General features: G+C 42.7%; 2 protein-coding genes across 3 annotated transcripts; both read right to left on the bottom strand.

Moving 5' to 3' along the window:
* Nucleotides 1-5,341: 5,341 nt before the first annotated feature.
* Nucleotides 5,342-29,662, bottom strand: ERGIC3 (ERGIC and golgi 3). 2 transcript variants are annotated; one of them, XM_015408209.1, is made up of 13 exons: nt 29,559-29,662; nt 25,601-25,671; nt 23,757-23,844; nt 22,846-22,965; nt 20,433-20,526; nt 18,788-18,953; nt 17,938-17,995; nt 13,246-13,277; nt 11,630-11,726; nt 10,698-10,762; nt 10,095-10,231; nt 9,393-9,448; nt 5,342-6,172 (listed from the first exon to the last, which is right to left on the bottom strand). In XM_015408209.1, the coding sequence occupies exons 1-13, from the start codon at nt 29,644-29,646 to the stop codon at nt 6,093-6,095; spliced, it is 1,152 nt and encodes a 383-aa protein (XP_015263695.1). In that variant the 5' UTR covers nt 29,647-29,662; the 3' UTR covers nt 5,342-6,092. The 2 variants fall into 2 exon arrangements, with proteins under 2 accessions (XP_015263695.1, XP_015263696.1); XM_015408210.1 differs by having other exon boundaries at nt 22,879-22,965.
* A 7,695-nt stretch (nt 29,663-37,357) lies between these two features.
* CEP250 (centrosomal protein 250kDa) lies at nt 37,358-94,066 on the bottom strand. The gene is made up of 32 exons (XM_015408207.1): nt 93,884-94,066; nt 90,941-90,997; nt 88,819-88,901; nt 88,518-88,683; nt 86,733-86,839; nt 84,762-85,007; nt 83,342-83,438; nt 77,842-77,940; nt 76,455-76,607; nt 75,925-76,103; nt 75,520-75,702; nt 73,992-74,136; nt 71,999-72,145; nt 71,603-71,833; nt 69,528-69,721; nt 68,746-68,873; nt 67,967-68,136; nt 65,053-65,232; nt 61,276-61,410; nt 60,727-60,870; nt 59,315-60,216; nt 58,322-58,481; nt 56,675-57,032; nt 53,058-53,185; nt 50,798-50,918; nt 49,172-49,326; nt 45,739-48,246; nt 42,862-42,990; nt 42,495-42,647; nt 41,635-41,742; nt 41,305-41,346; nt 37,358-37,853 (listed from the first exon to the last, which is right to left on the bottom strand). The coding sequence occupies exons 1-32, from the start codon at nt 94,064-94,066 to the stop codon at nt 37,560-37,562; spliced, it is 8,085 nt and encodes a 2,694-aa protein (XP_015263693.1). The 3' UTR covers nt 37,358-37,559.
* Between the last annotated feature and the right edge of the window lie 16,739 nt (nt 94,067-110,805).

Raw genomic sequence — 110,805 nt, 5'->3', positions numbered from 1 at the left:
AAAAGCCCCCAAAGCATCTCTTCCTTTCTTGCCTCCTGCTCTCCTTCCCACCTACCAGCCAACATATCTTTATCTGCACCCCTGTATTCAGGGTTTCCTTCCTTCCCTACCACTGGCAGTCTCTTTCTGTAAAAAGTCTAGCCAAATTGCGTGGTGCTGGCTTCTAGGCCTGGCCCAGGTGTGTGGTGGAGAACTCTTAAGGACTTGCGAGGGGCAACTCACTTTCCCCTGTACTCCCTTCCCCACATTATTTCATCTTTCCCTCCTCCTGGCAACCCCCATACCCTCAGCTTTCCTTGCCTCCTTCCCACCCATCAACCAACCTACATTTTATCCGCCCTCTGTCAGCTATGCTGCCATGGGGTTGAGGAGTTCATTCTGTGTCTTGTTAATTGTTATTGCATTCCTATCCCTGCTGCTCTCCCTTTTGCTGAAACGCTTATCTCTACAGATGTGCAGGAGGAGGTTGTGTTGTCTGGAGGGCTCCTATGTACCGTGAGAGACTCCTGGTTCTCAGCTTTAGCCACCTAACGGTTGCCTGACTTATCCCGCATGCGGGAGGGTCCCTAATTGGCCAATGCCATGGGGGGGGGTGCATATGAATACCCTATATCCTATTATGCTCTAGTGGCTGTGGCCATTCCTAACAGTGCCTGTGTTACTGCATCTATAGCTTTGCAATAAAAGTATAACCGTTCCTGAATGCGTGTACTTCGTTCTTAGCTGTGGGTTCTGACACCCTCCCATCTTCACTATATATATGTACTTCATTTATTTTCCACTTTTCTCTTTAATTGGGATCCAAAGCAGCTTACATCATTCTTTTCCATTTTAGAACCCTGTGAAGTGAGTTTGGCTGAGTGTATAGAAAAAGCCTTTTCTAAAATCTTCCCGGCTTGGGCCATATGGCCTCGCTGGTAACACTACAGTGGTATTCCTGTCACCTGTACAAATGGCTTGCCAGATGGCCAGGCCGCATCTCCATATACAAGACACTTTGACACCTCTGCCAAGAGAGAGTGACTTGCCGGCGCCTTCCCAGGCTTGGGACAGCTATGCCCAGTACATTAACACATCAAAAGCATTCCCTGACATGACACATGGTCAATAGCAGAGGCTGGAGTGGGATGCCCAACTCCTAGCCAATCAAAACATACCTTGCCTGACAACGCATGGTAACCAGAGATGGGAACGCCTTCCCACTCTCTCACTATTGGGTAAATGGCCATGCCTGGTGGTGACGGAGGGGGGGTATATCTGCAATGATCTATATGGGAAATGTAGGAGTTAGAGGAGAGAATGGCGTTCTTCTCTGGAAAACAAAGAGTTCTTTTGGACTGACTGTTTGCTAGGCAGCCAAGCTGGACTTAGCTGCCCACAGCACCATGGGGTTCCTTTTCAAGATCCCCTGGTGAGACCTTGGACTATTTCATCTGATACCTCTGAAAGCCTGGTAACTATGACTTACTTCTAGTGTGTAGCTAGAGCTGAACAAGCTATAGGTATCTATTGTTTTTTATCTTTTGCTAGTCTCATGTTATATGCATGCTTGTGCATTGAATAAAGATAATATATAATCAATATTATCTGGACCTGTTCTCTCTGTTGCAACCTGATCTCTAAGACTGAATCTCGTGCCTAAGGCCGTTCGCCTAAGGAGCCTACCACTGTGATAATTGTTTGCGGCCCTGGTACAGAGTTGGTAACGTGGTCAGTCCAATAAAGCAAGGAGTTTGGGATCTTGGCTTCTGAGCTCTGCTGTGGGACTGGTTAATAAGATCCTGGTGGCAGTGACTATTGGTAAGGCCTGGAGGGTGTACAGACATTTTCCTGGTGTTTGTTTAATTGTTCCTGAACGCTTGGATTCTCTTCCCATCCCTGGACTGGGGTGAGGGAGTGAAACCATAACAGAGTGTATGAGTGGTCCAAAGTCACCTAGCAAGATTCCATTGTAGAGTGGGCATCTGAACCCGGGTCTTCCAGATCCCAGTCTGAAATGGTTTTGTAAAGCTATAGGTGCTGCCTCTAACATGGGGGGGGGGTTTAAATAGCAGAGGGGTTGGGTTTTGTTTTTTTTAGATTTTTCTGCAAACCTGGAACTTTTCTCTGGATTTAAGTATCCACAGATGTGGTCATGTTGAGAATTAGACTGCATCTCTAGTCCAGAGAAAAAGTACAGCCTTATGCATGGTTACTTACTTGCTTCTGAGAGAATGTGCACTGGTATAGACTTAGACTGTAATCAACTACTCACAAAAATGCATAGTTGGTGCAGCCAAGAATTGTTAATAAATTCTGAGTAATGTGTTATTAGAGTGTAGGTATAGTAATGTATTATTAGGTTATATTAGCTCATGTCAGATGTAGGTATAGATGTAACTAATAAAACACCTGTTAAGACTATCTTGGCCTCTAATAATTAAAACCGATAAGACCTTTTAAAATCTCTCACTTGTTGCAATGGTACAGTTTAATTTCTTTGCTCTCATCTTTCTAGCGGCCAAGGCAAAGAGAGCCAATCTTGTGGAGATGAAGGAATCCTCGTCTGAGAGCATAAAGGCTATCTTGTCATAATCAGACAGGGGGTATAGGGCTGTCAATATCTTTGCGAAAAATTTGGCTCTGGGTTCTGCATATAAAGGACAGGCCAGGATATAGTGAGAAAGGTCTTCCACTGACTGCCCGCATATACAGATACATTGGTCTACTGGAATTTTTTTATAGCGACCAGTTAGCATCTCTGAAGGCATCATTTGAAAGCACAGTGAAGTAAGGGATCTCCTGAGATTATACGAGGTTATGTTGTTATACGAGGCTCTTAAAATGGTCCTTTTTCATTATTTTTAACCATGGAGCAAACCTCAATTGGGAGATCAGTGTGGCATCTATAAGTGCATCCTCTCTAAATATCCATTCACGTAGATTGGTACTGGTCCCTGTATGTTGAAGCAAATAATCTGGAATAGTATATCTAGTGATGATATAATTAAGAAATTCAGGGCGAGCTTTATCTTTAACATTCAGTAGTTGGTAACTAAGTATAGACAAAATTTGTAACTAGCTGCCACCTGCCCCTTCCAAACAAAGAGAACATCAAAGGACCAGGATCCCTGAATGAGTTTTATTGCTGCATTTGAAAAAAGGGGACAAAACTTCAGAATTTGGCAGCAAAGCTCCACCACCAACCCCTCCCCTCATGAGTACAGCCTTTGTCTGAACAGTGGCAAATGTTTTTGTTGAGCTCCCTGCACCAGATCTACAGGCAAGACACCTGCCCCTCATCTCCCCAGCAAGAACCTCCACACACTTCATTTCATGATCCTAAATTGCCCTCTCTGGTAGTCTCTTGTGCAGCAACAGCGAACGGCCTGGAGATCAAGGTAGGGTTTAGCTACCCTGCAACAGGCATTCCTATATCAGGTTGCAATTTTAACACCACTCTGCAAATACCATGTAAAAGGAACACTTGCAGACAGGATGATAATAAATTATAGTTGCCCTTGAGCAAGAATTTATTGTCTCTCTTTTCAAAAGAACAGTGTATCATAAAACATGTGTGTGAAAGTCAAGTAATGTTGGGAGATCAATCTCAGTTGCCATAACAGTAATGCCTTTCTTCTTGGTATGAACATTTGACTCTAACTCAAACAGATTTTTTCCCTTAGAAAGACACAGTTGTAAAAAAGGGGAATCCAACATTTAAGCAAGACCCTTATAAAAGTCTAACATGACAAGGCAGAACTGGTAACCAAACAAATTACTTGTGTTACTTAGAATGGGCAGCATTACCCACTTGCCTCCGGAATGCTCTACTTTTGTCACATGTTGTGTGAGAGACCCAGTTATCTTTACAGTATAGCTGCTGCTACTCATTCCCCAGAACTGGCTCCCTCACCAGAGAAGTGTAGTATTAAGTAGTCATCATGAGTCACATGTGTACAATCTATGCCCCAATCCTTCATGGATGTTCAGTAGTGGTGGAGGGAAGCATCTGCATCATTAAAATGTTTTCACTTTGTGGCATGGAATTAGGGCACAGTGCATCATGTATCCTGGGATTAGATCTCTTCTCTAAGAGTGTACATAAATAGCAGATTGTCAAGTTCATATGAGACACAGGCCTTACTTCACTCAGATTTTATGCAGCTGATTTGGCACAATAAACCTCTCAACTGTTCCATTTCTGCCTGAACAGTCTGCCTTTTAAATATGTTCTCCTTGCTGTCTTGCTTCATTTTCACATTCAGTATTGCCAGATGAAATTACTTTTGTGCCTGGTAGTGGTTCTGCTGTTCTAGCAACCATGTGACAGCACACACTGCTGTGTTGTAGCATTATAACCAATATCCTCAGCAATGAGCAGCCAAACAAAGATGTTTCAGGAAGGCAGAGTAGGCTAGAAGCCTGGGGTAAAAGAACTCAAGGAACAGAAAGACAGGAAGAGTCTGGGCATGAGTACTGGCACTACCAAGCCTTAAACAAGACGCTGTGGGTTTGTGAATGGAGTATTTATTAACACGCAATAACACGGATGCCTCTCTATTCAAATAGGGACCAGGACACAGGTTTAATCCTCCTCCTCACTCCATTCACCCAATTTCAAATGCCCCTCTGAAGCTGGTACTTGGTCCAACTAAGGGATCATACAAGCAATTAGGGGAACATACAAGGTCCCCCCCAGCAGGGCAATTCTAGGGAGTTTTTGAGGTTTAAATTGGGGATGGGTGGGAAGAATTCACCCCCCACTCCTGAACCAAAAAACAGAACACCATGGCTGCCATTTACCAATAAAACACTTAGGATGGTCTTGTTTAACACTAAGGAAAACAGCCATTTGATCAGGGATGGATGGATGACCTTGGTGGACAATATGCTTAAAGTAGTCTCTATGTCAACAACATTGGTTAACCAGGAAGTCTCTTCACAATGTCATTCAAGATAGAGATAGATGGGATAGAGCAGGTAGAGAAAGAGGTACTTTTCTCCCTTTCTCACAATACAAGAACTCGTGGGCACTCCATGAAATTGCTGAGCGGTCGGGTTAGAACGGATAAAAGGTAGTACTTCTTCACCCAAAGAGTGATTAACACATGGAATTCACTGCCACAGGAGGTGGCAGCGGCTACAAGCATGGACGGCTTCAAAAGGGAATTAGATAAGCATATGGATCAGAGGTCCATCAGTGGCTATTAGCCACAAGGTACAGATAGGGGCTCTGGGGCAAGTGATGCTCTGTGTGCTTGGGGGGGAGGGGTCAACAGTGGGAGGGCTTCTAATGTCCTGGCCCCACTGGTGGACTTCCTGATGGCACCTGGTATTTCTGGCCACTCTGTGACGAAGTGTTGGACTGGATGGGCCTTTGGCCTGATCCAACATTGGCATCTCTTATGTTCTTATGTTCATAAGATTGTAATGTACAGCAAGCCAGTAGCTGTGTAGGTCTGCAGCAGAAGAGCTAGATTTGAGCTGAATCTATATCAAGCCAATGTATCTTTGCTAGAAAAGACACCGTTCAAAGAACAGCACACACCGGAGGTGGAGATAGACTTGAAAATCAGGGGCACTGGCTGCAGTGCATGCTTAGTGTTCAAGCTGCCAAGGAAGAAGAAAAGGAAACAGAAAATGAAAACCTGCTGAGGGGAGCACACTTAGCATGATTCTACTGGAATGTAGGAAGGTATCAAATATTTGACAGTGTTATTAAAACTTTCCTGAGAAGTTGTTCCACACACACATTGTAAGGATAGCACTGGGTATAAGTACAACCAGAAAATATTTGTTGCCCACATTTAAAAATGAGCTGCATTCAACTGCTCCATGTCTCAAACTCCAGAGGTTGAGAGATACACCAAAAGATCACACAAGTACTAGAATCTAAGGTACAGCACTGATTTAACTGTCACACAGGATGGATGTTTAATGAATCCCGTTTTACTTCTCCCAACCCATGAATTAATGCCCAAACAAGGAATGAAACCATGCCTGGAACTCTTGTCAGGGGGCTCTTCACGAGTCCAGGTATCTGCTCTTGATACATTCAGAAAAGTCACTGTCTTATAGGAGTCTTTTTTCATTCCTTCCTTTCAACAAATCTATGTCATCTTCCCAAGCTCTATTTTCTTCTGAATGACCTGAGCTGAATGATAGATCAAAGAGTCAATGAGTCCTGCAACTGAAAGAGAAAGAAGAGAAGTACGTTCAGTCTAGGCATCTCATACAGAAACTAAGAGAATGCATTCAAATAGGAAATTCTTTAAATGCAAGACTGCTGTGTTGGAAAAGAAACCATAAGCACAATCTTCAAAAAGTAGGGCATCTACATTACAAGGACTAAGACTATGAAATCCTTCTGACCAGGTGGGCTGAAGCAAGGAATCAGGAACACCATGCTGTGCTAGCTCAACTGCCTACCTAGCCAATCAATATTAGGAGGGAGCGGGCTGTGGAATCAATTACTTGGGTCTCAGGTATTTATGCTGTGGCGTTCTGCAAGCTTCTAAAGTCAATAATTCTTTCAGTTATGGATTAAGAGTGTGCTGGAATGGGGCTGCACTCCATCTAAAAGTGGAAGCTCATAATATGGAGGTGCTATTACAGCCAAACCCCCAGACAAATGCTCCTATATGACTTGCAGCAGCTTTGCCCAACTTCAACTGGTGCTCTAGCAACAGCCTTGACTAGACAAACAAGATCTAGCTGTGGTTGTTTATGTTTCTGTTCACATCCAGATTAGACAATTACCATGTGCTCTGCATAGGACCACCTTTCCAGACTTTTGGGAAGTTTCTGTTAGCACACAAAGCTGCAGCAAGAATGTTGATGAGTAAGTTACTAGGAAATCATCTCACCGCTTTTGGAAGAACTAAGGCAGCTGCTTTCAGAGTGCTAGTTATTACCTTCATGTTCTTTGATCTCAGACCATTTAGGGCTTTAAAGGTCTGCTTGCTCCTACGTGAGCCTGCTTGGAAATTAAGACCCTCTGCTAAGGTTCTGTTAGACATGTCCTCATTCTTGGAGACAAGGTGGCTAAACATGAGAGAGAGAGGGCCTCTTTTGAAGTAGCATCTAAATCATGGAACACTCTCCATACTGCCAGCTGCCAGTTTATAGAGCTAAGTGCAAGGTTAAACCAGTTAACCAGGCTTTAGGTTAGTTTTCTCCGTCCTTTGGATCATGAAGTTATATGGAAGATACAAAAAGATTTCCCGAGCAACCAAAAGATCTCATGTTGTTGATTCTTTTAAATTACTGTTACTGTTATAATGTTTCGCCTCTTACGATGTTGTATTCAGGATGCTTTTTGCTAGCTGCCTCAGAAGTCATGAGGCAGAGGCAGCCTACAAATCCCCAAAATATATGTTTTTAATTGAAGATTATAATAAAAGCAGAAGAAGAGACTGGATTTATACCCTGCCCTTCACTTGAGGTCTCAGAGTGGCTTACAATCTCCCTTCCCCTCCTCTTCCCACAACAGACACCCTGTGAGGTAGGTGGGGCTGAGAGAGCTCTGAGAGGACTGCTCCTGAGAGAACAGCGGCTTGCCCAAGGTCGCTCAGCAGCTGCATGTGGAGGAGTGGGGACTCAGCCCGGTTCTCTCAGATTAGAGTCAGTGCTCCTGACCCCTACACCAAACTGTATTTTTAAGAAGAAGAAGAGATTGGATTTATACCCCGCCTTTCACTACCCAAAGGAGTCTCAGAGCGGCTTACAAACTCCTTTCGCTTCCCCTCCCCACAACAGACACCCTGTGAGGTGGGTGGGGCTGAGAGAACTCTGACACAAACTGCTCTTTTTCAAGGACAGCTGTGCCAGAGCTTGTGACTGACCCAAGGTCACATCAGCAGGTGCAAGTGGAGGAGTGGGGAATCAAACCCGATTCTCCCAGATTAGAGTCCGCGCACTTTACCACTACACCAAACTGGCTCTCTGTTTAAATGTTTCTCCTGTTGACCACCATGTGGACAGGTGACATAAAAATGTTTTAAACAAAAATAAATAAATACCATCAAAACAATAAATAAGAGGAGATTACTACGCTTGTCAAAGCGAAAAGGTAGCCGCTGTACTACCTGAAGAACCACAGTGAACAGGCTAAATCTGTTGCCTAGTAATACTTGCAGGTGACACTCTTGATGAGCACAACCATAATCAAATGCTGACTATAGAATAGTTGGATCCAATAGTACTCTTCTACTGGTGCTGTGCCACTTATGTGACTGAAACAGCTTTAGGTTGGCAGGGAAGGAATTTAAATGTTTACCAATTTACCCTTCAACGTAGACCTCTACTACATACACTGCTTGTGAGTATTCCCTTGCCCCTAGGAGAAGAATTTGGGGGGAGGGGCTCACTGGGTTGCAGAAGGAGGGAAAGAATCTCATTCTGCAAATTTTGCCCCGCTTGTGATTCTTTGGCTCCACTTCAAGTTCTTTAAAATATTAGTGATTTAAATACAAACAGAACATCAATAGGCTATAAATAGATTGAATATTAAATTAGAGCAAAAGCCAGGTATTAGTAACTCATGCTGCTGAAATATCCCATAAGGTAAGACCAAAAAAGAGAATTGACTGAAATAACCCACAAGCATTAAGAATGTTCAAAAGAGAATTAATTATTAGCAGGTCTACCTTATTGCTATGCATCTTAAATATCTTCAAATATTAGTTGAAAGGTGACACATGCACACAAACAAGGGGAAAAATCATTGATGCCGGGGAGGAAGAGTCGGATGGGAGGGGGAGGCTGCCGAACTGCGCATGCTCGAGCATGTGCAGTACGGCAGGGGGCCGGGATGCACCGGCACAAAGACACGCCGGCCGATCCCACGGCCCGGCTTGCGGCGCTCTAATGGATACAACCACCTAGGTAGGTGGTTCTTTTTTAGTGCGCGTTTTCGGCGGTAGGGACGGATCAGGGACGGGCAGGCAACAATTCCCAGATGTTGCCGTGGGATCGCGCCCGTTTGCTCCGCCCCCGTTCCGTCCCCCTCCCGGCCCAAAACGCCTCGTATGAACAGGGCCCTTTACTATTATTCCTACACTTCCAACATTAATGATTAAATAAATAGCACATTTTTAGCCTTCCTACTTCCTCCAAGGAGCTTAGAAGGGTGTGCGTGGTTCTCCCTTCCCTGTTTTACTCTCACAACAACCCTGAGAAGTAGGTTAAGCTGAGTGGCCCAGTGAGCTTCATGACACTAAGGGATTTGACCCAGAGTCTTCCAACCATTATAGGTTGCACTAGTGATGATTCTTTCCTCTGCTTAAAAATCCTCGTCTGTTTTACAACACACCAGGATTTAAGAACTTCCTATGATCACATTTTAAAAGTTAACTGTCAGTCAGAGAGAGGTAATGTGGACGGTTTCAGTTTTTCAAAACAAAAGATACCTGTAAATATTCCTCCAATGATAGCACAGACTCCAGTGAGAAAATGTGTAAAGGACCTACATGGGGGTGAAAAACCATGCTCAGGTTACAATACAGTATTTGTTTTTGAAAAAGGAAATATTTCATCCAAATACAGAGAATGAGCATTGCCTGATGCACAGTGACAGACATACTTTAATTCTTAGTTGAATAGTTAGTCTCACCCAGAATCCTGGTGGCTCAAAAGAAAACTTGAAGAACCACCTCTATAGTCAATCTATTCAGATTTCATAATCAAATCAGACTCCCTCAGACTGTTCATTTTGAATCTCCTAATAGGCCGTCTGACGCCCCCCCCTTTTTTTACTTCTTTGCCTTCAGTGTCCAGTGAGACCACGTGCAATTTCTCTAAGGAGGACTTAAGAAACAACTGCATACAGAATCTGAAACACATGACTACTGGTAGACGCATGAGGCCTCAATTTGTCTAAAGCCTGTGATTTGGATCCCCCCTTCTGCTGCAGACGTTAACTCCCATCTTATGCTATCCTCTGTCCACCAGGAGAAGCATTTTGGGCTGCACGGAGAGGGAGGAAGCCCCATTCCACTGACAGGAATTACCATGGGATCCAAGTCTAAATGTGTAGGTAAGCTATAAAATAAATACTGTTTTATTTTGGGAAGGCAGCCTCAGTTTTCCATCATGTCCCAGTTCATGCTCACCTATGTTTCTCTGTTAGTTTCACCATCATGGGAGAGAGCTCGTAGAGCACAAATACACCAGGTAGACCTTGGTCTCCAATCAGGCCATTCGCTATTTTTTCATGCCGTGTTACTGAAAACTGGTTTGTTCTCACCACCTAGCAAAACATAAGCATGAAAAATAGCTTAAAGAGTAAAACATAGCTATATGTTCTTTATGGTGTGTCAAAATCACTGTACTCACATACTCTCAGAACTAGAGACATCGCTGAATACACTTTGCCAACTCCTGCATATACACACACACACACACTCCCTACCCAACTTCTACAGACAACCCACAGCTATGAACCACTGCCCCTATATACAGTCTGTCTTCACACTACTGAAGACAGACACATGGAGTTGCAGACTCAGTCTTCCCTTTCAGAAATCTCAGGGTGGTGGTGATCTACACTTGGGCAAATCCAAAGACTTACCGTACTCATCCGTCAGACATGCAAAACTAATTCCCCACTCACCACTTTATGATGCCCTTGTCTCCCCCTCTCCCAAATTAGGAAAACACTACAAATAATACATATGGCACAGCTGTATATTTGAAATAATAGAAATGGCTCTTACCTCACCATCAACCTTCATATACACTGTTGGGACCACTTTTACAAAATACTGAAACATCATAGAACCTAAGAATCAAAACGTAGTATTAACTATCAGCAAAGACAGTAAACGACAAAGATTAGGTATAATGTTTAGATGAACCTCCTAATTGCTAACATCCAAGTGGCAAAAAATGAAAGGCTCAGAGTATATGTATGTGTACACACACACACACGGAAATGTTTTTAACAGAATTAAAATTATGCAGAATTTAGTGAACATGGGGTAAGGAAGAGAGAATTTGAAAGTGGTTACTGATAAATGCAATTTACTTTAACGGTGTATACGGGGGGGGAGGGACTGGAGCCCTTTCTCCTCCTATGCTAAAGTCCCAAACCAAATCGGGCCCCTGCAACACTTTGGAATTGAGAATCTGGCTGAGGCTATCACACTTTGGTCACAGTATGAGAAGACAAGACTCACTGGAAAAAACAATAATGGTAGGAAAAGTTGAAGGCATGGATTGACTCAATAAAGGAAGATACAACATGGCATGGATTGACTCAATAAAGGAAGCCATGGTCTTCAGTCTGCAGTACCTGAGCAAGCCTGTTAAGGATAGGATGTTTTGGAGGTTGTTAATTCGTAAGTCCAAAGCAACTTGGAGTAAGATAAAACACGCATACCCCTGTTGGGATCATGTGTTAAATGCAATATGTAGTTTGGGCCTCAGCTGAGAGCTGCCAGTTACTAAGTATAGTATTAGAAATGTGACCATTTTCATTAAGGTACAACTGGTGCAGCACCATCGCATATATGATAAGATACACCTAAAAAATACAGTGATTATTCCCTTTTAAGCAAAACTTAAATTACCCCAAATCCCCCTGTGCTGGTGCGTGGTCTTTATTTCCTACAAGAGCTTTGAAGCTTATCCAGCTTCAGGCCTGTACCTTGCTCTGCTATGACGACTGTCCCATCAAGCGGGTTCACAATGCCAGGATAATCCCTCCCGAAGGAAAGATGCTTGATAAAATGTGTCATGTTTATCTGAAACAAACAAAGCCTAACATGTTCACACAGAACCGGCAAAGGGCACAGTAGGCTCAAACCCCTACCCATAAGAGTGAACATACATTCTGCCCAACCAACCAGGCGAGAGGTTTTCCTTTCTTCTCATTTAGATTAAAACTGGAGATTACTGAGTTCATTCACAACCTCAGAACAATGGACCCCCCACCCCAGGGCTGAACAGGGGCACAGGATTCTTATCTCACTTCTGCCCCTAAGCAATGTTCCCTCTAAGCTATGGAGCCCTGTGAGCAAAAATTCTACTTTGTGAGCTACTAGCATTAAAGTTGTGAGCAGGTGATTTGGCTACTGCATAAATTAGTTTGATCTGGAGCTATCCTTTCTGAGCTAAGACAAAAATGAGTGAGCCAGAGGCTAAAAAACTGTGAGCTAGCTCACACCAACTCAGCTTAGAGGGAACACTGCCCCTAAGTATTTCTCCACTGCTCTGATCTAGCTGATTACAGGGTGCATTGTACCTCTGCACCCTGACTCCTTTGCAACACCCTTCCCACCTTCCGACTGGGATATAAAGCCTCAGGGATCTCCACTCTCATATCTGATGAAGGCAGCTTTAACTCCCCAAAGCTTATATCCTGAAAATCTTGTTGATCTTTAAGATGCTACTGGTCTCAAATCTAGCCTTGCTTCTCATGGAAGCTGGGATGCATAACAGGAACAGGATATTCGCTTCAGTACCTGCTTATGCAAGGTGAACACAGCAAATGTTATTCCCCTCCCAGGCAACTTCATGAATATGCTACCTGAGGGCAGAAGTTGTGTTAGAATTACACTCCTCTCCCTACAATTATATTCCCATTCTCTCCCTAGGGAGAAGTGGCCGCCAGAGGAAGAAGATAGGTTGTTTATATTCACTGGCATATATAGTACCAAAAAGGTTAATAATTCTTGCAGAAGACAAATTTCTATGAAACTGAGCTTCTAAAGTAAGGTGTTAATGAGGGATGCCCGGCGAACCACTGGAGTTTGGAAGCACCAGTGTGAAGTTTCCACACAATGCTGTCTTTTAAGTCAACAACAGATAAAAAGGATAGGAAAAAATATCTGCATGAAAATTGTGTCCACAGCTACAGATCCTTTCCGTCTAGTATAAACAAGGCAAATAATTTGCACTCACATTACCACTTAGGGTGATTTCCCACAAGCGCTGCTCCGTGCTCACTCTTTTCTTTGGCCCGATGGTACGTGTCAATTTCACACAAGCTGTTGCGCGACTGCATTTTGCCCCGCAGCTTCGTGCGATTTTCCCCGCGTCTACTCAATCCTGTTTTTTGAGGATTGAGTAGACGCGGGGAAAATCGCACGAAGCTGCGGGGCAAAATGCGGCCGTGCAGCAGCTTGTGTGAAATTGACACGTACCATCGGGGCAAAAGGGAGGAGTGAGCGTGGAGCAGTGCTTGTGGGAAATCACCCTTAGTTTCTATTCCTTCAAATGTGGATCAAATTAAATCCCTTATGTGTGTCCCCAGGTACTTACATTATCAAGTCCAAAGCTCTGCAGATCATGTACTGTAAGAAACAGAAAACAGGATAAACAGTTTTGTCAGAATGCTGCTTCTTATGGATAATTACAAATTTTAGAACTTCACCATTACCACTGATTAGAAAAACATCAACTAAAATTTACCTTCTTCATACCAAGACTTTCCAAAAAAAGGACATGACACTCTTGTGCAAAGGGAAAATATTTGCTTTGTTCCTGCTCCACACTCAAATAATGAGTCTAAAGATAGTATACCTCTTCCATCACCAGTGACTGGATCAAGAGAATACCCAACTGGCAGCGAAGCTATCAAGAGTTTGAGTATCTAGGAGAGTTATTGGATTTTCCCTTCGGCTGACAAGTAAGTGAAGTCTGCTTCACAAGTTTTGCAGAGGCAAAAGCATTTTGCACTATGTGTATATTAGAGGCCATGGCAAATCCCACTCTGGCACATATATTTACATAATGTGCAAACTCAAGTTTGTTGCATGCACTTGAGGTGCTGATGGTCACAGTCATCTCTCCCACACTCCTACCCCAGCAGTCCCTTCTGACCTTGGGAAAGTTGACTCAGAGTCACAGGCCTCACATAGGGTCATGTGGGTCAGGGGGCTGCAAGAAGAAGGGGTGAAACTGTCCTTTTGCCTCAGATGAGCTGGCCACTTTCCTCTTCTCACTGTAGTCCACCGACATGCTCTACACAGTCCTGCAATCCCAGGAATCTCTGAATTCATTGTCACAGCTGTTAGTACTAAAATGATGACCATAATTCATATATTAGTCATGATCTTTATGGCTATCAGCTCTGATTGAGATTGTAGGAAGGGATCGATTCCAATGCTGGAGTGCAACTCCTGACCCCACTAAACACATTCTTTAATAAAATCTCTGGAACACACCCTTTCAAAATCAGTATGACTTTTATATACCCATCATGACTAGGAATGAATTCTTACTACTGGAGCTGGTCTGTGCACATTTGCATTCTCTATATTTTGTGCATGTGTTCTCTAGGACAGTCAATACTCCTAAAGGTTGGTGCTTAGAACTTTCCTGCTGTGGGATTTGTTTCCATATCAAAATGAAATTTTGTAGGCAATTAATAAATACTACAGTCCAGGCTTTTGTGTCACTCAATGAGTAGGGCCTAACCTTGCCAAACTTTTAGGCAGCACAGAGTTTTAGCAGGAAAAATGAATCAGTTAAATTATGGACAGTACAGAATTAGCAAAGGAAAGAAGTTGGCAACACTTACTCTCAACAGCGTGCACTGCAAAAATGAGCAGAGTTAAGAAGAGAAAAAAAGAGAAACATTCAGAGCCCCATACTGAAAAGCACGGATGCAAAAAACCAAAAGGCAGTATTTTATATTACTTTTGCTTTCACGAGGCCTTGTTTATTTTGCCAACAAGACCCTGGTTGTCTCAACTTTTTATAAAGGATCAGAACACCACACTGGCACCGCATGCAGACTCCCATACTCTTATTTGGCCAAAGAACCCAAAGAAACACTGTGCTGTGCCACACAGATGCACTACTGGCTACCGATTCAGCCACGAAGGCATACAGAGAAAGCCAACAAGCCACACAACAAGCTGCATGCATGTGCTTGTTCATCCTTCCAAAGGGTGAGCCACCCTTGCCATAGGCTGGTGGAAAAGAGGGCTACATGGCTCACAGGACTCTTAATACAGATGATTCCGTCTGTAGCAAAGTTGAGAAGAAACACCAGGAATCATAATTGACCAGGTTTAGCCAAGTCTTTCCCCAGTCAGGCAAAGGCTTCCGATGTTTCTTTGCACAGTGGGATGATCTGCACTGGTAACCAACACAGGTTAGGTCTTGACACAGCACATGAGGAATGCCAAGGAATTCTTTTGCTTAGGAATGTACACCTCTCATCAACTAACATTCAGCTGAGTAAAAAATGGGCATGATTACAGCTGTTCAAATGCCAAAGGTGTGAGGGGAAATCAAAAAGTCTGCAATTCACTGTCCAAAATAATGCAAATTCTGATGTCAATTCTGATTGCCTACATTTGCATGATGTAATCTTGCTTTTCAAACTTATTTTCCCCCTCTTTCATATTTTATTTTGGCAAATAGTAATCTGAAGGAACAGTCGTATGCAACAGATCAACCATTCTGAGGAGTCATGATGGCAGCTGAGCAATGTACTGGATACTTGACCACTGAAGACACCTTCAGATCCACTGAGGTATGCAAGTATTAAGCAAACACTTATCCTTAAACTTCTCTGCACAACCACAATGACAAAAAATGTGGTCTACTGTAAAATCCTGCACACTCTTAAAATTTAAGCAACCTATTTGACTTGCTATGTCAAATATGTCACTCAGGCCCTAAAATGATAGACCAGATGTCGGGGTTCTGTGCTTAAAAAGAAAAGAAAAAAATAATGCTGCTGACTCATAAGATCCTCATAATCTTATTCCTCAAGTAATAAGACCGAATGGTTAACTGAGAAGTTCTGTTTGATAAAAAATTGCTCCAAGTAAGCCTTTGACCAGCCCAGAATTCAAGTACTGATGCAACAGCCCAGTCTCTGTGAAACATATTATAATTCTCACCAACCCCAGCAAGACAGTGTTGGCAAGTGTTACAACAGGACTAATATTAGGATACTAGTCAAAGTAATGGCAACAGCCCTCAGATTAGGTGCTCAATCCTGTCAAAGTTATCTACAAATAATGAAGGCAAATCCACTGGAGTTATTCAGCAGATATCTATAAAAATCCTTACTCTACCCATGTTGTAGAGTCTTAGATGTCATTCAAGTACAAATTGCATTATTTAGACAAAAGCATTAGTCTATGTGATAATCTTTGAAAGGGTACATAAGAAGATGTTGATTCATGACCATCGTAACCCAGGCAGAAGAAATAAGCTGGTTTGCAGGGAGAATCTAATGGCAGAACATCAAGAACAAAATTCCACAAAGATGAGGATTTTAGGTTTGAAAGATGACTGAATTTATGGGAAATATATCTGCAAGTTTTCATCACCACTGTAGTTACTACAACTCTACCGAGATGGTACTTGTGGAGTATTTGATAAAAGATAAGTCAAGAAAAAAAGAAAATGTGGAAGAAAGGGCCTCTATGTAATGCAGCCCAAAACTGCCACTTCAGTGGACAGGGGAAACCAAAAATGAATGAACAGTTGTGGCTTGCAGTATGACAGATATGTGACAGGACAGAAAACATTTCAAAAAAGTAATATATGAAAAACTATTCAACAATAGAGTAACAGAGATTTTTTTTTCACAATGTAAAATATGCAGCATGGAACTGGAGCAGAAACCTTCCGACAATGGTTTTAAATGATGTGTTCAAGCTATAACACAAGTGTGTGGGTATGGCCTATTTTGAAAAGCTTATAGAACCTCTTACCTGTATCAAGTCAGTCAATCTATTCTAACGTTTAGGTCATAATTAATCAGACTGGATCTGCACATTCAAGCAGGACCTCTCTATTGTTGATTGTTGCCAGGAAACGAGGCCAGCATGCTCATGTAACTGTGCCACAGCACACAATAAACACATGAAGGAAGGTCTCTGAATTGTAGACCTAGTGAGCAGGGGACAAAAAAAGGAAACTCACAAGTCTCATGGCTGTAAACTGGTACCTGCCACTCCAAAATATCCAGAAGCAGTTCTGGAATATGAGCAATTGTGATGTAGTGGTTAAAAGAAAAAGAAGAGTACTTTTTTATGCCCCACATTTCTCTACCCTAAGGAATCTCAAAGCAGCTTACGATCACATTCCCTTCCTCTCTCCATAACGGGCACCTTGTGAGGTAAGTGGGGCTGAGTGAATTCTGAGAGAATTGTGACTGGCCCAAGGTCACCCAGCAGGCTTCATGTGGAGTGGGGAATCAAACTCGGTTCTCCAAATTAGAGTCTGATGCTCTTAACCACTACACCACGCTGGCTCTCTCTAGAGTGCTGGGAGTAGGATTGGGTGGTCTGGGTTCAAACGATCATTCTGCTGTGAATTATAGTGGCGGTTGATATTGCTGGGCTCTTTCTCTGGCCACAGTCAAGACTAAGGATCTCTTGCTTGAATGTGCAGGTCCAGTCTGATCAATTGGAACAAACTGCTTAACCAACTCCAGGAGAGAAGTATTTTCAATTACATCTCTCAACATAATTTACTTCACAGGATTGCTGTGAAGATAAAATTCAGGTGGGAAGAACTATTTGCTTTGGTGGAAGGCTCTATCATTAACAGAAAAGAACCTCTGGATCCAACCCAGTAGGCTAATAAGCCATCCAAGTAATCATTGGCAAAAGGAAGCAAATACTTGAATAGAAATTTGATAGTTAGAATGGTTTAAAAATTCACAGGGTAACATACCCAAGACGGAACAGAAGCTATTGACAAAGAAGTGGCTTTGCAACAAACAAGCACTGCCACACAGTATCAGATGTTAGAGACCAGTAGCATCTTAAAGACCAACAAGATTTTCAGCAATGACAACGATCCCATTTCCAATATTCCTCTGCAAACATTTCTCTTTTGCCAGTTCTTTCTCACTCAAGCAATGCCACTGCCATCAGCAGCTCCATCTGTTGTAGCTCATGAGAGTTACGATACTTCTGGCTATCAACAAAAGATGTGGATGTGGGCAAGAATCTATTCACATAATGCAAGTGGTCTTACCATGAACATGTGACTGTTGGAAGCTTTTTCCCGGTGCGAAATGAAAATTGCCAGCTACCTGCAAAAGACATCCACATCTTTTTAAATCTCCCAGCACTACTTGAAAAAAGTGAAGCTATCCCTACTACATTTATTGTGTCCCTACAGGGATTTTTTTAAAAATCCATGTAATTTAAAAAATGTGATTATGCCTCTGGAAAGGCTACAGCCCCTCACACCACCTCATTTGCATGTGTACATCTGGCCTCAAGGCCCCTCCCACACACCTCAACTTGGACCCCTTTTTCCCCCTGCTCCAAAGGATCTCATACTTGGCTCCTCTTCACAGTGCCTCAACATGAATCAGCTGTCTACAGATGCACTACTCGCACGAGAGGAGTTAGTGTCAAAGGTCCCTTAACAATAATCAAATGAGTAATCAAGACCAGACTGCAACTGGAAGTGTCCACTCCGCGGGGAATCTGTAAGGAGGCTTCTGACTGATGATGACATTCCACTTTTATAGGATTAACTAAGGCAAGGATATCCAGTGTACTACAGCACAGAGAAACCTGATTCTACAAAGTATCAGGCCATAACTGTTGTTGGGCTGCATTGTCCCGTAGGCTAAAAACCTTGCCTTATAGATAGTGATTTGTTCCCTTTTGCCTCCAGATAGTATTTACATGGTACCTATCTCCTGTAGTGTGCAACACTCATTTATAAAATCCCAGAGAGGAAGATCTAGGACTGTGGAACAACTAGAGAGTAAACTGTATCTGCTCTACCTGGGTCCCACATCTTCTTAGACATCTTTGGCACTATGATTTCTAAACCCTGTGATTAAAAAACAAACAAACCCTCAACTCACTTTATTGACTTCTAGAAACCCATATACTTTGCAGCCCTCATTTTTCTGCTCCTGCATTTTCTGGCTGAAGCCTTCTCTTTTGCATTGTTCTATGGTGTCTGGATTCTTGAAAGCCCAGCCTCGCCGCCTATATGCTTCTCTCACATCATCACAAGTATTACAGCATCTGCAAAAAAGAAAGAAAAGAATGCACTCCCATGCAGCAAAGTGAGGCACAAAACACTCTTCAATTAGCAATTAAAGTGTTAGACTAGAATCTGGAAGGCCCACGTTCTAATCCATCCTGTGCCATAGAAGCCTGCTGGGTGATCTTGGGCCAGTCACAATCTCTCAGCCTAACCTACCACACAGGGTTGTTATGAAGATAACATGGAGGAGGGGGAAAACAATGCATGCCATCCTCAGTTCTTGGGAGGAAGGGCAGGAGAAAAAATGTATTAAACAAATGAATAAAGAACAGCTGCATTTCAAAGCTTGCCAGTGCTGTTCATTAACAGTAAGGGTTTACATTAAAAATGCTCTGATTTTATTTTAATGGAGTGCAAAATCCTAGGGAGAGAGAGAGATTATACTATGCACCCCACAGCCACCAAAACAGTATGGCCAATTAGTTGCTCCCTACTGGCTACTTTAAATTCCAGAGAACTCTCAGCTGCCAAAAGTTTGTCAATGCTGGACCAGGAAAGAGACAGAAACCAGGGCAAATATACTGGCCCTCTTTTCAGGGATAACAAAAGAAACTGAATCTTATAGGTCTTGGTACTTCCAGGGGTAAAGTGCTGGGGTCAGGAAGCAATTTTTCTCCAGGCCAGTTTGGCCAGGGATCCTAGAGGTTTTCTGTCATCTTCTGGGCATGGAACAGGGGGCACTGGGGGTGTGGAGGGGAAGGTATTTGTGAATTTCCTGCATTGTGCAGGGGATTGAACTAGATGACCCTGGAGGTCCCTTCCAACTCTATGATTCTATGATATAGGAGGGACTTGCTAGAATGCTCGGGTTCTATCTTAATCAAGATGGAGCTGGAGGGATGGAATACTGGATGCAGAGATATCTTCAGAGGACTACCCTCAGTCACTCTAATTCACTGTGCTGCTCTTCTGAGGAGCAGTGAAGCCGATACTTCTAGGGCAACTCCAGGCAAGATCCTGGCCTATAGAAGGAGTATTTCCTCTTCACTCCAAGCAGAGGCTGGAATTCCTAATATGTCTGCTTGACAACAGGTGTCAATGTGACAATCTCTCCAGCACTGACATTTTACTCCTGGAAACCATTTAGAAGACCTTCCCCATAAATGAAACAAGGCAGCGGATCCTATGCAGAGTTAGGCATGCCTACTCCGACTGAAAACAATGGCCTTAACTACGCATTGGATCAGATTGTCAAAATTCAACCCTTCAGCTTTGTTCTCTGAGACAAAAGACTGCCCACTTGTCCTCTCTGCCTCTTAACTACGAAGATCACAGTATCATTTTCAACCCAACTCCTGTATCAAGAAGACAGCAAGGGATGTAGTCCTCAACCACAAGTGACCAAGGGACCACTCCTGAGCCTCCCTGGAAAGACCAGGAGGAAGTATAGCTATGGTGCCTCCTCCCCAACCCCCACCTCTTTGCCTCCAGGTCATAGTGAGGGAAGCAAGGCATACTTGATGTCCTCAGACTCGGCTCCGTAACAGCTTTCACAACGATCAGGATCTAAGGAGTTGGGGTCAAATAATATCTCCTCTTCTTTTCCTAGCTCTGAAATAAAGACAGACAAATACCTGTACCAGCAATACAAACAGAGTATAAGCAAGTATTAGTTGCTGAAGATTTTCCGGGTTGTGTGGCCATGGTCTTGGCATTGTAGAACCTGACATTTCACCAGTAACTGTGACTGGCATACTCAGAGGTATAACACAGACAGATGGAGTACTCTCTGTGTCAAGGTGAGAAGAAAATGGTAGGCAGATAATTTATATCTACTCCAGAAGGTGGGGTAGGGCTGAGTCATTCTCTTGTAGGAGCTCCCCAGGCTATGAACATGCTAATGGAGGAGCTTTCCTGAGGAGGTTCTTTTGTATATAGATTGTTTCCTGAGGAGGTTTCCTGTTTCCTGAGATGGTTCTTTTGTATGTGGATTGGCTGTTGAAATTCTAATCTTATCTGTAGTGCTATTGTCAGATGTAGAGCCTTTTGTGTTTTTCAGGACAGGAAACCATGCCCTATTTATTTTTAAACTCCGTTCTTTCCTGTTGAAATTGTGTTTATGTTTATGAATGTCAATGGCTTCCCTGTGTAATCTGACATGGTAATTGGAAGTGTTGTCCAGTCTTTCAGTGTCTTGGAACAAAATACTGTGTCCTGTTTGAGTTAGGCTAAATTCAGCCACTGCTGATTTTTCAGATTGGTCAAGTCTTGCAGTGTCTTTCATGTTCTTTTATTCTTGTTTGAATGCTACGCTGTGTAGTCCTGATGTAAACTTGTCCACAACTGCATGGTAAGCAAGTATCATTGTAAATCAGTTCCTAATAGTGCTGATAACAGATTTGTTTAAAAAGCTGACATACTGTCTCTCCAGATACCTGCTTGAGGCAGCCCACAAAGTCAAAAAATACAATAAAAATTACAACATAGGAATTGACTGATGATAAAACCAGCTAAGGCCGTAAAAGCAACACTAAAACATTTGGCAGCCTAAAATGATATTCACAAAACAGTCCTCAGGCTAGAAGCAGATTACAAAAACAGCTAAAAGATGGAGCCCTTGAGTTAAAAGTCTGGGTACAAAGGACTGTTTTGGCCTGGTCCTAAAGACAGTAAAGTAGACATCAGACAAGCCTCAAGGAGGAGGGCATTCCAAAGGTAAGGTGCCAGCACTGAAAAAGCTCTGTCTCTGGTTGTCACCCAGTTCTCTTCTGTAGGTAAGTACACAGGAAGCAAGGCTTGGAAAGAGGATCTTAGCTGGTGAGCTGTACAATACAGGCGGATGCTTCAAGCACCTCAGTCCCAAAATATTTAGAGCCTTAAAAGTCAGAACCAGCACTCTGAATTGTGTTCAGAAACAGACAAGTAGGCAGTATAGTTCTTTCAGTAGAGGGTAGTATAACCCTGACAATAGCCTGGTTGCCATGCTTTGGACCAACTGGTGGTCCCAGACACTTTTTAAAGAAAAAGCCTCATAAAGCACATAATTGTGATCACATCTAGCTTAGATTACACCCTAGATCATAGTTTTTCAGGAATGGCCACAGTTGGCATGTCAGCTGAAGTAAAAAAAAAAAAGCACTCTGTGCCATAGAGGAGGCTTGAGCCTCCAATCACAGCAGTACCCCAAACTACAAGGCTTTTGTACTACTCCCTCCAGAACTAGCTTACTTCTCAGTACTCAAGCAGTTTTGTTATTGATCAACAGCTCCTCAGATGTATCTGAACTGAGCTCCAGTTTATTGGCCTTCATCCATCCTGTTACCAGTTAAGGACTTCCCCAGATCTACCCAACTCAACAGTTAAGGAGAAATGGCGCTGGGTGTCAGCCACATATCAGCGGCGCCTGGCTCCAGACCTCTGCTATCACTCCCAGCAGTTTTATCTAGATGTTAAACAGCATGGGGGATAAGACGGATCCAAATTGGGGCTGAGCAGCAGTCCCCCAACAGCACCTTCTGGAATTGGTCAGTTAACTGAACAGAACCTCCAAAGCATGGTGCTGCCCACCCAACCTAGCCAGCCTCTCCTAAAGGATACAACAGCCAATGGTAGTGAAAGCCATCAAGAGGTCTAGGAGAAGCAATTGGGAGGTACTATCACTCTCCCAGCAAAGATCATCAGTCATGATGAAGGTCAAATCAAGACCTGAATCCAGATTGAAATAAGACTAGATAATCCATCTCTGCCAAGACCTCCTGAAGCTACACAGCCACTACCTGCTCTATGTGCAACCACAAGCAATAGCAGCTCTCAAGCTCATGTGCAGACAGTTTAACACTTTAGACCAGTTTAAATAATGTAACATCGAATTAAATCCCAATTAGCATTGTGGGTCTACAATATTGTCCCCACAGAAGAACAGTGTATAACCGTGTCTTTCTGCTTCTGGTGTCACATGCTTGCCATCTTTATCCAAGCGCTGTTTGAAGAGATTGTGTTCAACGTCTAGCTGCTGCTCTCCAGCAACATCCATTGCATCAATGCTCAGATCTGAAGAAAAAACCAGAGATCACAGATCAGAATGGACTTCTTGATGCTTTCGTGATGATTGAACACTTCAGCTTTGTGATACACACACCAAATTATCAGAGTGGAAAGTGCAAAGTACAGAAATATCTCAACAGAACCGGTCCAAGGATTAGGATGACTTACTGGAGTTAAAGGGGACTGAGAAATACTATGATTTGGGAAGAGGACTGAGGACTGAGAAACTTGAACAGTAAAACACTTAGCCCATGGTAGTTAAGCATGCAAATGAAGCACCCATAGTTCAGTAGCAGAGCACACAGCCTTTACATATAAAGGTTTGGGATCACTCTGCAGTTAAAGTCTCTCAAACAACAAATCTGGAAAACACCTATGCCTGAGACACTGGACAGCCTTGACTAATTAGAGCAAACAATAGTGATGGGGCAACAACTTTGTTAAATCTAACTTCATTCACACACTTTTACAGGGCTCCTGAGTAAGAAAGCATCGGGAGATTCTGCTAAACTCAAGGAGACTAAGATTGGATAACTCATCCAGTTTTAACTCATAAATCAATTAACTGCTTAGGTCTGAAACTTTAAAAAAGCTACTGCCTTGCGTGGCTTCAAAATGACCTAGCTGTTGGTCTCTGTATGAACAGTGTCTCATCTTCTTCTGGCAAAGTTAGGAGTGTTCTAAGGTGCTATGATGTACCATGCAGTGCCTATTTTTCTCTACTTAATAGAACAACAACAACAAAAACCCACAAGGAAAACCACCACAAAACCCTAGGCTCCACAGAATTTACTCACAAGCACATGGCATATGGGGGAAAGCAACATCTATGTTTATCCGGAGCTTGTCTCCTCTTGATTTGTCAACATATAATTCTGGATGAACCTAACAACAAAGAAAATCATTCCAAACAAAAATTCAGCAGAAATCAGTCCTACTTTCAAAGATGTAAAAATGTCCTTGTTTCCAAGAATCATCCTGCATTCAGGGTATAGGAGGAGGACGGGAATTCTTTATTTCCTTGTTTCCAGAATAAAAGAAATATTCAGCAACCTAAGTTATGTATTTATGGATTTTTATTTGAAAGCATGGTCAAGACTTATTATCATTCTGCAGGGCCTGTAAAACGGAGCTGTTCCGCCAGGCCTCCGGTTGGGGCAGAGGCATCCAATGAAGCCGGCCTCCCTCACTGAAGTCTGTCATCATTATTCGGCCCAGATTAAGATTATATCTGGATCCAATCGCTCCAGCTGAAAATGTGTTGTGGTTACACACTGTTTTTAAATTGTATTATTTAATCGCTGAAAATGTGTTGTGGTTACACACTGTTAGCTGTTTTTAACTTGTATTATTTAATTGTTTTAAATATTGCTATATATTTATTAATGTATGTTTTTATTTACTTATGATATGATCTCCTTTGAGCCCGTTCGTGGGGAGAGCGGAATATAAATCTAAATAAATAAAAATAAAGACAGAGAGCATCTAAAGAGAATTTTTCTAGTCAGCTCCAGCTGAAGCTACACTGTTCCCCAAGCTACTTCACTGTTCTATGGATTTACTGCAGGTACTGGGTAACTCCCACACTGGCTGATATTCCGCAAGACTGTCCATCTGGGGTCTGCTAACTGAGCTCCCTTAGTTTGGCTGTGGATCTGTTATGGGAGGGGGAACTCACTCTCACTGCAGCGATTAGCTGAGAAGGTCAGGAGGCTACGGCTTGCAGGGTTGTTGTTTTTTATAGAAGTCAGTGAGAAGTGGTGTTATCCTTAGGCCTTACCCTTTCTGCACAATACTGCCAAAAGACATCTGTATCATACTCAAGAACTCTTTGCTTCCAGAACTACTACTACTATTTAATTTATAGACTACCCTCCCCTGAAACGCACTGTGCTAGGACTCTAGTAAGAGGTAGATAGTCTCCTTTCTTGTGCATTTCACTGTCGCAATGCCTTGCTTTTAAACTTTTTTCCTTAAATGTCTTGAATAAAGTTTTATTTAGCTTTATTTATTTATATTTTGCTTTATGGTGTGTGTTACTTGGGGGGTTTCTGAGACCAAACCCAGGTACAGCTTGGTTATGTTACTGCACCAGGGCGGGGTCCTGTCCTGACAAGCACTATGCTGGATTTACTTTTAATCACTATTTCTGCCTGCCCCTCCCACCTCCAAGCCCGGATCACAGCAAAGGTGGTCTCTTTCAGAAAGTCTTTAGGAATGAAGATGAGGGGAAGGGGAAAGAGTGTCCTAATCACTGATGGAATACCTTTTACAAGTTTGGAAGAAAGCAGCCTGTGAAACTGATTAGGCCAACAATAACCACTTATTTCAAAGTCTTAAAATATTATTCAGCTCCCATTACTATCCCAGCTGTGGCCATTTTATTATTTATTTCATTTTTGTTTTGTTTTGTCCATCCTCAAAAGAGACATGCATCCCCCCCAATCCTCACAACATCCCTCTGAGGTAGAGTGGACTGAAATAAAGCGACTGGTCATTCTGTGAGTTTCAAGACTGAGCAGGGAAGTAAATCTGGGTCACTTCAGACCTGGTCATTCCAACATATCACTACTGAGGCCAACAACACCAGGGCCACTTAAAGAGAGAAAGTAGGAGAAAGAAAGTAAATGAATCCTTTTACCTCCTTTGTGAGATAGTATTGGAGTTCTGAGAAGAAAAGTAGTAGCATGATGAGTCCACTGATTACTGTCACTGAATGCAGAGAAAGGAAAGCAAACACATGCTGTTAGACATGCAGTTATGTATCTGGCACTTTACATGTATCTTATGAACAGCTGCTCTAACTCTGTGATTTAAAAGACGTGACCCCTGTGGCTCCCCTGGAGGGTACCTCAATGAAAAAACCAGCAGTGGTTGATAAGTTCCTCTTAACATTGTGTATTTTATTAATGCTAAAGGAGCATAACACTTTTCCTACGCATATATTACTACAGTGCCAGAAAAGCTTACACAACATGAGTGTAGTGTTGTGTGTATTTTCATTACACATGTACAAGTTAATAAGACATGGTCAATTGATGCTTCCCACACCACATATACATGTGGCAAAATAGCAAAGATTGCATTTTTCAGACTGAGTACACTGTACACATTTGTGCATGCACCTTCCTTCCCTAAAGTGACATCTGTGTAAGAAATACATGTGTAAAGAGGTCATAAGTGTAGTGTCTCAAGACAAAAGGATGCTGAGAATGTGTTTGTGTTCAGGAAAGCAAAAATGCTGAAACTCAAGGCAAATACACAGCTCATAAAAACTGGAAGGCAGAAATGAAAAATGGACCAATTTGAATTAAAAAACCAGTGCTTTCTTGCTATTTCGTACATGTGTGTATATAATCATTATAACAACACAGCAATTTTTTGTAATTTACAATAAAAATGCAGTAGACATTAAACTGCCAAGAAGGATAATGGACTATCAAATACCACACACACTCCCATTACATATACTTTCAAGACAACTTTTAAAGCATATACCCTCTTCTCTGAAGGGATAACTTTTGAGTGGCCCAAGTTTCATTCACTGTGTATTTCATGCTCAGAACTGATTTTCAAGCCAGCACTCCTTTCTGTAGAAGACTATCCTCCGTACTTTGCACTAAGGAGCTGGAGTTATTTAATGCAAATAAAGAAAAAGGAATAGTGGGGGGGGGGGACGGGGACGACAGCCCACTAACCTTACTTCCTATGCCCAATAAATGATATGTGTCAGTTCCTCAGCACAAGCACCAATTGAAACATGACACTTAGAAAATAAGGCACAGAGATTATCTCTGCAAACAATCACATACTTCAAAGTTAACAGGGAAGTACAGTCAGCAGGTTTGTTCCATCTAGTACTGATTCATCAAGTGTATCGTAAACTAGATGTAAGTTTTTATTCTGGTGGAAAGTAGAAGCTCCACCACCCTTATTTAAATATAATAATTCTTAAAATAATTTTACTGAAAAGGATTTAAAAAAAATAAAGCTATTAAATGAATTAAATTTACAAACAACGTCATCTGAAATCCTCAACAGTAACAGCAACTACAGTATTCCAAGTTGCAATTGAGAAATTTGATAGTCTCTGTACTTGAAAATACATTAAACCACAGATGAATTAGTTCCTAGCTTCATTAATATCAGAATTCAGCAGTTTACCCAATGACCTTTAAGGCTGAATGGGGATTTGATACTCACTCACTCACTCACTCTCGTACATATATAGTACATATAAAAAATATATATCCAGTACTAGCCTCAAAGGCAAATTTTCATGTGAGAATGTACTAGTACAATTGAAATTCTGCATACAGATGTAGTAGTGTGCAATGGTTAGTGTGTCAGGCTAGGACTCCATGCTGCCAAAAACCTGGATCACAGAATCATAGAGTTGGAAGGGACCTCCAGGGTCATCTAGTCCAACCCTCTGCACAATGCAGGAAATTCACAAATACCCCCCCACACACACCCAGTGACCACTATTCCATGCCCGGAAGATGACAACTGGCCTGGAGAAAAATGATTCCTGACCTCAGTGTGGCAATTGGCATTTCCCTGGGTGTTTAAGAAAGGGCCACAAGAACTAAGCACTGATGTAACCCTTCCAGCCCTCCCTCTCACGATCTGCCTAAATTCACACAATCTGCACTGCTGTCAGATGGCCATCTAGCCCTGTTTGAAAATCTCCAAAGAAGCCCACCACCTCCTGAGGAAGCCTTTTCCACTGAGGAACTACTCTATCGAGAAGTTCTTCCTAATGTTTAGCCGAAAACTTCTGATTTAATTTCAACCCGTTGGTTCTGGTCTGACTTTCTGGGGCAACAGAAAACAACTCTGTACCATACTCTATATGACAGCCCTTCAAGTACATGAAGATGGTTATCATATCACCTTTCAGTCGTCTCCCCTCCAGACTAAACATACCCAACTCCTTTAACCTTTCCTCATAGGGCTTGGTCTTCAGATCCCTCGCCATCTTCATTGTCCTCCTTTGGACATGTTCCACCTTGTCTATATCCTTCTTAAACTGTGGCGCCCAAAACAGAACACAATACTCTAAGTGAAGTCTAACCAGAGCAGAGTAAAGCAAAACCATCACTTCACATGATCTGGACACTATACTTCTGTTGATACAGCCCAAAATAGAATTTGCCTTTTTAGCTCCCGCTTCACACTGTTGATCATGTATGATGTACTAAGACCCCTAGATCCTTTTTGCACATACTACTGCCAAGACAAGTCTCCCCCATTCTATAATTATGCATTTGATTTTTTCCTACCTAAATGCAGAACTTTACATTTATCCCCATTGAAATTTATTGTATTTGTTTTAGCCCAGTTTTCCAGGTTGTCAAGATCATCCTGTATCCTTCCTGACTCTGTCTTCTACCATATTTGCCGCCCCTTCCAATTTAGGTAAAGGTAAAGGTTCCCTTGCTCGAAAGCCAGTCGAATCCGACTCTAGGGTTGCGGTGCTCATCTCCGTTTCAAAGCCGAAGAGCCAGCGCTGTCCGAAGACGTTTCTGTGGTCATGTGACCGGCATGACTAAACACCAAGGCGCACGGAATGCTGTTACCTTCCCACCGAAGTGGTACCTATTTATCTACTTGCAATTTCTTGCTTTCGAACTGCTAGATTGGCAGGAGCTGGAACTAGAGACGGGAGCTCACTCCGTCATGCGGCACCCGGGTCTCGAACTGCTGAACTACTGACCTTCCACAGCCTGCAGTTCAGCGTCTGAACCACTTGAGCCACCGCAGCTCCTCCAATTTAGTATCATCTGCAAATTTAATAAGCATTCTCTCTATTTCTTCATCCAAATCATTTATAAAGATGTTGAACAAAACAGGTCCCAGGATAGATCCTTGAGGCACTCCACTTGTCACTCCTCTCCAAGAGGATGAGGAACTATTAACAAACTATTAACTCTTTGGATGTGATCTGTAAACCAGTTACAGATCCACCTAACTGTCATAGGATCCAAACCACATTTTACCAGTTTGTCAACAAGAGTATTATGTGGAACCTTATCAAAAGCCTTACTGAAATCAGGATAAACTCTGTCTACAGCATTCCCCTGATCCAGTAAGGTAGCAACTTTCTCGAAAAAAGAGGTAAGGGTAGTCTGACCAGTAACTCTCTCTCTCAGCCTAATCTACCTCACAGGATTACAACCAGGATAAAATTGGAAGGGAAACGCTGAACTCAAGTCTGAGCTCCTCAAAGGAAAAGTGGGATAAAAATGGAGAGACAGTTAATACCATAACATCACTGACTGCCTGAAACACAACACCTATTCAGTTCAGCGGCGAGTCACCATGTTAAAAAAATAAAGTTACAAGTGTGAACCAACCCATTCTCTGACACTAACACGCCAACCAATACACTTGCACACAAGGAACTCGCCTATCAAACGTGCAGATTAAAACACAATCCAGTCTGCACGAGTGCAACATAACCCAGCCTATACTAATCGTCCTGTAAAGTAAGATTTCAACCGGCAGGAACCTCCACCAGGAGGGGATGCCCTAATTCCAGGGGCGGGGAAAGGCACTTCCCACCATCCCGAGCACGCGCCCCCCAGACCCCTCACCGAGCGCGCCCCCGCACGTCTTGACTCGAAAATCCTCCAAGGTCTTCGGGAACGCATCAAACCGCTTCAGCCTCCAGAGGGACTCCATGACTGCCAGCCCTCCACCTCCCCCGCCGCTGACCCGGAAGCAGCTGGCTCCTTCCGGCTTCCAGCCCCGTCATCTTCCTTCTGCTTCGTGGGCTGCGGCTCACTAGCTCTGCTTTCCTGACAGCTGAGCCTGTTCTTGCGGGGGAGTCTGCGGGAATGGTTACACTGACGACGACGACGACTCCGTAGGTTAGATACGTGTCATACACATACCAGGGACAAGTCTCCCATCCGCAGTTTTGCACTGACGTCCAAGACAGCAGTAAGAGAGATCCGAATCCCGGCTCTGCTGGAAGCAAGACTTCCTCAGTCACCACGGTGTCGTCCTTGCAGGGCCATTTCACAAAATGGACTTAGGGGCCCTGAAACTCGAACACCTCAGTCCCGTAATGTACCATGCCACCATGTGCTGTTGTCGCTTTACCGACGCATTGTGTGTTTCTAAGTGGGGGGAGGCCCAGCTGGCATCCTTTGAGGGATTGGATTTGGACCAGGGGTCTCCAGTTGCTAATTCGTGCCATAAAGAAGCCTTTGGGTATTTCCTCTAAAATCCATTTTGCAAGCAAAGCTATCAAACATCTTCAAACAGTAGCACCTCAGAGACCAGCAAGATTTTCAAGGTATAAGCTTTCCAGAGTCAAAGCTGAGGTATCTGAGGAAGGGAGCTTTGACTCTCCAAAGCTTATACCTGGAAAATCTTGTTGGTCTCTAAGGTGCTATTGGGTTCGAATCTAACTGTTCCATTGCAGATCAACACAGCTATCCTCTGCAATAAATCTCCAATGGTAAACCCCCTCAGAGAGAGAGAGAGAAGCTCCTATGGAGGGCTGTAGTGTTGTACAGAGGGGCAAGCATTCCTCTCGTAGGTTCCTGAAGAAACAATCCAAAATAAAGTTTGCTGAACAGCCATCTTGCCACTCCAATTGTGACTGTGCATTGGCTTCAAGCCAGGCAGCCTTAAAAATGGGGGAAACTCCATAAACCAGCATTAGGCATCTTCCTTACTTTAAGTTCCCCAAATTCTCACAAGCCTATCTTTGAAAATGAGGCCTGTGCTTTGTCAGACACAATGGGAAAAAGCTGAGCCCCACCAGCCCTGCCATCTCATGGGCTCCCCTCTGTCCCCTTGGCAGAGAACTATCCCTGTGCACTGAGTAAAGTGGTCTCACACGCAGGGGTGGGAAATGGTCAGTGAAATCAGTAAAAGTCAGTTTTTTCATCTTGGTCAGTAGTTTGTCAGTTTTTAAAAAAAATGGTCAGTAAGTCAGTATTTCTTTGATTTTTGCGAATGCAGTTTGTGTTTTTCTGTTTTCATTACTGCATTTTTGGGGAAACATGATGACTTCCCAGTCAGAAGACAGATTGTTCTAAGTTTAGTTATGAAGTACTTTAAGGACTTTGTTCCTAAGAGTAAAAGTGATTTGGTGAAATTTTCCACAAAGTATGTTGTTCAGTCACACAGTCGAGTCCGACTCTTCGCGACCCCATGGACCGAGCACCGGATGACACTAGGTCCATCGCCTGAGTGGAGGCCACATCGTCCGCATGGACATTGAAATCACAAAGGACAATCGGTCTAGGGTGTTCCAATGCCCAGCCCGACACGGCCTCCACCAGGGACGGCAGGCTGCTGGCCAGTTCTTTTTTCATTAAAAAACCAGAGATAAAGTAGAAGCAAAGACAAGTCTTACCTTACAGTAATTATGTTTTGTTGTCATAATTATTACTTTATGTTTGGTTTTAATATGTTTTTGTTGTTTTGCTGTTTTATTATCTGCAGTATGTGATTATTTTTAAAGGGAATCTTTTTTGCCTTAAATTTTGTACAATAATTAAAACATTGTCCTCTATTCTTAAAAAAATTCAATAAAAAGGTGTGCAATCCTTTTATCTGGGTCACCTCTAACTATGGGGCTGGCTATGGGGATGGTGGAGGCTTTTAATGAAGTCCTAGTTTTACATTTAAAACGCTAGCTTATCAGTAGGCTGACATTAAATTCCCCAGAGAAATAACTACAACTCCTATGAGGCAGTGCAAGAATAGAGACAGTAATGTATAGTGGTCAGTATCAGCCTGACCTGACCCTTCCCTTAGTATTGCCAACCTCCAGCTGGCACCTGGAGATCTCCAAGATCAGTTCTCCTGGAGAAAATGGCTGCTTTGGGAAGTGGACTCTATGGCATTATACCCTGTTGAGGTCCCTCTCTACCCAAACGCTGCCCTCCCCAGGCTCTACCCTTCAAATTTACAGGTATTTCCCAACCCAGAGTTGGCAACCCTGTAACTGGCTGTGGAACCACTTTCCAGACTCTTGAAACCTAGAAAACATGGCATGCAGCTCTCCTCCCATACTACTCACTTGGAGCAGCAAAATGACTTGAGACAGCCCTGCCTTATGGCTAAACAGAAGGAAACAAACATGGCCCCCCTCCCTCTATTCCCCCCCTTCCTTCTGCTGCCCCACCAGCCACAGCCAGGACACTCACCTGGAGCCTCTTTCTAGAGCTCGTTGTATTTCTTCCCACAAGGGGCCTTACTCTAAGTAATAATATAAAATACGTAACCAAGTTGATACAGCAGGTATGCAGACCAATTGGGCAATCCCCCTAAATACTAATATATATATATTTTCAATCCACTCAGTTGCAGCTGGGAAGAGTTCAAAGAGCTCCATCACATCACCGTGGAAAGCATGACACTCACATTCCTGTGACAGATGGAAAATAGTTTCCTCAGTAAGGTGGGCCTATCCCCTTTCTGGTGCTCTACCATATTACTTTTTCTGCCTGACCTCACCGCAAATGTGTAGAGCTTATCTGTTGGCCCGTCTTAATGTTCTCCCCTCTGCTATTCTTGAGGGGAGATATAAGCAAATTCCTTATTCAGTCAGATTCTGTGGATGTCATAGAAGAGAAATAGAAACTGTTGAGCACATACTCTTACACTGTAAATTGTTAAATGACATTCGAGTGGAATTTATAGAAGCCCCCCTTAGGTTGGTAGCAGGCCAATCAGATAGAATCAAGGTACAATTTCTCCTTGCTTCACGAGATCCGGAGATCATTGAACTGACCGCTAAGTTTCTCCATGGTTTTATAAAACGGAAGAGTGACCCTGACCATATTAATGATTCTTAATTTATAAGTCTAAAAACTTAAGTTTAAAAGCTTAGAATGCCAATTTATTTTATGATTCAGGCATCTTTTGTATGGTCAAATCTAGCTTGTGACAACTTGAGTTAGGCCTGACATAGCCACGACTATCTATTTTATAATTTCTTTTGGATTGTATTATTGGTAAATGCTTCTAATATTGCATGCCAATAAAAGGTATTTGAAATTTGGCGAGCTGCACCACAATCACATTTGGGTCCTGGTATTTTGCTCCATTTAAACAACCGGTCTGCGCAACTACCAAAGACTGTTCATATTCTGTTAGTCGTCTTTCATACTTTACATGGCAAGTCAAATCCTGTGGGCCTCTTGTTGGTGCTTATTAGGTTATGGATATTGGATAGAACTGATTGCATCCATGTTCACAACCATTCATTCCCTAGATCAAAATTTTGTGATTGCACAGTTTGCAGATCTTATTACTGGGTGTCAGGATCTTAGTCTGGATAGGCCCACATCAGCCATATCTTTGCAGATGGCCAACTCTCTGTTTTCAGTTATCTTTCTATATGCACAAAAAAGAGCATCTTGTCTTCGGAGATGTGGGGGAGTGATGTGGCACAATACGGGTAGCCAATAGGTTGGAGTGGGTTTAATACATCCACTGATGGTTCTCATTGTATTGAGTTGGACATCAAGTTTGTGGACATGGGAGGCTGTTAAGCCACACTGAAGCACCATATTCCACAGTACTATACACCAACCCCAAAGCTGAGCATCTAAGGCTGCGGTCACACGCAACATTAGCCACGCAAGAGATACGGAAGACAAGCGGAGTTTCCGGTCGCGATCTCACCAGCACATCTGGGAAGCGTAGTGCTTCCGTGGCACAACTGAGGCTTCCTGCCGAAAAAGCGCAGCAAAAAACTAGTACCTTGGAGGTACTAGTTTCCAGAAACTGCGGGGCAAGGGCGGGCGTCTGATCGCGTTTCCGGTGGTATCCGGCGCCCGCCCATGTCCCCTTGCGGAAAAGGGTTTTTTTTCCCCCACGTCTCCGTGGATGCGCACACGCACCCAACGGAGCATGCGCATTCGTAGTGTACACAAAAAAAGAAAACCAGTTCGCCGCGCCGCGCGCGTCCTCATTGCGCGCAGGCGTGTGTTGTGATCGGCACCTCTCCCTTGCCATGGAACCTCCACAGTACCTCCACAGAACCTCCACAGTAGGTCTGATCGCTTTACTGCATGTTAGTTTGCCCCGGGGCAAACAGCCACACTTCTCCTCTGCAGTTTCCTGCCCGTGTGGCAGGGGCCTAAGTGTTGCACCGCAAGTTATACCAGATAATTTTTGGAGAATATTGTTTTGTGGATGTATTTTTGCCGCTACATTGGTAAGATGGTGTTTATAGCTCAAAGTCCTGTCCAGGGTAATGCCAAGGTGCTTAGGTGTATGGTTATGTGTAAGTTGGGTGCCATTAAAGTAGACATTCAATTAATGGCAAGATTGTTGTTGAGATGGAAACAGGAACATTCAATTTTTCCTGGTTTTGGGATAAGCTTCCATTTACATAACATAATACATAACAGGTAGTATTCAGCCAAAAATTCAAGGTCCCTAAGTCAGTATTTCCTCAGTCCATTCAGTTGATTTGTACCTTCCAGCAATCACCATGTCATCGGCATAAGCAGACTTCCTGGATATCATCTTGAGAACATCAGAAATGTATAGATTGAAAAGAACTGGAAAGAATTCTTGAATGGAAAAAAGGGGGGGAAAGAACTGGAGTGAGAACAGAGCCCTGGGGTAGGCCATTATTCAGGTTTTTTTCTGCTTATTGATTTACTGACTCTTATTTAGTTGGAAAGTTCTATCACTCAGCACAAAATAATGTTCTGCAGGGGAAAACTTGTAACAACTTGAACAGCAGACCATCCCTCCAGACTGTGTCATAAGCGGCAATCAGATCAACTAAAAGTGTCTTAAGACACTTCTGATACGCTGCCTCAATGAAAGTTGTTAAGCGTAGAACCTGGTCTTCCCAACAACGACGGGGTTCAAATCCTGCTTGCTAAATAGGGACACGTTTGTTAATTCTGTCACTGATTCTGTTCAGGATTAGCCTCTCAAGGAGTTTATAATAGGAGCTCAGAAGGGAAATAGGTCTGTAACTTTCCGCCAGATGTTTTGGCTTTCCAGGTTTCAGAACAGCAACTATCTTTACTTTCTTGAATTACCCTGGGAGTCTTCCTTTTCTCATGACATCAATGAGAAACTTTGCCAGCCACTTCTTAGTGAACGTACCACTGTTGATCAGGAAACTCATGGTTGCAGTCAAAGCCTGGTGCCTTTCACCCTTGATATCCTTCAGTGCCTTGGAAATCTAATCAGCACTAATATCCCCTGGCAACTTGCCATCTTCAGGGAATTTGCTTATACCCTCAATATCCATTTGGCAGATTCGGATGCAGTCTCCTACACCCTTTGTCAAGTATTCCTGAAGACTCTTTGTTTCCATGTGTGTTGTGTAGCCAGTAGATCCCACGATTGTTTAGCTTGCATTGCAGTTGTTATTCATTGTGGCCTTCTTTACTCTGCTTTGTACTGCTAACTCTACAAGGCAGGTTTATATTATGGGAGTTTTGTAATTGAATATATGAGCAGACTGTTGATACACAGTCTTTTTAAAATCCTCCCTTCTACAATTGGCTTAGGAAACAATCAAATGCCACTTGTATCCAGAGGAACTTGTGTTTATGAATCACAGGAGGCTATGCCTAGAAGCCAAACTTCGGATGATTTGGACAAACTGTTGTTACCCAAACTGAACTAATTAATTGGTTGATTGGGGAATTTAGTTCTTAGCGAGAGTCGGATAACTTGGGACCTTTTTCACCTTTGCATACCAAGATCCTTCCTCCAGAGAATTCTCTAATGAACCAGGCTGATGTTTAACAGAGTTTTATTGAAAACTACTAGAAGGCAAAACACACATACAAAATACATACTAGAAACACACTTGCAAGGCTGATTAAGTAGAGTGAGATGGGGGAAATAGATTTTGTGGAAAAAGTTGTATCTACCAGTCTTGAAGATACTCAGGTCTGTCCAGAAGGTTAGAGGTTAGGCGACCAGCATCTTGGGTGTTGGGTTACATGCACACACAATGTGGATAGCATGGGTATATTTATACCCAAAATGATACCTGCGGGTATGCTGATGGGGTTGCTTCAAAGGAACAACAGTGTTGATATGTTTACAGGAAGGTTCCCAGAGACCTGGACAAATGGTTAATAGCTCTCCCAGAGGGAGATAAAAGAATTTGGCAGAGCCTGGTTACTTTCCCGGAGCTGATAATATCTGTGGATGCCCCTTGATGTGCGGGATGGAGAGGAACTTCCAGGTGTTGTGAATATGGTAAATGGGTGAATGGGGGAAGCAGAATGGGGATAAAGGAAGGTGTGATGCTGTTTTCCTGAGAGACCCCAATGTTGTAAAATGTACATTACTGTAGGATGAGTGAGAACTATTATCAAGCCAGCCTCCTTTGATGTATTTCCAGATACTTTCCCCCAGGCTGTGCCTGCCATTCATTGTCCTAGGCCAGGCTTATGAGACAGATTTAATTTCTGTCTGGAGTGGTTTTTATATGAGGGGTGTGTGGTATTACCGATTGGAAAACCAACTGCTCCATGGTGAGACAGCACTGACTGGTAACACTGTTACACCACAAGCCAACAAGGCTACTGACACAGAAGCTAACGGGAGAATTTATTATAGAGAAGAATATGGAACAGATACACAGTATTGGCTAAGGGCCTTTATTCTTTCTTGTACTGTCCAAAGGCCCAGAAGCACAGGCTTGCCCTTATAACAGATAGCAGGGCTGAAGTCAACAAACAAAATATAACTTCCTAGGCTGAGTAAGAAGCTAATGAGATGAGGACTGAATGCAAACATTTGGACTCATAGATGATAAATAACCATTAAAAGTTTTAATAGAATCATCTGGAAAGAGCATTAGATTCGATAATAAAAATGAAAAATATATTTATTATAAATATTAAGAAAACTTAGTACAAAAATATTATAAAAATAACTCTTAGACATTTTACAGTGTGCAGGTATACAGCATTTTAGAACATGACAAGGCATCAGCTATGAAACAAATGTCATTTCCTAATAAGATTAAAGAATTAAGCTGAAGCTAATACTCTTGGGGTTGGGACCGCTTTCATTCCCCAAACATGTCTCGTTACATTCTGAACCTCTGTGTAGAAACCTGTTGGAAATCTTTTCAGTGAGCTCAGCTTTACTCAGAGGTCAGTTTCTGCAATGAACACCTTTTTCTACTGGTGATTCAGTAATTATAAAGCACATTTTTTAAAATACAGCTTCTCATGCCTTGGCTCAGAATTTTGTTCTATGACAACCTTCTCCAAAATACGGATCTACATTTAATATGTAGCCCAACAGCTAACTCGTTATTTCACAGCTTGACTGTATTCACATGATCTTTATCGGCTTCAGTCTACATTTCAGAACAGTTTAGAATTATATTTTCAAGGATTCACATATGAACTGAAGCCAAAAAGGGTGCAGGCCAACTAAATTAGCAGGCTAGGTCTTACAAAGGATGAGTGAAAGGAAAGTCTTGGCAGATTTAATTTACTTCTATTTGCAGTCCAGTGTGGGCTGAGATTTATACTGACCAAAAAACTTTACAGAATTGTCCTGTTAGCCACATTTTTGGGGATGTGGCCATGCATTTGGAGTGCTTTGGCTTCTTCAGTGCCTCCATGCTATCTTGAACCTTTCTGTTGGACTGTTTTGGGTGTTGAGCTTATTGGGTGCTTTTCTGACAAGATGCCACCCCAACTTATATTTGCTAATACCAAGCTCTGGTTCAGGGTTTCATCAAGTTTGCGGGTCTCAGATGCCAGAACTGTAGCCTCAGGCTCCCTGGCTACAGCATTTAAAGACTGTGAAAGTTCCTGATGTAAACCGGAAATCTCATGGCTTGTTTTGGCACAGCTGTCAATATAATCCTGTTTCTGCTTCCTTTCTAGTGACAGCTGCATTTGTAGTACAGACACCTAAAAAAGGCAAAGATAACATCAAGAACTAGCATTGTTTCCTTGTGAAGACCTTATTTTCAAAAATTCTGGCTCACAGAAAGGAATGCCTTTCATTTGTATGCTCTTACCTTCCACGTTCATTTTTGTTTATCATTTCTATCACTTTTCAGTAGTTCCATAACAAATTATTATTATTATTTTTTAGTAGACTTTTACCCCGCCCTCCCGGCAAAGCTGGCTCACAACAATATAAAACAGTACAATATAAATAAAAGTTATAAAATCCATTAAACATACATTCTAAAACCATACATAACATAACATACTAAAGTGCTAGTAGTGATTCCTCAGCGTACAGTCAGTCCCTTGATCTTCAGTTATTCAGGCAATCAGGTTGGGAGGTAGTTGGGGATCCAGAGGGGTCAGGCTCTCCTCAGGAGCTATCAGTTATCAGTGATGGTCGGCGGTGGCAGCGGCTCCAAAAGCCTGGCGGAAGAGCTCTGTTTTACAGGCCCTGCAGAACTGCAACAGGTCCCACAGGGCCCTGATCTCCTCTGGGAGCTCATTCCACCAGAGGGGAGCTCATTCCACCAGAGGGGAGCCGCCACCGAGAAAGCCCAAGCCCTGGTTGTCGCTAACCTGGCCTCCTTGATGTTCGAGAGGGCCAGGCGATTCTGGGTCCCTGATCGACGTGCTCTCTGGGGAACATATGGGGAAAGACGGTCCCTCGGGGATGCAGGTCCCTGGCCATAAAGGGCTTTAAAGGTCATAAACAGCACCTTGAAACGAATCCAGTATGCTATAGGCAGCCAGTGCAGCACCTTTAGCACAGATTGGATGTGCTCCCGTATACATCAGCAACCTGGCCACGGCATTCTGCACCAGCTGCAGCTTCCGGGTTTGAGATAAGGGCAGCCCCATGTAGAGGGCATTACAGTAATCCAATCTCGAGGTGACCATTGCATGGATCACTGTTGCCAAGTCATTGTGTTCGAGGAAGGGAGCCAACTGCCTGATCAGCCTGAGATGATAAAAGGACAACTTGGCAGTGGCAGCTACCTGGGCCTCCATTGTTATGGAGGCATCTAGGAGCACTACCAAACTCCTAACCTCCGGCGCTGGCACCAATGGCGCCCCATCGAAGGTTGGGAGTGGGATCCCTACCTCCAGACCGCTTCGACTCAGGCACAGGACCTCCGTCTTCATCGGATTCAATTTCAGCCGGCTCAGCCTAAGCCAACCAGCCACAGCTTGTAACGCCCAGTCTAGATCTTCCGGTTTGGAGTCGGACTGACCACCCCACAACAGATAGAGCTGGGTTTCATCCGCGTACTCGTAACAACCCAGTCCATACCTCTGGGCAAGAGGGCGCATATAGATGTTGAAAAGCATTGGGGACAGTACTGCCCCTTGGGGCACTCCACATTCCAGCGGGTGCCTTCAGGACAGCTGATCCCCTAGCGCCACTCTTTGTCCCCGGCCTTGGAGAAAGGAAACAGGCCATTGCAAGGCTAGTCCCTGGACTCCAGTGTCGGCAAGGCGGTGGATCAGTAGCTGATGGTTGACCATATCGAATGCGGCCGACAGGTCTAACAGCAACAGCACTGCCGATCCGCCTCAATCCAGGTGCCCTCGGAGGTCATCCGTGAAGGTGACCAGTGCCGTCTCCATCCCGTGACCCGGGTGAAAGCCGGACTGGAAGGGGTCTAATATGAAGGCGTAATCCAAAAAGCCCTGTAACTGACTTACCACTGCCTATTATCTTGCCCAGGTAGGGCATGTTGGAAACTGGCCCTTAGTTGGCCAATTCGGCCGGATCCAGTGATGGCTTTTTCAGGAGAGGGCGCTCCACTGCTTCCTTAAGTGCCTCCGGGAATAGCCCCTCAGCGAGGGACTTGTTAATTATCTCCCGCAAGGCACCTCAAAACCCCTCATGGCCAGCTTTAATTAGCCATGAAGGGCACTGATCTAGGGGGCACGTGGTAGGGTGTACAGTTAGGAGCAGTTTGTTGACTTCCTCAAGGCTGAGCGGGCTGAAATAATCCAGGATGTTACTAGAAGACGTGCACGGAGCCTTGAGTTCATTCACTTTATCAACTGTAGCAGGGAGGTCCTGGCGGATCTACATGACTTTATCTGCAAAATAGCTCTCAAAAGCCTCATAGCCTATATCAAATTCCCTACGGTTTAATATGTTTTGAGTCAAAGCAGTAATAGACTGAATCATTCTAAACAATTGGGCTGGGGGTGAGCTTGCGGACGCAATCTTGGCCATATAAAATTGTCTTTTAGCGGCCTTGACTGCCATCTCATAGGATCTCATAAACGTCCTATAAGATGCTTGTGTCGCCTCATCGCAAGCACGCCACCACTGCCTCTCTAGCCGTCTTAGCTTCCGCTTCATTAGCCTCAACTTCTGGATAAACCATGGAGTGGGCTTTGGCCAGGAGCAGAGGGTGCCGGGGAGTGATCTAATCGATGGCTGTCGAGATTTGGCTGTGCTAGTCCTCTACAAGCTCGTTTAATGAGCCGCCGGGGGCATCGGTTCCTGGAGAGCCATCTGAAGCTGCACTGGGTCCATTTGGCTCCGTGGGTGAGCCAAAATAGGCTTGCCACCCAAACAGGGTCGGAGTGGAGTATTACAACAGGCCTTTAAGGCAAAGTGGTCTGACCATGGTACTGCTAATGCAGTTATTCGGCCCACGGTAACCCCAGTTGTGAAGATCAAATTGAGTGTGTGACCAGCCCAGTGAGTGGGGGCCGTTACAAGTTGGGAGAGTCCTAGGGCTGCCATGGACAATACCAGGTCCGCAGCCTGAGTAGAGGCCGTGTCATCGGCATGGACATTGAAATCACCCAAGACTATCAGTCTAGGGCGTTCCAGGGCCAAGCCTGATATGGCCTCAATCAGGGATGGTAGGCTATTGACCAGTGCGTTGGGCGGTTGGTACACCAACGAAATCACCACACTCTCCTCAGCTTCCCATACCAGGCCGACACACTCTATGCCTGTGATCCTCGGCGGTGGGAGCACCTTGAAGGAGTAAGCCTCCCTGATGAATAACGCCATTCCCACCCCCTGCCCTCTAGTCCGGGATTGGTGAAGGACCGTAAACCCAGGAGGAGCTGCCTGGGAGAGAGATACTGTCTCTCCTTCTCGCACCCAGGATTCAGTCATGCATGCCAGGTCTACATGTGTACATGTTGCATATACTTAAAGTGACATTTAAGAACAAAATTGCAGTACCATAATTTCACTTGTACTAAAAAGTAAAAAAACATAAAGCTTTGGAAAGATTAAGAACACAGAAGATTCACCCTTAAAGACTTCCTGGGAATTCACTCTTATAAAAATGTTTCAGTGATCATAAGTGCTTAGCTAGTATGGAAATGTGAAAGAAGAGGTGCTATACCTCATGTGAAGAACAGAGCTGTAAATTTCAGTATGCCCTGGATGTTAACAACTCACCTGCTTTTTTAAGTCTACTAGTTGCTTATACAGAGTTTCTTCCTAGAGAAAAAAAAGAAGAGATCATTCAACCATCTGCTGATCATTCAACCATCTGCTGATTTTCCAAAAACTCAGGAACAGAAGACTGAGGACAGCAACTTATGTCTACTGTGCATAATACAAGCATCTTCACAATACAGATATTTCTCCAACATAGTCAAGGTTAAACTAAGCCAATACTAAGACTTGTATGCTACTAATGGGAAGAATAAGATTCTAACAAAAAGATCCTCATACTTTACAGGTTTAAGTCGAACTTCCAATTTTAAAATGTACAAATATTCAGACCTTTGCAACAGCTGGAATCTTCGGTGGTCCTGAGTCAGCCTGAGAGAGACTGCAGTTCAGAGAAAGGTCTCCACAGGTCCTTTTCAATCTCCTCCGTTCACGTTCCACCTGCATTAAAGAAGAGGAAGGGAAAGTATTACAGAAGCCAAAGATACCAACAGAACTTGGGCCAAAGGGGAAGCAGGATAACATTTTGTAAGCTGGCAAAATAAGCCACACATTATGGGAGAGATCTATGACTGGATTGCAGCGGCAGGGGACCCAAACAGGATCTAGCAATATTGAGGATGGGGGTGTTTAATCTTTTTCCCTGTGAAATCTCCCTGATCTAAATCCAATTCCTAAGATCCACAGGGGGAAAACCCAAAATACTGGCACTTTTCTCTTTCCCTCTGCAGTTCAGGAAGGCAATTTAAATCACGGAAAATAAGGGCATGGGGGGAAGAGGTTAAATACTCCTTTTCCAAGCACTATTGCTGGGATGCTGGTACTGCTGCCACCCCACCCCCCACCCCCACTTGCTTTTCAGTGAAAATAAATGCCCACGTCTGAGATGAGTGACACGACCTCCTGGATGACATGTTGCATCTTGCATGACTGGCACCAAGTCCCAGCGTTAGGTTGCACAGGACACTGCTGTTCTGGAAACCAATCAAACTGAAGACAAGGGCATGTATGTAAAAGAGGACTACCCAATGAGAACAGTGAATTAAGAGCAGTCTATACTGGAAGAATCAAAGTGTAGAAACTTAGACTGTGTATAAGAATATGATATGGATGATAATAAGAACAACTATTATCACACAGGGGAGTGAGGAGGAGAGCCAAAATAGCACATCTTCCCTTATGGAGAGACTCACCTGTTCGAGTGTACCTCTGAGCTGTATATTGTGCTGCTCCAAACCTTGTTTGTCATTCTCCAGCCTGGCAACTGCTTCCTGCAGAAGTTTCAGGCGCCTGTACAGCAGCCTCCATTCAGTTGCCCAGGTCAGCTCTCCTTCTTTCTTAACAGACTATATAACACAGAAAACAGTGCAGGATAATCAGTATATTTTCCTTCCTTTAAAGAAACCCCCCTCTTTCAAGGGTTTTGCTGCTGGAAACAAGAACCAGACAACTAGCCCCTGAAGCCATATATCTGAACTGGGAGCCATATTCCAGAACTCCCTTTTTTATATCACAAGTGTTCCAGTGCTCTACTATTCTTATCTTCTGTTGACTTCTTACCTCTCCAGCCTCTTTAGACCATATCTCTGACATGCCATTTTCTCTAGGAAGCAAATCCACATCTCCTGTCAGAGCTTTAGTAATATGTCTCTCTTCCTCCAGTGCTCTGAAAGCTCTATTCAACTGCTCCTGTGGGACAACACACAGTACTAATCACTGACATACCTAAAATACCAAGAACATAAGTGGAGTCTTGCTGGAGCCGATCAAGTCCAGCAACCTGTCCCGTACAGCAACCAACCAGTTGTCTTGGAGGGCCAACAAACAGGGCATAGAGGCTGAAGCCTTCCCCTAACGTTGACACCTGGAACTGGTCTTCAGGGGTTTGCTGCCCCTGGACATGAAGGCTCCCATTAGGCACCATGGGTAGTGTTACAGACAGACCTATCCTCCATTAATTTTTCTAATCTTTTACAGTCATCTATGCTTGTGGCCATCACTACACCCTTTGGCAGTGAATTCCACAATTTAATTACTCTTTGGGTAAAGAAGTATCTCCTTTTGTCTGTTCTGAATCTATGGGCCCATCACATTCACTGAGTTTCCCCTAGTGCTATTATGAGGGGAGGGGAGGGGGTTCTCTCTATCTACTTTCTTCGCTTCAGGTGTAGTTTTATAAACCTCTTATATCCTCTGTCATTTTTTTCTAAACTGAAAAATTTTAGACTCTTGCTGTTTTATTTTTCACTTTCTGAATAATTCTTAGCATGGAGTTTGCCTTTTTCACTGCTACCACTCATTGAGTGGACATTTCATTGAGCTGTCCACTATAACTCCAAGATCTGTTTCCCTTTCACTATCAGGCAGTTCAGACCCTACAAGTGTATCTTTAAAGTTATGGTTTTGGTTCCTAAGTGCATCACCTTACACTTGTCATTTGCCATGTTTTCGCCCACTCATCCAACTTAAGGATCCTCCTGTGGCTCGTCACAATCTGCCTTTGTTTTCACCATCCAGAATAATTTGGTATTATTTGCAAACTGGGCCATCGCACTGTTCACCCCCAATTCTAGACAACATAGAAACAAATTAAATACTACTAGTCCCAATACATGCAGGAATCCATGGCTCACTCCCCTTCATTTTGAGAACTGTCCATTTAGTCTTACTCTCTTCTTCCTGTTATTTAACCAACTTTTAATCCACAGGAGGAACTGTGCTGTTATCCCATGACTGCTAAACTTACTCAGAAGTCTTTGAGTATCAAGTAAGTGTCCAAAGAAACTAAAATCCATAAGCACAGTATTCTGGCCCCTCAGGACTTTATGCACATACATTAAGAATGGTAGTGCAGGCTATACCTCTCAGTCTTCAATTTACTGTTACTCAAATTCTGTTTTATATTGGTCCAGTTGAATTTTTTAAAATATAAAGTTATCTTGAATTAACCCATTCTTCACCAATGCTCCCTCTAAGCTGTGGAGTCTTGTGAGCAAAAATTCTACTTTGTGAGCTACTGGCATTAAAGTTGTGAGAGAGTGATTTGGCTACTGCAGAAATTAGTTTGCTCTGGAGCCATCCTTCCTGAACTAAGACAAAAATGTGTGAGCTGGAGGTTAAAAAACTGTGAGCTAGCTCACACGAACTTAGCTTAGAGGGAACACTGTTCTTCACTGCAGAGTGGGCTACTTCTAAAGTAGTCATGAATGATGGCACAAACCTAATCTTAGCCTGATAATGAATGAAACTGAAAGATCCTTATGGCCTAATTACAACTTACATTTTTCCCCAGGACAAATGTGTATTATAAATTCTGTGCTGGGACCTTAATCCCTGGCATGTGTGAGATGACCCCAAGGGGCTGCTATTTCCTCTCTTGGGGGTTCCTCATGCACTGATGAAATACACCTAGTAGGATTGCCAGCAGTGTTCCCTCTAAGCTAAGTTAGTGTGAGTTAGTTCACAGTTTTTTAGCCTCCAGCTCACACATTTTGGTCTTAACTCAGGAAGGATGGCTCCAGAGCAAACTAATTTATGTAGTAGTCAAATCACTTGCTCACAACTTTAATGCCAGTAGCTCACAATGTAGAATTTTTGCTCATAAGACTCCACAGCTTAGAGAGAGCATTGGTTGCCAGGTCCCCTCATTGTTCCAGCAGGGGCATTTGGGGGGTGTTCCAGGGGTTGGTGTCCCACCCCCAAGAAACACCCTCAAGCCACCCCTTTTCCCTCTCCTCCTGCCCGATTTAAAGGGCTTCAACTGATTGGTGGGGACTATGTGGCCCGCCAACCAGCTAGAGGGCCCTTTAAATCTAGCAGGAGGGAAGGAGAGGGGTGGTTGCGGGCTGCATGTGCAGCTCACAAAAAATCCCTTTAAAGGAAATCAGGCCTGCCCACTGTGCCCCCCACCCCACTCACTTTAAAGGGTCTTTCTGCACGCTGCACGTGTGACCTGTGACCACCCCTCTCCCTCCCTCCTGCTAGATTTAAAGGGCCCTCCAGCTGGTTGGCACTGATCAGTTGAAGCCCTTTAAGTCGGGCAGGAGTGGAGTGAGAGGGGTAGCTGAGTGGATGGTTGCTCTTGGGGGCAGGGCTTCCCCTGCCAGCCACTTGCCTAGGGGTGGCTTGAAGCCTCTAGAAGCAGGGGAACCCCCGCCTGGACCTGGGGGCTGGCAACCCTAACAGCTAGGTTTCTCCAATAGGGCAGAAACACCCTTCCCCAGGCCATTTTAGGTTGACGGCAAGACTTAAGCCCTGCCATAGTCCCAATCCAAGTTAGGTCTGCATGAGCCAGGCATTATGTTTCCAACATGAAATACCCAGTGGATTACACAGACCTGAGGAAAATGTAATGTGTAGCTAGGCCCTTAGACTGCATGGTTTTATTATACCTTAAACAACTTGCAGGGTTTGGAAATGGAACAACTAAATGCCTACCTGAAGATGAAACCTGTCGTTATCCCTTTCTGAAACCATGGTTTGCATGATACCAATTTCCTTCCTCAGGGCTTTCAGAGCCTCTTCACTTTGGGACAGGGACAGACCCAGTTTCTGTGCTTTCTCTCTCCATTCTATCTCTGCACTCTCAGTCTGGTTAAGAACAGCCATCATGTGATCCAGTTCCTCCTCCTTTACTCTTTTCTCCTCTTCCAGCTGCTGAATTTTTTCCTTTTCCCACTCTAGCTTCTGATCCTTTTCCTGAAACGCCTTCCTCCTGGCTGCCTCTTCTTCCTTCAAGACCAGGAGCTTTTGGATATGACTCTCTATGTTGTCCTGTTCACTATCTTGCAGTCTCAGGGCTGAGATGATTTGCTTCAGATGTTCACTGCAGGTCAGCAATTCCTCCTCTTTGCCTCCAATTTTATCTTCTAGTTGCTTGACCTTCACTCTCTCCTGCTTAACCTCATCACCTTTCTCCTGCAACATGTGTTGAAGATACTGTATATTTTCCAGAAGTTCCTTCATTTCATCATTTATTTGCTTTTGCTCTCTCTCACACAGACCATTCATCCTGACCTGTTCTTTCTGATCTTCTAGAACTTCTTTTTCTTCTCTGGGATGTTTCTCATCCCCCTTTTCAGCCGCCCAGAATTGGAGATGGTGCATATCTGCCTGTTCATGTTTGTGCTGGCACTTCTGGAAGTTTCCCTCATGCTCTCTTTTTCTAATCACTTCCTCAAGATGACTTACTTGATTCTTACATGCCTGTAGTTCAGTCTGTGTGGTTTCTACTTCCAGAAGGTATGTGTTAATTTGCTTGGCCTGCTTGAGAATTTCTTCATCTTTCTCCTTTGTTATTTGATTAATTCTATCTAGATCCTGCTGTAGGCTTGCTACATTATTCTGTTTCAGCTCTATCAGTCTTAAGAGGTCCTGAAGACGTCCTTGTAAGGATTCTCTCTCTTGGTCTCTGTCCTGAAGACAAGATTTGGAGGACTCCACTTTCTCCAAGATAGACTTTGTCTGTGTTATTGCCACTTCCTCTCGCTGCTGGAGTTGGCAGTTCTCCTCCTTTAAGGACTCTAGCTCTCTCTCTTTATTACTCAAAGCCTGTTTTGCTTCTTGAAGTTCCACTTGCATTTCCCTCAACTGTCTGTCTGTCTCTTTGTTGTGAACCTCATGCTGCTCTTTCAGGGATTCAACTGCTTGTTCTTTTCTTCTTAATACCACTTTGAGTTGTTCCAGCATTTCAAGAATTGTCTCCTGCAACTGAAGTTCATCTTCTTGTGTCTTGTGGTGCTTTATTTTTTCTTTCTCAACACCATCACCTCTCTCCTTTAGTGCTACTGTGCAGCACTGGAAATCTCCAAATAAATCTTTTACCTGTTTTTCCACCATTTCTAGATGTTGCCTTTGGAACTCCAGCTCTTTGTCCTTTTCCTTTAAGGTTCCTTGTGTCTTTGCAAGAAGTTCATGAAGAGTCTTTAGCTCCATTTCCATTTCTTCTTCCATCTCTCTTATTTTCTCCTTTTGCAATTCAAGCTCTTGATCTCTCTGTGTCAGGGTGAATGTTAGGTTTTTTACTTTCTTAAGTAGCTCATGGAGTTGTGTCTCCCTCTGAACCTCACTCTGCTGCAAACTAGTTATCTGTTCCTTCTGAGATTCCACCTCCTTTTCTTTGTCCCTGAGAATGGCCTTCATGTGTTCGAGGCTTGTCCGAACAGCCTTTACCTGCTTTTCCACCTGTTCCTCCCGTTCTTGAAGCACCTGCTTCTGAGATGTGAGCTCCCAATCTTTTTCGCTCAACTGTGTTTTCAATTCATCTACATCTTTTAACAAAGCTCCAATGTGTGATGACTCATTCTCTTCCATCATCTGGATTTTTTCCTCCTTGATTTGAGTTTCTTTGACTTTTTCCTCTAGATTTAGGGTTAGGCTTTCTATTACAACTGTTTGGCTTTGTGTCAGCTCTTCTAGTTTTTCGATCTTTTCTTTTTGAGATTTCACAGTTTGGAGGCTCTCTTCTAGGTCTAGATTTAGCCTTTCTAGAGCAGCTGTCTGTATTTTATTCTGCTTCCCTAGTTCTTCAAATTGAGATTTTTGAGATTCAATTTCTTGAACTTTCTTCTCTACATCTTTAGTAAGATGTTCTACAGTAGCCTTTTGCACTTCCCTGTGCCTCTCCAGATCCCTGATCTGTTTTAAGTGAGATTTTATTTCTTCATCTCTCTCTGCTATAGTAGCTATTAGGTGATCTAGCTTTTCTTGCAAGTCTTTGTCTACTTTTGCCTCTTGCTCTAATGTCATCAGTCTTTCCTGTTGAGTCTCTACTTCCTCCTGTTTAATTCTTAGGGTTGAGAGCGCAGCCTGAAGCTCCTGCTCCAGGGACTGGTTCATCTTTTCCATGGCATTTGCCCGTATCTCAGAGGCTTTGGCAGATTCCCGAAGAACGTCCAGCTCCCATACCATCTTCTCCTTTGCCATTTGTAACATACCTTGTTCATTCTGGAACACACAAAAAAACCCATGCAGTTTAGTCTTGAAGGCTTAGATACTGTCGAAAATTTCTGCTAATGGAAGGGGGGGAAATTCCCCCATACATGCACAATGTAGACCCCCAGAAGACATGTACCACATTAAGAACTATATTGCAGCCAGGAAAGATATACCTCTACAAGAGTCATAAAAGAAGCTCAGAGAGAATAAAATGGTATAACGAAAGATCTCCTGCTTCCTCAAATGACTTTGCCCATTATGTCTAGACCTCTGCAATGCTGTCTCTCACTTCCTTCAAATCCCTCCTAAAAACCCACCTTTTCCATGAAGTTTTGGACAACCCCTTAGATTCCACCCATTAATGGGTCTATGTACGTATAATTGGAATCATGCTTGTTCTTCCTACATATGCCCTGTTCTGCCTCCTTCCACTCCCTTTGTTGTATGTCAAATTTTTGTAAATTCCTCAGGACAGGAATGCATTTTCTTGTACTCCACAGAGCCATGCATGTTCACAGTACTCCATAAGTCATATAAGCAACAACACTAACAGTAAATTAGTATTTGTACATCGTGTACATCATTTTACATCATATATCAAGGAAAACTAAACCCCCAATTAGATGCAATCTACTGGTCAGGACAGTAGTGCTCCCTTGTCAGGGCTCACAATTCCCTGTTATTGGATATATGAAGCTATACCGAGTCAGACCATTGTTCTATTACGGTTAGCTTTGTCTACTCAGACTGGCATCAGTTCTCCAGGATCTCAAGCAGAGGTCTTCCACATCTCCTACAACCCAATCTTTTCAACTGGGTATGCTGGGAATTGAACCTGGGACATTCTGCACAAAAAGTAGATGCTCTGTCATTGAGCCGTGGCCCCTCCCCCAAACCATTTTTAGGACCTCTGCAAACTATTTGCTACTCTCACCAATGCATCTTTCTTTTGCTTCTCAGCATTCTCTAGAGACTTCTCCAAAGTGGTCACCTTCGTGCGCAAAGTCACATTCTCTTCTTTGAAAGCTATGACCTCTAACTTTAAGGCAGATTCCAAGGAGATGCATTTGCCATCAGCCATCATTTTTTCTGAAATGGAGAAAGTACAATGGAAAGAGATCAGATAATAGCAATGTTTGAAAGTGATTTTTAACTTATAATGAGAAGGTAGTTAGGAGTGTTCTTTTTCAAAGAAGAGGTTTAGAGAAAAAGCAGTATTCAGACTAATGCCAAGAAAAGCTTAGTGAAGACAAGGGATTTTGGAGAAACAGTAGATAACATGGTATAACATACCAATGTGAAGTACTACTTAAGCAACTTTAAAGAGAGAACTGCTTCTGAAATACTCAATAAATCAGAAAGACAAGAAATGCTCCAGAACAGCAGAATGCAGTTCTCAGTTTTCAACACTATTGCAAGGTACACACTCATGCCACTCACTCCATCAGGTATTGTCTGGCTTGCACTAATTTTATGTAGGCTACATTTAAAAGTTCAAACCAAACTCAGACCAATTCCGATTTAGAGGTGTTGGTTTACTTTTGGGTTTCCATCAACTCAGCATTCCCATCTCTAAATGGAGTAGCAGTGCTCTGGAAGCAGAGCAAGTACTAGTTTTAGGACAGTCTTGTCCTTTTCATTTTATCAGTTCTTCTCAAATGCCTTTTAAAAAATTTTCTTAGAACTCAACCTGAATTATTCTACTGAATATAAACACTTGCTCACTGATAAAAATATTTATCTCCTCAGTTACTACCCTACTGTTAAAGCTTTAAAAACATTCTGGCTCAACTTTTTCAGGAGTGTACATGTCATTCTGCAGCAAGAAACCTCACTGTAAGGATTAGTAGGACTTAAACCTTAGAACTGTTTCCTGAACTGTTGTTGTGACCACAGACTTAAACTGTGAGCTGAGCACACGCTCTGCCCATAGATTTTGGGTTTCAAATACTGATCCAGAGAAGCTATATTTCTAATGGAATTCTGACTGGCTTGTGCTCAGAACGAAGTCCCTGCATACCTGAACAATTAGTCATGAACCTTAAGTCCTCTGCTTACTCTCAAGCAGCTTCTCTATTACTGTTCCTAAAGTGTGCTTTGACTGATCTGTAAAGCCTACCAAGTACTGCACTCTTTCTGATTTTCCATATGACTTCCTGTCATTTGCCTAACCTTGGCTCATGCCTTTAATTTTTGCAACTTCTCATATTTCAGCATGGCTCTTGGCTCCAATTTTCTGCTGATTCCAGTTTACATGTTCCCCCACTTACCTTCTGTCCTCCAGGCATCCTCCTTCTAATTCTTACACCTAAAACTGTATCCTGATAAGATTTATCATTTGACTATAAAATTTGCTCTGTCTTGATTACTGTAAGCCAGCTGCAAAACTTTGGGGTGCCCCAGACAGCCACTAAACCTGACAAAGCAACATTTTTGAGGATACCTAATTTCCACAGTCATTAATTCCATCCAGCCCACTCCATTTTGACAGCACAAAGCTCTCCTTCTGGAAGGCCTGTAGCATCTGTGAGGCACCACAGTGAGAAGGAAGAGTCTGTACCTTCTTGGCTTTGGTTCAGCCACTTTTGCAGCTCTTGTGCTTTGGCACTGATACGATCACTCTCAGCTTCCTTTTCACTTAATTCTTGCTTCAGTTTCTCAGAATTCTTCCTTATCTCATCCTGTGAAAATAGTAATGGTGATGATACATGCACCTAAAAACTAGAACATGAAAGAAAGAACATCTAGACCAGTGAAACAACAGCCTCCTCCTCTTAGAGCAAGCCTACAGGTTACATGGAGTTCTGTGTAATTTTCCACCAATCCAAACTGGACCCCTTTGCAACAGCTTGTAAAGAACTTTGGTTCCCTTAAAATTCTGTTCTGATTCAAAGTTTGATTCAGGCTTCAGATGAGGCCTGCTTGTGAGCTAAACCTGCCTTGCTGAGAAAGAACACAATGATCTTGTGAAGTGTAGATAACACACCTGTGATGGGAGGATGGGAAGCTTGGTACTGTCTTCCCCAATTAGCTGCATTCCTTCTAATTAAGCCATGATTTGCAGCTGTGGGAAGGGGGCCGAGCCTAACTGCAGATTGGCTCTGAGCCTTCCTCCCAGGTCAGACCATTGCTTAGGTTACCTGTCCAACCATTGGTCCAACACTTTGGCTATGTGTCATCACAAAGAGGCCTTATTGGTGCAAAGGCCTAGCACCACGAGGGTCCCTTACCCATAAAAAAGTTAAAATTATAGTTTATTCTCAGCTTGATGCTGGCTACCTGAGACCTAGCCATGTAGATTTCTTCTTGCTCACTTTTGGCCATCTTAAACACTTGCTTGCATAGTTCATTCAGCTTTGGCCTGTGGTGACTCAGGAATAGAGCCACTTTGGATCACTGCAACTACCATCTGAGAATGGGTAATATCTTCTAACTTGGAACCAATGTGTAACAGTTTTAGCTAGCCTTTAAATCTCTAGATTTTGTATTTTATCCTCACAGTCTTTTGTTCTTATTTGAAATAATCATGCACCTTAATAAAAATATAATTTAGTTTATTTTTGTGGTTGTGTTCACAGTTCTCAATCTAAATCTAGCACCTTGACTGGCAGACCAACTACCAGAGTAACTTGCCTTTTGTGAGAAACTCCTTCTGTGAGCCAACCTTGCAGGGTAGATTTTTATTTAAACACAGGAGGGTTAGAAGCTTTGCCCTTTGGCATCTGACTACTGGGTTAGTAACAAAGGGGGCTGGTGGCAGGCTACCGGACTGGTGTGTGAATAGTCACACTCCAGGGTTTTGTAATTTTGTCTTGCAGCCCTGTACCAAAAGACATTTGGCCCAGGCTGGACTAAGTGACCTTTTGACACAGCTGCTTTCTTCTCACTTAATTTTTGCTTCAGTTTCTCAGAATTCTTCCTTGTACTAGGAGGCCTGTTCTCAAACACATATAGGTCAGGCAAACTTATTTTCAATAATTTATATGGGGAAAATAAGTAAATGTATCTCAGAGATTCTTCATTATGCATAGTTTGGTTAGCACATTAAAAGGCAGTTGTTTCTTAGTGCAACTAGTTAGGTGGATATGGAGGAATTCCAAAAGCAGACTTTAATGGAGAGAGACAGATTTTAACTGAACCACAAGTCAAATACATTTTGTCTAGCTCAGACACCTTTTAGTAATACTAGTGTAAGAAAATATGTACAGTGAAAACATTGTGAAAATCTTGCACTATGTATCTATTCACTCATGAACTGCATCAAACCACAGTGCGATGGAGAACAGATGAGAATTATGTTATTACACTAACTAAACTGGAAACTAATTTGCTGAATACACAAGGTAGAAGATAAGCTCAACGGTACGTATAGAGTAAATGTTATTTATACAGTGCTTAACATATATTATTATAAAGGAGTGTTATGATGCGATTGAGCTTTTTGAACTTTGTTTTAAATATGTATGCCCAATGAAGAACTTTTCTGTGCTTCAAAGGCTTGCGTTTCATTGGTGGCAAGAGGCTGTGCCTCCGTGGCAGAACATTTGCTCTGCAAGCAGACAGTCCCAATTTCAGCTCCCTGGCATCTCCAGTAAAAAGGATCAGGCAGCAGGTGATATGAAAGACCCCTGCCAGAGACCCTGGAGAGTTACTGCCACTCACAGTAAACAATACTGACCTTGACAGACCAATGATCTAAGATACCACCTCTACCAACCATGTTCTAAGGGACCAAAATGGTAGTGACATCTTGATCTATTATGGAGAAACTTAGAGATGCCCAGAGAGGGTTGCAATATGAAATCAGAAAAAAACATTACCCGTTCTCGACGAGCATGCCACACATTCTGCCTCAGATCCTGGATTGCTTCGGCTACTCTCTCCACTGTAAGCTCTGTAGAGAGATTCTTGAGCTGAAGTACAGCCATTCCTTTCACATTATCCTGTTCTGGAGAAATAAGCCATCTCTGTAATGACACCTACCTGACAAGTCACTGATTTAAAAAATACCCGACGGAGTGCCTAGAAAGCTTACTAAGCACCGAAATAGTCATAGAAGAAACACAAGAGTTGCCGCCAATCTATGTCTCTTTGCTCTGTTTTTCTTCTAACATCTAATATAAGATGAGCACAGAGATGCAAAGCACAATGACATTCCATCATGGGCAGTTTGTACTTGATGTTACATGAACAAGGAAACAAAGAGATATTCAGTGGGGCCACTCTTATAAAATCTAGGTTCCACTCAAAGTTACATCAAATGTAATAATTTAATCGTAGATTCAGTGCATTATCTCTTCAACCAACAAAATGTCAGTGCTGTCACAGACAAATCGATGCAATAAGCAGCCCTACATTCAGCCACTGATATTTCATAAATATATCCAATACTCAATAAGGTGTGCTGAGCATTCCCAGATATTTTTCTTTAAAAACAAAAAATTTGGCTTTGTGGGATATATCCAGATTAACAAAGAAGTACCTTACCTAAGAACTCATGTGTGACTTGTAATCCAGATCATGAAGGGAAATTAGATACTCCTAGTTCACTCTAGCAGCCATCACTCACCAAGTTATATATTTTTCTCGGACCAATTCAATCTGGGAAGATAAACTCCCTCAAGAAGAGAGTCAGTGCAGTGTAGTGGTTGGAGTACTGGACAAGAGTCTAGAGTCCATGGAAGCTCACTGAGGTGACCTTGGAACAGTCACACACTCAGCTTAACAGGGCTGTTGTGAGGATAACATTGAGGAGAGGGGAACACTTGGGTTAAGGTGAAGTCTAAATGAAATAAATAAAACGAGCTCCCAGTATAATAATCAGTTAAAATGCAAACTGAACTCTGTATCAATGACCACTATAAAGGTCCTACTCTTTATTTAGAAGCTACCAAGTAATCTTAGAATGCCAACATCATAAATGCCATTTACTGCCAGTCAGTATATCCAATGTATCAAAAGGTATAAAATACAAAGATCAGGGTAAAGCCAATACTAACACATTTCCTCTGTAAACTGGCAGCAATTAGTTTCCTACTTTATCAAGAAAAGATAAATTTACACACAATTAGTTCATGAGACCAGACAACAATCCCTTCCCCAGGGAAGAAGTCTAGAAAGAGCTTCTACAGTCATTGATATGCCAAATCCCTCTCATCAGCTAACTGGAAAAGTAAATCAAAGTGAAGCATCCAAATTCCTATTTCATTCCATTTATTTAACTGTTATACAAATCGCTTTCTTCCAAGGAGCTCAAGAAAGCTTCAGCAAGACTGCTGAAACATGCACCTTCATATTCTAATTATTATATCTGGAGGCAGGGGTTACACAAAGGATAGCAGGAACTGGGTAAGAATCTTTACTAAATATCCAGAATGAAACCAACAGGCTTTTTGATGAGAAAGAAAAATCCTTGTTAAGATAATATGAACAGACATATCAGTAGATCGGGAAAGAAAATGGCCAATATGTTTACTTTTTCCCCCTTCAAGAAGAAAGTGTTGCACAAAGGGGGGGAAAGCAGGAAAGATGCACAGTAGAGGAAAGATGCATAAGTAGAAATTTGTTTTTCTGCACTTCACAAAAACCCATTCTATAATGTATTGATGAGCACGTTTACCAAATATGGAGCAGAGGTCCATCAGTGGCTATTAGCCACAACGTATAGATAGGAACTCTCGGTCTGGGGCAAGTGATGCACTGTATTCTTGGTGCTTGGGGGGGGCAACAGTGGGAGGGCTAGTGTCCTGGCCCCACTGGTGGACCTCCTGATGGCACCTGGTATTTTTGGCCACTGTGTGATGAAGTGTTGGGCTCAATGGGCCATTGGCCTGAGCCAACATTGGCTTCTCTTTATGTTCTCTTATGTTCTTATGCCTAAATCACAAAATGCACAGAAAACCAACAGAAAACAGGAATTGTGTTCATTTCACTCTTGAATATGGGAAGAAGCACCCTGTGATTAAAAAGGTGACATCTGATTGTTCATTCCAGTAATGCTAAGATACATCCCAAGATGTTTCTTTAAGGTTTACAGTTGGGTTTCCCTTCTACCCAAGAACTCATACCCTCCTATTGCAAGTTTACCAAACACAAATAAGTCATGCATATAAACAGCTCTAGTGCATCCCCCAGTCCTTTTATAGTATCAGCTCTGCTTTCTACAGCTTTCTCCCTACCCCCTGGCTATTCCATTGAACAAATTCAGGAAAGATCAATTTTATACAATAATGTCTGAGACAGCCTGTCATGGATCAGCCCAAGTTGACCAGTTCAGATGAGGCAGAAAGTGACAAAGGGGCAGCAGAAGGATGCCCTGGGTCACAGTGACAGCTGGCCCCCTGAAGCAGAGGAACTGCCAGCTGAGGGCAGCGCTCCAACTATCCTGATTCAGGACCCAAGTCCAGACAAGGTCCCATGGGCTGCCCTTGCCTCCTATATCCATGGAACCGCTGGAGTGCTGGCGGTGAAAGATGAGGCACAAACTCTGTGAGAGGAGATGAAGCATGTGCCTAGCAGCCCGGAGACACCTGGAGCTAATGAGCCAGGATGATCACCCATGCCCTGGCCTAATACAACCCAGATGTGACTCAAACATAAATGAGGCGTGGAAACAAGAAGTCGCTTTACTCCCAACCCTGCATCCACTGCATCTGACCCCACCTTGCTACCTCACGATCACTGAACTGGACTTTGCCCAGCTGCTGTGACTTCTCAGACTGCCTCTTGACTACGATTCCTGAATCTGCTCTGAACCTGCTCACAAATGACTCTCAGACAGCTAGACTGTGTTTGGACTGCCCTTTTCGCCAACTATCTGACACTGTGCTTGACCCTCGGACCAGACTTTGACTATGTTCTCTTAATTAGTGCTCCACCTTCCATCATTCCAGCTTCACCGATGTGCCTCGTGTCACTCCTAGCCTGTATCGCGACACAGCCAATGGCTTGTCATGCTCTACATGAGCACAGATACTACCTGACAAGCAAATTATGCTACTGCTATAGAATGGAGCAACCACCATCCTACTTTTATGTATTAGATTATGCATTATGTATCTCACCATTCCCCCAAGTAGCTCAAAGTGGCATTCATGGTTCTCCCCTCCTCCACTTTATCCTCACAGCAGACTTAAAGAGTTAGTGGGCTGAGACAGTATCTGGCTCAAGCTCACACAGTCAGCTCCATGGATTTGAACCAGGGTATCCCTAGGCCTAGTCCAATTTAAGCACTACATCACACTGGTACTCAACTTTGGGTGCTAAGATGGCAGCAATGAAACAAAAATTAGAAGATACAAAGCAAAATTATGATGTGCTCCATTTCATTACATCACAATGGAAAACAAGTACCATGGAGCAAAAATCTAGAGACAGGCTTTTCCACATAATCAACCATCACCTTCTTAAGGGTATGCTGCTAGTATCTTAGACTCACCTCTACAAGGGGAGGTGGAGCTCCCAGTGGTTCGGTCTCCTCTCCCCCCATACTCCAGCTTTTCTTCAAAGTCACTACACAACATGTACTGCAGAACAGAACGCAGCTTGGTTAACTGGGACTGTGCCTCCCAATGGGCTGAACGAGCGCGCTGATATTCTGAATGCAGTGCTTCTGTCCTGCTCTCTGTGCCAGAAAGGTTCAGGCGCAACTGTGATGCTTCAGTTTCCAGCATCTTCACAGAGTCCCTCAAATGCTGCTCACTAGCACGTGATTCTTCCAGATCCTGGGCCAGCTTCTCCTTTTGCGCAATCAAGACTGCCTCTTTCTCTAGCATCGTCTGCCTGAGTGACTGCATCTGCAGAGGAAAAGCAAAATGAACAGATTTTTGTAGATATAGGAATATGACACAGGGAAGAAGAGTTGGTTTTTATACCCAGCTTTTCTCTATTTTAAGGATGCAGCTTGCAATCCCCTTCCCTTCCTCTTCCCACACCTTGTGAGGTAGGTGGGGTTGACAGAGCCGACTGGCTGACAGAGCCAGTTTGGTGTAGTGGTTAAGTGCGCAGACTCTAATCTGAGAGAACCGGGTTTGATTCCCCACTCCTCCACTTGCACCTGGCTGGATGGCCTTGGGCAAGCCGTAGCTCTGATAAGAGCTGTTCTTGAAAAAGTGCAGTTTCTGTCAAGAGCTCTCTGAGCCCCACCTACCTCACAGGGTGTCTGTTGTGGGGAGGGGAAGGGAAGGGAGTTTGTAAACCACTCTGAGACACCTTTGGGTAGTGAAGGGCAGGGTATAAATCCAATCTCTTCTTCTTCTTCTTCTTCTGAGAACTGTGACTGGCTCAAGGTCACTCAGCAGGCTTCATGTGGAGGAGTGGGAAATCAAACCCAGTTCTCCAGATTAGAGTCTGCCAGTCTTAACCACTACACCATGCTGGCTCAACAGTATCAGTGAGCATCCAGTAAGATGAGACATGTTCCTACTGAGATCTGAACAGTAGAGGAAAAAGTTCTGAATATTGTTTGCAAGAGAAAACTAAATATTTTCATATATTTACTTGAAGAACTGGGTATCGTTACAGAACACTGAACTAATTAGTGAACAGATGAATGGAGGTCGATCAGTGGCTACTGGCCTTGGTCACTAAAGGGAACTGCCATATTCAGACACAGTAAACCTCTGATTACCAGTCCAGGAGGTAACATCAAGGGAAGGTCTAGGCCTCTATGCCTTGTTGTCGGACCTCCAGAGGAACTGGTTGGCCACTGTGTGAGACAGGATGCTGGGCTAGATGGATCACTGATCTGATACTGCAGGGCTCTTACGTTTTTACTGATTTTGTAAATAAAATAATGAGCCAGTGGATTTGAAAAGGTCATTTAAAAACAGACACCATGGTGAAGCACTGAAACTATAATACAAGAAGAAAATCTAAAACTGTTTCTTTTCTCCCTGGAACTCAGCATATGCACAGTTAAGAAGATTGGGAGACATGAGCAAAGCCCTGTTAGTTTGCACAATGCAGGGAAAGATACCAATGTATTGCGGGAAATGTGCGAGGAGTATCTTATGATAAAAACTATCATGAGATGCAGACAAGGGCTAATAATGCGGCAGAGAAATAAGAATTTGATAGGCAATACCTGGCTGCTTAGCTCCTGTGCTTCTCTTCTATGGTCAGCCAGCAGCTGCTGTGCTTGCTGCAGTGCAGTGTTTAGTTTGGTGATTTCACTCTGATGGGCACAGTCACTGTCTTGCAGCCTCTTAAGTTTGACCTCTTTCTCCTTCAAGGACACAGCTAGGCTGAACCAGGAAAAAACAAGCAAACAAGACTTCGGTTGCATGAGGAAATAGCCATGAATATGAAAACAAAAATCCTAGAGAAAAAGAACCTACAGCCATGGGGTTGTTTGACAAGACAAGCATGTGAAGGAGAGTTTTGCTGGAATACTTATCTGTATCCCATACATGCACAAGACAAGATAATTATACAAAACTAAACAGCCGCATCAAGGGCAACTGGGGGTGCAAAAAAAGCAGACAGTGTAACAGAACCTGCAAATTAGTTATGCAATGTAGGTGGGAAGAGGGCATGAAATGTGGCTTTAAGTAAGAAGACATTCCACTTAAAAGCTTGGTAATAGTGGAAACAAGACAAACAGGTAGTGGATGGTATCCTGCCTTAGTCTGGTGAAGTCTAAAGGAACCTTCCCCCAACTTAAGCAGCTCTTTTGTAGGACAAAGAGCTACCTAAGTTGAAGGAAGGTTTTGAAATTTGCTTAGCAGAACAGTAGAATACAGGCCAGTAACTTCAGCAGCCATAGTGGATCTCATCTGTTCTGTGCAGATGAGAAAAGCTGGGTCATACTATTTATAAACCTTCAACACCACTTTAAGAAAAACTGATTAAGTTACTGTACATCAGCTACATCCCTGAAGAGACTAAGTGCCATAATAAGGAATGTAACAGTAGGCCCTTTTTCTTGCTACAAAATCCCTACTCAGGCGATATAAAGCTGTTCTTGCTTTACTCAGAGAAAAGCCTTCCACAAGCAAGCCCCTGAACATTTCTGCATGCCTGCATAATAGTTCAACTATCTGAGAAACAAATGTACATTCACAAATATGATTCTCACCTGGCTCTTTCCTGTTCCAGGGCTTGCAGTTTTGCCTTCAGCTCTGTATTCTGGCATTCCACCTCTTCCCATTGGTTTTGCTCCATCTTCATCTTCTGTACTGCAGCATTCTGATTATCTAGCTCCTTTTGTCTCATCTGCAATTCCATATTCTTATGTTCCAACTCCTCTTGCTGGTTATGGAGAATGGACTGCAGTTCAGTGTTCTGACGTTCACTTTTCTCCTTCCAGCTCTGCATCTCTGAGTAACGTTGTTGTGCCTCCTCCCAACTGCTCCGAAGCATCGCGCTCTCATGTACTGCCTCCTCTTGCTGCCTCTGGAGCATGGACTTGAGCTCTGCATTCTGACGTTCCAACTCCTCTTTCTGGTACTGCAGCTCTACATTCTGAAGCTCAACCTCTCTTTTTTGACTTTGCAGCTCTTTATTTTGACATTTTGCCTCCTTCCACTGTCTCTGGAGCACAGCGTGTCGTTCTGAATTTTTACACTCTTCCTCCAGCCACTGGCTCTGCTCCCTTTCTAGGATTTGGACTGTGGCTTGCTGACGCTCCACCTCTTCCTGCTTGTCCTGCAGCTCTTTGTTCAGATGCTCCACCTCTTCCTGTTGCTTCTGCAGCTTTTTGTTCAGCTCTTGTTCTTCCTCTTGCTGTTTCTGCAGTGTAGCTCTCAGTTCTATGTTCCAATGTTCCACTTCTTCCTTCAGGCTCTGCAGCTCAGTGTTCTGATGTTCCATGCCTTCTCGCTGTTCCCGCTCAGCTTCCAGCTTCTTCTGGAGTTCTGCAACTTCCAGTGCCTTCTGTCTGGACAGTCCTTGTACCTCTCTTAAATGTTGCTGAGCCTCCATCCTGATCAACTGGCAAGAATCTTTTGCCGTTGAGAGCTGGGACTCCAAATCTTGTACCTGGAACAGAAAGAAGAACAGAGAGAAAGAGGTTCCAATGCCCAATGACTTTAGTATACACTGTGGAGAAATTATTGTACACAGATTCATACTTCTTATTTCAAGAAACAGTTTCATGCAACTTCAAGTCACATTTTACGGAGTGCAGGGTTTTTTGTTTGCCTGATAAGCCATACTAGAAACTCCATGTGATACAGTGATTACATCATTTAGGTAAGGTGGAAAAAGAGAAACTGTTACAGTGGCAAATACCTGGCTTGTTTATTGCATAAGATTTTCATTTGCACAGAAATATTTTTCACTATTATTCCATACTTTTTCCTCCAAAAGTGATTTCACTCACTACAGGCTTGGCTTTCTACAATGGTTCAGAAGTTCTCACAGTACAGTTTTACTCCATTAACAGATTCCCATTTCTGCTCAATCAGATAGTTTTTTGAAAGCTGCACACTTGGCACAGACAAAAAGACAGAAGATTGTTTTTCTGGGACAGTTGCTTTTAGTAATCACCTGACTTTGCAAAGCACCTCGCTGTTGAAGGAGCAAATTTATTTCTTCTTTGAGAGATTTTATCTCCTCCTTGTGCTTTTCCCCCAGCATTTCCATGGCAGTATGGGCATCCTTAAGCTCAGCCTCCAAACTTTGTAAAGCACTCTGCAAAGGAAGAAAAAGTGATGGTTTTAATACAGTTAGATACCTACTTTAAAACACCTATTTGACCAAATCTGAAGCTAGACAAGTTGGAATTAAAAGTCAAGTTTGAAACTGGCAGAACTCTTCAACTGTATAAATATCAACTGGAAGCAGTCAAGACCAATAACTGATATGATTTAGGACAATTTTTTACTCATCATATAAACGGTCCAAACTTTAAAGATATCATAGAATCATAGAGTTAGAAGGGGCCATCCAGGCCAGATCAGCCTAAAGCGTCCCTGACAAGTGTATACAACAGTTAACTGTCTGTCATGTTTAAGTACATTTTAACGTTTTTACTTTTTCTGCATATAGACCTGACCTTTATAACCATTTCCAGTATCATCAGCTGCTCACCCCTACCTGCTTCTGTTCTTCGTGCATCTTCATTTCCTGACGAAGATTCTTCAGCTGCTGGCAAGTACTGGTCAGTTCCTCTTTGGTTTGGGTAAGTTTCTCTAGTAAAGATTGACTCTCACTCTCTCTTTCTAGTAGCACCTGCATGTGTGGAGATTAAGCAGCACGTTGTTTCATAACTGAAACAAGTGATTCTGGAACCAATTTCAACATCTAAGACTAAAACCACACTCCCATCCCACAAAAACCAACCACTGCCCATAAAAACATCTAAGCTCAACAATATTTGTTAGCTCGACAGTAAGAACAACTTTGAATGGCATGTTTTCAGAAACAACAAGCTCAGAATCAGAGACAGAAAGCAACAGATTTCAGTCAAAAGCACAGGATGGCCTTGCATGACTTGTGAAACCTCACCAGAGAAGGTTCTTTTCATACATCTCCTCAGGGAGTTTTCTTTCCACTGGGTAGATGCTATTACAGAAATGTCACTGATGTCACTGAAGCTAGAACCACATTGTGAAAGGACTTCAGCTTCAAAGAAGATTTTGAACCAACATAAGGCAGCAGGCAGGTCTATAGGGAGAAAAGGCAGTGCCTCAAGACATCCACTGGATGTTTTTTCACCTGAGAAAATCCCCTCCCTGTATCTCCTGTTCTTGTCATCTTCCCACAGAAGAGTTATAGACTTTAGGCTGGTCTATGTACCAGAAACCCATTTTTATTTATTTGGAAAAACTTATTCGGAGACCTTAAAGTTTCTGTAAGAACTGATGCAGTCACCACAGCTTCTGCTGATGCAATCTAAAGATACTGATGTGACAGGGATGTAGCAGAGTACTCTAATCTGCACACAAAGAAATCTCTTGCAAGAAGGTAAGAAAAAAAATAAAAGCACTAAATACTATACAGGAAGGCATTATTTAGACTGAGTAGATGTTATCACTTCAGTAGCACATTACTACTTTGAGAAAGTGCCCCAGACCAATTGTTGAGCATATATAGAAAAAGTAAACGTTAATTGTTAAATTAATTGTAAAATTAAATTGTTGGACTGAATGGGCCACAAGCTCTGGCAAAAGAAATGTAAGTCAATAATTAAGCAAGCTAAAAGAGATTTTGAGGAGCAGGTTGCTAAAAGCACCAAGACAAACAATAAGCATTTCCTTAAATATATCCAGAGCAGGAAACCAGCCAGAGAAGCAGTTGGGCTTTTGGATGACAAATGAATAAAGGGATTGCTGAAGGAAGTTCGGGAGATGGCAGAGAAGCTCAGTGAATTTTTTTGCTTCTGTGTTCACTGTGGAAAGTGTGGGGCATGTACCCTTGCCACAGCAACTATTTTCAGAATGGGAGTCTGAAGAACTGAGTCAAATTGAGGTGATGAGAGAAGGTTCTAGACCAGGGTGGCCAAACTTGCTTAACGTTAGAGCCACACAGAATAAACGTCAGATGTTTGAGAGCTGCAAGACATGAACAAATATTACACACACATTTTATTGAAAAATATGCAAAAATAAAAACAAGAGGGGTAGATACTAATTTGTCCAATAATATTTGTTTGCTAATAATATTTATTTGTCTAAGAGAGAGAGAGAGAGAGAGAGAGAGAGAGAGAGAGAGAGAGGGGGAGGTGGGAAGAGCGAGAGAGGGAGAGAGCAAATAGATGGGGAGGGAGAAAAAGAAAGAAAAGTGGAAAGAAAGCAAATAGATGGGGAGGGAGGGAGGAAGGGGGAAAGAGAAAAAGAGAGAGAAAGAAAAACAAAGAAAGCCAATAGATGGAGGAGGGAGGGGGAGGGAGGGAGGAAGAGAGAGAGTGAAACAAAGAAAGCAAATAGATGAAAGAGGGAGAAGGAAGGGAGAAAGTGAAAGAAGGGTGAAAATAAAGAGGTGGAAAGAGAGAAAATATATGGGGGAGGAAGGAAGGAAGGGGGAAAGAGAGCGAGAGAGAGAAACACAAAGAAAGCAAATAGATGGGGAGGAAGGACGCAAGGAAGGAAGGGAGAAAGTGAAAGGTACAAATAATGAAAGATGTGGAAATAAAGAAGGAGAGAAATAGACAGAAAGCAAATAGATGGTGAAAGGCGAAAAAGGAAGAGAGAGAAAGAAAGAAAGAAATGAAAGGAGAGAGAGAAAGAAAGGTGGAAAGAAAGCAAATAGATGGGGAGAGGGAGGGAGGAAGGGGAAAAAAGAGAGAGAGAGAGGTGGAAAGGGGCTGGTACTATTTAATTTATTCATAAATGATCTGAAACTAGGGGTGAGTAGTGTAGTGGCCAGGTTTGCAGATGACACAAAATTATTCAGGGTGCTGAAAACCAACGCTGACTGTGAAGAGCTTCAAAAGGATCTCCACAAACTGGGTGAAGTGGACGACAATGTGGCAAATGAACTTCAGTGTTGGTAAGTGTAAGGTGATGGACACTGGAACAAAAAATCCCAACTTCAAGAATAGGCAAGCAGGGACTAAACTTGCTGAGACTGAGAGGGAAAAGATCTTGAGGTCGTAGTGGGCAGCTCAATGAAAGTATCAACCCAATGTACTGCAGCAGTGAAAAAGACAAACTCTATGTCAGGATTAGGAAAGTGATTGAACATTTATTTATTTTACTTATTTCACTGGACTTATGAATCGCTCTGTGTGATTTACAACCTTGTAAAATTTAAAAATACAATTAATGTATAATTAAGAACACCAACAGAAACAATAAATTAAACCCATCCAATATGGCAATACAGGTCCTCCTTTGTCAGCAACACAGCTGTCCTGCATAGCAGGGCAGGGAAGGCTACATGGGGGCCATAGAAAAGAAAGAGAGGGTGCCAGTCTCAACCTCCCTTTGCTGCCCTCAACTAAAAGCCTGGTGGAACATCTCTGCCTTACAGGCCCTGCAGAATTGCATCAGATCCCGCAGGGCCCTGATGTTATTCGGCAGACAATTCTTCCAGGTCGGGGCCAGGACCAAAAAGGCCCTGGCCCTAGTTAAGGACAGCCAGACCTCCCTAGGGCCGAGGATCACATACAATAATGCCCCTGTACAGGTCTATGGTGCAGCCTCATTTGGAATACTGTGTATAATTCTGGTCACTGTATCTCAAAAAGGACATCACAGAGCTGGGAAAAGTACAGAAGAGGGCAACCAAGATGATTAGGGGGGCAATGCCTTTCCTGACATCCTTCAAGTGTTTTTAGAAAGTGGGCATGGCTTGGTGGGGCTTTTGCCCAGCGGAGCTTCTGACTGACCACTGGAAGTCTCATTGACTGTGCAGATTTTTAAAAAGTTACTTCAGCGGCACAACACAAGGATTTTCACTGTGCAACTGTATGCAAGAAAATATTGTTAAACAATATGTTCATTTTAAAAGGCATCCTGTTAAACAGAATTTCTGCCTGAAATGCTGAAGAATTACTTGCTTGACCCCACTCCCAAACATTTTGTGGTTGGCTCTGTGACTTGTGGCAGCCATTTTGTCGTTTTGCCCACTATGTCAGAATTCCAAAGGTGTCCACAGGCTCAAAAAAGTTGGAGACTCCTCATGTAGAGTAAAAAATCTTTTTATATGGGAAGAAAATAAACCAACAGACATGCAGCTATGGGTACTTCTCCATGACTTTGAGTTTCAAATATGTTTCTTAGATGCATGAGAAACAAGGGCCTTGTCAATTAAAATAGAAAAGGGTGTAGATGGTGGTAATGTTAATATATAATTTGTGTGTTTCACAGTGCACAACTTTTTAAAAAATGAACACAGAATGTTTAGCTCAAGACACCAGTTCCACTTTACCTCTTGCTTATCTTTTTTAGCCTTAATGAGATCACCTTCCATTTGTGTTCGTACAGCACTCATCTCCTGCTTCAGCTTCAACAGATTTTTGTCATAGACACTTTCAATCTCTTCTTTTTCCTTGGCCACATGCTCCAACAGCATCTGTAATTCTGCACAGTGGCGCTCTCGCTCACTTTCCTAATAACAATTCAAAAGAATATGGAGGCAAAAATATCCAACCTCTAAACCGCCCTTCTTCTGCCTCAGATGTAGGAATGCTACTTTACCAACTACAAATAATGGATTTCATCCACTTTAAGGCATTTTTGCACTGCAACTAAATATCCTATGTTAGCATAATTCCAATTTACAATGGCATAGATGTACTGGCTTCCACACGGTGACTATATTCCATATAGCTTTCCTTGCCAGTTTTGAATTCAGAGGCATTTTGCAGCTGCAATGGAATGTGCACACAGCATTTTCCCTGTAGTTCCCTTACCTCAGACCTCCTCCCACCATGCCCACCATTTTCCTCAGTGCCAGTGGAGTGCTGTCTTGGGCTTTATTTTTATTTTTTTTAATCAGCGATTGCTAGATCTCTATAGCACAACATTATAACAATCCAGTGCCACAATCTATTTCTTCCTCTGAATTCCCACCTGTAATTAAAAAAAAAGTATTTAGCCCTTTTTGTTGTGGAAATATAAGGGGCACTTTGCTGAAGGTGAAAATTGAGATGCCTACCTTCCTCTGCAAAGTCCAGTTAAAATGGTCCAACCGTAGAGACTGATGGATCTATGCTCTACATGGGACTGCCTTTGAAGATGTCTAGGTAACTTAAATTGGTATAAAATGTGACAGTGAGACTCCAGCTTGGAGTCAGCTGCTTGGAACCCTAGTGCTGAGTTAACTGCACTAGTTGCTTTTTGGCATCTAAGCCCAATTCAAAGTGCTTGTTCAAAGCCCTTCACCACTTATCGCCCTCATACTTCTCAAACTACATCTCCTGATATACTCCCATGTACCAGTTATGCTCCTCAGACAGTTTTCTCTTGATTGTAACCTCACCCAGGATTGTCCATGAGGCAAGTTAGGTCACAGGTTCTCTCTGTGGTAGGTCCATTCCTCTGAAATGGCCTACCAAGAGTGGACATGGTGAGCATCTTCACTTGCTCCATTCAGGAAGACACATAAAGCTATTAATCCAGAAGGCAATTGTGGGTTTGGCTATGTTTTGACTGCCTGCTGAATGCTTATAATGTGTGCGCCTTCACAGCTTTGCTGTTTTGTTAGCCACCCTGGGTGTGAGGAGATAAGGCAGGGTATAAATATTTTAAATAAATAAGTAAATAAAAATAACTAAAATGGTAATTATCTCAAACGTCTTCTCTGCTTTTAGCTGGCTGACTGGGCAACTAATAGGGTTGCCTGTTGTTGTAGTTTTAATTCTTCCTTCCCTCTTCCTTACAAAAGCTTGTCCTGGTCATATAGACGTCTCAACTGAGATGTCTTTAACAGTATCTGTGTAAAATCAGGGATCACATGGTGGAATCTGAGCTACTTCCATGAGAGCCTATCATCTTATTATTATATCAGTAACAGGGATGGGCATGAACCGGCTCACAAGTCAAAATTCAGCACAAACTTAAGCGGGTTTGGAGCCCCCCGAACCGATGTTCAGGGAAGGTGCCTTCCCAAACATTTATTGGACTTTTATCCAGTTTGGTTTGGCTGTTCAGGCCATTTAAACCCAACAGCTGAGCGACATGGATCCACAGCTGACTTGTCAGGTTTAAATGGCTGTGTGCCACTTCACCAGTCAGTTTTGCTTCCCCCCTCCCCCGCTTTGAAGTGGGGGAAAGTGAAATGGACCAGTCAAATGGCTGCCAGCCATTTCAGCCTAACAGCTGACCGGTACACCCACCCTTCTGTTAGGTTGAAATGGCCGCCAGTCATTTAAATCTAACAGCTGACAGGCATACCTACTCCACTGTTAGGTTGAAATGGCTTTGAAGCAGGATAAGCAAAATGGATGGGTTAAGTGGCTGGCAGCCATTTAACCCTTCCCAGGTGATCTCCCCCCCCCCTTTTCTCCCAGCCACAGCTCGCCAAAACTGAGAGAAAGGGGGAACCGAACTCACCAGACCGGCTCAGTTCTGGTAGGGGCCTTTTGGCTTGGTTCAGGGTTCAACTCAAGGGCAACCCGAAACCAAAGTGGATTTTTTAAGTCCGTGCCCATCCCTAATCAGTAACATGAAATGGAGGGCTGAGGCAAAGAGACCACTCTAATGCAAATGTACAAGGGACTTGGGGTTTTAAAAATTCCGAATTCTGTTATCATCTACATTGTGTATGCAACTTCCCCTGTCCACTCTCTACCTGGGCTTGGCATTACTTCCAAACACCAGCAAGCTACCATAAGATTGGACTGGGTATGCTCTTACTTCAACCCAAGTTGCACCTCAGTTTCAATCCAAGCTGCACATCAGGGCAAAACAAAGCAGACAGGAGAGGTACAGGAAGGGAATGTGCAATCACAGTTCCCAAATTCTAGTTCTTTGATACATCACAAACCAGTGTATAGTGGTTTGCTTAAAGTCGTCTAGCATGTTCACGGCAGATGCCCCCCAAAATTCAATAAACTGCATGAACCGAGGTACCTAAACCCTTTAGTGTTTCATAGAGACATTTATAATAATTTAAACTAGTCTTTGGATAAATAGAAAGGGGAAATCTACCAGAAATGGAGTAAGGATGCAGGAAATAAAGTAATTAAAGACTGGTAGCATTATTAATACCTGATACAACAGTTGAATGAGAAATAATTGCTGGAGACATCTGGAATGTTTAAGTCCTTTGATTAAAGAATTGGAATTGAGCATAGAAGTAAAAAGGTGAGAAGCAGAAATTTTCAGAAAGGGATGTTTACCAGCTCTTGAAAGACTGTGTTCATTTCTTCTTTATGCACAGTTTGGAAGTGGTTGAGGGTTTCTTGATACTTCAGGTCTGCCTTCAACAGTTGCTCTGCTTTGTCCTTTTTTTCTTGCTCAACTTTGGTCTTCTCAGCTTCCAGTTCAATGCAAAGGCATTTCACCTCTCCTGAAGAGGTTACAAGATATTTGATTTAAAACATTTTAATGTTGCCTTTCTACCCAATTTGGGGTCTCCAAGGCAGAAGACACAAAAACATTGAAACAGACTTTAAAAATACATTCATAAAAAATTAAAAACACTGAAAATACAAATACATAAACAAGAAGGAAGATCAGTGAGGCGAAAAAACACCTGCTGGAAGAAAACAATGGTAGAGGGGAACAGATGAATCTCCCTGAGTAGAGAATTCCATAGTTTTGGTTATCATGACCAGAAAGGCCCTTTGTCAGGTTGCTACCTGTCTAGCCTCAGATGGCAGGGGTGCCCAATGCAGGTGACTGGAGTGGTTGGGTAGGTTCATATAGGAGTAGGCAGTCCATAAGATATGCTGTCCCTGAACCGTACAGGACTTCAAAGGTCAACACTAGACCTTGAATAGGGTCTGGAAGCAAACTGAGAACAAGACTGGAATGATAAGATGCCTACAAAATATTTGAAGCAAAGTTGTATTACACCTGGCTAAAAGGTGGCTAATCATAGTTTCTGTCCCATAAATGGAGGAAGGCATATACTACTTCCTCATACAGATTGTAAGTCTCCGCAAATGCCTCTCACCTTGTACCACTTCCTTAGCCTGGCTGATTGTCTGAACTTGGATTTCCAGTTGACCCTTGGTAACTTCTAGTTGGGATACTTGCTGCTGAGCCTGAAAGAGGCTTGATTCCAGAAGTTCCTTTGCTGATCTACAGATCAAAAATACAGAGTTTCTATTTACATTTAATCTCTTGATTCTGGCAAAGGAGGATCTAATTCCAACAAAGCCAGTTTTAATCTGAAAGTGCTGTCAGAAAACTAAGTTATATACCAGCACAGTTACAGGCTAAGAAACTACATAGTGCATAAACAGACCTGTGACTTATTGCATGATATTTTTACTAAATGCTGCAGTTATGGACTAATTATTTGATTTTTATTAAAGTGCAGAAGTTGTGGATTTAACCCTTTCTCTGAAAAGGGCTTTCAGTCAGATTAGCTAAACTTCCCATTGAAGCATTCAGTGAAAAAACGACATACTGGATCCATGACTCACAGATTTCCAGAGTCCAGACTAACATACAGTCTGGCCCTAAACATACAGAAAGCATATAGAAAACAGAGACAAAATTACAGATTTGTTCTTATAGTTACCTATTTGTCATACTGATACAAGCTCCAATATTAGAAGAGACATACAATTAAGTACAAATTATTAAGATCTATGGAAAAAAGATCTATCATATTATGTGCAGCATTTTTAGTCATACTTTGAGCATTCTACCTGCTGTGAGTTTTTCCCCCACATGTGCAGAACCAGCCTTGCCACCTGCATATTAAATTGCATATCACTGTCCTCTCACCTGATCTCTGCCACCTGTTCTGTAAGAGTCCGTCTCTCTCGCTCAACAGCCTCTAGTCGGACTTCCAGTGCTGCTTTCTCATGCGCTAGTGATTTCTTTTCTTTAGAAACCTTAGCCAGCACCTCCCGAAGATGACTTGACTCCTGATGTGCTTGTTCCAAATCAGTTCTAGATGTTTCCCGCTGGTGATGAGCCTAGAAACAATGAAGAGAAAAGTTCTAGCACAGACTTCACTTCTGTCACTAATGACAGCAATGCAACACACTGCAAGGGGAAAAAGGCAATCCCAAACAGATCCACTATTTCTCTTGCAGAACAAGGCATTTCCATGGCATGTATAACAACTAAAGTTATTAGGCTACAGGGCAAGATGGGTCCATTACAGATGGACATTAATGTACCAAAACATTATTATGGAGAAAATTTGAGTATATACAAAGAACAGAAAGCAAATATAAAATGTATATTTGTCTGAGTGGATGGTGTTTAAATGAGACACTTCATCCAGTACCCACAGTTCAGAAAGAACAGAACGTGCGCCGAAGCACAAGATTCAGTTATTCAAGGGCAGCTCAGGACACTTTCCACAGATACTTTCAGAGCACAGTTTTTATCATGTAAAGCAGGTTAAAAGATGGTGGTACACACCTAGTGATAACCGTAGGGAACAAAAATATTTATGAGAGAATACTATGTTTTAGTTATTTAATGGAACAAAAATATAAAATTAGTTGAGGGTTAAGAATACAAAACCATATGCATATTTGCTTTGATGCGAGTTCCACTAGAACACACACAACTGTATGGCAGACTTACTTGGGAGTAAGTTCTAAGTAAATTTTGTTCGGTAAAATGTATGTCTTCATAGTAAGGACACACAGTTCTCAGAACAAAGTACAAAGGAAAGGTGATACAGACTCCATAAGTCACACGAACTTAAAATACCTTTCTAAAAGTCTTGAATGAACTTTAAGCTCGATGGAATTCAGTTGAGTTCACTGGATGATCAAGAACTTTTAACAATTTACAGACAAACCAACATTAACATCACTAACAAAGGTAAAACATCAGTAAAACTGAATACAGATTACCAACTCAACAGTTAACCACATGAATATCCATCGATTCCTATGTTTCTATCTGGGGGTTTGCACCCAGATTCAATTTCCCAATGATAGAATTTTCCTTCCTTCTTCCCTCCTGCAGCCCACCAATTTCCACTAAACACTACTCCTGGGGAATAGGAGACCCTGAGGAATTATATGGGTAGTCTCCAGCAGAAAGGGGGAAACAGTAGAAACTGTCAATGTAGTCTGGATTGAATCCTGGATAATTAATCTGGCTCTGTGTGGTATAGTATAACTAAAGTATATTAAAGGTCTTGAATTACTCAGGATCTTGCCTGTCTCTCCTGATTTTAATATACAAGACTGCCTGAATCACAAAGAATTACTTCTATTTTAGCAGTTCCTTGGAAAGTCCAGGGAATTTACTTTTTCTCTTTACGATCACACTGAAATGGTCTGGGCATTGTTTTAGAGAATGAAAAATTCTGAAATACTCTCCAATGTTTGCTTTCATTATTGGCAACAATTTTTTCTCTCTTTCTTTTTTGAAGTTTTCTTCCTAAAACAGAGAGCTGGGATATGCTGAAAAGCAGGCCCCTTAATAAATGAAAAGGTTACGTAGTGTCTTTAAGAATATCACCCATATTGCCTTGGAAAAATTATCATAACTGGGCAAAAATTTGGCATTCAAATTTCTGTTAGTAATAGATAACTAAATTGAGCTTTGCAGATGGACACTGCAAGACTGTAACATTATCCTTACTTGTTCAATAGCTCAAACACATGGGTATATTATAGCCGAGAAGTGCAGGTTCTGGTTCTAAAGTCACATTATAATATTCCTGGTGATGAGTTTATTTGGGGCCACATATAAGACTAATGAAAACACCTTCTGAGTTGTAAGCAGTGCTGCTAGAAGAATTCTATCATCCAGCAACACTGAATCCAGCTCTAAAAGCACGTTTCTGTATCTATATGGGGATAGCTACAATGTCCTCTCATACACACCTGACTGAGCTCTTCATGTGCCTCTTTCTGCTCAGCTCTCAAAATTCTCAACTCTTCTTGCAAATTTTCTTGCATCATCTCAGCCTTATGTAACAACTGCTCCAATTGCATCTTCTCCGAAAGTAGTTCTTTGTTCATTCTTTCAGTCTGATTTAGCTGCTTCTGCGAAGACATCCTAATTTCCTCTAGGTTATCCGCTTTCTTCAGTAGAGATTGGTTTTCCAGCTCCAACTGCATGGAAAGAAAAGGCAGCAGCTACCAATAAATGTTAAACCTTGTTGTGAGCAGCTCCGCCCCCCTGAAGAAAACACAGACTTCATATTTACCCAGTCTGTACATTCACTTCCAACAGCTAAGGGATATTCATAGAAAATATTTCTTTGAGAACAGTCTTACCTTCAGCAGAAGTTGATTTAAACCCACTTTGTCCAGTGCTAGAGACTCATTAAGGGCACTCAACTTTGCAGTCACATCACGAAGATCAGCAGCTTCTGCTCTCAGTTTGTTTTGTGCTATGGTTAAATCTGCAATTGATTGCTCGGCCTGGGAAAGCAAAATGAAAGAGGGGGAAACAACTACATGACAACATTTTGGTAAATGGCTTGGATCTGAAGGACCACAGCTGAAGTACCATTTATGTATGCATTCTTCTGCTGTTCTCACTGTAATGTCAAATCTCCCCCATCCCCCACCCACCACAAATTGTTGGAGTAAACATCCAGGAGAGCAACAAAACATGCAGTGCGCCATAGGCAGTTGCAGCTTGGACAGGGTACAAATGGGGAAGGGATCTGCATCCCTTCCTTGTGAAAGAACCAGTACCTTCCATTTGTGCAAAATGCTCTTTAGATCTAAGCCTTTTTTAAAAGGTCACTGTTCTTCTTGACTATTTATGAATTATCTTACGGAAAATATTAACTACCGTAATATTGATCAGAGATACAGTTTTCTAGTTATAAACTCCCAGTGGCTGAAACTGCAATCTGAGGCCCTTTCCAGCTTTATGATTATTTGCTTTTCTTGTCTCAGAGCTCTCCCATTGTCGCCCTCTGTATTTCTGCAAGTAAGGATCTCTTCTTCTCTCAGCTATTGCATCACACTAGGCTGGTCATCTCAGCTTCAGTGTGCCATTTCAAAAGCTGTTGCAACGCAAAACGCAATCACAGTTGCCAGTTCTGCTTTGGAAAATATCTGGACATTTTGGGAGTGAAACCTGAGGAAGGCAGGGTTAGAAGGGAGGGACTTCAATGGGTTATAATGCCACAGAGTCCATCTTTCACAGCAGCCATTTTCTCCAGGTGAATGGACCTCTGTCGCCTGGAGATCAGTTGAAATCCCATGAAATCTCCACCCAGCATCTGGAGACTAAGGTCAATTTAGTATAAATGTTTTAATAAATTTTAATAATAATATATTGGTAAAAATAAAAATTTTAATTGACGGACTGTCTAATGACTTAACAAATACAATATACAGAACCTCGTGTTAATTGTATATATATATAATATATATATATATATATATATTTTCCAATGCAATGCTCCAATCCCGCCAGCATATGGTAACAAATTACATCAAAAGACAGTCTCTAGATTCAATGAAACACAGCTCTGTGGGTGGAAATCATATCGGCTGCAAAAAAACAAGACGTGCCATCAAACATTTCGCAGCTTACGTATGAAGATTAACTTCTAAAAGTCAAAGCTCCGTTTGTGTAAATCTTATTGGCTATAGAAAATTTAAAAAACCAAAACCACCGAATACAGGCTTGCAGCTTGGATGTGATATCTGGCCTTGGCTGATGAGATTCCTAGGTAAATTTAATCCCATTTCCCATTCTTCATAAGAGTATGCATGTCTATGTAAAAGGCTTATTGTGGAGCCAGATTCATTTGACATTAGATGTTCATAAATCTCAGCTAGTGAGAAAAACAGAAGTTTAAAACTCGCTTGGGACAAGGTCAGGCTCTCCTTGTATTTTTCTCACCATCTGGAGGCTGACAACCCTGGGGGGGGCATACATGTGGCTTCTCCATATACATGTGGCTTCTCCATATACATGTGGCATACATGTGGCTTCTCCATGTGGCTTCCACATCAGCCTTCAACAAGCTTTACTGTGCTGAGGAAAAGACAACTGGGTGAGTGATGTCAGAGCAACATGGTTATGTGCCAGTCAGAGGACTGATTTTGCATCTGCTTCTCTATGTGGCTATGTTTTTAACCCGGATAAAGGTGAAAAAGGCAACAGAATTTGTAAAATTAAAAGATGGGAACCCTACCTCAAAACGACATGGCTTTTGAAAACATCCCAGTGTTAGTTTGAGGAGGATTTTTTAATTTAAATTGAGCAGCAGGATCTCACAAGAAAATGTAGATGAAAGCGTACCTGCTCCAGTGCCAAAGCAAGTTCATGCTTTTCTTGCTTCACAAGCTCTCCATCAAGCTGAGACTTTTCCAGTGCTTCTCCCTTGGCCACCAACTCATTCTTTAACAATGAATGCTTTTCTTCAAGGGCATTTAAATGTTTCTGACTGGATAGGGAAAAGAAACACACTATTTTTCTTTTAAACAAGCAGGGGGAACTTTCAGTGCTAAGAGGGAGAAAGATGAGTGACTTGTAAGTCCTAACTGCTAACAGAAGAGGGGGCTCTTTCACAGAACAAAATGACATTCAATAAGCCGGTTTATCGGAGCTAGGAAGGGGGACAGAGCTTCCAAAACCTCCTCCCCAAACTAACACCGCAAGACAGAGAAGACAGAGAGACACTGCCGCAGAGGAGGGGGATAACCTGTCTGATACTTGTTTGTTCCAGATTACTTATTTATAGTCTGTCTTTTTTTTCTTTTGGTATTTTTGCATTTGTGTGTGCGCGTGCGTGTGTGCCCGTGCCTGGAAGTCATGGAGGATGTTCAGAGAACTGGCTTGATAGACTACCTGTACCTCCTGACCCTGGTATTCTTTGGAGGTCTCCCATCCAAATATTTGCCAGAATCAGCCCTGCTTAGCTTCCGAGATCTGATGACATCAGGCTTGCCTGAACTATCCAGGTCAGGGCTATAGTCTGCCTGTCGTGCTGGGATCCAAGGCGGATTACATTTAAAATAGTGCAACAGGAACAGTGTAAGACATATATTAAACAATATAAGGCAGTGACACTCATTCAGTGGCTCAGGAGCCACCTGTGGCTTCTCTGAGCACAATTCCCCAACTGGTATCCATCCATATTCCAGGGAAGTGGGCAAGGCCATTGATCCTTGGGGCTTATGGTTGGCAAGTGATTCCTACTGTGACATAGCTGCTGCCAGCAACCACCACAGCAGACACCCAGAGAAAGAGCAGTCTGGAGAGAGGTGGTGATGCTCTTCCTCCCCTTTCTCCACTGCCACCTTGCTCTCCTCTGAAAGCCTTGGCAATGCTGGGCCTTGTGCTGAAGGGAGAGTGGGAAGGCTAGCTAAGGGTCAACAGTGGTGGGGAGAGACAACCCCATATGTTCAAAGGACCTCTGGTTATTTAAAAAGTTATAGTTATTTATTTAATACTAATCGTTATGTCTTTTATTATGACGATGGATTTGTTTGGTGGGGTGGCACACAGTGCATTCTGTAGTCATGTGACTCTTTGGGCCTTTGGCCTGATCCAACATTGGCGTCTCTTATGTTCTTATGTTTTGGTTGACAGGAACTGTGAATGTGTGGACTATCAGTGGTATAAGGCAATATCATCACTCCCATTTTGGGGCTAAATAGTAAAAGAGCATGAAGCATTGAAACAAATCCCCTGCATTTAAAAAGGTTACAAAATGTGGTAACTGGTTAGTTGGAGTGCCCACCACTAACTACATCAGAGGAACGACCCTGGAAATCGCACAGTCAACAAAGACCTGTTGTCTGGAAATAAACCTGCAGAAGCTTACATGTACTCTCTGTCTCGCAGTACCCTTTCCATTTCCTGCAGCTTGTCTTCTTTCTCCCTGTCCTCTGTGTCACCTTTCAGCTGCAGCTGAGTGTTGCTTTGGCGTAAGTGCCGGGCCTCCTCTTCCAGGACTTCCAGTTGCTGTTGCAGTTCTTCCCTGGACTTCTCCAAAGTTGCATGGCCACTGTAAAGCAGCAAATGCCAGTTAGAAGGAGTGAAAAAGGCATGCACAAAGGCTCAGTCACAGTTTAAGCAGCTGCTTCAAATGCACACTAGAAAATGAAATGACTCAACTTCAAAAGCAAGATGAGCTGCAAGAAAAGCAAATTTACAATTATAAAGAAAATAATGTATTTCACAACTAAAGCGTCTCTTAGAGAATGCTGGGAGCATTTACATGGCTGACCTGCGGAGAGTCTCCACCATGGACTGGAAATGCTGCAGTTGGACAGTGAGTGTGTCTTGTTCTCCTTCTAGTTGCTGGAGCCTCTGTCTTAGGAATTTACATTGCTCTTCCTGCTGCTCTCGCAGTTTCTCCAGAGAGCTGACAGAATTTTGACTGGCTAAGAGCTGGTGTTTCAGATGCTGCAAGAAAAAAGGCAAAAGCTAGTGGCAAGAAAGCAGAGGGAACCAGGGGACAGGAGCAGCTGGAGACTCAAGGGATATTCAGACCAAGAGAGAGCTAGCTGTGAGTAAGGGCATAAGAAATATGCCTGGGGGAAAAGGCAGGAAGGAGGGAGTGGTTTAAAAGATGGTCTACAAAGGAATGGTTGCCAGAAAGCCTGAGGAAACTAGGAAAACAGGTCTGTGTGGGTGGGGGAGATTTAGGAGGCAGAAAATCATTGACAGAGCAATTCAATGGCAGGTGCCAAGCAAAGATTTTACACTGGCAATATGAAAATCTTATCTGCAAGACAGCATCTGAATTCCCCTCACCTGCACCTTATTGCTCCTCTTAGTCAGCACATCACGCACTAAAATGACAGCACCCCCTGGGTCACAAGCATTCATCTGCAAGAAACTGCAGGGATCAGGATAGTTCTCCGCTTCTGGGTTGCCAACTGCTGAGTTGTTGTCATTGATTACGACCTGAAATCCAAGATCAGTCAGTCTGTCAGGGGTGGGTCCAACAGTACGTTTCCACAGGCAGGAGGGGCCAGCAGGAACTAGATTTCAGGGGGTATTTCTGGCTGCAGCAGAAGCGGGAGCCACAAAAGTCACATCCCATGGGCGGAAGTCCTTACAGCCAAGGAAATGTGACCCTGCATCCACCCTTCTGATTTTACCTATTTTTGTCATCCGCTCTTGAGAAATTAAAGGAAGATCTTTTTCTGATGGACAGTGCATTTCTAGAATGGGACATTATGCTAACATGGCAACTTAGATACTACACCCCCCCCCAAACATGCCCTTCCAGTCAAATGGAAAGCCAGTGTTCTAAGGGAGCTGCATGCTTCATCTAACAGCTTCACATTTTTAATGATGCAATTTTATTCTTACTACCAGTGCTTTACAGGATGAGTCTTTATGAATGTATCACACAGTACCTTAGTGACTGCATTAGCTTCCTGTTGTCTTCTGGACAAAATTTAAGGGAATGGTTTTCACTTATGAAGTCCTTATATAGGTCTGACGGTCTCTTGAATATACCACTTCCATCAAGTTCATTACCATCTCACTGAGAGAAGCTGTCTAGTTTCCCTTATGGGTGCCAAGTTAGAATAGTAAGAACACATGGACGCTTGGATTCCACCTGGATTCCTATACGCATTAGGAGGAGGATATTTTCACCAATCCTCTCTTCTATGGGAGACCTCTGACTTGCCCACCCAAGCTATTCCTGGGGGTCTCCCATCCCACATGAGTAGCATTTCAAGGGGCATTTGGGGCTGCTGCAGGAGTGGGGAAATAAATTTGCCCACCCTCTTGTAACCATGGAAATCCAGATGAGAACCATCCTGGAGAATGGAGATCTTTGACAACTGCAGTCTCTTCTTAAGAATATGTGTGTTTCAGACTTGTACAATTTCCTTCTGCGCATAACTGGGATTAAAGTAGAAGGATCTGAGTTCTTAACATATGTTACAATTTAGCTGATACTTTTAATTTACTATCATAAAAAGTCAGTAGGCTAGATACTAATATTATTTCAGTTTTATCTTTTGCTGCTGCAGTATTAAGCAAACAAACTACTACCTAATGAGAAAGATCACTGATAAAATTGCATACTTAAGTAAAAAGAAACATCTGCCCATAATTCTTCTGGGGGGAAAAATAAAAGAAGAGCACAATAATAAACATAAGAGATCTCAATCATTCCTACTTTTATTATTTCTTTTATTGCATGCTGAAGGGAAATGATTTCTTCATTTGTGTCTTTGATCAGTGAATGTTCATATTCTAGCTCCAAACGATTAGCCTCCTAGAAAAAGAATAAAGGGTGATAAGGAGAGAACTGCATCTTTCTTTTAAACACTTCACAAGTTTTTGGAACATTAATTTAATAGAAACACTGAATGACAATGTCATGCTAATGGACCATTTCCATGAGTCTAGTTCCTCACTGGTCAGTGTATTTACTTCAACCCATAGGAACTAGTCTAAAGCTGCCCATGTGTCCAAATCCAAAGATACATCAGCAATCAGTTTGTTAAAATTTAGCATAGTCATATGCCTTATATCTCTAGGAATCAGTATTCCAAGATAAGTCTGGGCACTACCAAAAACATCCATGGTCAAATACACTCTGTGATACACTGTCTCCCAGTGGCATCAACTCAGATGTTGCCCAATTAGGCAAATATCCACACAAGTCTCCAAAGGTATTAATCATATTCATTAATGCAGGAATGGAAGACTGAGATTCCAAAATAAATAATGAAAAAATCATCTGCATAAAGAATAATTTTAAATTTTAAATGGTTATGTATAAAGCCATTAATATTATTATTTTGTCTAATGACACAAGCCAGAGATTCCAAATATAAATCAAAAATAAGAGGTGAAAGAGGGCAACCCTGTCTAGTACCCCTCTCAAGAAGAAAAGGTGTGGAAAATATACCACTTACTAGTCAGCACCCTGGACCTGGGAGATGAATAAAGAATTCTAATCCACTTCAATAATTTCTGTGGAAAACCGAATTTAGTCAATGTAACAAAGATAAATTTCCAATATATTTTGTCAAAAGCTTTTTCAGCATCCAGTGAACGAATGGTAACTTGATCAGATCTCCTGCTATTTAAGGCAATCAGATCAGTAACTATCCTAAGATTATCAGAGCCTTGCCTACCTGGTATAAATCCAACCTGGTCTAGAAGGAGGAGGAGAAGAAGAGATTGGATTTATACCCCGCCCTTCATATGGAGTCTCAAAGACAACTGCCTTTGCCTTCTCCTCCACACAACAGACACCATGTGAGGTAGGTGGGGCTGAGAAAGCTCTTTTGAGAACTGCTCGAGAGAACAGCTCTGAAAGAACTTTTGACTGACCCCAGGTCACACCAGCAGCTTGATGTGGAGGAGTGGGGAATCAAACCCGGATCTCCCAAATTAGAGTCTGCACTCCTAACCACTACACCAAACTGGCTCTACATGTACCAAAGTTGTAATGACCTTTTGGAGTCTTTTAGCAAAAACAGCAGTTAATATCTTAGCATCTATATTTATCAAAGAAACAAATAGAAAATTTACACACTGAGTAGGGTCTTTGCCGAGTTTAGGAATCATGATGATACAGGCATCCTATAACAACAATAGCAATGAGCCAGACTCAGAAATCTCATTATACAATTGATAGAATTTTGGAATTGAGAAACCTGCAAAGGTTTTATACCATTAACCCAACTGGCCTGGAGATCTGCCATTGTTCATATTATCACTGCTTATAACCATATGAGCCCTGAAGAGCATTACAACCTGCTAATCAACATCTACTGGAAGTCCCTGGCCCCTGGGACATCCATCTTGCCTCAACTAGGGCCAGGGCTTTTTCGGCCCTGGCCCCATCTGGTGGAATGAGCTTCCATGTGAGATCAGGTCCCTGTGGGACCCTTTAGAGTTCCACAGGGCCTGCAAGATGGAGCTCTTCCGCCAGGCTTTTAGTTGAGGCGGCAGGCATCCTCCTTTTTATCTATCTAATGGGCCTCCCCTTCAGTGGATCAGATCTGAGTAATATCTTGAACCCAGTTGCGACAGGTTACATCCGTTGAGGCTCTGATTGGATATGTAGAAACTGCACTGTATTTTATCTGATGCATTTTAAACTGTTTTTAATTACTGTATGTTACATTTGATGGAACCTGCCCTGAGCCTGCTGTGACTGCAGTAAAGAAGGCCAATGCTATGCTGGGGATTATTAGGAAGGGTATTGAAAACAGATCAGCAAATATCATAATGCCCCTATATAAATCAATGGTGCAACCTCATTTGGAATACTGTGTGCAATTCTGGTCACCACACCTTAAAAAGGATATTATAGCTTTGGAAAAAGTGCAGAAAAGGGCAACTCGAATGATAAAAGGGTTGGAACACTTTCCCTATGAGGAAAGGTTAAGGCGCTTAGGGCTCTTTAGCTTGGAGAAACGATGACTGAGGGGTGACATGATTGAGGTTTATAAGATTATGCATGGGAAAGAGCAGGTAGAGAAAGAGGTACTTTTCTCCCTTTCTCACAATACAAGAACTCGTGGGCACTCCATGAAATTGCTGAGCGGTCGGGTTAGAACGGATAAAAGGAAGTACTTCTTCACCCAAAGAGTGATTAACACATGGAATTCACTGCCACAGGAAGTGGTGGCGGCTACAAGCATGGACGGCTTCAAAAGGGAATTAGATAAGCATATGGAGCAGAGGTCCATCAGTGGCTATTAGCCACAAAGTATAGATAGGGGCTCTGGGGCAAGTGATGCTCTGTCTTCTTGGTGCTTGGGGGGGTCAACAGTGGGAGGGCTTCTAATGTCCTGGCCCCACTAGTGGACCTCCTGATGGCACCTGGTATTTCTGGCCACTGTGTGACACAGGGTGTTGGACTGGATGGGCCTTTGGCCTGATCCAACATTGGCGTCTCTTATGTTCTTATGACAAGGAAATTTTTACATTGAATCAGATTATGAGGACAAGTTTTTACTATTTGTTCAACTGAGGTCTAGATATGATTTGTCACTTTCTATACAATGACAATACTTACAGTTGCAACATTTGTTGGTATCTAAATATGGCACTATGCCATTAAGAGTCTCAAATATCCCCTTTACTCCTGGAAACTCTAATTGAATCAAGGCAGAAAACAAAACCTACAATATTTGTTTATAAATGTTTGATGTCAGTTAACAGATATGATAGGCAGAAATGAATGGAATAAAGAGTTAAATCACCCTACTTTTCCAAAGCAATGGGATACAGCCTTGAATCATAGTTGGAAGGTACCCCCAGGATCATCTAGTCCACCCCCTGCATAATACAAGAAATTCACAAATACCTTCCCCTCCACACACCCAGTGACTGCTGTTTCATGCCCAGATGATGACAAAAAACCTCCAGGATCTCCAGCCAAACTGGCCTGGAGAAAAATTGCTTCCTGACTTCAAAGTGGTGATCAGCATTTCCCTGAGCATATAAGAAAGGGCCACAAGAACTAAGCACTGATGCAATACTTCCTGCCTTCCCTCTCATGATCTGCCTAAGTTCAGAGAATCAGCATGGCTGTCAGATGGCCATCTAGCCTCTGTTTAAAAACCTCCAAAGAAGGAGAACGCACCACCTCCCAAGGAAAACTGTTCCACTGAGGAACCACTCTGTCAGGAAGTTCTTCCTAATGGTTAGCAGAAAACTCTTCTAATTTAATTTCAACCCATTAGTTCTGGTCTGACCTTCTTGGGCAACAACTCCATGACATCCACTATATCACAGCCCTTCAAGTACTTGAAGATGGTTATCACCTACTCTCTCTAAGAGTCTGAATTTGAGACTTATTCAGCAAAAATTATGTTTAGGATACACTGGACACCATGCCAACTATTTAGCAAAAGGACTGAGTAAAGACTCTAATTGCTGGCACTGTAAATTATAGGATGTGTCCCTTAAACGTATGCTTTAGGTGTCTCTAGTCATTCGGCTTTTGTGGAAAGAAGCTGTCATATCAATTTCGTATTGGAAAGTTCACTGATTCTTGAGGATTCTTGTGTACTTTAAACTATCCGCCTGTCTCTTGGAGACTAACCGATGGTCAATGAAAATGGACCCTCCATGCCCTTACTTGAGCTAGAAGACTCATATTACAACACTTGGAAGAAAAAACCCACCTCTGGTAAATCAATGGATTGAGGACCTTAGAACTCTACCAAAATTTGAACACATGGCATATAGACGGCAATTGCATATGGACTTATTATTAGATATTTGAAAACTGATTATAGAAACTTAGGTATAGATCTGTGACCACTACTGTTATAATTTTGTCTTGTCTTGATGTATTTTTTCTTTTCTTTTTTTAATCTTACTTAATTGCTGGAATTTAAGTTTTTTCCCCCTTGTTATTTTTTGAAGGAAGGAAGGAAGGAAGGAAGGAAGGAAGGAAGGAAGGAAGGGTTTTATACTCCACTACGCGAAGGAATCTTGGAGCGGCTTACAATCACTTTACCCTCCTCTCCCCACAACAGACACTCTGTGAGGCAGGTGGGGCTGAGAGAACTCTAAGAGAGCTGTGACTGACCCAAGGTCACCCAGCTGGCTACATGTGGAGGAGTGGGGAATCAAACCTGGTTCTCCAGATTAGAGTCTGCCACTCTTAACCACTACACCAAGCTGTAGTAAACAGCAGCACTCTTAACCACCACACCAAGCTGAAGAAAGAAAGAATATGCCACATATCTAGTTCCCTTGAGAGGCAACATAAAAATGTTCTAAATAAATAAATATTCCTGCCTTTTGGTGTCCCCAGTAGTGGAGATTTCCTCAGTACTATCTAGAACTATTTTGCTGTTGGGCTTCAGGTCTGGTTTTGGAGCAGAAACTGCCTCAGTCAGCTTCATCTATGGCCTCTGTTGGGAACATGACAGAAGAATAAATTCCCATTACATCTGCTGGACTTCTTGGTATCCTTCTGGATCACTTGGCTGCGTGTCTGAGGTTCCCTGTTCCACTGTTTCAATTCCTACCTCACTAATCCCTTCCAAAAGGTGGAGCTGGGGGAAAGTTTTGTTCAGCACCATGAAAGAATGTTGTGCTGTTCCTCAAGCTGCACTTCTTCACCCCAATGGCTGTTTAACTTCTACATGAAACTGCTGGGAGAGGTCATTCAGAATTATGTTGTGAAATGGTGTCCTGGTGTCACCAATATGCAGACAATATGAATCTCTTTCCACCAGAGTCAGGTGTGGCCATGGATATTCTGGAGCCATGTTGGATTACAATAATGGCCTGAATGAGGGCCAATAAATCTGAAATGTAATACAGATAAGACGGGGGCAGTATATGTGTGAAATTGGTGCTGATTGTGAAACTGGAAGATAAAGCCTCATCCAGAATATGCTAGCTCCCTCAGAATGAGCAGGTTCACAGTACATGCAGAGATTTCATCTGTAGTAAGTAGCACCCTTAACCACCTTCAGCATATTTGCCAGCTGTGTTTCTTCCCTGAGAAGGGTGATCTAGCCACAGTTACCCTCACTTCTCACCTCTAGGTTTGATTACTGTAATGTGCTCTATGTGGGGCTGCCCCAGAAGATGGTTTGGAAATTTCAGTTAATCCAAAATGCCAAGGCTGTTTCTCTGTTTTTGCATAACAGAGCCACTGGAATATTTTCTCAGACACACTGTTGACGCACCAGAATCTCCACCGTATCTCCAAGTGCCTTCACTGTCTTCTCCTTCTCCTCATTCTGCCTTTGAGACTGCTCAAGTAATGCAGTAAGCTCCATCACCCTGGGAAGACAACAGCAGCATTTATAGCTCACCTGTTTTTCACTAATACTGGTAAAAATTTACACAGCACTCCCAAAAGTTCAGCCTGAGACAAAAGAAGACAATGATCTCTGAACACACTTTCAGTTGTATGAAAAATACAGATGTCTGAATCTCTTTCTGTCCTTCTGCCTCTGTGATTACTCCCACATACAATTTTCCTCTGGAAGACCCTTCAGGTAAAAATTGTACATATGAGTAAGGGTATGGTTATATATTAAACCTGTTGTTCTTAGCATAATCTGGCTTTAGATGGCTTTGTTAAATGTGCTGATTTGTGGTTGCTTTATTAAGAGATAGTGTTTCTCATCCTGCTCTCCACTGGTGGTTTATTGGAATTAGAACTGTGCATTATGTGTGGGGTTGTATAGGCAGGATTTATTACACAGAGCTTTAATATTTCTGAGATCCTAAGAAGTTTGATAAAAAGAACATAGTCTGGAAGACACTGATTCAATAACGGGATGTTGCTAAGAAACTGAGGTTATCAACAAGGATCAAATTATTTCGGCTAGTAACATGTCTCTTATTAAATCTAGTACCAGATAATCAAGGTATAGGATAGTAAGCAATTATAGAGAGATTTGTCCCGTCATTCATTCTAAATACCTTGGAACCAGGCATTCATTTCCCAATAATTCGAATTAGTAGTCTAGATGCATCCTATTTTCACAACATTCTACAGCGGGGTCCCCAACTTTTTCTGAGCCTGTGGGCACCTTTGACATTCTGACACATGGTGGTGGGCATAACCGCAAAATGGCCACCACAGAACGTGGAGCCAACCAAAAAACATCAGGGAGTGAGGTTATGCATAATTCTAATAGTAACCCTTCAACATTTCAGGTAGAAACTCTGTTTAACAGGTTGCCTTTTAAAATGAACATACTGTTTTAAAATACTTTCTTGCGTGGACATACTGTTTATCTTTGGTCACTCAGTGAAGATCCTTGTGCTGTGGTGGCAGCTACTCCTAAAGCAACATTTTAAAAAATCTGCTCAGATCTCCAACGGCCAATCAGAGGCCTCTTGGGCAAAAATGCCATCGGGTCCTGCCCACTTTCTAAAAACACTTGATGGGCACCTGGAAAGGTGTCCAGACTGGGGACCCCTGTTCTATAGCAATTAACTCTCCCGGCCATCTATACCAGGTGTAACCCTTTTTATAAAGGCATCAGGCATTGGAAGAAAATAACTATCTGAAGTGATCTCATGTTGTCCCAACAGTAAAAAATCCACAATAAGTGAGGGAAGCTGTTAGTATATATTTAAAATGTAGTTTACCTTCTCTGAAGATCCTCTTTCAGAAAGTCTCCGCTGCCAATTGCTTGTGCTTTCTGGCATGTGTCTTTACTCTGATCCGTTTTCTCAGGCTTCGCATCAAATTGCTGCTGTTGGATCTGACCCTGCAGGTCAGGGCTTCCTAACTGCCTAGCCTCCCAAGACAGTTGATCAGAGTTTAGGCGGAAGCAATTGACAAGTATAGTGCCAAACAGCCTTACTTGATCAGCACGTAATTCAGACAAATCTCTGAAACAGAAGAAAATAATGCAGGAACTGGACAGCAAAAATTCCATTTACAGATTTTAAAACAAGATGAAAAACAGTAAACTTTTCCTGATATTTGCATAGTCTAAAAATACTGCAGGAAAATTTCAAATCCCAGAAATAAATTTTATTGAACATACATCCAGGTGGATATCATTTGAGCAGCTGTGTGAATTCTAAAATATTGCAATCCCCCACCCCCATGTAGTGCAGGAGAAAGGAGCATTGAGAGATCATGCTGGGAAGTACAAAGGAGAAGGTTGGAAGGAGAGATGGGGCATTCTCTTCTACTGTCATTTTGCCAACCTTCCAAGCGCACGTTCTTGCTTCAGAAGGTAAGCAGTATAGATGTTCCCAAAGAATATAGCTCTGCCACTATATATTTAGTTCTGTGTCCCAATGAGCAAAAGTTTAAGCTTTAACACACAGTAGGCTCTGGGAGTCCCAGGTTCAATTCCCCATTCTACCATGGAAACTTGCTGGGGAAAGTCTCAAATGCTCAGCGCTGTTGTGAGGATAAAATGGGGAAAAAAGAAAATTATACAAGCCGCTTTGGACTCTCATTGAGGAGACATGAGCCTGGACCTGGACTCAGCACCCCCCCCCCCCAACTGAGGCCCCAGAGCCGGGATACTTACCTGGTCTGTAGCAATTGGAGGGAGGGAAATGCCCCAAGGAACAAGCTACTTGCCTAAGGCAGACGAGAGAATCTACAGGAGTCAGCCAGCAGGTGACAGAAGAGGGACACCAGGTCAGGGAAACGCACAAGGCCAGGCCAGGGCAGGCCAGACCCGGGGGAAGGGTCTACTGGATGAATGGGAAGGGATGGATGATTGACTCCTTGAGGACAGAGGAGGTAGGAGTAAAAGGTGGGCTTCACAGACAGGCTGGAGAGGAAGGAATCAGCACAATGCCAGAGAAGGAGACAGACCACTGCTCCAGGGGAGGAAGGGAGGCATCTGCAGTACTCAGTTGGCATTCTACCTTCCCCAATTCTGAGGCCTGAGGAACCCTGACACAGAAGGCACGGCAGCAGAGAGCGGGGAGAGCAACCTCACAGGAGGGGACACTCACAGTATAAATGAAGTAAATAAATATTTAAAACCCAACATGAAGCTATTCTTTTTTATTCTAGGAACTAAACATTGAGGCTGATTCAGCTACCAATTTGCCTACCTTCTATAAACAATTCAATGTGTTACAATGTAGGGGAGGAACGTTGTCAATAAATATATAAACCACGAATGCTGCAAAATTCAGAATAGCTAGATTGAGTACCAGCATACCTAGAGAGAGGCTGCAAGTATATCAAGCCCCAAGTGCCAGCACAGCCCTAATGCAAACCACACAGAAAGAGAAGAGCATTGTCTCATGATGTCCACAGTCATACCGAACCTTCCCACTCTGCAGCATACACAGCTTTAGCCACTGCAGAACACTGAGGAGTTAATATGCCAGGGGACTGAAGGAGGCTTGAGACAAGGTCATTTTGCTGGCTACGCTGATTCACCACTTAGAGGACAACTGTGGAGACCACTGCAGACCACAACCATTGCTGGCCCAAATTATGCAGAGGAAATTTCTGCACAGCAATAGAGGCCACATGACATAGCTCTCTTCACTGAGGTAATAAGAAACCTGCCTCATAAAGTTTAGCAGTAAATAACTTTATATTTGACTAACTAAGAGGAACCTGTTCCTCCTCACCTGTCAGTTGCTGTCTTCATCTCCAGGAAATAACGGTGTAAGGTCACCACCTGACGCCATATACCAAGGATACGATCATGTTCTGCCTGCATATATCTGTCAAAGTGCTATACAGACAAAGACAACAGCAAGTTAACTGCTTAGTTTACCTGTTTTAGACAATCCTTTTAAAGACACATTGTATTACAAGCACATTTTCTCAGTCACTGATAGCAGCATTCACAATAACATTAAGCACTTAAAGAACAACAAGGACTCTACATCATTAAATATAAATAAAATATTAAATATATTAAATATATATTTAATATAAATCAAAATATTAAATGTAAATACAAATATTACTGTTATATGGAACCACTTCTTAGGCAATGGTTTCAACCTTTCTAGACCCAGGATCTAGAAAGTGGCAGTGTGAGCTCTACTGAACTACATACATGTGACAGGAAGTCACGTATCAGTTACATGGCAGGAAGATAAGCAGCTAGAGTCTCTGAATCTATCTGCCCAGGCTAAAAAGGAATAAGCTCTGCATTATGACCTTGCCATCCAGGTATTCTGTTCAGCCTGCATGCAGGAGAAGTAGGATGGTGAGACCCCCTCTCTCTACACAGGCACAAGAGCAGCAGTTCTTTCCCAAAAGCAACCAAACACTGTGGCTGTGTAGGGACTTGTGACCCAGCCAAACACAACTAATTTTAAAGTCTAAAGAGGTGGCCGTATAAATGAGGATCCCCACAATGAGATCTACAGAGCAAGCAAAGTAAATGGATTGAGCAATGATTGAGAAATTTTTGAAGCATTCACATAATCACTATTTCTGACATCTCCACTGATTTGGGGCACACACGCACACCTTGTCCTGTGCTTTATCTGGCTCTGAAACTTTGTTGTGCATCCAGTGTAAGAATACATTAAATAGACAAAACAAAGATACTTCCTCTCTGTCTGCAGAAAAGATTAGCTGCCTAGTGTTGGGGAAGGGGGACAAAGTCTTGGCATCTGCTGCTATTCATCCCACACACCCCTGCAGACCATCCTGCAAGCTAGTAAAAATAAAGCAGTTCTCTCTGTTCCCTAGAGGCCAGGACGCTGGCTGGTACCACCTCCCTACCATACATGGGGAGGGGAACAAGCCATAGCCTTTGCCCTCCCCTCATATTCTACCCTGCCTGTCTGTCATATTTTACTCTACCCTGCCTGGTACACACACATCACCAGATTACAGAATAGCGCAAATAATCAGGATCTGCAGTTATACAGAATCCCTAGTAAGAACGCCCTTGTATATAGAGTAATTACCCAGACAGCAAAGAACAGTGCTACTGCAACTGCTTGAAACAACAGCTTGAAACAAGGAACTTCCCATTTCAGTGATCTTACTGAAACTCTATATTTCAACATACTTCTAACTATAGAAAGGCATTCCTACTTGACTTGACAGGGCCTCAGCAGTGTGGCATGGGCATCTAGTTATTTAAAATTTGGGTTTTCCCCCCTAAATGACAATTTCTGAAGCAAAACTATTGGACAGGGAGGATTGCAAGTACCAGGCAATCAGTTCTGCACACAGCCATTTTTCTCTATAAATTGATAGAATGGATATAAATGGATAGAATGGTTTATCTCTATAAATAGATAGGACCAGTTTCCCTTGAGCTTGGCAAGAAATTATATGCCTATATACAACTTGAGCTTGACCAATCACACAGTATAGATATATGAGTGCAACCTGAATAAATGGCTTCTTGTTCCTCCCTACCCTTACTACTGACGGTTCCCTACCTCCCGTTCTTTGTGCCATTCCTTCTCCTTGTGCTCCAACTCTTCCTTGGACCTTATCCAATCAGCTGTCAGTTTGTTGATATCTTCTCGAAGAGCTTCATTCACCTCATTGGCCTTGTCCAGGTGCTCCCGGAGCAAAATGTTCATACCAGCCAAATTTTCACATCTGCAGTTCAAAAGAAAGAACAATTATTAGCAAACCTCAGTTTCAAATATTCATTCTCATTGGAAGTTGCACTGGCAGCACTGTTTTCTTCAAGCCCCAGCTAGGATTTGATTTACAGATAAAACCCTCGCTCACCTCTGCTGTTCTTCTTCCAGCTGGATTAGTGCTTTCTCCAGGCTATGATCTTCTTTGTAATCCCGCTGAGGTGGACAGGATCCCTTCATGAGAAAGACATGTAATTCGATCAAAATAATATTTTTATTGTGTCCCCTCCCTTGGCTTCATATGCAACTACTTCCACAGACTAATAAGCCAACGGCATGAGCACAACTTGAGATTTGTTTCCCTTTTAATATATTTTTTCATGGTAAATCCCTAACCTGGCCTCAAATAAGTAGTGGGGAAGTAGATAATTGGGCCTCCACTATTTTTAGGGACTACACAGTTTAGTCACAGGGACATACTCTCCTCTTCGGTAACTGGACACTGCGTTCCTTCCACGGTGATGCAACAGAAGAATTAATCAGTTTGTGCTGTATGCTAAATACCCTTATTTGGCCCTTAGAGGTTTTACATGCATGGTGACATTTCCGTATTCTGAAGAACCTGAATAAGATCAGTCAACTCCGTGACCATGGATCTGTCAGTGGTACAACCCCACCCACCAAAATCTTAACAAGCTCTTATAGCAAGTATGCCCTTTCATAAAACTAAAAATGTTCTTAGTAAAGCTGGTGCTGTTGTTATTTCAAGAAGAGCAAAGCAGGGAAACAGTAAAGGAGGAAAGTGCTTCCCTTTCAGTCTTTCGAAGCTTATTTGAATTATTCCCTTAATATTCTACACTCCAGACCCATTCACACATCAGGGCTTTTGGCAGCACACACAATACACGACAGTATTACAGCAGTGGTGATGCTGGCTTCATGTCACCCTTCTGTTTGCTTATGTAGGCATTTCTTGCCTATTGCTTGTCAATGAAAGATGTGACTGGTGCACGGTTAACACATAGTTCAGTTTTCTCTCAAGTATTTTTATTGTGAATACAGTGCTAGCATCAGAGAAGTTTGTGATATTAGGGCATATAGCTAGATATGATATCTTAACACTGATCAGAAGATTCAGTGTTGTGTATTTTGTTGTTGTTCAGTCGCACAGTCGAGTCCGACTCTTCGCGACCCCATGAACTAGATCCCGCCAGGCCCTCCTGTCTTCCGCCGTACTCTGATGTTTGCTCAATTTCATGTTCGTTGCATCGATGACACTGTCTAACCATCTCATCCTTTGCCGTCCCCGTCTTCTTTGACCTTCAATCTTTCCCAGCATCAGGGTCTTCTCCAGGGAGTGCTCCCTTCTCATTTGGTGGCCCAAGTATTTGAGCTTCAGTTTCATTATCTGGCCTTCTAGGGAACAGTCAGGGTTGATTTCTTTTAGGATTGACTGATTTGATCTTCTTGCAGTCCAAGGGACTCTCAAGAGTCTCCTCCAGCACCATAGTTCCAAAGAATCTATTCTACGGCGCTCGGCCTTCCTTATAGTCCAACTCTTGCAGCCACACATGACTACTGGGAATACCATTGCTTTGACCATGCGGACTTTTGTTGGCAGGGTGATGTCTCTACTTTTTATCATGCTGTTTAGGTTCGCCATCGCTTTCCTCCCAAGTAGCAGGCATCTTTTAATTTCATGGATGCAGTCACAGTCTGCGGTGATCTGGGATCCCAGGAACGTGAAGTCTGTCACTACTTCCACAACTTCCCCTTCTATTTGCCAAGGAGTGATGGGGCCGGATGCCATGATCTGTTTTTTTGAAGTTGAGCTTCAAGCCCACTTTTGTGCTCTCCTCTTTTACCCTGAGCAAGAGGCTCTTTAGGTCCTCTTCATTGGTCATTGTCAAACTAGGATCTCAGAAACCCATGTTCAAATCCCCACTGCCATAGAAGACTGCTGAGTGACTTTGGGCCAGTCACAGTCTCTCTAAGCCTAAGCTACCTAAGCAGGGTTTTTGTGAGGATAAAATGGAGGGGAGAAAGATGTAGAGTGCTTTGGGCCTCCATTGTGAAGAAAGGTGGGGTATAAATGAAGTCAATAAATAAGTACATGGGAGGAATTACCGTCAAGGAATGAGTCATCAGTTTCCCCTGAACAGAAACATTTTCTTTCAAGTTTCCAACCCACTCTCTATACCAGCACTTTGTCAACAACAGTGGAAGTACTGGGGGGGGGAGGGGAAATAGCAGCCCTTTCCCTTATAACTTACTCTGCTTGCTTCCAGTTGCTGCTCTAGCTCTTGACACCAGTTCCGATATTGTATCACCTGTAATGAACAGAACCTTGTTTTGAATTTTTTTCTTCACGTTTTGCTATATATTTTCTGCAATTTAAATTTCAATAAAACAAAATAAAAATTATTAATAAGCAAATAGTGAGTATGAGTTTATCTGTAAATACGTACAACACAGGCTTACCAAGTACTTACCTTGATTCGGCGGGGGACACATATGTCTTGTCAGGAACATTCCCGCGCGGAAAACAAATGTGCCGCACCATGCCGTCGCTCAGATGTGACGCCAGCACGCTGGGCACGTAGCTGGGCAACGCTCTGGCAATGGAGCTGGAAACTCAATGGTCCAGCTCCATTGCCAGAGCGTCGCCCAGCTATGTGCCCAGCGTGCTGACATCACGTCTGGGCGAAGGCATGGTGCGGCAGCCATGTATTCCACCAAGGGATGTTCCGGCTGGGAACCATGTGTCCCCCGCCAATTCAAAAGTAGGTACTTGGTAACCCTAGTACAACAGCACCCCATGGGATATTTCTTATAGCTAGAGGTTTGCCATTTTTGCTCAGGAAAAACTTTGTGAATTTCACAAAGGATTGGTTACCCTTTAAAACAAGGCTGAACAAGAGCACAGGTGTTCACAGGCTTCAATAGGTAAATAAAATGAGAGGGAAACAAAAGTAATTGTTTTTTAGGCAGCATGCCACATCAAAGTACAAGAACAGTTTCTCAAGTATGCAAAACAGTGCAATGCTTCTAATAGCAAACTGTCTAGTTATCCATGCATTAGTTTGTTGCTTAGTAAATGCACCTATGTGTCTTTGATACAGTAAAAAATGCTAACACTCAACAGCAGGAAGGAAAGCTCACTGCATGAAACAACACTTTGTTGCAGCCATGTGCACTAATGTACCAATGAAAGAAACCACTTATATTTGTAGAGATGCCAGTCCATAGACAGGGAGCTTGCAGAAAGTTTGGTACCTTTTCAAAGCATTACAGCTAATATTCATGCAAACACTGCCAGAACACAATTGTACAGCACAAAATGGTTTCAAGATTAGGTGGGGCTTGTACCAGCTGTGAATATGTTCTCCTGCATAGTGTTCCATGAAATATCCACTGGCCTGCTACACTATGGTGATGGAAGGCTCAACACTGCTCATAGAATAAGCAAGACAATTAACACGAACAACAAGCGCTCACCTGCTACTTAAAGGGCTCCTTGAACATTATTTTTATTCAGTCATTGAAGAAGACTGACACAGATAGAAGGAAAAGAAATGCCACGCCTAATTTTAATAACAAGCTTTCTATGTGGTATAAATCTCTCTTAAGAATATAAACAACACAATAAAATCAGTTTGCTTTCATAAAGACCCAGCACCAGTAAGTCATGCATATATTACAGTTAAACACTGGCTATGCTCTCAATGGCTTACATGGAGTCAACAATTAAGCAAGAAAGCCTCCAGACATGTGGTCCAAGAAAGTGTCTTTTGATTCTAAAAAAATACAAAATATTATTGAATAAATAAATGCAGAGGCTGTACACACTCACCTGCCTCAACATACTGTATCATGATACATCAGAAGAGCATAACAGACTACTGAAATATAGTTAGCTAGTATATATACTAGCCACTTTTCTCCCTAATGGATCCTAAAGCAGCTTCCAACAAATAAAAATATAACCACATAAGTAAAAGAAATATAATTAAAATATACAAAAAATGACAACAAAGTGTATCTGCGGAACAATACAGACATCTAAGAAAACTGTGTAGAGTAAAGATAAAGGTTTCCCTTGCTCAAAAGCCAGTCAAATCCGACTCTAGGGATGCGGTGCTCATCTCCATTTCCAAGCCGAAGAGCCAGCGCTGTCCAAATATATTTCCTTGGTCATGTGGCTGGCATGACTAAACGCCGAGGCACACAGAACGCTGTTACCTTCCTACCAAAGCGGTACCTATTTATCTACTTGCAATTGCTTGCTTTCGAACTGCTAGGTTGGCAGGAGCTGGGACCAGAGACGGGAGCGCATTCCACCATGCAGCACGCAGGTCTTGAACTGTCGAACTACCGACCTTCAGGTCTACAGTTCAGCATCTTAAACACTTGAGCCACCGCAGCCCCCAAACTGTGTAGAACTTAACAGCAAATAGTTCTTATACTTGAATAAAAAGTATTTTGAGTCTAGTACTTTCCAGTACATCTCTGGAATCTTCCACAATCACATGAAAGTACTGAGAATCAGAAATTAATATATAAGTGGGAATGGGGAAAATAATGGCTTACAGAAAGAAATAAAAATATTGAGAGATGTTTTAGAATTGGGTGACTTGCCAAGAATATGCCCAGGCTGGTGCCCCACCGTCATCTTTAATTTTGCATTTAGGGCCACATCAGGTAAGACAGGGGGAAGAACTGTGAGCAGATTTTCCCAAACAGCCTGAGGCTATGGCACAGGGAGGAAAGGTTAACCCTCTCCCATGCTCCTTCTCCAGTTCCCCTCTCCCTATGTGGTTATTTGTCTTCCAAGGGAAAACAGACACCAAAGGTTCTCATACTCTTAGCACTCCACAGTGGAACTGTTCAGGAGAGCATTCTTATAAAATGAATAAGGTCCTGATTGTGGATATTAGATTTTAATAAACTGTATTTTATTAATATTATTAATCTTGTAATAAATAAAAACACAGTAGACATCTTTTCGGGGGGAGGTATTTGAAGGTTTTAACTGGTTATAATTTGTAATATTTTAATTATTGCCTACAAGTCACTCTGAGCCAAGACAAAGTGTGGGGTACAAATATTTTATCAAATGCATAAATAACATACTGGGGGGGTTGCACTTCTCTCTAATTCTGTAATCCAGTTTTATTAACCTGTTTCAATACCATCAGAAATGCAACAAGATTTACCTTCGCCTGCAGCTTCTGAACAAGGACCGCTTGCCTGTGCTGTGCTTCCTGTGAACTCTGTAACTTTTGTTGATACGATACCTCTTTTTCTATCATCTGTTGATGCAGTGCCACTAGTTGTTCATCTGGCAATAATTGGACCGTCTGCATTTTCATCCTGCTGGCCCCTTGATCTCCTTCCATCTTAAACCAAACAGAAGACTTGTTTCATTAATCTGCCAGACAAGGTGGATCATTCCTGTTTCCTCAACAGCAGCAATGGTGGTAGTGAAAAGATGCATCGTGTTTATGTAAATACAGGAGCATAATTATGATCCTACACTAAAATGTGATATACAGAACAAAAATTAATCTACTTCATTTTACAAAAGCAGCAAGAAAGGTTCTGGGCAGGTATTTAATTCTCTCAATAACAGGAGGCTTCTATTCTGTAGAAAGGAAAAAATGGCAAATCCCAACATTCCTATTGGTTGACAACATGTGCATAATCTACAGTGCAACCCTATACAGAGTTTCTCCAGTCTGAGCCCAATGGAATTATTGAGTTCAGACTGGAGTAACTCTACACAGGGCTACACTATTTAACTGGCAAATGATGTACAATGACCTTCAGTTGAAAAATAGTTCCTTTACACTTCCAAATAAGAATACACAAGTACTCACAGCCATAAGAGAGTGTGAGGCCATTGCTCAGTGCCTTCAGATCTTATGGGTACATCCATAATTCTGCACTTCCTAACAGAATCAGAGAGATAGTTTCCTACTGACCGATTTGGGGTTAATCTTTTGTTCTTATCAGAATAAGGGCTTCCCCAAAGCACTCATGAAATCAGGTCAGATTCCAGGTTTTGGAGGCCTTGGGCAGAGAGTGTCCAGGTCCCCCTCCCCGCTTGCCATCACATTCTCCACTCAGATACCCATTTCCAACAACCTGCCTGCATGCCTCTTCCCCAACACCAGCCCATGTGTCCTTCCTGGCCAGCTCACTCAAGTCCTCCCATTTGCACCCATCCTTCTCCGAATGGTGCTGGACAGCATATACAGCTAGGAGCTTTTTGATAAGAAGAGGGATGAAGCTCAAGTCGCTGTCTGGCTAAAAAAAAGTACTCAACTAAAAAGCTAACATGTTTCAACTAGAAATATTTTTCACAGGCATTGAGATCCAAAGATTATTTCCTAAGGCATTTTCTTCTCCAGGGATCTGGTTAACAGTCTGTCTAAATCTATGCCTTTACCAGTTTTGCCACCACCTCTATGTGCATACACAGCCCCACCATTCACAAGTTTCCCATCAGCAGGTCACCTTATGAACTTTTTATGAAGCAGTGACTTCTATATCACAACAAATTGCATTCATGTGGAACTGCCCTATGTGCATATAGGATTAATGCAAATTCCAACATGGAATGAGCATGTAAGAATTCCATGAATGAGGTGTGAAGTCAGTCAGAGGCAGATCTGCTCTCATTCAGCCACCTGTCCTCAACATCTCTCAACTCTTCAAGGAATAACATTAGATAAAACTTTAACTGGACGTAACTCTGAAATCAATGTGCCTAGAAAGTGCACAGGACCTACTGCTCAAGCACATAAAGCCTTGCCTCTCAGATTTACCCTAATACTACTTCAAAAACTAGCACAATATATTGATACCACCCACCTACTATAAAACTTCCCCAGACCAATGCTGTGCCTGTTTACTTGGGCTTATTCCCAAAGGAGAAAATAACTTGAATACACCATTGCACCTTTTGAGTTAGGGTTTTTTTTAAAAAAAAGCTACACACCACAATTCTGGAACTTACAAGAACAGACACACGAACTAAGAGGCCATAGCAACACCTAACTTTGCTAAAGGCAAACTACTTGTTACCCTTCTTCTACCTCTGACTTACCAAACCCCAAGCCTCCCCCGCCCACTACGAAGTCTGCCTGAACGTGCGCCAGAGATGCTCACCTCAGCACGGCCGGTGAAACTTCCTTCCCCGCCCCCGCCTGCAGGCTCTCTTGGGGTGGAGAAAAAAGGTCGCGCTCGCCGTCAGAGAGTCATATTACACCCCCTAAACTCCGGCAACGGAAACCCGCCCGCCTAGCGGGAGCAGAGGAACGGTTTGCTTTTTGCACTGCCCATTAGAAGAGCTTTACTGCCCATTAGACGAGCGTCGGGGCCTTGGCCTCTCTGGCCTTTGGGGCACATGCAGCGCTCAGAACAAGACTGGGCCGCGCAGGCGATATCCCTAAGCCGACACATACAGACAACCGGCCCCAGTCCGTTGCTCAAACTGCCGGTAACCAATGCACTCGTCGTCGTCGTCGCCGCCGCCGCCGCCAGCCACAATCCCCCCGCCCCCTTTCCTGCCGGCGGCCGGGATTTCCTGCGCAACTAGACTAGGCCTCTCACAGCAGCCCCTCGGGCGAGAAACAAGGGAAGCAACCGCAGTATGGTCCGCTCACTGTCTGGGCCAGCGGATCTCGCTCATTCGTCATCTTGGTCCTCCCGGATTGACTCACACCACGCCCCGAAGCTCTCTAAAACAGCGCCGTGTACGCTGGCCGGCTCTGGCGCGCCTGCTCCCTACCTACACCCCTGTCTGTCCTTGTCACTAGCAATTTCCACGCATCCTTTTTTACTCTTCTGTTGGCACTATCGTAGCAGTATAGGCGCCCTTAAACCATTGGAATCGAGCGAGTTCTGCATAGGACTAAGCTGTAAAACTACGATCCTGATAGGCACCAAATTCCATGTAATTCGATGCGACTGATTTGGAAACAAATCCCAGTGGAAATCAAAAAGACCTGTTTCTGACTGAAGTTGCATTCAGTTGGGTAAGCCGTGTTGGCCTGAAGCAGCAGAACAAAGTTTGAGTCCAGTGGCACCTTTAAAAACAACAACGTTTTATTCAAGGTGCAAGCTTTCCTGTGCACAAGCACTTCCTCAGATACCTGAAGTTCTGACTGAAGTTGATTAGGATTAACGTTGTGTCAGGTAAAGTACTAGTAACTAGAAGTTTTCAAGATCAGTTAATGCCTATTATCTCAGATGAAATTTACATGTGTCACTGAACCCACTTTTTGAGCCCAGTGTTGATGTTCACGTATGAAAAAACAGAAAGGCTGTTTTGAATGTGCTTGTGTTCAGATTGCTGAATTCATTTCTGGCCATGCAAGGAGGTTGATTTACAACAATACATATTTTTTTCTGCCCTTCACAGTGCATCACGACCTCAACTGGAACTTTGAAGGGATGTGCTGCCTCACAACTAGAATTTTCACCACTTATTAATCTCAGTTGGCTAGGCTACTCTGTATGTCCCCTATCTATTACCTCCCCGCTCCACATAATAACATTTATTTGGGAAACTTCATGGTGTGTTGCTGGAGAAGAGTTAAATCCCCAGCATCACAGCACCATCCATGAGTCCCCCGGGTAATGTGTATTTTAACCTTTGTTGTCAAATTAATTGACATAAATTGATTAAATGGCAAGTCTCCATTGGTTTACTGTTGGATCTGCTCCTAGTGCTGTAGGGTTCATAGCTAACCAGCAGTTGTTTCTTAAGCTTCTCAGTAATTGTTTAGTTCTGAAGTGGCAGTGTGGACACAACAGAAGTATTTTAAGACTGAAGTTACTGCTAGAGTAATATACTGTTGTATGAAAAGGCAGGTGTGAATTAAGCCATAAGAGTATAGAGGTGTGGTCTTGAGTCTGTGCCAGTAGTTCCAAGTTCTGTCAGTTCCTGCCAGTTAGTTATCTCCTAATACTCTTAACTTTCTGTACTCAACAACACATTCATTCAAAGTGTATTTATGAGCATAGGAGATCTGTGTTAGTGCTGGTATGGAACTTGAAGCTGTCATTTATGCCAGGTTAATTACTACTGTGTTCAAGGATGTTGTTGGGGGGGGGGGCAGATTTGTACTTTTCGCTATGTACTAGTTGCTTCTGTGAAGCAACACTGGAGCTTACTTGCCACCTGTATGTCTAGTTTACACACTTGCTTTTATCAAAGGAAGTGTTATAGTTTATGACAGTATTGTATTTATTATCTTGTTTTTATTGCATTGTTTTCTATTTCTGTAATTCAGACTTTGCATTGTCTATGGTATGGCAAATCCTTGCAAATCCTACAAGAAACCAACCCTGACTGTTCCCTGGAAGGCCAGATACTGAAGCTGAAGCTCAAATACTTTGGCCACCAAATGAGAAGGGAGCACTCACTGGAGAAGACCCTGATGCTGGGAAAGATTGAAGGTAACTGAAAAAGGGGACAGCAAAAGATGAGATGGTTACACAGTGTTATTGAGGCAACGAACATGAAATTAAGCAAACTCCAGAGCACGACAAAAGACAGGAGGGCCTGGCGTGATGTAGTCCATGGGGCTGCGAAGAGTCGGACTCGACTGTGCAACTGAACAACAACAACAATGGTATGGCATGTCTTATATTGTTTTTATTTGCTTTTTAAAATTTTGTAATCCAGTCATATGGCATTGTTTATTGTATTTCTTATTGTGTTTTTATTGCAATGTTTTATACGTTGCAATCTGCCTTGAATCTCACAAGAAAAGTAGAATATAAATAACTAAAATAAATATAGTAGATAAATTGACCTCACAGCATCATCTGTATGTCTTGGATTTGAAATTCTGAAAAACTTGAGGGTGAGACATGAGAATTAAAAATTGTATATGTGTACAAAATATGGATGGAGCTGCGGTGGCTCAAGTGGTTAAGACGCTGAACTGCAGGCTGTGGAAGGTCAGTAGTTCAGCAGTTCAAGACCTGAGTGCCGCATGACGGAGTGAGCTCCCGTCTCTAGTTCCAGCTCCTGCCAACCTAGCAGTTCGAAAGCAAGAAATTGCAAGTAGATAAATAGGTACCACTTCGGTGGGAAGGTAACCGCGTTCCGTGCGCCTTGGTGTTTAGTCATTCCGGCCACATGACCACGGAAACGTCTTCAGACAGCGCTGGCTCTTCGGCTTTGAAACGGAGATGAGCACCGCAACCCTAGAGTCGGACTCGACTGGCTTTCAAGCAAGGGAACCTTTACCTTTACTTACAAAATATGGACATCCAGGCTTGTATGAAAATCAGTATTTAGAAGATAATATAGTAATGGTTCTGTGGAAGACATGTCAGCAACTCCCCCCACCACCACCACCACCACATTATCTTGTTGCTCATTTTAGGTGAATGTTGTTCTGTTATATTGGGAGGGGGATATTTTTCAGTGGGAAAGGAGGGGTCACGGCTCAGTTGTAGAGCATCTGCTTAACATCCTGGGTTCAATCCCTGGCTAATTAATTAATTATCGTATGGCATCTCCAGTTAAATGGACCAGGCTGTAGGTGATCTGAAAGACTCTGCCTGAGATCCTGGAGAACTGCTGCCAGTCTGAGTAGACAATTCTGATCTGAATGGACCAAGGGTCTGGTTCAGTATACAGCAGCTTCATGCGTTCTCTTTTGGTAGAGAGTCTCTCACTAAATATTTGTAAGCCATACAACTAATAGTAATCTATGACTCATAAACTAACATCTGGACCAGTGATCAAACTTAAATTATCAGGATTTTACACCCAACTGAAGTGCACAATCACCTTTAACCAGAACTGTGGTTATTCTACAATCGCAAAATTCAAGCACAGGATTTGGTTTTGTATGCAGAATTCAGGACTTGAGAATCTCCAAGTTTGCTCGTGTGTGTTTTAAAGCCAATATATAGCCTTCATGGGAGTAAATAATAAACTTCAAAATCTATCAGCATTATCTGTGAAATTTCTCAAAGCTGAGCTGTACTTCTGGTGACCAATGAGGCCTTGCATTTTATCTCCACCCCGATCTCCAATGTCCATTCCATAACTTGTCACTTGTAACACTTGGCACTGTTAGATTTCAAATACTCCACTCTTAACTACATTTATGTGGAAATAATGTTAAATCTAATTGATTTCAGATAAATCTTTCCAACTAAATCTGATAGCAGTATTTACATTTACAACCAATCAGAACTCCAGAATCCCCTTCATGTTTCTGCCATCCCAAGAACCTCAGTATCCAAGTTTTGGAGTTTTTAAATGCTATTCATACATCATATGCTCTTGGACAGAACCTTGTCTGGGGGAAAAGGATAATTTTAGTTTTAGGCGCAATTTCTTGCTTTGCTTATTGGCTTACCTGCATCAGGGGTTCAGTTCGAATTCTGTATAACTGTGCCTTTCCCACCTGGGACCCCAGTTCTGACACTAACCGTGTAACTAGATTGACTTGCTTCTACTGCTCAATAAACCTGATCCTAGTTAAGGAACATTGTTGGGACTGTTTTTGGCAAGACTCTGACAGTAATTTTCCTTCAAAACATCAGATTTCTCCTGTTATACATCCTTCTTACTGTGTAAACTCTATCTGCTCTTTAACTTGCTGGAATTGTTACTCCATCTCTTTAGAAATTTTCTGGAACTATAATAAGCAATTTTTTAAAGCTAGCAGTAGTAATAAAATAATAGACTCTCTAAGGTTAGCATTGATTTCAGAAGGAAAAGCACATGGAACTGATCAGGAAAAAAGCTAACAGCTTAAAAATACAGAGGTGTGTTCATGTGCTTCAGAGCTAGCTAAAGTTCTCTTGAATATACATTTGCATTACATGATTTTGTAGAATGGCTGCAGTTTGTTCCTATAACTTTCTGGCACTAATCAAGACAAGCAGATCACATGATAATCTCTCTTTTCCATACCATGGAATTTTTTGCAGTCACTTGCTTCTTCAGATTCTGTTTCTGCTTGCATTAAGACACTAATGTTACTGATTTATAAGCTCAAGAAGCTGGAGACCTTGGACTCTGCTTTCTAGTGATTAGAAATGTCAGTCGTTAAGACATTGCCAGCAGCAACATCTGGTTTCCATTATTTAAAGGGACAGAAATTATTGGTAACCTTTTCGTAAATGCCAAAGAAGCCCACAGCATCCATGCCCCTGAGAGGCCCCCTTCTTCCTCAGGTCTCTTGTAACATTCACAGAAGCCCACAATATCCATACTGTACTCTTGAGGGGCCTCTGCCATGAGAGCATATTTTAGGAAATCTATCAGCAGCTTTCAGATTCGTTAATCACAAAAGGCTACTTCTTAACTGTGGCATCAGACTGTAAAAGGGCTGCTTTGGTGGCTGCTTCCTTTCCTTGAGGATACTTCTGCAGAGGCTTAAAGTACATGGGGAACATAAATACCAGGAGATATTCTCTAACATCCTGCTGAGTTCCATATCACACAGATGAGAGTATGATGTTCTTATGTTATAGCAACTATCATTTCTTTTCAGAGAAGCGTTTAGCCCTCCTTCATCATTGTGATGCTCTAGGATAGCTAAGGGGTTTCTCTGTCTCAGTCTCTATCTATACACAAGCTTTTAGGAGCAATAGTAACCATTTTTAGAACTGCTCCTTCTGAAGCACTGTACTGTCTAAGTATGTTGCCTGAATATATTTGCTAAGCCTCTTTACACTGAAACACACAATTCTTTCTTCACTTCTCTGTTTACTTTAGTGAAGCTCAGGCACTGCCATAGCTAAGGTTATGCCAGGATATTCCATATAGTGAGACATTCTAAATGTTTGTAATAATTCTTGGACTCTGTAATCTGTTGTGGCATATATTTGGCACTCAGCTGGGTCTAGGCAGTCCTTCGATTTCTGCGTTTTCCTTCATATAGTTCATGGACAGCATTACGGTCAGTCACCCTTCCACATGGAAAGTTTCTGCCCATGACGGGCAGCTTGCCTCTGAGAAGCTGTAATGAGGTTAGAACCCTGTTCTCATATAGTGAAAGGGAGATGGAACTAACCTATTTGCTCACCACCTAGAGAAACGTTACCCTGCCGTGGGTAGTTCTAGAAAAAATGTTTAACTTGTTTCACACCTGCACCCAAGTAAAGTATGTAGCAAAAACCCCAGAAATTTGTTTCAGATTGAAAAGTCAAGAAGGAAGGAAACAGTGAGCCCATGATACTATCACAGCTTCCATTGCTTCTGCAAGATATAGCAACCGTAGGTAGTGATGAGTACTGAGTAACCAGCAATAGCACTTGCAAAGATTTACCTAGGCAGCAGTGATTAGTGATAACTGTAAGAAGAGTTGGTTTTTATGTGCTGTTTTTCTCTACCCAAGGAGACAATTTGGTGTAGTGGTTAGGAGTGTGGACTCTAATCTGGGAGAACCGGGTTTGATTCCCTACTCCTCCACATGCAGCTGCTGGTGTGACCTTGGGCCAATTTTAGTCATAAGTTCTTTCAGAGCTGTTATCTCAAGGGCAGTTCTTGGGAGAGCTCGCTCAGCCCCATCTACCTCACAGGGTGTCTGTTGTGGGGAGGGGAAAGGAAAAGGATAGTAAGCCGCTTTGAGATTCCTTCAGGTAGTGAAGGGCGGGGTATAAATCCAATCTCCTCCTCCTCTCCTTCTTCAAAGCAGCTTACAATTGCCTTCTCTTCCTCTCCCCCACAGCGGTCACCTTGTGAGGTAGGAGAGTTCTGAGATAAGTTTTTAATTTATTTATTATTAAATTTTTATCCTGCCCTCCCGGCCAAGGCCGGCTCAGGGTGGCTTACAACAATAAAATTTGCATAAAACAATCATAATAAAATCTCATACATTAATAAAGACAACATTAAAAATTTGAACAAAATAAAGTGCTAGCAACAATCCTCTTTATCTCAATTGACTCTCAGGTAATCTCAGGTAATCTCAGGTAATTGGCACAGGCTGTGTTTGAGGGACCTACGGGTCAGGGCTCCGCCAGGGTAGATATTAATTGTTGGTGGTGAAGGTGTTAGTGGTGGCGGCTCCAAAAACCTGGCGGAAGAGTTCCGTCTTACAGGCCCTGCAGAACTGTGAAAGGTCCCACAGGGCCCTAATCTCTTCTAGGAGCTCATTCCACCAAAATGGAGCCGCCACCAAAAAAGCTCTGGCCCTAGTTACCACCAGTCTGGCCTACTTAAAGCTTGGGGGGCCAGCCGGTACTGCGTCCCAGTGTCCCTTGGGGAACATATGGGAAAAGGCAGTCCCTTAGGTATGCAGGACCCTGGCCATAAAGGGCTTTAAAGGTCAAAACCAGTACCTTGAAGCGGACCCGGTACTCTATAGGCAGCCAGTGCAACGTCTTTAGCACAGGTTAGATGTGGTCCCAAATTGGGATTCCCATCAAGAACCTGGTTGCGGCGTTTTGCACCAGCTGCAGCTTCCGAATTTGCGACAAGGGCAGCCCCATGTCGAGGGCATTACAGTAATCCAATCTCGAGGTGATCATCGCATGGATCACTGTTGCCAGGTCATTGCGTTCAAGGAAGGGAACCAACTGCCTAATCAGCCGACGGTGGTAAAAGGCCGACCTGGCAGTAGGTGCTACCTGGGTGTTGTGTCCGCTGACCGCCACCAGAGGCCAGCGAATACCCCAGAGCTTGACTCTGGAAGAACAATGGGGACAAGGCTCCTGGTCTCTCCACTGAGGGACCAATGGGGGTTGGCGGTAGATTCAAACCCACCAACGGGACCTAGGGGGTGTCCCAAACATGTGTATATAGTTGGTCCACGGGCCGTTACCCTTTGTTTTTGTTGTGTAGCAGTGAAGCGTGCAGGATGTTATGCGAACCATGGCGGCCTCGCCATGCGGTTAACTCACTACACAATACTGGGCCTCCATTGTTAAGGAGGCATCCAGGAGCACTCCCAGACTCCTAACCTCCAGCGCTGGCATGAGTGGCGCCCTGTCGAAGGTCGGGAGTGGGATCCCTACCCTTGGACAGCTCCGACTCACACACAGGAGGACCTCCGTCTTCGTTGGATTCAATTTCATCCGGCTCATCCTAAGCCAACCAACCACGGCTTGTAACGCAGGGCCTAGATCTTCCAGTTTGGATTCAGACCGGCTTTCCAGCAACAGATAGAGCTGGGTGCCATCCGCATATTGGTGACAACCCAGCCCATGCCTCCAGGCAATCTGAGCAAGAGAGCGCATATAGATGTTAAAAAGCATCAGGGACAGGACTGCCCCTTGAGGCACCCCACATTCCAGTGGGTGCCTTCGGGATAGCTGATCCCCCAGTGCCACTCTCTGTCCCCGATCTTGGAGAAAGGAAACAAGCCACCGCAAGGCTAGTCCCTGGACTCCAGTGTCGGCGAGGCAGTGGGTCAGTAGCTGATGGTCGACCGTATCAAATGCGGCCGACAGATCTAACAACAGCAGCACTGCCAATCCGCCCCGATCAAGGTGCCTCCAGAGGTCATCTGTGAGGGTGACCAGTGCTGTCTCTGTCCCGTGGCCCGTGCGGAAGCCAGACTGGAAAGGATCTAAAACGGAAGCATCATCCAGAAAGCTCTGTAGCTGCATCGCCACTGCCCTCTCTATTATCTTGCCCAAATAGGGCAAGTTGGAAACCGGTCGATAGTTGGCCCAAGGTCACCCAGAAGGGTTCATGTGGAGAAGTGGGGAATGAAACCTGGTTCTCCAGATAAGAGTCCACCACTCTTAACCATTACACCACACTGGCTCTTGAGAGATCCTCTTGAGAGAGCCCAGTGTATAGAATAGCCTCTAGAGACATTTCCAGAAGTCTTATTGCACGGGGGGGGGGCGCTATTACTCAATAGCATCTAAGGTTCAGTACAGGATTTAAAAAAAAACACTCCAGAAGGCATTTGGTGGAGGATAAACTGTTTTGGCAGATCCTCCTATGTTTTATCTTATATGTGGTGGTTTTACCTTATTGATGTACTGTTTCTCTGTGTTTGCAAGTTGTTATCTTGTTGGCTGCTGGAATGAAAACAGATATAAGGCAGGATACAAATATAGGACTTTGGTGTCTAAACAAATCTCAAGACTACCAAAAATAATGTAAAAGCAGGATTAAACTAGCATTACAGTTAGGGTTGCCAACTTCCAGGCACAGCCTGGAAATTTCTGGGTATTACAACTGATCTCCAGGTGACAGCTATGCCACCCTAAGTGGTTGTGAGGGTCTCCTGAGTATGTTGGGGGATTTAGCAAGGAGAACCAAGAAATGCAAGAGGGCAGCAGTATCTCCACCTATATATACACCAGGATTCCCCCCCCCCCAAAGTAGAACTCTCAAAATGAACCAGATCGTAATTAATTAAAAGGTTTTTATTAAAGAGAATTAAAAAATAAAGTAAAAACTTATTAAAGAGCACTCTATAAACACACATACAACTTCAGAAAATAAAGGTGGTAGCTCATAGAGACAGAAAGGGGAACTTATTCTTATGGGACTATATTACTTATTCAAAGAATCAGAGATCTGAGAAGAAGGACGAGTGGAACGAACCAGCATTCCACTCAAGGAGGGGTACCCAGTCTCAAGTGGGGGGTGTAGGTTAGTGGACGTCCACACACACACACTACTGAACAAAGTGTAGTTGGATATATCCCTTGGAATATGACATGAGAGCCAATTTGTTGTAGTGGTTAGGAGTGCGGACTCTAATCTGGGAAAACTGGGTTTGATTCCCTACTTCTCCACATGCAGCTGCTGGTGTGACCTTGGGTCAGTCATAAGTTCTTTCAGAGCTGTCCTCTCAAGGGCAGTTCTCGGAACAGCACTCTCAGCCTCACCTACCTCACAGGGTATCTGTTGGGAGGGGAAGGCAAAGGGATTGTAAACCACTCTGAGACTCCTTTGGATAGTGAAGGGCAGGGTATAAATCCAATCTTCTTGCTCCTAGAACAATGCTGTGATGGTTATTGTGAAACAAGGTATCTGAGCAAGGAAGCTTCCCAGGAATTGCGAATGGGGCTCGGCAGTGGAGCTGCAAGGCCGGCAGCGGCGGCTGGGACCATTGGGGGCGGGGTGTGTGGCCTTATGACACACGTCCGGTGATGTCAGGGTGTGTGGCATATGCTAATGAGTTATGCTAATGAGTTCCCCTAGCTCTTTTTCTACTAAACGACCCCTGATGAGCTGTAATCACTCTGCAACGCATCAGCCTCCATACTTTATACTGGGTAAAACAGGAACCTCAGTGGAGTACAATGCCATAGAGTCCACCCTCCAAAACTTCAATTTTCTCCAGAGCAACTGATCTCGGTAGTCTGGAGCTGTAATCCCCAGATCTCACCTGCAGGCTGGCATCCCTAGCGAGCAACCCTAGTTACAAAAATGCAGTTTTCAAAGGCAGGATACCTGTTGGGCTGTGTCTCAGGCTTTCTCCCCTCATTCATCCATTCTTTGTCAGATTGTTGAACTTCCCTGTGCTCTTATTTCTGTAGAACTCTTCATTCCTTAAACTGCTGCATCAGCACAAAAAGCTATAGAGCTCATTAGTGGTTTAGGACGGCAGTCTTTGTTTGTACAATGGAGATCATGCTACTTGCTCATGCCATTAGAATACTACCAGTAAGAAAATTAATGTGTGGTTTATATTCTTTAAATATTTCTGCTTCTGGTCATGGTCAAAACCAACATTTTAATGCTGGCAGGAAAAAAATCACAGGGGTCAAATGATTCCCCTCTCATAAGTCTGAGACACCTGCACTCATTCTTATTTTATTTATTTTAGTTTTCTGGCCAGTAGCTGTATCTTATTTGTAGAAACAAATCAATATTCTGAAGTATACAGGAAAAATGGTCTCATTATTTTAGAAGAATAAACTTTAGTGCATGAGAAGTTATCTTGATGTACAGCGACTGAAAGACAGGCAGCCTGGTCCACAGAGATAATGTGAGCAAAGAGCTTCTCTGTTTTTAATCATATTACACTTAGAAAAAATATCCTTAAGAATTCATATTGAATTAAACTTTAAGTCAGTTTTAAAAAACAAAAGGTATTTGATAACGAAGTTACTACCACTACTATCCCCATTCCTTTTCCAAATTTTTAGAATATCGTTAATTTGAGGTTGGTTAGTGAATGGCAAAAATAAAACACTACATCTAATTTATTGTGGATTTGATGCTCCTAAACACATAAATCCTTCCACAGTGGCTGATATAGCCCTCAAGATGAGGTGGTAACCTTTTATCACTGATACTGTGATCATCATTAAAAATAGGCTGGAAAACCCAACTTCCTATGCTTTCAATACACATTGGATGAGGATCACATGTGCTTACAATGAAGATGCATTCACAAGTCAAAACAAGTGGTATTTCAAGCTGTTTTGCACCCAGGCAGTCAGCACCATTGAGCATTGCAACTACACAGGCACAATTTTTGGCACATACTAATAATTTACTGAATTGCTAGGACTATGTTTGCCCCAAGGATATCATGCATCATACAAAATCATCTACACTGTTGTCGGCTCATGCTCAGAACTACTGGACTGAACTACATTTTGAAATAATAGTGCAAGGCCATATAAAGTATTTGCAATCTAATTTAGAATATTTGATGACATACTTGGATTTGGAAGCTAGGCAGGTAACACGAGCAATGCTGGAATAGTTAAGAGATTTTTTTATTGGGTAGGTTGAGCAGCTCATGGATGGGGTAAGGGGACAGCTATAGGAAATACACATGTGCAAAACATTTGTAATACAATTTAGAACAATTTTGAGTGCTTGAAAACATCCTGAACATTTTAATTTGTCCAAGAATGTTGCTCAAAATCTGAAATTACATTGAATTTGAGCAGCTGCAGCAGATTGATCACATTCTTCAGACTTTTAGGAATTATTATTGAGTCACACCTCCCGGGAACTTGGAGGTTTGGATGGTAAAGTCTCCCACATTTCTGGAATATGAAATCAGAAGCAACCAAGAATAACTGACTCCCTGATTGTAGGAAAATATAGAGTATAAAATGATACAGGCTGAGGAGGAAGGTTTTGAATACGTACAGGTGGCTGTGATCTCAAATGTGCAAGAGAATTAAGGACAACCACATGGCACTCTTCCAGGATCTCAACTGAATACTGTAGTTCAAGGAGGGGAAGTGTCCTGAGCAAAAACGGTTTTGCTCCAGGACATCCTGCCTTTACGGGCATAAAATCAAGTGTGGAAGTTTCACATGTTGCATCCATTTATTAATCTTCATGGTGTTTTTGCAGTCCACCTTGGGCTCATTAAATCTGAAACAATGCAGGGTATAGCATATGCACTCCCCCCCCAAAATTGGAGGCATTTGGATGTGCCATTAGAATCAATTGTAGAACCATTTGAACACACCATTAGAATCCTTTGCTTATTAATATTGCTCAGGGATTACTTACTACTCTTCAGAGCAATGACAACCTCTAAGCACAGTGAGTATACATGAAACTGCCTTATGCCGAATCAGACCATTGGTCTATCAAGGTCAGTATTGTTTTCGTAGGCTTTCACGGCCGGAGTTCATTAGTTGCTGTAGATTTTCCGGGATGTGTGGCCGTGGTCTTGGCATTGTAGAACCTGACGTTTCGCCAGTAACTGTGACTGGCATCCTCAGAGGTATAAACACAGAAAGATGGAATACTCTCTGTGTCAAGGTGAGAAGAAAATGGTAGGTAGTAAATTTATATCTTTTCCAGAAGGTGGGTGGGGCTGAGTCATTATCTTGTAGGAGTCCCCCAGGCTATGGGCATGCTAACGAAGGAGCTTTCCTAAGGAGGTTCTTTTGTTTCCTGAGGAGGTTTCCTGCTTCCTGAGGAGGTTGTTGAAATTCTAATCTTATCTGTAGTGCTATTGTCTGATGTAAAGCCTTTTGTGTTTTTCAGGACAGGAAGCCATGTCCTATTTATTTTTAAACTCTCTTCTTTCCTATTGAAATTATGTTTATGTTTGTGAATTTCAATGGCTTCCCCGTGTAATCTGACATGGTAATTGAAACTGTTGTCCAACCTTTCAGTGTCTTGGAACAAAACACTGTGTCCTGTGTCCAATGGCTACTCCAAGAATGAAATCAGAACAGCGATTAATGGCCAATGGCTACTCCAAGAATGAAATCAGAAGAGCAATTAAACCAAAGGTAAAACAAACTGAGGAAAAACAGTCTCCCACAGGAAAAGTGTTTTTGCCATATATCAAAGGAATCACTGATCAGATGGGAAAATGTATGAAAAAACACAACCTACAAACAGTATTCAGACCCACCAGAAAAATACAACAGATGCTACGATCGGCAAAAGACAGAAGAGACCCCCTCACTTCTGCAGGAGTATACCGCATACCATGCAGTTGTGGACAAGTTTACATTGGGCCCACACAGCGTAGCATTCAGACAAGAATAAAAGAACATGAAAGACACTGCAGACTTGGCCAACCTGAAAAATCAGCAGTGGCTGAACATAGCCTAACTCAAACAGGACACAGTATTTTGTTCCAAGACTAAAGGATGCCAGTCACAGTTACTGGCAAAACGTCAGGTTCTACAATGCCAAGACCACGGCCACACATCCCGGAAAATCTACAGCAACTAATCAGTATTGTTTATTCACATTTGCAATGGCTCTCCATGGTCACAGGAAGCGATCTTTCACAGCATCGATTACTTGATTCTTTTAACTGGAATTGAACCTGGGATCTTCTGCCTACAAAGCAGATGCTCTGCCACTGAGCCACAGCTCCTCCCTCCAAACATTTCAGGAGGTGTTGTAGGCTCAGGTACATAAAGGAGGACCAGGGTTCTGTAAAACTCACATGTTGGCATGCTCTAAATAATACTGCCTTGTTCAAATTTTCTTACCTTTTTTCTGAAATCAACATAGCAGGGAAGCTCTGTAACTTTGTTCTCTGTGTTTGTTGTCTAGAATCTACAGATGACCAACAGGTTAATATCATTCTTTTTGGCTGTAACTCAGTTCCTTTATTTCATAGGAACTTGAAGTTCCTGTAGGGGACGCTGCTGCTTAATGCTGGATACAACAAGAAATGGTAACAGGGTTGCTTTTCAGGGAATGAGTTAAAAAACAAAATCTCCAAGAGGCATTTAAATGGTTTTAGACAGCACAAATAAGGATGTCCTACCCAGGCATCGAGCAAAGTTTTGCTTCATTTGTTGAAACCTTTTAGGATACGTCAAAATTAATATGTTATTCCTTGTTAAAGAATAGTCTGTGTTACTAGCGTTCATCACCAACAGAAAGTTCAGAATTTTTGTTAATGTTCAGAACTTTATAAAACATCTATGTGAATTAGAGCACATTGTAATGTATTTATTCCAGACTTATTAAGTTGAAGGCTTTGGCTGTTGATTTCATACTGTTTTGTCCTCTTTCAGTGTGAAGTTCATTTAAGGCTAGAATGGGCAACAAGTTGCTACTTTAAGTTGCATATTCTATAGAGTCTTGGTCCTACAGAGCTGTTTTACATGGAGCAGAGTATGACTCATGCTAATGGAAAGGGCAAAGAAGAGTTTTTAAAAGAAATATATCACACTTAAATTAGTTTAGACAGCATGACATCAGAGAGTAATTAAATAGGTTTTTGTTGGAATTCCGCTTCCAATTCCTGAGTTCAGGTTTGTAAAAGATTTCTGAGCACCTGCAGGTTTCTGTGTGTGAAATATTTTCACTGGAAGGGATTCAAAACTTTTTAAAAAACCTTTTAACACAGAGGCAGCATTACGCCATTCTTCCTTCTTGGAAAAAAAAAACCTCTCCGATTTAAACAAGAGTCCTTCAAGTTTTTAGCCACTTTTACAGAAGAAAGGGGGGTGGTAAACTTTCTCTTTTCAAGAACAAGCTGCTAGCAGAAATCAGGAGAAGATTGAGCTGAAAAATTAGCATTTCCACTATGGGACTGGATACAAGTATACAAGTAGATTTAAAGTGTTTTAAAATAAAACTATTTCTGCTGATTTTGTTTTTTAATTTCTTTCATGTTTTCTTATGCCAAACTGGAGGAGCCTTTTCTGATTTTTTCATTGGTGGCATTCAAAGGAAGACCAGAGGATGAAAATCCTGCATTTTCTTATTTTACTGCTTTGGCACTTT

Source organism: Gekko japonicus, unplaced genomic scaffold (assembly GCF_001447785.1).
Source record: "Gekko japonicus isolate JY-2015 unplaced genomic scaffold, Gekko_japonicus_V1.1 scaffold211, whole genome shotgun sequence".
Lineage (NCBI taxonomy): Eukaryota > Metazoa > Chordata > Lepidosauria > Squamata > Gekkonidae > Gekko > Gekko japonicus.
Note: the sequence above shows the minus strand (reverse complement) of the source record. Positions and strands in the feature narration are given on the sequence as shown.

Excerpts from the sequence above, each read along its gene's own strand:
- ERGIC3 (XM_015408209.1), bottom strand. The coding sequence starts at position 29,646 with ATGGAGTCCCTCTGGAGGCTGAAGCGGTTTGATGCGTTCCCGAAGACC. Across the intron at positions 25,672-29,558 it reads GACGTGCGGGGGCGCGCTCG|TGACAGTAATCAGTGGACTC; the intron begins GTGAGGGGTCTG and ends CTCTGCATTCAG. Across the intron at positions 10,232-10,697 it reads ATATGAAGGTTGATGGTGAG|GTGGTGAGAACAAACCAGTT; the intron begins GTAAGAGCCATT and ends ATGTTTTGCTAG.
- CEP250 (XM_015408207.1), bottom strand. The coding sequence starts at position 94,066 with ATGGAAGGAGATCAAGGGGCCAGCAGGATGAAAATGCAGACGGTCCAA. Across the intron at positions 90,998-93,883 it reads TTCAGAAGCTGCAGGCGAAG|GTGATACAATATCGGAACTG; the intron begins GTAAATCTTGTT and ends TGTTCATTACAG. Across the intron at positions 48,247-49,171 it reads AGCAAAAGAAAGATGCATTG|AATGAACAAGGTATGTTACA; the intron begins GTGAGAGTAGCA and ends TGTGTGTTCCAG.